The sequence below is a fragment of the Macaca mulatta genome, chromosome 13 (genome assembly GCF_049350105.2).
Source record: "Macaca mulatta isolate MMU2019108-1 chromosome 13, T2T-MMU8v2.0, whole genome shotgun sequence".
NCBI classification, from domain to species: domain Eukaryota; kingdom Metazoa; phylum Chordata; class Mammalia; order Primates; family Cercopithecidae; genus Macaca; species Macaca mulatta.
Genome location: NC_133418.1, coordinates 49,142,296 through 49,286,474, shown reverse-complemented (window position 1 = coordinate 49,286,474; position 144,179 = coordinate 49,142,296). Strand labels below are relative to the sequence as shown.

The 144,179-nt window shown below is 41.7% G+C and overlaps 1 protein-coding gene and 1 non-coding gene across 10 annotated transcripts; one reads left to right on the top strand and one right to left on the bottom strand.

Annotated features, from left to right (window-relative positions):
• Window positions 1–26,510: 26,510 nt before the first annotated feature.
• Window positions 26,511–26,645, top strand: LOC114672056 (small nucleolar RNA U109). The gene has a single exon (XR_003722250.1). It is a non-coding gene; the product is annotated as a small nucleolar RNA U109 (small nucleolar RNA).
• Window positions 26,646–29,258: 2,613 nt separating this feature from the next.
• On the bottom strand, window positions 29,259–131,877 carry EVA1A (eva-1 homolog A, regulator of programmed cell death). 9 transcript variants are annotated; one of them, NM_001194534.1, is given in 5 exon segments: window positions 29,259–30,548; window positions 54,066–54,218; window positions 58,349–58,471; window positions 62,002–62,090; window positions 131,809–131,877. In NM_001194534.1, coding segments are annotated over 2 exon segments (459 nt in total). In that variant the 5' UTR covers window positions 54,151–54,218; window positions 58,349–58,471; window positions 62,002–62,090; window positions 131,809–131,877; the 3' UTR covers window positions 29,259–30,174.
• Window positions 131,878–144,179: the final 12,302 nt, after the last annotated feature.

The following is a 144,179-nucleotide window of genomic DNA, read 5'->3' as shown; positions in this document are numbered from 1 at the left end:
TAGTCTGAGTCACTTTGGTCTTCCCTGAAGCCAAGCTGGACTGTGTGGAACTTACTGCACTTCAGTGTAAAGGACATTTGGGTGTATATAAGAGGACGCCTGATTTTTTTAATTGTACCAATGGTAGGTAGATTTATATACAATGCAAAAGTACTTGGGATGAAGGTGAGCTAGGCAAGGTATCCAAATCTAGAGGTGAAGCTCATGCAGTAGACAGCTCACACCTGCCTTGGAGTACAGCCCTCTGCCCTTTAGAATAAAGCCTCTATGAGATCTTATTCGCTTATTCACATCATCTCTTGTGAATTGGATATATTTGGCTAATATTGGTATCTTCTGGGCTTTGGGAAAGGAATCTTCTTGGTATGGAGAAGTTCGAATCCCCTAGATCAACCTGGTGAATTTCCCAGTGCTCACAAACAGGTTCTTTATGCTACAAAATGTCAAAATTAAACCCTACAAGGCAAATAATTATGAAACAGGCAAAATCATGCATTTGTAGACTCATTTTCGTTTTCCTAAAAATGCCCCTTCCACTTAAAGGATCTGAGTTGTTAGAATGATAGAAAAGGACTGAACTGGGAGGAGATTAGGCAATGGGGTAAACTAACTAAACTTTTATGTAAATTTCCTTTGAGCTGGATATCACATGGCCTGATCCCGTGGTAAGTGCAGAAATTGATAAAGCTTCCTTGTTTCAAATATAGCCATTCTGTGTCCTCCGCTTTGAGGGTTCTGTGTTTGGAAGGCCACACTCCTGAGAGAAAAGGAGTCCTGGAAGTACTGATAGAGACAAACAATATTCCTTGAGTTTGTATTACATGCTAGACTGTTTCTATTTTCCCATGCATTAACTCATTTGATTCTCATAAAAGCAGTACAAAATAAATGTTATCACCCCCACTTTACAGGAGGAAGCTGAAACACAGAGAAGGGGAAAAAATCCCCACAGTGGCACAGCCGAGAAGTTCAGACCCAAGTTCAGACCCAGGGAGCTCCTGATATCTGAGCTCATCAGGCTCTTGCTAGACCCCAGGGCCCTGTGTCAGCCTTAGCAGTAGAGCATGAACTCATCCACTCAGAGTGAAGGGAGGCAGGTTGCCCAATCTGGTAAACACTTGAAATAATGAGAATGAAGGGGATGACTGAAGGGTGAGATGGGGAGGGTGAGAGACCTAGCCAGCAATGGTTAAAAATATTGTTGGCAGCAGCATTGGAGAGTAGGGATTTGTAGAAGCACCAATCTGCACATTTGGGTGATTTTTGTTTTCAATCAGTGACCTGTATATATTGAGACAAAGAAGATAAGCAACTGGGCTTCTCCAGACCAGTACATAGCCAGATGGTGTACATCTCAACAAAAATGGGGCTTTTATACTAGGACGGGGAGTGGTTTTAAAGCAGCAATGAGGGGCTTGTAGAATGCAGATCTCACCAGCTCCTGTGCTTTGTGTAATGTAGGGAATGGGCAGCCTCCAACTCACAGGGTTGCAAGGAGAAGCTCCACCCTAGTCAGATTTCCATTACAACAAGATGTTGAGTAAAATCCCAGGAAAGAAGTGAATAATTGTTTCTTACCTTATAGTGGGGCGTACATAGAGCTTAATAGAAAGCCTTATGTCTTAGTCCATTCGTGCTGCTATGATAACTACCCTAGACTAGGTGTTTTTTTGTTTGTTTTTTTGTTTTTGTTTTTTGTGTTTTTTTTGAGACAGAGTCTTTCTGTGTCACCCAGGTTGGAGTGCAATGGCATGATCTTGGCTCACTGCAACCTCCGCCTCCCGTGTTTAAGCGATTCTCCTGCTTCAGCCTCCTGAGTAGCTGGGATTACAGGCACCCATCACCGTGCCCAGCTAATGTTTTGTATTTTTAGTAGAGACGGGGTTTCACAATATTGGCCAGGCTGGTTTCGAACTCCCGATCTCAGGTGATCCACCCCCACCGCCCTCAGCATCCCAGAGTGCTGGGGTTACAGGTGTGAGTCACCGCACCTGGCCGAGACTAGGTAATTTTTAAAGAGCAGAACTTGTTTTCTCATAGTTTTGGAGACTAAGAAATCCAAGATCAACGCACCGGAAAGTTTGGTTGTCTGGGGAGGGCCAAATCCTCCAGAGGGGAGGAGTGCTCTGTCCTCAACTTGGTGAAAAGAGAAAGGGCCAGGCAGCCAGTAAAATGCTGGGTGAAGCCTCTTTTATAAAAGCCTTAATATCATTAATGAGGAAGGAGTCCTCATAGTCTAATCACCTCTTAAAGGCCCCACCACTTGATACTATCACATTGGCAACACCTGAATTTTAGAGCAGACACATTTAAACCATAGCAGCTTGGAAGTGAGAGAGGAAAGAAAGCAAAAAGTGTATGGGAGGCAAAAAGTATAGGGAAAGCAAAAAGTATATGGGATAGGGAGGCCGGGAGAGGAATGGGCACCAAGAAGGCTTGCATTATCAGTATTCGAGGCATGGAGTGTGGGGTGCTCACTCTACAGATCCCACAGGACTCAAGCACAGGCACTCCCTGGCTAGTTAGGCTGAGGTTTGAGGGTGTTGGTGTGTGATCTTCAGAGGCTGAGGTGGGCGGGTGCTAACTAGGGCCAAATGAGTTTTTCTCCCCTGATTTTCCATGTATGTTCTTTCCACAAGTTGCAAGGTGGGTGAGAGGGAAGCACAGAAGTTGTGTGGGGTAGAAAAAGCCTGGGGAAAATGGTGCCTTTAGGCCATCCATCACGTGCCTCAAGTTCCAAAGAATGAACAGCAGGAAAACAGATTGCCCTCTCCCCACTGTCATACATGTGACAGTAGAAAGCTGAAGATTTGAGCCAGAAACTGGTAAGCACACCCTGGTCTCTCAATAAAGTATGGCACAGGACCTTTTTCTTGGTCCTCCCCTAGCCTGGTCTGATACCCACGAATTTATATCAGCAGGGTGGGTGGTGTGGTTCAAGTTTTGGCCTCAGCGCAGGAGTTCTGGTGACTATTTAAACAGAAAGCAGTCAGCGTCTTTTTGCTTGTGGTAAATGACAGCCTTACCTGCTTTTCTTTTCTTTTCTTTTTTTATCTGTTCTGTAGCTTGATTTTGTATCTGTTCCATAGGTCACCTTTTTATTTTACCTTAATGTAAAACCTGACCCAATTCATCAATATTCTCTCAAGCTTCCTCCACCAGGATCCCAGGCAGGTTTGAGTGCAGCATTTCTCCAAGTGTGGTCTGAGGACCACCCACAGGAGAGAGGCCCTGCCCAGGTGCTGCGTGTTTATCAAGTTCCCCACACACTCTCAGGCACGTTCTACTTTGGGAACCTCTATTGGAATGTCTTGCCCCCTCTCCTTATGTCTTAATTAATTTTTTTTATTACCTCCATGACCTTTAGTTGTTTACTTATCAAAACCCCTGAGAATGTAAGTCCAGGCTGAGTGCTGGGGATGCCACAGCAAACCAGATAGGCACAGGCTGGCCTTCTCAGTTTAGGGCTTCTGGTATTTGGGGAGGGGAAGGGGAATAGTAGAAAGGTTGGCAGACTAAACAAGCAATCATAATAAAGCATAAAGAGCATTACAATAAACTGTGGCAAGAATAATATCAGAATTTGTTAATGTGACTCAGGAGGTCACGAAAGAGGGGGAAAGTGTGTCTCCCCCACCTTGATGGTTCAGCTGCAGATGGCACCCCCTGGGTCCTAGTATATACATGTGGGAGCCCATTCAGCCTCCCAGAGAAAGGCAAAGATGAGAGACAGATTGAGTTCTATTCATGGGATACAAGGAGGGATGAAACAGTGTATAGAGGGGCTCTATACCATCCATGGCATGGGGAGTTAAGGACAAAAGTCTGAAATGGTTTGTGTTTCAATGTCAGCAGGAGATGCAAAACTTCCCAATATCCGTGACCTCACCCAGAGTAGCAAGCAGTAAAAGCCAGAAAGTAAAAATGAGGGTGGGTTTTTATACAGTCGAGCAAAAAAGAGGTTGTAGAGAGGTCTACAAACCATGCTGCAGGCAGCAGCTAGGCTGGTGGAAAGGACAGACAGTGAGTGAAAGTTCTACAGTGAGAAATAAGGGTGCATGGGGAGCTAGCTTCAGGAGGAAAAAAAAGACCCAAGCAGCCCACGTGATGTGGCCCTAGACATGTCCACACTCAATTTTCCCCACTGCCTTCCACATAGTCAGACCTTCCCTTACAAGTTGGTACTCTGTCTCTTCCTATAGGCCGATTCAGTTCTTTTTATTTTGAATTTCTTTTAAAGTTTTATTTCATCTGGCTGCTTTCTTTTCTTGGACCACCAGCTATTAAAATTGTCTTCTTTTTTCCTTCTGCTACTAGGAAAGTCAGAGCTAAAGTCAATGCCTAGTTAAAATAACCAGATATTCCTAAGCATTGAGTCAGTTTGTTTCCTGTTCCCCCCTGTTTTAATTTCTTTTTTCTGTTTTAACAGCTGCACTACAATTTGTTTCTATTCTTGAATGCTGTCTTAACTTTTTTGGACGTTTATTCAGATATAAATTATGGTGAAATGAAACACATGTGTCCATTTTCTCCCACTCACCAATCCTTTACCCCTCCCTGACTGCAGTCACATTGCAGTGGAATCACCTCTTCTTATGGTCTTTCCCCAATCTCCATAATAATCTTTTTTATTATTCACTACAGGCACAAACACACCTGCCAGAACTCCCCGTTCTCTTCATTTGTCTCCTTGATTTCCACCTACTGGCCTTGCTTGTGGTTTCCTGACTCCTAACATTTAGTGTTCATTGTTCTTCCCTAATTCTGATGCATCCCCTGTCTCCTAGAGGTTGGCTAACATAACACCCATTCCCCTAGAGAATTAGTGTTGACTTTCTTTCCACAACAGATTCCCCTAGGGAAATTGAGCATTCAGTTATGGGGGACTAAACTGAATTAGTTCAGAGATTCTTATACCTTGCCCCCAAATCCTAAGCAATGAAATAAACTTAACCAAGGTCTTCCTTTGTGCATTTCTGCCCTGCTGCTTGGTAAATGTGTGCTCACTCATTCATAATGAAGGCTTATCAGCCCAGCATTGCTCATCCTGCTGTTTGACAGTTGTGCCTCCTAAACCCTTTGAATCTTAAATTAGCGTCACAACAATGTTATGATTCATTGCTCTCACTCTTTCTCGAGATTGTGGTTGTTTCTTTTAAACAGCTCTTCCATTAAGGTGAAAGAGCCAACACAGAACACACACATATATCTTCCCCAATCCCCGGCTCTGTGGGTGGTCCCGCTATTTTGTTCCAAATATAGCCTCTGAGAAAAGGAAAGCATGCTTGTTTGTCTGCTCCTAAAACTTAATTTTCAATGGAAGTCAATACTGGTAAAAGATAGATAGTTTAAAATTTTTGAGGGAGGTACAACTGTTTGTGTTCCACACCATCTGAGTTCTACAGTGATATGGTTTGGCTCTGTGTCCCCACCCAAATCTCACCTTGAATTGTAATCCTCATAATCCCCGCATGTCAAGGGAGGGACCTGTGGGAGGTGTTTAGGTTATGGGGGCTGTTTCCTCCATGCTGTTCTTGCGATAGTGAGTGAGTTATCACAAGATCTGATGGTTTTATATGTGTTTAACTCTTCCTCCTTCTCTCTTTCTCTCTCTACTTCTCTCAAAGAGTTAGAAGATGCTTGCTGCCCCTTCATATTTCATTATGATTGTAAGTTTCCTGAGGCTTCCCCAGCCATACAGAACTGTGAGTCAATTAAACCTCTTTCCTTTATAAATTACCCAGTCTTTATAGCAGTGTGAAAACGGACTAACGCCCACAATCTTAAAGATGAACTTTAGCTTAGCCCAGTTTGGCTAATACAGATGATGAATATCATTCATTCATTCAACAAATGTTAGGCGGGCTGTGACATGGTTTGGCTGCATCCCCACCCAAATCTCATCTTGAATTCCCACCCAGTGGGAGCTAATTGAATCATGGGGGTGAGTCTTTCTCATGCTGTTCTGATGATAGTAAATAAGTCTCAAGAGATGTAATGGTTTTAAAAATGGAAGTTTCCCTGCATAAGCTCTCTCTTCGCTTGCTGCCATTCACGTAAGACGTGACTTGCTCCTCCTTGCCTTCCTCCCTGATTGTGAGACCTCCCCAGCTACGTGGAACAGTATGTCCATTAAACCCCTTTTCCTGTATAAATTACCCAGTCTTGGGTATGTCTTTATCAGCAGCATGAAAACAGACTAATATAGTCTCTGTTTTAGGAGCTGGGGATACAGCAGTGAACTTTTGGTGGAGCTTGTATTCCAGTGAAGAGAAGACAGACATCAAAGCATACATAAGTGATGTAATATTGAATTATGTTAAGTGTTACAAATAAAAACAAGATAATTTTGGGTAAAATGACCAGGAAAGACCCCTTTGATGAGGTGTTATTTGGGCAGAGACCTGAATGAAATGAGAGATCCTTTTCAATTCTCTTGACCATAGCAGACATCAGTAATGAACCAGAGCCATCATTTCTTTTTCATGGAGCTGTACAGTCTTCCACTCAGTACTCCAGGCCATCACTGCCATTTGGTTGGTATTGACATGCATGACTGGGCCTATTTTCCATTCTACTCCAAAAATGCATTTCTTTTCTAAAATAAGGAGGAAAATTTAAAATAGAGAATGGATCTAGGGACAAGATTTTACCCATCATTATTTAAGAGCTTAATAATGTAGGATTATCTCCTGTATGAGTCTGTTTTCATGCTGCTGATAAAGACATACCTGAGGCTGGGTAATTTATAAAGAAAAAAGAGTTTCATGGACTCACAGTTCCATGTGGCTGGGGAGGCCTCATAATCATGGTGAAAGGTGAAAGGCACTTCTTACATAGTGGCGGCAAGAGAGAATGAGAGCCAAGTGAAAGGGGAAAGCCCTTATAAAATTATCAGATCTCGTGATACTATTCACTACCATGAGAAGAGTATGGGAGGAAACTGCCCCCATGATTCAATTATCTCCCACCAGATCCCTCCCACAACATGTGGGAATTATGGGAGCTATAATTCCAGATGACATTTGGGTGGTGAGACAGCGAAACCATATCATCTCCTCTTCTCTTGTCAAAAAGATGTTTTTGGCCTTTTGTGATGATTACTTTGTATGTCTGAGTATGTAACTCAACTCTTTAGTGGTTTAAGGCCCTCTCATAGTCATGGGACTGTGCAGCTACCTAACTTTATTAGTCCTAACCATCAGCTTTAAATTGTGGATGCTGTCATGCCATAGGCGTATTCTTAGATTTCAACTTGAAGCGTGTTGTAAGTAGCATGTTTTCCTTAACGAAATCCATTTTCATAAATAAAAACACTCTACACATATATCTCCCAATTTTCTTTTTATCCTTTCATTTAGAGAGTACCTATTAGTTGTCAGACACAGAGTATTAAAGATGAATAAGACATAGTGTCTTACTCAGTCTTGTATAAATGCCAATGGAGAATAAAATAAAATATCATATACAGGGGAAAGTCATATCTTATCCTCTTATAATTGTTTTTAAGATACATGACTCTACAAATCACAACCTCAGTGATCACCAATGACCTACAGTTGCCAATCCAGTGGCAATTTTTATTCTACTTGATTTCTACTTAGTCCTGAGGACCATTTCCTGCTTTACTCCAGTTGCCTTTCTCAGTTCCTGTTGTTATATATTATCTTGTTCTTCATTCTCTTCCATCTTTCTCTGCATTCTTTCTCTTGTGGATCTTCAGTCACTCTCAGATATTTAATATTACTTTCATGCAACTCAGTCTCAAATATGTATTCCTGCTTACAACTTCTCTTCTGAGTTATAGTCCACTGGAATATTATTCTGGGACCTGAAATTCTATATGTTCAAGTCAAACACATGATCACTGTATTTACTAGCGTCCTTCTGATTGCAAATGATGGAAATACAACTTAAACTGGCTTATATTGGAAAAAAGAGGAATACATTTTCCTGTGCAACGAAAAGACTCCTGAGCTACATCCAGGAACTCAAACAGTATTATCAGAAATTGAGTCTGCTCTCCTCACCTCTTCTCTCACTCCTTCCCACCACCCTCTCTCTCTCTCATGTGTGTGTGTATGTGTGTGTGTGTGCGTGTGTGTTCACTGACTTTCTAGGTCAGGGTCTCCATATTATAGCTCCTATAAGCACCAGGCTTTCCTTCACTGGCTTAGTAAACCTATAGAAAGGGAGAACTTGTCTTTCCCAATAGTTTCATCAAAAATCCTACAATTGAATTTCACTGGGCTAACCTAGGACGCTGGCCATCCTGTAACCAATCACATGACTCAAATGTAGAAATATGCTGTATTAAAGTATAAGATTTTTGGAGTTATCGATAAGCTTCAATCACATAAACTCAGAGTAGGGGGACTTAGTTATCTATAGAAAAAAATGAGTAAAAGCAAAAACTATGCTAAGTAGGCAAAAGCAACAGATGTCAGCTATAACCCACTGCCCCCAAAAAACCCCCATCAACTCCATTATTTCTGTTAAATAAGATAATGCATGTAAAAACATTATGTAAATGTAACAGTATTCCTCAAATGTTATTAATTCTACTGGTATAATTTTTTTCACTCTTGTTGCCCAGGCTGGAGTGCAATGGTGCAATCTCGGCTCACTGAAACCTCTGCCTCCCAGGTCCAAGCATTTCTCCTACCTCAGCCTCCTGAGTGGCTGGGGTTACAGGTGCCTGCCACCATGCCCTGCTAATGTTTTGTATTTTTAGTAGAGACAGGGTTTCACCATGTTGGCCAGGCTAGTCTTGAACTCCTGACCTCAGGTGACCCACCCACTTCAGCCTCCCAAAGTTCTGAGATTACAGGCATGAGCCACAGCACCCAATCTCTACTGGTATCATTTTAATAATATTGAAAGTTTACATAATGCAGGCTTGAACTCTTGGAGCCATCTTTGGCTGCACCCTCCTCTCTCATCAACATTTAATCAGTTGTCAGAGCTTCTTAATTCAGCAACCAAACTATTTCAGTATTGGTAAATCCCTTACAACCAGACTCTACCCTCTACCCTTTCCAATCCAGATTAACTTTTCTTGAAGCACAGTGCTGATAATATTTTGGCTCATAAACCTTACATACTCTCCATTGCCTAAGGACAAATAGCCAATCATATCAGCCAATTAGTTCTCAAAGTCCAGGAACTAGATCCAACTTAGCTTGCCAGATGTACTCTCCACCGTTCCCCTTAATATGCCCTCTGACTGTAGCCAACAGGAACTACTCACTGACTGTAAATTACTCAATCTCTGAAACTTTCTCTGGCTGTTTCCTAGAGATGAAATACATCACTCCCCACTTTTCCGTCAGCGTTCTCATCACATTTTGGGCCCAACTTTAGGATCCCTGTGGATATTTCAGAAAGGTATAGTGACATAGTAATTTAAGATGATTTCAAATGGACTGAAATCCTGGATCAGACAGACATTTTCTATTAATCTAGGATGGTAGATTCTAGTCTTGGAAGATTCTTTTATATATGAGAATATGTTATTTACCCACAAAGGGCTTTGGTAAACAAGAAATAATCTAGTGTGCTGGTAACTCAAATGTACTGATAAGGCCGCCCTTCCGAGAAAAGAAGGCAAATACGGTGAGTATCTGCTGTTCACCACCTGCTGTTTGCCAAATGACATAGGAAGTGTAAGTGTTCAGCTTTGAGGAAAGATGGCTAATGGATACATGTTTACTTTTAATGTGTATTTATTTGGCTTTCTTTGTGTGCTGAGTCTTCATTCTCACTAAAACTGAACATTTCAGGGAAATGGAGGCAGCTCCAGGGCTGTGTTCTCCAGCTGCCAGTTTTATCTTTATTCTCGGAAGTCCTAACACTTCGTATCTTTCAGTCTCATTCGTACCACATTATCCTTTGCTAAATAGCCATTATGCTCTTTTTTATCTTCTCTGGCAGACTGAGGCAGGGGACATAATCCTTTTGATGTTCTGAACATAGAAATTATTCAGTAAACACTTGGTGATGTGCCAGTAGAAACTCTAGAATCTATGTCAAGGGATCTTGGTGGGTTAAAAAAAAAAAAAAAAAAGTGTGATTTACAAACATTCTAACCTTTCACAGATTTTTTTTCATATTAAATAATAGAAAGTTTCAGACATAACCAAGAGTTATTGTATTTATTTGTTCATTTTTCACCAAAAGAAGACATTTTATTCTCTTTTGGCAACTTCAAATAGCTTTGCAGAAAAGAACTCAAAATAACACACTTAGTATTACCACTTTGTACAACAATTGCAACAACACCAAAATTTCCTCTGCATTTCAAAAAAAGCTTTTTGATGTGAAAACTTAACATTCTGTTGGTCATGCAGCACATGTTTACTGAGCACATTCTAAGGTATGGCATTGTGCTAGTGAGAGGTGACAATATGCTAGCAGCCCTCGCTCTCGGCACCTCCTCAGCCTTGACACACTTGAGGAGCACTTCAGCCTGCTGCTGCACTGTGGGAGCCCCTCTCTGGGCTGGCTGAGGCCGGAGCCGGCTCCCTGTACTTGCCAGGAGATGTGGAGGGAGAGGCCAGGTGGGAACTGGGGCTGCGCAGGGTGCTCGCAGGCCAGTGAGAGTTCTGGGTGGGCGCGTGCTCAGCAGGCCCCACACTCGGAGCGGCTGGCCAGCACTGCTGGCCCTGGCCAGTGAGGGTCTTAGCACCCAGGCCAGCAGCTGCAGAGGGTGTGCTGGGTCCTCCAGCACTGCTGGCCTGCCTGCACAGCACTCAAATTCTCGCTGTGCCTCCACTGCCTCCCCGTGGGGCAGGGCTCGGGACCCACAGCCGCGCCATGCCTGAGCACCCCCACCAGTGGGCTCCTGTGTGACCTGAGCCTCCCAGACAGTTGCTGCCCCCTACTCCACGGCAACCAGTCCCATTGACTGCCCAAGGGCTGAGGAGTGTGGGCATGTGGCACGGGACTGGTGGGCAGCTCCTCCCGTAGCCCTGGTGCGGGATCCACTAGGAAGCCAGTTGGGGTCCTGAGTTGGGTGGGGACTTGGAGAACTTTTATGTCTAGCTAAAGGAGGGTAAATGCCCCAATCAGCACTCTGTGTCTAGCTAAAGGTTTGTAAATGCACCAATCAGTGCTCTGTGTCTAGCTAATCTGGTGGGGACTTGGAGAACTGTTTTGTCTAGCTAAAGGTGGGGTGGGGACTTGGAGAACTTTTGTTTCTAGCTAAAGGATTGTAAATGCACCAATCAACACTCTGTGTCTGGCTAAAGGATTGTAAACGCACCAACCAGCACTCTGTGTCTAGCTAAAGGATTGTAAATGCACCAACCAGCACTCTGTGTCTAGCTCAAGGTTTGTAAACGCACCAATAAGCATCCTGTCAAAGTGGACCAATCAGCTCTCTGTAAAATGGACCAATCAGCTATCTGTAAAATGGGACAATCAGTGCTCTGTGAAATGGACCAATCAGCAGGATGTGGGTGGGGTCAAATAAGGGAATAAAAGCAGGAGGCCCAAGCCAGCAGCGGAAACCTGCTCAGATGGCTTTCCACACTGTGGAAACTTTGTTCTTTCGCTTTTTACGATAAATCTTGCTGCTGGTCACTCTTTGGGTCCACACCGCCTTTATGAGCTGTAACACTCACCGCGAAGGTCTGCAACTTCACTTCTGAAGCCAACAAGACCACGAGCCCACCGGGAAGAAAGAACAACTCTGACTGGGAGGAACAAACAACTCCAGATGCACTGCCTTTAAGAGCTGTAACACTCACCGCAAAGGTCTGCAGCTTCACTCCTGAAGTCAGTGAGACCACGAACCCACCAGAAGGAAGAAACTGCAGACACATTTGAACACCAGGAGGAACAAACTCCAGACACACCATCTTTAAGAACTGTAACACTCACCATGAGGGTCCGCAGCTTCATTCTTGAAGTCAGTAGACCAAGAACCCACCGATTCCAGACACATTTTGGTGACTCTGTTGGGACTTTCACCTGTTGCCACGCAGTGAGACTTTTGAAATTGCCAAGCAGTGAGTACCATTGGACCCCTTTCGCTTGCTCCTCTGTCCTATTTTTCCTTAGAATTTGGGGGCTAAATACCGGGACCTATCGGCCAGTTAAAAGTGACTAGCATGGCTGCCAGACTAAAGACACGGGTGTCAGTCTTTCTGGGAAAGGGCTCTCTAACAACCCGTGACTCTTCGGAGTTGGGAGTGTTGGTTTGCTTGGAATCAGCTTCCACTTTTCCTGTACTTCTGGGCTGAGCCGAAGGTTGACAGAAAGGAAAGCCATTGAGCTCCAGAGTCCTGACAACAAGTGGTTGACACTGCAGCCATGAGCAGAACTCTCAAAGGCATGTTGCCCAAGCCAGACATGCTTATCTATCCTGACCCTTGCCTCCTGAGTCCTAATGCCTGTCAGACAAACTTCCTCTCATCTCTCTTCTTTGAGGCTAGTCCTGGTTCTAAAAGTCACTCCCTGTCTCTGATGCTTTTCTAGTTTCTCCTATAAGAATGATTTCTAGTATAAACTCCAGGACTCTGATACCTTCTGTAGGCACCCGGGCTCACCAATCAGAAAGACATACTTTATGCCCAAAGCCCCATTGTAGGGGGTACTACCTGGAATTTTAGGATCCCTCCTCAGACAATCAGGCCTAACAAAAGCTATTCCTGAAGCTAGGATATGGGGAGCCTCAGAAATTGTATCCTTCCTATTCATATAAGTGAGGACAAAATGCATCACTCTTCCAACTCTGGAGATCCCTTCCCCCACTTAGGGTACGGCCCTCCACTTCATTTTTGGGGCATAACATCTTTATAGGATACGGGTAAGCTCCCAATACTAACAGGAGAATGCTTGGGACTCTAACAAGTCTTCAAGAATGCATCGGTAAGGGCCACTAAATCCAACCTTCCTCGGTCCTCTTTGTTGTCTAAGAGAAAAACTAGCGTTTCTGCTGCTGCAATGGTTAGCCCAACTATTCCGATCAGCAGGATCCAGGGACCGTTGTGTGTTCTTGGGCAGGGGTAGAAACAAACAAACCAAAACTGTGGGCAGTTTTGTCTTTCAGATGGGAAACACTCAGGCATCAACAGGCTCACTCTTGAAATGTATCCTAAGCCATTGGGACCAATTTGACCCACAGACTCTGAAAAAGAGGCAGCTTATTTTTTTCTGCACTATTGCTTGGCCCCAATATTCTCTCTCTGATGGGGAAAAATGGCCACCTAAGGGAAGTATAAATTACAATACTATCCTGCAGCTTGACCTTTTCTGTAAGAGGGAAGGCAAATGGAGTGAAATACCTTATGTCCAAGCTTTCTTTTCATTGAAGGAGAATACACAATTATGCAAAGCTTGCAATTTACATCCCACAGGAGGACCTCTCAGCTTACCCCCATATCCTAGCCTCCCTATAGCTCCCCTTCTTATTAATGATAAGCCTCCTCTAATCTCTGCTGCCCAGAAGGAAATAAGCAAAGAAATCTCCAAAGGACCACAAAAACCCCTAGGCTATCGGTTATGTCCCCTTCAAGCTGTAGGGGGAAGGGAATTTGGCCCAACCTGGGTACATGTCCCTTTCTCCCTCTCTGATTTAAAGCAGATCAAGGCAGACCTGGGAAGTTTTCAGATGATCCTGATAGGTACATAGATGTCCTACAGGGTCTAGGGCAAATCTTTGACCTCACTTAGAGAGATGTCATGCTACTGTTAGATCAGACCCTGGCCTTTAATGAAAAGAATGAGACTTTAGCTGCAGCCCGAGAGTTTGGAGATACCTGTTATCTTACTCAAGTAAATGATAGAATGACAGTCAAAGAAAGGGATAAATTACCTACCGGTCAGCAAGCCGTCCCCAGTATGGATCTCCACTGGGACCTTGATTCAGATCATGGGGACTGGAGTCATAAACATCTGTTGACTTGTGTTCTAGAAGGACTAAGGGGAATTAGGAGAAAGCCCATGAATTATTCAATGATGTCCACCATAACTCAGGGAAAGGGAGAAAATCCATCTACCTTCCTTGAGCGACTACGGGAGGCCTTAAGAAAATATACTCCCCTGTCACCTGAATCACTCGAGGGTCAATTGATTCTAAAAGATAAGTTTATTACCCAATCAGTGACAGATATCAGGAGAGAGCTCCAAAAGCAATCCCTGGGTTCTGAACAAAATTTGGAGGCATTACTAAACCTGGCAACCTCAGTGTTCTATAATAGGGACCAAGAGGAACAGGCCCAAAAGGAAAAGTGAGATTAGAGAAAGACTGCAGCCTTAGTCATGGCCCTCAGACAAACCTTGGTGGTTCAGAGAGGACAGAAAATGGAGCAGGCCAATCACCCAGCAGGGCTTGTTATCAGTGTGGTTTACAAGGACACTTTAGAAAAGATTGTCTAATGGGAAACAAGCCGCCCTCTTGTCCATGTCCACTATGCTGAGGCAATCACTGGAAGGTGCACTGCTCCAGAGGACAAAGGTTCTCTGGGTCAGGAGCCCCCAACCAGATGATCCAACAACAGGACTGAGGGTGGCCGGGGCAAATGCCAGCTCATGTCATCACCCTCACTGAGCCCCAGGTATGCTTAACCATTGAGATCCAGGAAATTGACTTCCTCCTGGACACTGGCACGGCCTTCTCAGTGTTAATATCCTGTCCTGGACGACTGTCCTTAAGGTCTGTTACCATCCGAGGAATCCTGGGACAACCTGTAACCAGGTATTTCTCCCACCTCCTCAGTTGTAATTGGGAGACTTTGCTCTTTTCACATGCTTTTTTGTTATGCCTGAAAGTCCCACACTCTTATTAGGGAGGGATATATTAGCCAAAGCTGGAACTATTATCTACATGAATATGGGGAACAAGTTACCCATTTGTTGTCCCCTACTTGAGGAGGGAATCAACCCTGAAGTCTGGGCATTGGAAGGACAATTTGGAAGGGCAAAAAATGCCCGCCCAGTCCAAATCAGGCTAAAAGACCCCACCATTTTTCCTTATCAAAGGCAATATCCCTTAAGGCCTGAATCTCATAAAGGATTACAGGATATTGTTAAACATTTAAAAGCTCAAGGCTTAGTAAGGAAATGCAGCCATCCCTGCAACACCCCAATTCTAGGAGTACAAAAACCAAATGGTCAGTGGAGACTAGTGCAAGATCTTAGACTCATCAATGAGGCAGTAATTCCTCCATATCCAGTTGTACCCAACCCCTATACCCTGCTGTCTCAAATACCAGAGGAAGCAGAATGGCTCACAGTTCTGGACCACAAGGATGCCTTCTTCTGTATTCCCCTGCACTCTGACTCCCAGTTTCTCTTTGCCTGCTTTGAGGATCCCACAGACCACATGTCCCAACTTACATGGATGGTCTTGTCCCAAGGGTTTAGGGATAGCCCTCACCTGTTTGGTCAGGCACTGGCCCAAGATCAAGGCTACTTCTTAAGTCCAGGCACTCTGGTCCTTAAACATGTGGATGATTTACTTTTGGCTACCAGTTCAGAAGCCTCATGCCAGCAGGCTACTCTAGATCTCTTGAACTTTCTCGCTAATCAAGGGTATAAGGTGTCTAGGTCGAAGGCCCAGTTTTGCCTACAGCAGGTCAAATATCTAGGCCTAATCTTAGCCAGAGGGACCAGAGCCCTCAGCAAGGAATGAATACTGCCTATACTGGCTTATCCTCGCCCTAAGACATTAAAATAGTTGCGGGAGTTCCTTGGAATCACTGGCTTTTGCCGACTATGGATCCCCAGATACAGCGAGATAGCCAGGCCCCTCTATACTCTTATCAAGGAAACCCAGAGGGCAAATACTCATCTAGTAGAATGGGAACAAGGGGCAGAAACAGCCTTCACAACCTTAAAGCAGGCCCTAGTACAAGCTCCAGCTTTAAGCCTTCTGATAGGAAAAAACCTTATCTTTATACATCACAGAGAGAGCAGGGATAGCTCTTGGAGTCCTTACTCAGACTCGTGGGACAACCCCACAACCAGTGGCATACCTAAGTAAGGAAATTGATGTAGTAGCAAAAGCCTGGCTTCACTGTTTATGGGTAGTTGCGGCGGTGGCTGTCTTAGTGTCAGAGGCTATCAAAATAATACAAGGAAAGGATCTCACTGTCTGGACTACTCATGATGTAAATGGCATACTAGGTGCCAAAGAAGTTTATGGCTATGAGACAACCACCTACTTAGATACCAGGCACCCCTCCTTGAGGGACCAGTGCTTCAAATACACACGTGCATGGCCCTAACCCTGTCACTTTTCTCCCAGAGGATGGGGAACCAATCGAGCATGACTGCCAACAAATTGCAGTCCAGACTTATGCCGCCCAAGATGATCTCTTAGAAGTCCCCTTAGCTAATCCTGACCTTAATCTATATACTGATGGAAGTTTACTTGTGGAAAATGGGATACGAAGGGCAGGTTATGCCATAGTGAGTGATGTAACCATCCTTGAAAGTAAGCCTCTTCCCCCAGGGACCAGCGCCCAGTTAGCAGAACTAGTGGCACTTACTCAATCCTTAGAACTGGGAAAGGGAAAAAGAATAAATGTGTATACAGATAGAAAGTATGCTTATCTAATCCTACATGCCCTTGCTGCAACATGGAAAAAAAGGGAGTTTCTAACCTCGGGGGGGAGCCCCCATTAAATATCACAAGGAAACCATGGAGTTATTGCATGCAGTGCAAATACCCAAAGAGGTGGCAAACTTACACTGCCGAAGCCATCGAAAGGGGAAGGAGAAGGGAAAACAGCAGCATAAGCTGCTGGCAGAGGCAGCAGAAAAGAAAGAGAGAAAGACACAGGAAGTCAGAGAAAGAAAGAGAGAGGAAGAAACAGAGACAAAGAGGAGACAGAGGAAGAAACAGACAGAAAGTCAAAGAAGGAAAGAGAGGAAGAGAAAAAGAGGGAGTCAGAAAGAGAAAGAGAGAGACAAAGAAGAAGTCGAAGAGAAAGAGAGAGGTATAAATAGTAAAGAAAAAACAGTGTACCCTATTCTTTTAAAAGCCAGGGTAAAGTTCTGTCTACCCAGCCAAGGTATATTCTTCTTATGTGGAACGTCAACCTATATCTGCCTTCCCACTAACTGGATAGGCACCTGCACCTTAGTCTTTCTAAGTCCTAACATTAACATTGCCCCAGGACATCAGACCTTATCAGTACCCCTCAAAGCTCAAGTCGGTCAGTGCAGAGCCATTCAACTAATACCCCTACTTATAGGGTTAGGAATGGCTACTGCTACAGGAACCGGAATAACCAGTTTATCTACTTCATTATCCTACTACCACACACTCTCAAAGGATTTTTCAGACAGTTTGCAAGAAATAACGAAATCTATCCTTACTCTACAATCCCAAATACATTCTTTGGCAGCAGTGACTCTCCAAAACTGCCAAGGCCTAGACCTCCTCACTGCTGAGAAAGGAGAACTCTGTACCTTTTGGGGGGAAGAGTGTTGTTTTTACACTAACCAGTCAGGGATATTACAAGATGCCACCTGGCATTTACAGGGAAAGGCTTCTGAAATCAGGCAATGCCTTTCAAATTCTTATACCAACCTCTGGAGTTGGGCAACATGACTTCTCCCCTTTCTAGGTCCCATGGCAGCCATCTTGCTGTTACTCACCTTTGGACCCTATATTTTTAACCTCCTTGTTAAATTTGTTTCCTCTAGAATTGAGGCCATCAAGCAATAGATGGTCTTACAAATGGAACCCCAAATGAGTTCAACTAACAATTTCTACCAAGGACCCCTGGACCGACCTACTGGCACTTTCACTGGCCCAGAGAGCTCCCATCTGGAGGACACTACAACTGCAGGGCCCCTTCTTCACCCCATCCAGCAGGAAGTAGCTAGAATGGTCATTGGCCAAATTCCCAACAGCAGTTGGGGTGTCCTGTTTAGAGGGGAGATTGAGAGGTGACAATGCACTAGCAGCCCTCGCTTGCTCTTGGTGCCTCCTCAGCCTCGGCTCACTCGAAGAGCCCTTCAGCCCACCACTGCACTGTGGGAGCCCCTCTCTGGGCTGGCCGAGGCTGCAGCCGGCTCTCTCTACTTGCGGGGAGGTGTGGAGGGAGAGGCGGGGGTGGGAACCGGGGCTGTGCATGGTGCTCGCAGGCCAGCGTGAGTTCCGGGTGGGTGCAGGCTTGGCAGGCCCCACACTTGGAGTGGCCAGCTGGCACTGCTGGCCCCAGGCAGTGAGGGGCTAAGCACCCAGGCCAGCAGCTGCAGAGGGTGTGCCTGGTCCCCCAGCACTGCTGGCCCACCCATGCCGCACTCAAATTCTCGCCATGCCTCAGCTGCCTCCCCACAGGGCAGGGCTGGGGACCTGCAGCTCACCATGCTTGAGCTCCCCGACTAATAAGCTCCTGCATGGCCTGAACCTCCCTGACAGGCACTGCCCCCTGCTCTGCATCACCGAGTCCCATTGACTGCCCAAGGGCTAAGGAGTGCAGGCATGTGGCATGGGACTGTTGGGCAGCTCTACCCATGGCTCTCATACAGGATCCACTAGGCAAAGTCAGCTGGGCTCCTGAGTTAGGTGGGGACTTGGAGAACTTTTATGTCTAGCTAAAGGATTGTAAATGCACCAATCAGCACTCTGTGATCTAGCTAGAGGTTTATAAATGCCCCAATCAGCACTCTGTGTCTAGCTAAAAGATTGTAAAGGCACCAATCAGTGCTCTGTGTCTGGCTAATCTGGTGAGGCCTTGGAGAACTTTTGCGTCTAGCTAAAGGATTGTAAATGCACCAATCAGCACTCTGTGTCTAGCTCAAGGTTTGTAAACGCACCAATGAGCACCCTGTCAAAATGGACCAATCAGCAGGATGTGGGTGGGGTCAAATAAGGGAATAAAAGCAGGAGGCCAGAGCTAGCCCAAAGCCGGAGGCTGGAGCCAGCAGTGGCAGGCTGCTGAGGTCACCTTTCACGTTGTGGAAGCTTTGTTCTGTTGCTCTTTACAATAAATCTTGCTGCTGCTCACTCTTTGGGTCCACACTGCCTTTATGAGCTGTGACATTCACTGTGAAGGTCTGCATCTTCACTCCTGAAGCCAGCAAGACCATGAACCCACCGGGAGGAACAAACAACTCCAGATGCTCTGCCTTTAAGAGCTGTAACACTCACTGTGAAGGTCTGCAGCTTCACTCCTGAAGTCAGCAAGACCACGAATCCACTGGAAGGAAGAAACTCCAGACACATCTGAACACTGGGAAGAACAAACTCCAGACACACCATCTTTAAGAACTCTAACACAAGGGTCCACGCTTCATTCTTGAAGTCGGCAAGACCAAGAACTCACCAATTCCAGACACATGAGGAATATTAAGACAAAATTTATTGACCTCATAAAACTTAGAATCTACTAGTGTAGATAGACAAATGAGGAATTACGTGACAAAATATCCTCTAAGTACTGGGTGATTCAGGTTGGTTCTCAGGGTTCTGTTTTATTTCCACCCAGGAAACACCAGCATTCTTGAATGCTTTCAGCGTTAGGCAAAGGAGCAGAAGTGGGCATTCTGTATGTCAAGGAGGTCTTTAGCAACACCTGCTGCCCTTGCTAGTCCCTAAAGAAGTCTTGTCTGTGGTCCCCATCACCTAAAGGGAGCTGGTGATGGTGGTTGAAGACATCCTGGGTAAAGGAACATTGTGGATCATTGTATATACATGTAAGTTGGTTCAGAAAGTTCAGAAACTACTCAGGGATTTGGAGAGAACTTCCAAAGCTAGCTTTGGATTTTCACACTTTTATGTTCATATTATTCACAAATAATTTTTAATTGTAAGCCCTGTACCATTGTGGACCCAAATTTCTGAGAAAGCCTCAGGAATTCTCTGTACTGGTGTCTCTTTTAAGGCTAGGAACACAAGCAGAAACTCTCTCCAAATTTGAATTTTAATATGTGCTCTGCACTCAATTTAAATGCTTTAAGGAGGCACTTCCTGAAGTTTGCGCTATAACTCCTTAGTTCCAAGGGTTGGTCACTGGTGAACATAATTTGAGAAATGTTATCTTAAGAGATACGAGTTTGTTTAATGAACAGTTTCTGGAAAAAGGATGTAATTTTGAACTCTAAATGCTGTATCTGCCATAAATAAGTGGTTGCCAAGAATGCCACGGTGTGCAAATTACAGAAATTATCATGAGCAGATGGATTCTTGGTTCTGCTCATCTGAATTTAAGAGGTAGGTGGAGCTAAAGATTCTAATTGGACAGAAAGTCACATGGTTTTATGGCTGACATAAAAACACACCCTTTTAATTTTTAGGGCTCTTTTCTTTCTGCTCTTCTGCCGATGGGGATATCATTTAGTTTCAGCTATACAGCTGGGCAGAGGCCACACAGAACCTGCAGCTAGCTAATACAACCATGTTTCTTCTCCCACATCCTGCAATCATCTTCTCCCCCTTGACTTTTAGCTATATTCCACTTTGCAGTTCTTCTCTTTACAACTGACATTACAACTGAGCTCTTCCTCGGGTATCTTTTCAAAGTGCTGTCTACAACTAGAATTCTATGATTATCTGTCTGTTCTACACTCTGAACTTCCTCTTAAAACTCTACCTCTCCTCTTACCCAGCTGTCCTATGGGAATTCATTATATATCGTGAGATTATGGTGAGCCCTGTGATTCTTCTACAACCCTGGGAGTGTAGGGCTGAAAAAGTTGTTATCTATTATCTGCTGCAACAAATTACCATAAATTTAGTGGCCCAAAACAACATCAATGTGTTATCTTACAGTTCTGGAGGCTGGGGTTTGAAATGAATCTTCTGGGGCTTAAAGAAAGATGTCCTCAGGGCTGTGTTACGTCTGGAAACACTACGGGAGAATCCTATTTCTTACTTTTTCAGAAACTGCTTGTATTCCTTGGCTCGTGGCAGCATTACTCCAAACTCCACTTCTGCCATCACATCTCCTTCTCTGTGACTCTGACTCTCCCGCTTCCCTCTTATAAGAACTGTGATTACATCAGGCTTAACCAGATAACTCAGGATCATCTTCCATCTCAAGATACTTAACTCAATTATATTTGCAAAGTTCCTTTTGCCATATAAGGTAACACATTCACAGGCTCCAGAGGTTAGGATTTGGACAGATGGTGGGGGGATTATTCAGCCAACTCTACCACAGTTGGGGAGGGGGAGATTGTGTTCTGCATTGGTCTTTTTGCCTATTGATATCTCCTGATCATTTCTTTACAATAGGCATCAGCAAACTTTTTCCACAAAGGGTCATATGGTAAATAATTTTAGGCTTTGTGGGCCAAGAGGCAAAATCTAGGATATAATATAGGTGCTTACATAACTATTTAAAATGTAACTATTTAAAAATGGAAAAACCATTATTGGCTTGCAAGTGGTACACAAACATGTGGTGGAGGGATTTGGCCCATGGACTGTAGTTTGCTAAATTCTGCTCTGCAGTCTTTTGTAAAATACTTTCTTAGAAGCTCATGCCATTCAGATAAATCTCTCATGTTTTACCTTTGTCACTTATGTATATCCTAGTCACCCTTCAATACACATTGAGGAATTAGCCACTGGAAGAAGTATCCAACAAGGTAGAAACAGTCTCTTGAGTTCCAGATATGGGAAAATCTAACCCTACAGAGTAACAGTAACATCATGGAGAAAATGTATTTTTGTTTATGTATCAGCTTTCTATAAAAAGTTCCTGATTCAGAAATGCACTTTTCTCATTCGAGAAATTCACCTGGAAATACCCAGATATCGCCCTGAATGTCCACGTTTTTCTATTCCAAAATATCTGCCAGATTTAGTGTTGTAACAGGGTATAAGGCCTCAGAAACTTTCCATAAAAAGACTAGAGACTGGCTAAAAACGCAAATTTTCAGGACTTTAGAGGAAAATTTTTAGTTAATCATCTCGTCTTTTTTGATGATGTGGAGCTAGTTGTGTGATTCTGGTTCTGAATGGAATCCCTAATATGGGCCCTGGCCTCAGGCCCAGATAAACCTTTCTTCTGAGAGCCTCAGCGGTTCATTGTGTTCTTCAAATAACAGCTAGAAGTGAAGTTATTTTTAATTTCACTGTCACCACCAGTAGGCTCATCTCTACCTACCACTGAAAGAAAGAAAATGAAAAGGTAATAAATGGTTAGGAGAAGAGAGTTTCCTTTTTTTTCTTCTATTTTATTTTTAATTGAATTTTTTTTTTTTTCTTTTTGAGACAGAGTCTTGCTCTGTTGCCTACACTGGAGTACAGTGGTGTGATCATAACTTACTGCAGCCTCAAACTCCTGGGCTAAAGTAATCCTCCCACCTCAGCCTCCTGAGTCGCTAGGACTACATGCATGCGTCATAACACCTGGCTAATTTTATACTTTTTTTGTAGAGACCGGGTCTTGCTATGTTTCCCAGACTCATCTCCTGGCCACAAGTGAGTCTCCCTAAGTGCTGAGTTACAAGCATGAGCCACCTTAGCCAAGACATTTTTGTATATTACTTCCCTATCTCAGTAACTAAATGATGGTTTTTCCCATAGACAGGAGATAAAGTGTGTCTGAGGGTCAAGTGTCTAGACGATATGAATGAGACTGAGATGGTCTTGAAAGCAGAAATAATGGAATATATGATGTGACTATTTTGCAGACACAAGAGGCATACTTCCAATGTTTAAGTTTTAGAAGTTTACCTTTATTTGTTCAACCCTTGCGAGACTGAGAACCTGTATTTTATGAAGTTAAGAACGGCCATTGCAGTTCAAGAAGAAACGCCAATGCCTTCAAAACCTGTAAGAATTTGGTAACATTCTGAGTGCTAAATCCAACTTGAAAAAATGCCCTGCAAACTCTATCACACAGCCCCATCTAAGTTAATGTAGGAGAGATGGGAGAGACTCTGAAACTGAAAGAGACGAGGAAATGATTAATGGTAGAGGAAAGAATAAATGAAATCAGATAAAACAGACCTTCACACACTTAAGAAAATTATCTTCATCACAAACAATCAATGCCTTGGGGATCTGTGGTACAGCATGCTGCAACAGGCTGTATTTCAAATTCTCTGAGACTTTATGTATTACTTTATTAACTCAAAAAACATTTGAGGAGACACTACTATGAAACAGGTCCTGCATGTGCACTGAGAAATCAGAGGTAAGATACAGTATAGCTGTCAGTGGCTTAGAGATTAGGGGACAAAGACAGGTACCAAAAAATCACATACAGTGTGTGTGTGCAAGGAGCAGTGGGGATGCAAAGGAAGAATTGACTCTATCTGGAAAAAGAAAGAAGGATATTCTGGTTCCAGGGTGAAAAAGAAATTCATATCTTCAAAATTTACAAAAAAAGCCATGAGGTTTCAAATTTGCTGTTGACATGGGAAGACTATCACTTTGAAGGCTGATATTTTGGTGCTATTTTTAATGTTAAGTTTAATATTTAGGACAAGGAATGTATCCTGATATATACTGATTTGGGCTGTGATATGGTATGGCTGTGTGTCCCCACCCAAATCTCATCTTGAATTGTAATCCCTACCTGTCAAGGGAGGTACCTGTAATCCCCATGTGTCAAGGGAGAGAAGTGATTGGATTATGGGGGCAGTTCCCCACATACTATTCTCAAGATAGTGAGCTGATAGTCACGAGATCTGACGGCTTTATTGTGCTGATACATGCTCTCTCTCATCTGCCGCTGTGTAGGACCTGCCTGCTTCCCCTTCTGCCATGATTGTAAGTTTCCTGGGACCTCCCCAGCCATACAGAACTATGAGTCAATTAAGCCTCTTTCCTTCATAAATTACCCATTCTTGGGTATCTCTTTATAGCAGCGTGAAAATGGACTAATATAGTAAATTGGTAACAGGAGTGGGGCACTGCTATGAAGATACTAGAAAATGTGGAAGTGACTTTGGAACTGAGTAATGGGCAGAGGTTGGAACAGTTTCGAGAGCTCAGAAGAATATAGGAAGATGTGGGAATGTTTGGCCCTTCCTAAAGATTTGCTGAATGGTTTTGGCCAAACTGCTGATAGTCATGTGGATAATGAAATCCAGGCTGAGATGGACTCACATGGAGATGAGGAATTTATTGCAAACTGCAGCAAAGGTCACATTTGCTCTCTCACCTGCTATCATGTAAGATGTGCCTGCTTCCCCTTCTACCATGATTGTAAGTTTTCTGAAGCTTCCCCAGCCATATGGAACTATGAGTCACTTAAACCTCTTTCCTTTATAAATTATCCAGTCTCAGGTATTTCTTTTTAGGATATTTAGGATACTTCTTTTAATACAGGTTGGCAAATAATTAAAAGATTGACACCCCATATCTGATCACAATTTTTCAGAGGAGTTCATTTTATAATTTGTGCAATCTCAACATTGCTTGAGAAGATAAGGAAACACATGGGAAATGAGGCTAATTTTGCTCTGCTCAAAGCTGATTAGAATAGTGAGTTTAGCTGCCTTTATCAGAACTGTCACTCTGATAAACATGATATTGAAGCTTTTGTGACAGCTATGATAATAGGTGGAAGGTATTGCCTGACTCACTTTACTTCAACAAAGTAGAATGTGTATATATGTAAATAAAATATTAGAATAAAAAGGGAGAAGTACCATTAAAAGCATATAAATAAATTAGAAACTATTCAGCACAAGGAGCAAAAAGGCAAGAAACACGTTAACTTTGAATGTTCATTATCGTGAATTATTATAAGGGGGGGGTGAATGAATATCCTTTGTGAACATAAGGTAACTCCAATTGAAGCATAAGAAGTTAAAAGTAGTAAAGGGAAATGGTTACCTAAATAAGAGGGTTACTCTGCTCTATAGAATTCCCTTTGAAGTTTTAGGATCAATTTTACTCATGAAGATTGAGTTAGGAATAAGCCTGTCAAAGATAAAGTTGGAAGCAGAGACTTCAAGAGCCCTTCCAGCCTTCAATTCAGGGTTGTATTTCATTAGCCTCTCTCTCCTAATACAAAATACAATGTGGATGTTCCTGGACAGTGAGTGGCCCACTGCATGGTCATTCAGAAACCCAGGCTTCTTCCATTTTGTGGCTCCACCATCCTCTAGAGCCTCAGAATTCTTTGCTGAATCTTCTGCATCCAGCCAGCAGAGAGGATAGAAGATCATATGAGCCAACCAACGTCGAAATGGCAAATGTCAATTAGGTAGGCCTGCCACATTCCATTGGCAAAACTGTCACACAGCCACATCTACCCAAAATAGTGTCTTGGAAATATAGTCCATCCATGTGTCCAGAAAGTGGAGAGAACAGGGTTTGGTGAATACAATACAGTCTTTACCACAGTTCAACAAATATCTGCTGAAAGCATGTGATGTGTGCATCCTGCTGGGACCCAATAACAAGGCGACTCCCTGCCTTTGAGGTACAAGTGAACAATTTCACAACAGTATGGTAGGAACAAGGGGCATAACAAGCACAGTATATGTGGAAACTTAGAGGACAATACTTAGCCCAGCCTAGAGAAGTCTTGGAAGGCTTCCTGGTAGAGGAAACACTTGTGCTGAGTCTTGAGGATAGGTAGAAAAGTGGGAGAAAGAGGGGAAGGTATTTTAGACAGAAGCAACAATTGGGATAAAAAGTGTGGAAGAGAACTATAAGCCATTCGATATTATCAGAATGTAAAGGAATGAGCAAGGAGGACAGGTGATGAAGCTGCAGGAGCCTTCTATAGAGAGCCCGGTATGTTATGTAGAAGTATTTGCACATTTTAAATAAGCAATGGGGAAAAATGGGAGATTTAAAAGAGAGATTGGTATATGAGCAGCCATGCATTTAATAGAGGTCACCTTGGTAGCTGTATTCAGTATGGCTTTGCCGGTGGCAAGACTTAGGTAACAGTTTGGAGCCTTTTCCAATTGTTTAGGCAGGAGATGATAAGGGCTTAAACTAAGCTGTACAGGAAGAATCAATGTAAGAAATATTAATGACTTAAAATTGGGAAGATTGTTAATTGTTATACGTGAAACTTCAAGGAAAAGAAGGAAACTGAAATGGTCCCAGGCTTCTGATTTGGGTAACCTTGTAACTTTCCTTGTCATTAACTGTATTAGTCCATTCTCACATTGCTATAAGAACTACCTGAGACTGGGTAGTTTATAAAGAAAAGAGGAATAATTGGCTCATCATTCCACAAGCTATATGGGAAGCATGGTTGCGAGGCCTCAGGAAACTTACAATGAGAGCAGAAGGCGAAGGAGAAGCAGGCATATCCTACATGGCAGAACCAGGAGGAAGAGAGAGAAGAGGTGGGTGCTGCAGACTTTTAAACAGCAAGATCTCATGAGAACTCCCTCACTATCACAAAAACAGAAAGAGGCAAACTCGCCCCTGTGATACAATCACCTCTGACCAGGCCCGCCCTCCAACATTAGAGATTACAAATTGACATGAGATTTGGGCAGGGGCACAGATCCAAACCATATCATTAACTGACAGAAAATATAGGTAGAGACATAGGTGTAGGGGGAAGATGAGTGCAGTTTTGGGAAGTTGTCCAGCTATTTATTGTAAACTTAGGGGCATACTGCATATAGAAATGTTTGCTCCTCTATCCTTTGGGAACAGTAATACATTCATAACATGCTACATGTAAAAAGGACTCCTCAGGGTGGCCAACCTTAGGGTAGAGGTTGTATGGTAGTGTATTTCTCCTTCATAAAAGTGGGAAAATAAACTTAGTGGCATAAAAATACCACCAATTTACTGTGTTCATGGATTCTGTGGAGTAGGAAGTTGGACAGGGCTCAGCAGGGGTGATTCATCTCTGTTCTACAATGTCTAAGGCTTTGGTTGGAAAGAGTCATATGGCTGGGGGCTGGAATAACTTGGAGATTTCTTCACTCACTGCTGGGGCATTGGTGGAGAGGACTGAAAGGCTGGCTTTGGCACTATCGAATGTCTAGCAGCATTCCTAGCCTCTAGCCACTGGATACAAATAGCATCCCACCCACCCAGCAGTAACAACCAAAATGTCTCCCTGACACTGCCAAATTTATCCTGTGGGACAACTGTCTCCTGTGGTTGAGGTCAGTGGGGTATATGAGTCTGAAACTTAGCCAGGACTGGAAAGAGATTTTTCAAGTCATCAGTGTGTAGGTGGTCTTTAGAGTCACTGTAATATATGAGATGTCTCAGGATGCAGGGTGAGAAGACCAGCGCTTCAAGGTGAGAAGGATGGACCCATATTGAAGGGGTTGAGGAAAAGAAGATAAAGCATTAAGAAAAATAAAAAAGAAAAACTGTGAGAGAGAGTAGGAAAACCAAGAAAGACAGAAAAGACTGGTGCAGTGGCTATTGCGAGTGCCTGCCTAGCATCCTATCTCCACTTTCCACTTAGAGAAGCTCAGTCTCTTGACCACAATGACTGGTGATTTCATCCATCGACCTACACAAGCCAAGCCATAGAGTCCTTCCTGTGATTTTATATTTTAAGCCACAGAGTAAGGTGTTTTTTTTTTTTTTCCTCTTCTGTCCTTATCTGAAACTATGTAAATCCCAAAGTCCCTATGGTGTGCTCCCTGCCACATGGCAAAGGTTCAGCTGAGTGCGTTTAGAGATGCCATGAGTTGAAAATGACCACCTGTCCCTTGCAGCTCAGGAAGAGGCTCTTAAGGGAAGTTGGTGGGAGCATTAATGCCTGAAGCGGATTTATTGGGCTCCTAAGTCATCTTTACTTCGAAAGTTATCTCAGAATTTTGTCCACTAGTGCTTCTTTGTGAAACTTCCAAAGACCAGGAAACCTGCACCAAAAAAGCATCCCTTCCACATTGTGTCTTGCTTCTGACTTCTGAGCTAAACAAGCCATGAACCTGTGCCAAATATGCACATATGTAGTGGGTGAGCTGTGTGGGGGGTTTGATCAGAAGCAAGCACCTGAACACACTATATTGCACAAGTGTGTTACAGTTTCATCTGCAGTAGAAGACAATGAAACCAGCGGCAGAAGGAAGCAAAATGGAGAGCTGAGAAAGAACAACTTTTTGGTAGCATTTAAGATCCTGGATCCAGTCATCTCTGAAGCCTCAGATCCAGCCATGACCTTCCAGTTGTGTGGATCAATAAATGCTCTTAAGTGGAATATCTTTCTGTTGCAAATGCAAGTGTTCTATTACAGAAACTAAAACCAGGTGTGAAGTGATAACCCTAAAATGTGGAATTGGTTGAATCAAGATAGGGAAGGTTGAAAAGCTGTAATCCTTGTTATATGAAAGTGAAGCAGCTGCTACCTAGTGTATTTTATGCCTCAGACAATGTCCCCACCACCATAATTACAAGAACATTATGGACTTGGTCAAAAGGATATGGGAGTGAGAACTGAGACAGGCATATACCCCGGAGCCCTCCCAAACACCTCAGCTACTGCATTCCCTACCCAATAAGGCTCATAATCCTGCCCCATAATCAGCTTTGATGCTCCCTGGTGATGGAAATCAGCTCCCAATTGTTCCGTTTTTCTAAGAGGTGGAGACAAGGATAGATGACATTAATCTAAAGCCCAGAGGAATTGGATGATTCCTGCAATTGTTGCTAAGGGACTGAAACCACAAGGGCAAGGAGCCAGATTCAGAAATGCTGACTCAGCAAGATTTTTGGCACTTGTAAGTAGCCAGCCAACGTTGCCAGCCACCCAAAATTATATAATTGGGCCAGCGACTGAGTGTTTCAAGTGAACTTTATTGCCCCCTTGGCAAGCAGAGATTATAATTATGATTGTTCAGTTCTTAAGACAGCCCTCCAAGAGTCCTTACAACAAAAAGTGGGTTGCTAAAGCAGTAGAGACCTCACCGGAGGAAGTTTCCTGACCATCCTCTTAAGCATGGTGACAAAGTCAATGAACAGGGGAGACTCTCGCAGCAGGAAGGCCCTGGAGCACCCAGATAGACTGACTAGGAACCCACTCCATGGCAAAAGAAGGGAGTAAACAGAGAGACAGGTCTCACTCTTCCTGTTTACCAGCCTAGGGGATGTTTTGTCCTCTGTAACCTATTTCTAAATGTGGCAGAGCCTGGCTTCTCTTCCTTCTCTACCAACTTCTTTTCATATAAGGGCTACCATCTTATTTCTAGCTTTAGGTAAGTCTTCTATTCCTCTGTCTGCTTAACAACTATAGCAATCATACATATAACCTACAGAAAGTGAAAAGCCCATTATCACACAGGAACCATCTCCCTACTCTAATCCTTGAGGGGGCCTGGCAAAAGCCCATACTCATGTATATAAAAGAGCTGTCATTTAAGGTAAGGGTAACCACAGAGACAGCCATGAAACCAAAAAGATTTTATGTAATGTTTATTTTTTTAATTCCCATCCTAACTTTGGCTTTAATCCTTACCTCTCATTTCCATTCTTTTCTTTGAAATTCAAACTTTTTTTAAAAAAACAAAGTGTTTAAAATCACAATTATCTAGAATCATAATAAAATTTTCTTGTCTCCAAAGAGGGGGAAAACACACCACTTTTATTTTTATGCAGCATTTTCAAATATGCATGTCAATATATATTTTATAAACTATTTAAAATAAAAACCCTTCATCCTTTGAGGTTATTGACATTTTCTAGTTCACTGACACATCTCCCATAATACAATAGTTGTATTCATTTTTCATGAATGAGATGGGAACTATACTAAAAAATAGGATTTTAATCCCTGAGGTGCCAGTTAAAATGGACGGCGTTGCCCTTGCAAAACGAGATTTTAAAAATCAGCCTTAAATAATAAGCATGGATCACGCTATTTGACTCCGAATCACCTCCATAGCATGGAGCCCATTTAGGAAATTGCATTTATTGGGTTAAGTTCACCCTGCTATTCCAAGCCCTCATGCTATAATGATCTTTCCTTTTGCAAAGGAATAACACATAGCAAGGAAGTCTGCAGAAACTTCTGAGATCCTCAGAAATCAAGAGAAACCGAAGTAGCGTTTCTCCGATCTCCATCCACAGTGTTGGAGAGGGTTTTTCAGCACCATTCCAAGACCTGGAAGATTGATGAACTGCTTTGATTTTTCTACTTCTCCATACATTTGGCTAAAAAGGAGCAATCCCCCTGGCTAGAAAAGGGGCATGTCCTGGTTTTTCTCTGAAATCACAATATTAGCAGAGCTGGGTTCAGTTCCTTGTGTCCACTGTCCCTGCAGATCCTCTCCCTTCCAGGCAGCCTCCAGTGGTTTCCGGGGTCCTGCTGCTCCCTAATAGTAGCGGTTCAGGCTCCTGGTCCCGGGCACCTCAGGCTGGCCATTCATCCAGATCTCCCTGATGATGCGCTCGCGCTCCTCCAGCCGCTGGGCGCGCTCCAGCTCCTCCGCGGAGGTGAACACGTTCTTGTTCAAAGTCCTCTCGAAGCGGCGGTGTCTCCGCACGGAGAGATCGGACGCGGTGTCCTCACTACCGTCCTCGCTGTCGCTGCTGTCGCTGCTGCTCTCTCTGTCCTGCAGGAACTTCTTCTTGGGACGCCGCCTGCAGTCTGTGTGGCAAGAGATCCTTATCACCAAAGCAGCCAGAGTCAGCACCAGTCCAATGCACACACCAGAAACAAAGTACAGAGCTGCTCGCTCAGGATTTTCTGGAGGAAGAAGAGGAAAAGCAAGCATTTCAGAGATGACAATTCCACATGCAGAGATCCAATATGACTCCAGCCTACACCTCTCACCAGGCTCCAAAGTTTTGACGGTTACAAAATATTGTCCTCCCATGTGACATATTTTATAATGTATTCAAAATATAATTGACAAACGGTGAATCTGTAAAAGTATATGAGATTCTTTCACTCTTCTTGCAACTTTGACTTAGAGATTCTTCCCAAATAAAAAGGTAAAAGAAAGAGAAACAGTAATTATTTAGCACCTACTGTACACAAGCAGCTTTGCTTAGGTGTCATTTGTTTAAGAGATGTATCTTATCTAAAGCCTCTTTTCACCTAGACCAAAACATCTTTACTTGTGAATTTGCTCATGCACCCCAACTGAATTACCCTTTCATCACAGTCGCAGACAGCTTCTGAGATGAACCCCATCTCCTAGTATTCACACCTTTGTGAAATCCTCTCCTCTTATGGGGTGGACCTAGTGACTTACTTCTAAGAAATACATGCTCTGGTTTCTCTTCATAATGAATAAGTCTTTCGCCTTTTACTTCTAAGAAATACAGTTGACCCTTGAACAACATGGGTTTGAACTGCACAGGACACTTATACACGGAGTTTTTTCAAACAAACATGTGGATCGAAAATACGTTATTTGCGAGATGAGAAATCCACACATAAGGAGTGTCAGCTTTTCAAATATGTGGCTTCTGCAGGGTCAACTGTAGAACTTCAGTATGCATGCACGGATTGGGGTATACACAAGGATGCTGGAACCAATCCCCTGCATATACCAAGGGTCGACTGTAGGATATGGCAAAAGCAATGGGTGATTCTAAGATTAGGTTACATAAGACTGTGATTTTTGTCTTGTTCTCTTGCTCTCTCCCTCTCTGGGGCTCTTCTTACTTGCTGGTTCTGATGAAGCCAGCTGCCATGTGTGAGCTGCCTTATGGAGAAATCCAAGTGGCAAGGAACTAAGGGTGACCTCTGGCCAACACCCTTTGAGGAACTGAATGGTGCCAACAGCCATGTGAATGAGCTTGGAAGTGAATCATCCCTCCATCTAGTCTTGAGGGGACCACAGTCCCGGCCTTGCAGCAGCCTGTGAGAAACCTTGAACCAAGGATCCCAGCTAAGCCACACTCTATTTCTGATCTGCAGAAACTGGGAGATAATAAATGTGTTCTGTTTTCAGCCACTAAGTTTTGGGGTAGTTTTGTAAAAAGCAATAGTTGCAATCAGTCACACACTGAAAGCCAGTATAGGTAATTAGGAGTGGCCTCAGCAGGTTAACTGATAGGGGAGGAGAAATTTGAGCTCTTTCCTTGGTGAGAGAAGATAACAGTCATTCTGTTGACGATCAGTATGCTTAGTGAGCCTAGTTGTGACCCCTGTAAGATGTGCTTAACAGAATGGGAGTCTTTAGGTGAACAACTTTCATTTCTAGGTACCTACCAGGACAAAGGAACAGGCCTGGCCTTGAGGACACTGTACCCAATGGGTAGTCTTTTATCCCTCACCTGCCTCCCACCCATTTCCCCTGAGTCCCCAGAGTCTATTATATTATTCTTATGCCTTTGCGTATATTTGGACAATTTTTGTAGGTTCTGGAAATTCAAAGACTTAAATAAGATTCAGTTCTTGCTCTCAGAATGCACCTAGTCTACTGGGGAGACAGATGAAAGCAATGGACAGAAAATAAAATAATGGGCTGTTAATGATGGAAGCACATTGTGGGGGCAACCGGCCCTAGGAGAGAGGGAGTCATGGGGGCATTTTGTGAGCATGAGGATGAGATGGAGACACTTGGACCAAATGCTAGGACGATTAGGTAAATTCAAGCCTACTGAAGACCAATGTGTTCCCCCTTATATGGCAAGTCAACACTAACCTACATGCTGGTCTAGTGGCTTGTTCCAGGTCACGTTCACAAAGGTAACGGCATTAAGTTGTGTTTTCTATTTCTGTGTGCTACTTATTAGGATTCTTTTCAATTCAGACACAAAAACTTCATTTCGTTTCACCCTGGTTCCAGATTGTTAAGATTTTTTATAATCTTGATGTCGTCATCTAAATTAATCTCTCTGACTACACATTGGGTACAGTGTACACTGCTCTGGTGATGGGTACACTAAAATCTCAGAAATCACCACTGAAGAACTTATCCATGTAACCACAAACCACCTGTACCCCCAAAACTATTGAAATAAAAAGAAAAGAAAAAACTATTGTCCAAATATGTTCCTAAAATTTCATGAAATCCATGACATCATCAGCCTCAATCTTTAAAATAGCCCACTTATTTCTTTCTTCTCCACCTTTCCTCCTTTGTTGATTGTCTTTTATGAAATAAAAGGCAGAAGTAAAAAGAGGTACTGTTACATCCCTAGGCCACATGACAAGGTAGAAAGGCCCAAGCAAACAAACCCAAGTCTGCCCAGTTTCAAAGCCTATTCCCTTCTCATCATTTCCTGGTGCTTCCATGGCATCAGTGTCAATGCTGAGGGGCCATATATTACACAAGGCTGTTGGGAGGATCGGTGTAGATAATGCATGTGAAAGTGCTTGGTAAACGTCCCTTTCTGGGTAAATAAAAGGTGGTCTTGTAAGATCTAGCTAGAGCAATCAAGCAAGAGAAAAAAATAAAAGGCATCCAGATAGCAAGAGAGGAAGTCAAACTATCACTCTTTGCAGACAATACAATTCTATACCCAGAAAACCCTAAAAACTTTGCCAAAAGGTTCCTCAAACAGATAACTGACTTCAGCAAAGTTTCAGGATGCAAAATCAATACAAAATCAGTAGCATTTCTATACACCAACAATGTCCAAGCTGAGAGCCAAATCAAAAGGTAATTTCATTTTAATTGCCATAGAAATAATAAAATACCTAAAAAATAGCTACCCAAGGTGAAGGATCTCTACAACAAGAATTACAAAACACTGTTGAAAGAAATTAGAAATGTCACAAACAAATAGAAAAATACTCCATGCTCATGGATTGAAAGAATCAACATTGTTAAAATGGCCATACTGCCCAAAGCAATTTACAGATTCAGTGCTATTCCTATCAAACTACCAACATCATTTTTCACAGAATTAGAAAAAAAAAATGATTCTAAAATTCATATGGAACCAAAAGAGGGTTCAAATAGCCAAAGCAATCCTAAGTGGGGGGAAAAAAAGAAAAGCCAGAGGCATCACACTACCCAACTTCAAGCTATATTGTAAGGCTGCGGTAAGCAAACAGTATGGTAGTGGTACAAAAACCAACACATGGACCAATGGAACAGGATAAAGAACCCAGAAATAAAGCTGCACACCTATAGCCATCTGATCTCTGACAAAGTCAACAATAACAGCAAAGGCGAAAAGATTCTCTATTTAATAAATGGTTCTAGGATAACTGGCTAGTTATATGCAGAAGATTGAACCTGGACTCGTTCTTTTTACCATATACAAAAATTAACTCAAGAAGGATTAAAGACTTATGTGTAAGACCTAAAACTATAAAATCTCTAGAAGAAAACGTAGGAAATACCATTCTGGACACTGGCCTTGGCAAAGAATTTATGGCCAAATCTCCAAATGCAATTGTGACAAAAAGAAAAACTGACAAGTGGGATCCAACCAAACTAAAGAGCCTCTTCACAGCAAAATAAACTATCAACAGAGTAAACAGACAACCTACAGAATGGGAGAAAATATTCCTAAACTATGCATCTGACAAAGTCCTAATATCTAGAATCTATTTTAAAAACTTAAACAATTGAGTAAGCAAAAAATAAACAACTCCATTAAAAATGAGCACAGGACATGAAAAGACACTTTGCAAAGAAGACACACATTCGGCCAACAAATATACGAAAAAATGCTCAACATCACTAATCATCAGAGAAATCACGATCAATATCAAAACCACAACGAGATACCATCTTGCATCAGTCAAAATGCCTATTACTAAAAGTAAAAAAATACCATGTTGACAAAGTTGTGCATAAAAGGGAACACCAGGCTGGGCATGGTAGCTCACACCTATAATCTCAACACTTTGGGGGCTGAGGCAGGCAGATCATTTGGGTTCAGGGAGCTTGAGACCAGCCTGGGCAACATGGTGGAAAACTCATCATTACAAAAAACACAAAAATTAGCCAGGCATGCTGGTGCACACGTGTAGTCCAAGCTACTTCTGGGGCTGAGGCAGGAGGATCGCTTGAGCCAGGGAAGTAGAGGCTGCAGTGAGCCAAGATTGTTCCACTGTAATCCAGTCTGGGTGACAAAGTGAGATCTTGTCTCAAAAAAAAAAAAAAAAAAAGTAGGAATTATAAATTAGTTCAGCCCCTGTGGAAAGCAGCATGGAGATTTCTCAAAGAACTTAAAACAGTACTATGATTTGTCCCAGCAATCCCACTACTGGGTGTATATCTAAAGGAAAATAAATCTTTCTACAAAAAAGATACCTGCACTTGTATGTGTATTGCAGAACTAGCACTATTCACAATAGCAAAAACATGGAATCAACCTAGGTGCCCATCAACAGAGGATTGGATAAAGGAAATGTGGTACATATTTCCACATTTGTATTCCATGGTACACCATGGAATACTAAGCAGCCATAAAAGGAATAAAATCATGTGTTTTGCAGCAACATGGATGCAGCTGAAGGCTATTATCTTAAGCAAATTAACACAGGAATAGAAAATCAAATACTGCATGTTGTCACTTATAAGTGGGAGCTAAAAGCTGGGTAAACATGGACATAAAGAGGGGAACAATAGACATTAGGGACTATTAGAGGGGGAGGGTGGGGTGGGGTAATGGGTTGGAAAACTACCTATCGGGTACTATGCTCACCACCTAAGTGATGGGATCATTCGTACACCAAACCTCAGTGACATGCAATTTACCCATGTAACAAAACTGGTAACCCCAAACCTAAAATAAAAGTTAAAAAAAAAAAAAACACAAAAAATCCAATAAGGAGGGGATATGAGAACCTTCTGCGCTACCTCTTCAATTTTTATGTTAATTCAAAACAGCTGTATACAATGTGTATTAATTTTTTAAAATCTAGCAACACTGTTTCAGGAAAAGATCTGTTTTAGATATTATTTAACAATTAGCTTAATGTCTCACCATTAGATGGAGATGCTGTTTACTTTTAAAAGTGAACCAAATGTTACGTTGTCAATGTATCTGTACATCTAGTTGTAGCACTACTGACTTAATAAATTTAAGTTTGCACCACACACACTTTTTTTTTTTTTTTTAAAGATGGTCTTCTCAGAACTCATTTGCTTACAAATAGCATATTCCTATGCCAGGCGCTATGGGATCACATCAAAGGCCCCACCTTTATCTTAGGATTGATTTTTTCCCGGAGGAAATAATGACCAGAACAGTCCATGAACTCCACACCAATCTGCATTGATTTGTGATTTGCTCATGTCTGCCTGATTATAATTAACATGCACAATGTGTACAAAAACATGATAACGGATGACAGGCTGGAATGGGCGTGAGTCTTATCTAGATTCTAGAGCAACTTAGAAAATTCTTAAGCCCTCAGATAGAGAGAACATGTCTTGGGGCAAATAAAAGCCCTGGACTTGGCCTCCCTGGATTGGGTTAAATCCAATAATTTGCCTTTCTTTTGTAAAGTGGGAGGAAGGCATTGTCATTTATTAGTTAAGTGACCTTGAGCCAATCACAACCTCACTAGACCTTCAAGCCTGACAGGAGAAACGGACATGCAATAAACATAACTGGAATTGAGCACAACCGAGTGAAATAATGGAAGCGGGCATGAGGTACCTACCACTGGGGCAGTCTCAGAGAGTACAGAATTGGAGAAAAGTCAGTGGGCACAGGAAATGGAAAACAAAAAAGCCATAAAGGGTCAGTCCAGAGTGGTCTTTACAAAACCTAGTTCTAGTGATAATTCAAAAGTCAAAATCACTGGGATAAAGCAAAATGAAGCCCATTTGCTGGAGAAATGGGTTCTGCTGTTTATCAAGATAAAATATCTCCCAAGGGTCAGGTCTTGGACCTGTCTACTTTGTCCAGAGTTCCCTAGGAGCCCTTTTCCTCTGAAAGAGCCTTGACTCTGCCTCAGAAATCTGCTCCCAATTGCTAACAGAATTGATTTTCTGCCACTAGTTGCATCAGGTAGGAATAAGGTCATTCTACTCAGGGTGACAGCTGGTTAGCTAGCCCAAGGTGCTGCCTCTGCCCACAAACTCATGAAGCCATCAGGCCACTGACTATGCCTAAGTCCCTGTCGGTCTAAAAGGGCCTGAGTTTCATCTCACCACTCAGCCTTACTCAAGATAAGCAGTCTTCACAGTGGGAACATGTGCCTAAGAGGTGAACAGGCACAGCTGGTTTTAAGGAAATCTATTTCTAGACCTTACACAGCCATTTTCTTTATTCTTTCCTATATTAGATCTGCCTGAGAAGGTGCCTGTGGTGGAAAGCACAGGCTCACCTGTTCTACACCACCCACCACCCACTGCTTCCCCCATTTCACTAAACTCAAGTCAGACCTTTCCCCCACCCCACATCCCATCTTACTATGGTGCGCTGCCCAGAGTGCAAAAATGGCCACCAAGCAAAATAACAGTTCCAAATATTGAAATATTGATGTCAATGACAGGAGGCAAAAGCCCCTAACAACTGGTAACACATCCTTTTCCAAGTCAGTTTCCAATTCTTGGTTTTCAACAAAACTGAAGGAAGGCCTAATCAGGTTGTCAGCTGATAAATCAAAATAACTTGATGATGGATCACTCTGATTTTTGGCATATGATGAAAACTTAATTCAAAGACTGGAGTGACTTAATTATAACAAAACTTCTTTTGTTTTTGTCTGCATGTTTATATGAACAAACTTTCTCAACACCCATAACTATACAAATAAAAATCAGAAATAGAACTGTCACTGAATCATGCCTCCTTCTGGCAATAAGTGATATTCATTCATGAATACATAAATACATAAACAAATTGAGGGGAAAGGAGGAAACTCATCCATCTCTTTAAGAGATACATTTCCTGTAAATTTTAATTTGTATGTTTTTTGAATTTTTATGTTTAAAAACTCCCATGTACCTTCCAACTTCATACAGAATGTAACTCACATTGATCTCATCCTCTTTTTATCTCAAACATCTAGTTATCTCTCTTACCTCTCTCTCTATTCTTTTCATTCCCTCTCTCCCTTCCTCCCTCCCTCCCCTTTTCAACCTTCCCCTTTCTGCCTGAGGCTCCCTTCAGTCATCTGTGCGCAATGCCTAGAGTCATCTTTTTGACTCACTCTTTGGCTTCTAGCCATAAATTAATTAATCTCAGCCATTCTCATGTCTCTTCCATCTCTTGCCTACTCACTGCCATTTCCCCGCACCTGCAAGTTTTCTAACTCTGGATTCCATTTCCTTCCACCTTCAATTCATTTTGCACATGGATGTCAAAGCAACACTTTAAAATCTGACTCCTATTATTTGCCTTATTACTTTTACAAAAAAAAGAGGACACTCAAGGCTGTCAAAAATCTGGTTCCAATCTCCCTTTCAATCATATCCCCACAAACTCTTCCACAGGAGCCTTTAGTCCAGACAAGCCAAAGACTTCATTGTCCACTCTTGACCCACAAACACACCTTCCTCTTCCTGTTTATCCCTGACTGCTGGAATGCCAGAGTGTGGACCCCTTAGTGAATTTTTTCCAATAGATAATTAACCTTCAATAAAACTGAGTCTTTCTTACATTGATGTAGTGCTCAAGTGACATGCCTTGAACTTCACAAACGTTTAATTCCTTCTTTTGACAGTATGAAACATTCTAAAGGAGTTTTCTTAGAGTTCTATTAAAGGTCACTTTATTATGAGTGTGAAATAAAAATTCTACATAAGGTTATTGTGAAAATTCTCCCCTTAGGAAAAGAAGAATTTAAAGTAATCCTGCATATACTTTGGTTTAGGAGGTATGGCTTTGAGTATATAAATTAGAAATGAGTTTATACTGCTTTGCATGCCCTGGCAACAAAAAAGGTTTTGATTTCTGGCCTTACTTTGGCTTCGCCTCTTTAATCAAGCGAAAGAAATTGAGCCAATTATAGTTACGCCACAGCTTTTCTGAGCTAGAATGAAATGAGCCAAAGAGAGGGACTGGCCCACTTCTGCTATAATGCCCTTGAAGAAGCCGCACAATGGGAAGCTGGCTCTGCTCTCATGGGTAAAGGAAGGGACCTTGCAGGCAGAGTAAGTGGGAATCAGCAGGCAAAGCTCTTGTGGTTGGCACTGTACATCCATTTTCTGTGGATGATCCTTCAGACCAAAGTCTTGTCCTCTGTCTCCTACACCATGAAGCCTTGAAGAGAACCTGCCTAGGTAAGCCATGATTCAGAAGGAGATACCAACACTGCATCTTCCCTCAGTCTCCTCAACCCAAAGAAGACAATTCCTTAACCAAGAGAAAATCTGCCTGGATCCCAGAGTGAGAGAAAGAGGACATGACAGAGAAAGAGTACATCAGTTACACTTGCTTTATTGCCCAACTTATGCAATAACTCAACCTCTCTTCTGTTAAAGTGAGTAGCATTAAAAGAACTTAATTTAACCAATCCATATTGGTAGGTTAGAAATAAATTTGGGATAAGCTGTCTTTTAAAGCCTCTAGATAGCTCATGTATCCACTAAGGCAGCAAACATAACCCTGTCCTCCCTGGAGTATGAATCTGGAGCTCCATAAATCTATCTCCATTTCTTGGAGACTCCTATATTCCCTACAGGGGTTTTCAGACCATGAAGGTTTCTAACATAGTAACAATGGCCACATAATCCAGTGAAATACAAGTCAAGAGAAACCTATAAATGCTGAACAGATATAGCAGAGCTTGAGTTATACTCCTTCTACTTCCCAGTCCCTTTACAAGTGGCACCTCTACATGCACCCTTTTACCTATTCTGGAATCTAAGAATGCTTAAAAATATTAGGGTATATACAGATATACATATTGCATACATGCATGCACAAAGAGACATAGATACGCACTCATGGGGAAGAAAGGGAGGGATGAGAACAGGAAGAAAGGCAAGAGGAAAAGGGAAAGAGGGAGGAAGATATCAGATAGATGACAGATACATACATACATGCATACATACATAGAGTGAGTGAGAGAGCTATCATTCACTGAATGCTTCTCTTTGCCAAGATCTGGAATAATTCCTTTATGCTGATCATCTGCAATACCTTCAGCCATTACCACTGTTCAGCAGGGTAAGTAGGGTTACTCTTGTTTAAAAGCTGAGGCCGAGATGAGGGTGTCAAATGTAATTCTGCCTGATACTCAAAAGTTCATGCTTTGACCAAAACAGAAACGAAACTAAAGGCAGAAAAACAAGTAATTCTAGCTTTCACATACTGCCCTCACCCCACCTATTACATAGGCCTAACATCAAAGATAGTTTCTGAACTCCATCTTGGAAACCACTGTGCTCCCTCTGTAGCTGAATGAGTCCACCTTGTCCTGCCTCCCAGATCAGAACACATCCCCTTTTGTCTCTAGCATCCAGATGTGGATTCCTGGACAAGCCCAGTAAGAGCAACCAGACCGGGTAAGGGAGTTCACTGGATCCCAAGTTGGTGACTCAGGTCTGATTTTCACAGCTGATACAATGAATGTCATGCCTCTTCATCCTTTTCCCACAAAATTCAAAACTGAAGCTCTAAGGTGATTGTTTTTTCTCTCCTCTAATACTTTCTGCTCCAGGTCACTTCCTCTTCGCCAATGATCCACCCTGGTCTTGACTAGATCCAGACAGCTGTTAATTACCCAGGAAGCAGAGTGGGGAGGGCTATTGTCAGTTGTTTTTCCTTGATAAATAAAAATAAATGTATTGCTGTATCTTGTTTCCTGCAGGTCATTGTTTTCATGGGCAGGAAGAGGCCCTATGTAGAGGTCCTGAAGCTAATCTCATTTGCACCTTCAGAGGTCAGATCATGCCCAACAGACTCCTTGCAGGAGAGGGCAGCAGCAGCCAGCCCAGACCAGGCCAGCTGATCTCATGCAAGGGCAACCTTCTCTCTGCCTGGGCTTTCTTCTTGGCTCTGAAGCTTCCGATTCCTTGAGTGAAAAGGAAAGGCTTTTAAAATTGGTTTTGACAAATATTGCATGTTTTCACTTAAATGTGAGAGCTAAAAAATTTGATCATACGCAGATAGAAAGTGGAAAGACAGATAACAGGCTGGGAAAGGTGAGTGGAGGGTAGCAGGGAGGATGAAGAGAAGCAGGTTACACGGTACAAACATACAGTTAGATAGAAGGAATAAATTCAATGTTTGATAACACAGCAGGGTGACTATACTTAATACAAATGTATTGTACTTGGGTTGACAGACACCCTAATGCCCTGACTAGATCACTACACATTATATACATGTAACAAAATTTCACATGCGCCCCATAAATTTGTACTAGTAAAACACAATCTTAACTCCTCAAAATAATAAAATAAAAAAGTGGGTATTAAAGAGAATCATGGGGTTTGTGTGTAGTCAGGGAGTGCTCAGCAAAATCTCCTCTCCAAACTCTAGGCGCTGTAAGAACATCTCTTGCCAGGTGTGGTGGCTCATGCCTGTAATCCCAGCACTTTGGGAGGTCAAGGCAGGCAGATCATGAGGTCAGGAGTTGGAGACCAGCCTGGCCAACATGGTGAAACCCCATCTCTACTAAAAATATAAAAATTAGCAGGGCGTGGTGGTGGGTGCCTGTAATCCCAGCTACTCGGGAGGCTAAGGCAGGAGAATCGTTTGAACCCAGGAGGCAGAGGTTGCAGTGAGCCGAGATCATGCCATTGTACTCCAGTCTGGGCAACAGGGTGAGACTCTGCCAAAAAAAAAAAAAAAAAAGAACATCTCTTTATGGCATTCTGCCCCACCCCATAGGAGAGGGAAGACCTCCACTAACACTACTGCCTCTCTAAAATGCTGTTCTTCCCCAGGAAGGAGTATTGAGAAATCTCTGTTCCTACCTGTCTGGCTCTGACGTATTCTCCTTTGAATTCACTGATTTCAGTTCATGTCCTTCGCAGGGACATAGATGAAGCTGGAAGCCATCATTCTCAGCAAACTAACACAGGAACGGAAAACCAAACACCACATGTTCTCACTCATAACTGGGAATGGAACAATGAGAACACATGGACACAGGGAGGGGAACATCATACAGGGCCTATCAGTGGGTGGGGGGCAAGGGGAGGAAGAGCATTAGGACAAATATCTAATGCATGCGGGGCTTGAAACCTAGATGACAGGTTGCTAGGTGCAGCAAACCACCATGGCACATGTATACCCGTGTAACAAACCTGCACGTTCTGCACATGTATCCCAGAACTTAAAGTTAAATTTAAAAAAAAGAAAAAATTCACTCATTTCATCCCCTCCCACAGGCAATAGACACCCCACAAGGAAGCATCCATTGCCCTGCCCCTCCTCCCAATCCACTGGCTCACTTTTCTTCCCCTGCAAGGGAAAGACCTACAATCCCATAGCTGCCCTAGAACTCAACGGACTAGGTAGAAGGCCCTGACACATTATTCCGTCCAGCATTACCACTGCTGAAATTGACACTGATGAGGTCAACTTCAAAATTTGAATGCCTTTCTGGGTCCTTGAGTTTAGAAGAAGGGTGTGATTAATTAGCCCCTCCAGTCTGGGCAGCACTTTATGTGGTTGCATTATAACTAGTTATATAACCATTATCTTTCCCGCATGACAGTGAGGATTCTGAAGGCAGAATCCATATGATTGATTCACTTTGGATTCTCTGGGCATTCAGCACAGTGTGTTGCTCATGGTGCATATCTCACAATATTCACTGAACTAAATTATGAAGATACCATTTCCAAAAGTTCAGCTAATAAATTTGTTATATGTAGATACATATGTATGCGTATATATGTGGGTATGTGTATAAATATGTGCTAGTATAACATTAAAAGAGTACGGAAATTTTGGGAGACTGAGGCAAGTGGATCATGAGGTCAGGAGTTCAATACCAACCTGGCCAACATAGTGAAACCCTGTCTCTACTAAAAATACGAAAAGAATTAGCCGGGCATGGTGGCATGCGTCTGTAATCCCACCTATTGGGGAGGCTGAGGCAGGAGAATCACTTGAACCTGGAAGGCAGAGGTTGCAGTGAGCCGAGATTGCACCACTGCACTCCAGTCTGAGCGACAGAGCAAGGCTCTGCCTCAAAAAAAAAAAAAAAAAAATACGGAATTTTAAAAATTATAAAATCACCATAATTTCACAACCTGAATATAACTATACAGTGTGTAGTATAGTGAATTTTCCTTTGTTCTTTCTCTATCATATAAACATGCACATATTTATTCATATTTGCCTGCTTATGGCCAGAGTATCTATATAGACATGTATATATAATTCGTATCTTTTCCTTTGCATACACTGTACATGTACACTTCACATGTACACAGCATATAACACTGTTCAGTATTGCTCCATGGTCTCCCTCCATCATGCCTAATAAAGGCTACATAGTATTCTTCCCAGTGAAAGTGCCAGTTTACAAAAACTGCTTCCTGCCTTTGGATATTTAGGTTGTTATGAGGAAATATTTTGAAAAATAATAATAGAAGAAATATTTTTGTGCTTAATGCTACTTCCTTTTTTGCTTGTTGTTTATTGCCTTGCAATGGATTCTCAGGAAAGGAATCTCTGTGTCAGACAGGATACATATTATTATAGCTCTTGATACACATTGCCAAGTGGGTTTTGAAAAGTGGTACACTAAGTTATCTTGCTATCATCTGTGTACGAAAGTACTACTTTCACCAAACCTTCTTTAGCGGAGGTGTTAAAAAATGTTACAAATTGTGAGCTCCTCCTTAGGGGTAGTACTGGAGGCCTGGGGTCCTGGAATTTCTCAGCCCATGCAGGAAGCTCCCTGATGAGTGTCTGAAACCATTTTTAGATTAACTTTTAGTACTCTACTGCATGCTTCTGAAACCAGAGTAGGCACAGCTTCAATCCTATGCAGGGAGGATGCACAAAAGCAGAATGTCCATGATACATCTTTCTGGAGCAGCAATTTTACGGTGAGATTTGGAAGAAACAAATTTAATCATTTCCAAGAGAACGTGTAAGAACTATCAAGTCTTAGGACACATGGCCAGGACCAGAAGGTGCCCAGTGAAGTGCTGGGGTGGGGCCCTGTCCCACAACCCTTGGACCAAATAAGAAGGAAAAGTAGAACCTAGGACTGAGGAAGCCCCAGCAACTCCAGACTCGATAGCCCTTTACCAAGACACAGGAAGAACAAAGGCAAAGGCAAGGCAAGAACTGCAGAGGAAGAACCTAGCACAGAAGTTTCCTAGGAGACTTCAACTGAAGCATCAGCAAAACTGAAAGGCTAATGCCTGTCCACACATCCAAAAGCAGATCTGTCCTGGATCTGTTTTCAACACGTCAGCCAGCTATCAGGAAACCTGAGATGTGATTCTTCTACCTGGCAGAGCCTCTCATCAAGACATAAACTGGGCCCCCTCTTACCTTATGGACAGCTGCCATGTGGAGGTGGATCTATGGATTGGCCTCATGCTACATTCAAGCACTTTGCCTAGGACCCAACAATCATTGCCAAGATGAAAGTCAGCAGCAGGTCTGAAGTTTGCTTTCATTATGTTCTCCAGCCTGTAACCAAGACAGTAATCCTGGCCACTTCTTCAAACCCGACGCAAGGTTGTGCTGATATAAATGCAAACTCAGCTGTATGCCTATCAACCATCTATGTGGCCAGGACTGCCAACTGAGTATTCAGGCACCAGGCAAGAGGTCTTCCCAGGTTTCCAACTAGACTTTCGAGAATTTCCAAAGATAATGACTTTGCCCCTTTCAGTGCCCATCCTCCAAATATAATCAGAGGGGGCCTCTGGAAGCCATTTAGACTCTCCAGCCTCCTCCCTAGTGAAAATGGAGTTGGACAGAAAAAGGCAACCTACTGACCTCAAAGGCACCAGCCCAGATACTGAGTATAGGGGCCCCCTATGACACACCTCATCTGAGCCACATCAAAGCCCAAACTGTTCCTCAACCTCTACCATCCAGACAGCCCAGAACAGCCCTTCAGAATTGTCTTCAGATGGGACAAGAGACAGTAGAGCTGCAGGTTCAGAATGGCTGCCTCATCCCTCCCTCCTGAAAAGTCTATACCTGCTGATCAGAGCCTCACACCTTAGGGAGGTCAGCCCTCCCAGTAAGTGTCCCCCTAAGAGGACCTTCTGGTCTTTTCCTCCTCTGAGGAGAGGAATGATACCCTCTGTGCCACAAAATATATAACCTCTACTCTCACATGACTTGATTGACTGATGAACAGATGCCCTGAGGAAGAAAGAGATGCAGAGGACAGCCTGTGTCGTGTCTTGTGAATTCCTGTTTCCCTAGCTGTGATGCCTGTGCAAATGGAGGAACACCAAATAATACGGGGTGGTGGATGCACAGACACTGCCTAATAAAATTCAGTAAATTTAAATTGAATTTAAGGGGAACTTATCATATGTCATACAAAAATTTAAGTTGCTGAATTTTATAAGAAAACTGAGTTAAAATGCATAAGGGCATTACAATATAATTTTAATAGGAAGCTATGAAGATTATCTGCACTTGCTATGTAAATGACAGAATTTTGGGTAACTATGTAAGATCATTGATGGGCTTGAAAAGATATCCATTACTTAATTTTATCAGACATTTACTTTCAAATATTTGCTGTTAACCAGTTAACCAATTAACCAATACCCTCTCATGTTACTAAATTTTTTTTATTCTGAGGGAGCACTTCTATTAAAACAATAGTAAGATTGTGGCTAATTTTGGTTATTAAAACGATCAGATTGTTCGGTTAGTTTATGTTATTGTTAACCAAATGCTCCTATAGATAGCATATTGTACAGATGTTTTGATTCATCCTTTTACTCTAGGTCAATTTTCTTTAATTTTATTCATCAAATTGTATTTACTGTAGATAAAAGAAACATTGTAGTTACCATGTACTCTGCAGATCTGCACTCTTTAAAAATACAAATTCTCAGTCAAAACTCACACCTATTTTATAAAAATCTGGATTTCAAATAATACTTTGAGGTAATTTCTATGCACATTAATGATTTTTAAGGGGGGTAATTCGATTCTTAAAAGAGGGGAAGTTTACATGGGTACACTGATTTGTCAAAAAGGTACAATTTTAAAATTGTACCTTTCAATGTGTAGGCATTTTATCTAAAAAATAATCGAAAACCTAATGAAGTGGGGGGTGGGAAATGGTTTGAAGTATAGATTAAACAAAAACAACATATGACTAATAGATGTTAAAGCTGGGTGACAGGTCTATTATGTTTTTTGGTATTTTGTATATGTTTTTAATGTTCTGTAATAAAACACATGAAATGACAGAGTTGATCTATACTTATTTCTTAAGATTTTGGTTACCTTTGGAAGGAGAAGGAGAATGTGATTATCAGGGGAATGAGCAAGTCTGATTCTATTTCTTGGTTTCACAAGTTTATTTTGTAATAATTCATCAGCTTTCCATAAATGTTTTGTGCATATGTTTCTGTATGCATGTTATAAAAATTTAAATATTAAAAAATTTACAAATTATATATATTAATACATGGTTACTTATATTCATTCTATAAACATTTACTGCAAGTCTTCAATGCCTTGGGCATAGCTTAAAGGCTAAGGACACAAAGGCCCTCGGCCCTCACAGGATTCACAGTATAAAGGGGAATGAGAAAACCCAGAACTACAATACCTTCTCAAATGCCCAAATTTGTGACTATCAGTTGCGGAGGGTGAGGCTCCCTCACTCCTGAGAGGCTGCCTCCCTCATACCAATGTCATGGGAAATGTGATTCAAATTCTGGTTAAATACTAAACAGTCAGCATAATTGTACTTGCAGTTACACATTCAACGAATATTGGTTAAACAGGGAAAAATAATCACCCAAAACTCCTGCTCTGAAAAATATTACTATAAGCAAAGTCAAAAGACAAGTGACAAATTAGGAAAAATATCTGTAATATGTAACAGACACAAAGGACTAATATAGGAAAAGTGCCTAGAAAGAGTATTAAGAAAACGATCAATAAAAAATGAAAGAGAGATATGGACAGTTCACAAAAAAAGAAATACAAATGGCTCTTTAACATATGATAAATGGGGACTGGCACACTATGGCTCACAAGCCAAGTCTGCCCAGCCATAAGTTTTTGTAAATAAAATTTTATTGAACACAATGATGTCCATTCATTTGTGCATTGTCTATGTCTCCTTTCGTGCGACAATGCAGAGTTGAGTTGTTACAGCAGAGACTGGCTCACAAAGCTGAAAATATTTACTGTCTCACCCTTTAAAGAAAAAGCTTCCTGACCTCTGATCTAGAGAAGCAGAAATTAAATAGCATTTAGATATTCTTCATCTATGAGATTGTCAAAGTTCAAAAGTTAGAAAACACTGTTGCAGGGGCTTCTCATATATCTTTTAAGAGCAAATTGGTAAAATTATTTAAATGATAATTTATTAATATTTTTCTCAGTTGATAATTTACACATACATTTTTCCCACAGTTTTTCTTTGGGGCACTTATTCTACAAGAGCACTTGAACATACATGTCATAGTTATTTATTGCAGCTCTGTTTGTTGCTCAGTTTGGAAAGATTTAAACCATTTTCACTGGACTGGTTAAACTATGGATGTCCATCTATATAATGGAATAATATGTAGTTGTCTAAAAGAATGAGGAAGGTCTCCACATGCTGATCTAAAATATCTCCATAGTATATCGTTCAGTGAAAATCGTGAAGGGCAAAACAGTATGCATGGTGTGCTACCTGTGCATAAAATGGAGGAGCAGAAAACTGTATCCTTGTATTTTCTTAATATCTGCATAAAGAACTCTGGAAGGATGCATAGAGGCCTGATGATGGGTCAAGTTTGGGAACTGGATGGAGGAAGCAGCTCTTGGGTAAGATGCCTCGCTATATGTCTTTTTATAATTATTTGGTTATTGAGCCATATTCATTCACTGATTAACTGAGCATCTGATGGGTGACAGGCACTATTCTACATGCGCAGGACATAGCAGTCAATGAAAGAAACAAAAATCTCTCTTCTCCTAGGAGCTTATGTTCCAGCAGAGGAGATGATACTAAACAAATAAAATATATAGTATGGTGGATGATGGTAAGGTGATAAGGAGGAAAAAATGGGGAAAAAAGCAAGAAGGATACGAAGTGCTGAATGTGTGTTGTGGCGAGAAGTGGATAGTGATGAACAAAATTTACTGAGAAGGTGATTTATTTATTTGCTTATTTTAAAATTTTATGGGTACATAGAAGCTATACATATTTATGGGGTACCCAAAGGTGACTTTTGAGAAACAAAGAAAACTTAAAGGAAATAGAAGAGTGAGCCAGGCAAATATATTAAATATTCAAATCATTAAATTAAAATGAGTAATCATTCCATTTACTTTTTCTAACAAACTTGTTAGGAGTTATTAATGAGGTCAGTATTATTAATGAGATTATCTTCATTATAAACTATCATATTCTGGTCCCAATGAGTTCCTTACATACAATTAAAAAAGAAATGTTAAGTCCTCTAATCCAAGTGCTAATAGAGAGGGAAATAAAACATGTGTGGGAGAGTGTGGGTGGGTGCCTAAGCCCATTGATTCGAGGTGGGGTAGGTTGAGGAGAGATGACCCTAAAAGAGTTCAGGAGACTGGGAGGGAGTCAGCCTGTCCAGGACTAAAAGGGAGAATTCTTGGAAAAAGAAAAGACTGTGCCAAAGAAATGAGGTAAGAAAAAACCTGGCAGGTGGTTTAGAATAACTGGAGCAGAGGTCTTGGTCAGAGAGGGTAGTGACTAAATTAAAGCATGGAGTAGTAAAGGTCGACATTAAAAGCTCTGGTAAGCCACAGAAGGACTTTCAGAGTGGGATGCCTCAAACTATCATCAAGTCCTTTCTTCCTTGCCTGCCTCTGCTCTAGGGCACACTTTCTCAACCCCAGAACTGCTGATGTCTTGCCCCAGTAATTCTTTGTTGCAGGAGATTGTCCTGTGCATTGTAGGATGTTTCGCCACCCATTAGATGCCAGTAGCAGCCTGCACTTCTAAGCTGTGACACCCAAAAATATCTCCAGACATTGCCAGATGTCCCCTTGCAGAGCAAAATCACACCTGATATGAACCACTGATCTAAAGATTGAAAAAGCTAAAATTCTCATTTTTCCAGCCTCCCTTGCAGCTAGAAATGACCATGTGACACAGTCCTGGCCAATGAAATCTGAGAGGAGATCTACTGGAACCTCCTTCCATTTTCTGCCCTTATTGATCTTGAATCAGCCTGAACAACAGCAGCCATTTGGCAACCATGAGATGACAAACATAGAAAAAAGGCTTTGAGAATTACGGAGATACTGGCGCCTAGATTTTTTATTGTATATATTTAAGGTGTAAAACCTGATGTTTTTCTACACATACACATTGTTAAATGATTACTCAAGTGAATAAACACGTTCATCACCTTCTTTTCATTTTTTGTGTGGTAAAAGCACCTAAAATCTATTCTCTTAGCGCATTTTCAGTATACATATATTTTTAACTATCATCCTCATGCTATACATTAGAACTCCAGACTTATTCATCCCACAACACTGCAAGTTTGTATCTTTGGACATACTTCTCATTTCCTCCTCCATGCCCGGATAACTACTATTCTACTCTTTGTTTCTATGTATTCAACTTTTTTTTTAGGTTTTATGTGTAAGTGAGATCATACAGCATTTTTATTTCTGTCTCTGACTGGGTATATATCCAAAGAAAATGAAATCAGCATCTATAGAGATATCTGCACTCCCATACTTATTGTAGCCCTATTCATAATAGTCAAGATATAAAAACAACCAAAGCGTCCATCAATGGATGAATAGATTTTAAAAACTGTGGTGTATTTACAAAATGAAATATTATTCAGCCTTAACAAAGAAGGAGATACTGCCACTTGTGACAACATGGACAAAGCTGGAATATATATACTGAGTAAAATAAGCCAAACAGAGAAAGAAAAAGACAGGCCTCTACGTGGTGTTTGTGCTAATGAGCCAATGCTAGCAACCACCTACCTCCAGACTTCTTCTTATGTGGGTAAGATAACGTCTATGTATTTAGGCCACCAAGTTGAGGTTTTCATTTTTTGCAGTTGAAAACAATCCTGACTCTTAAACCACACAAACTTATTTGGATTTTATCCCAGAGATAATGAGAATCTACTGAGGGATGCTAAAAAATAAAAAGAATTGCATCATCACATCTGCATTTTGGAAACATCATTTTGCTACAAAATACAGACTGTGAAACAAGATTGTAGAGGCAAGACCATGGCAAATACCATTATGATAAGGCAGACAAAACCATGATGGCGCTTGGAGCCAGTCAATCAACGATGGTGGGACTAAAGTGGATGCCATACATTTTAACAGGCAAAATGAATTGACCAAAACAAGTTGGATATGGGCAGTGAAGAAGATGCATCAAAGGTTAAAAATCCTATTTCTAGATTAGGTGATGCCCTAGATAGGTACATAAGAAATAGCATATTTAAAGAGAAGGACAATACTCTATTCTAGGCTGGAGTGAATTTGAAATGCTTATAGCACAACCAAATAGCTATTTTCAGGACACTTAGATAAGAAGCTCAGGAAGTTAGAAAAGACAGAGGCATGATAATTGTCTAATATATGTATGGTATAATTCAAAATTTAATATTTTAATAAAGTAACATTACTTATTATGAATATCAATGAATTGTTAATAAAAATACAGCTAAGCAAAATAAAATTAAAAATACATATACCTGTACCCACACAATTCTGGCACCTGGTTATAATTTGTGGTAAAATGTGGTTACCTATACATATGAATATACATACATAAATGGGATTATAATGTATATGATGTGTGGTAACAGGCTTCATTTACCTAGTAGCATATCATAAACATCTTTCTACTTCAATTAACACTTACAAATTTTCCCTAATATTTTTACTACATGTATTATAAATAATTCTGAGATGAATCATCCTCATAGTAAAATTTCTGTCTATATCCCTAATTATTTCCTTAGGAGACACTTCCAGAAGTGGGATTTCTGGCTAGCGTATGTGTTTTTAAGGGCTTTGATGGATATTGCCAAATTATTTTTTAGAGAGGTTGTAGCAAATTCACAATCCCATCAGCACAATGTGCAAGTACTCATCTCCCCAGACTTTCTCCAAGACTAAAATGATATACTTAATCAGTCAAGTCTTTGAGAAATGTATAAAATAAAAATGCTAATCTCATTGCAATTTCCATTTTGTATTTTTCTGCCAGAATTTGAGCTGTTCATGTTTTATTGACAATTTGTATCTCTTCTTTTGCAAACTGTTGATTCTTGTTTTTTGGCCACTTTCCTTTTGGGACACTTTTATTGATTTGTAAGAGCTCTTCATTTGTTATAAACTTTAACTCTTCTTCATTAATGTTTCATTTTCCCCTAGTTTGACACTTGTCATTTACTTGTAGGGCCCATTGTAGTAAGCAGATATTTACAATTATTGGAATGGCCAAGGTTTGAAATGTTTGTTGGGAAGAATGGGCACAAGATGTGTCCAGAAATAAATAGGGAGATTAAAGTATGATGTGAAAAGCTCAGCTGAGATTGGAGACTATGAATTTCTAGTGGCTTCAAATGGCAAATTGTACTGGTGTTTGATAACTTGTGCGGAGTGAGAAAGGGTCACTTTTCCTAAGTCATCTAATATGAACTCTGCCTAGATTGGAACTTGAAAGTAAAACCAGCCCTTGCCTGAAGAGAAATCCAATCAGAACCTCATCCCTTTCTTTCAATGTAATATCCAGAGACCATCAGGCAAAACAAAAACAAAATATCAAATATTTTCAAACTCACTTAACCAGCAGAGGAGCAGTTTGGTCATTCAAACCACTGAACATTTTCATGTAATTTTAAATGGCTCCTTTTATGTAAACAGTATCTGTTTTCAAGAAATGATCTTGAGGAGAAAGTTAGCCGTCTTCCTAAAGAGTACAACTTTGAACCAAAAAAGGGGTGAATATCAGACTCTCCCAACTCACATGCCTTCTTCTGTCTCCAACTCTCCCACAAGGTTACCAAACACCCTAGACACTCACCTAACAAAGAACACACACACACACACACACACACACACACACACACACACACAGATACACAGAGAAAGTGAGCAGGATTCACTCAGTTGGGGTTTCACCTACTGGTTTACTCAGAAGCTACATAAAGGAATATGGAAGTTATGTGTATTAGCAAATGTGTTGCTGAAATAAGGCACCACGTGGATAGGAGAGGAGGCAACAGATGTACTGGGAGAAAATAGGAGGGGCTGGGGCCCTGTGGGGTTGAAGATCTGGTAGAGCAGAATGAGGACATGAGACAGCTACAAGATTAGGACATTTTCCACAATTTTCTTCCATCATACTTTTCATCATTGCTTCTAATTCAATTATTTGATTTTCTTCACTAAAAACAATGGTTATTTGTATCTTGAATATTCACCTACATATTTTAAATTTTGTTTATTAATTTCACTTATAATCAGGGAATGTTCCCCATTTCAGAATTGATTTTCAGTCATTGAGTCTACACACTGGATCCAAATTTTATTTTAGCCACACTGCTTTTCCGTTTCCTTGCGTTTTCTTTTTATCTCAGCCTATACTTACTTAAAGAAGCATTGTCTTCCTGCATCCCAAGTAGTATTTAATTCAAGAGTATGGGGCAGGAAGGAGGAAGTTTGGAGGGGAGAGAAAAACAGGGCCATGTACTTTTCAGCCTTGACAAGATCACAAGACTCATTGGTAAACACAGGACTATTCAATGAGTTACCACTTTCAATGGTCATAATTCAGGGTCATGTCGACTGAAATGGAAAATTGCCAGGTACCTCCTGTGCTGAGCAGAGGTCCAAAGTGCAATGCTCTGTTTGCTTTCACGCGAGACATATTTTTGCAACAGCTGATTCACAGGTATCCTTTGGGTCTTCGGAAACTACAGACACTCTCCGCGAGCCCCAATTCATTTAGGGGATAGCTTCACTATAGAGCTAAGGAAATTATCCTTAAATTGCTTGTGAAAATGATGCCTGAATTTCAAAGCTCTTTTCCGCCCTTGTGTCCTTTTTCTCCAATGTTGCCTTGAAGCAAGAGCAAAGATGAGATTCCTCTAATGGGTGAGTGCCTAGAGAAGGGGGCCCTGGACTTCCTCAAGGGGAAAGAGGAGCTGACTGGTGACCTAGGCCTTCACTGATCCAAGAAGGCAGAGCCCTGGACCTGAGGCACAAGCAGACTACATGCTGCAGCTCGCCCAGCACAAGGCCCTGAGCAGTCCTTTTTTTTTTGAAATCAGGTTGCGCGTCATCCAAGATCCTCTCACAAAGAGAAGCCATGAACTTCCTTGGCTTATGGAACTCTCCACTTGGCTCAGATTTGCCACTGTAAATCATAATGTCAGGTTTGCATTTCAACTCTTAGACCACCATGTGTCAACCCTGCCTAGAGAATTAGAAAGTAAAACCAGTCCTTGCCCAAAGGAAATCTAATTGAAACCCTAGTCCCTTCCTTTTTATACAATATATCCAGAGACATCGGGCAAAACAAAACAAAACAAAAACAAAAGCAAAGTATCAAGAAATTAAAAACTCATTCAAGCAGCAGAGGAACAGTTTAGTCATTCAAACCAGTGAGCATTTTCATGTATTTTAAAATGACTCCTTTTATATGAACAACATCTGTTTTCAAGAAATGATCTTGAGGAGAAAATCAACCATCTTACTAGAGTACAACTTTGAACCAGCGAAGGGACAAATATCAGACTCTTCCATACTCCAGATGCCTTCTGTCTTCATCTCTTCTACAGCTTCATCAAATACCTCAGAAAGGCCCCAAACACAGAACATAAAAACACATATTCTCTCTCCCACAAACACAGTCTCATACAGAGGCAGCCTGTGTGCGGTTAACTGCATAGAATAATCAGGCTGAGGTACTCCATCAGCCCCCGCCTTGGTCAGAGTTAATGCATAGTGACAGAAGTCAACAGTAGCCCCGGGCCACTTCAATCACTCACTTGAGCAGCTAAACATTTTCTGCAAGACAAAGCTCTGTTAGAACCCTTCATTTTTCAAATTAGAGAATGACAAGCTTAATTCCCAACCAGGAGACCTTTCATCTCAAAACTCAGCATAGCCGAGCAGTAGCTATGATTATGTAGTGTGTCTTTCCTGAGAATAAGGCCAGAGATGGCCAACCAGGAGACAACCTTGGACCCAGTCCCAGACCTCAGTCCTGGCCCAGCGGAGACCAGGAACCTACCTGAGACAAAGGAATAGGCTGCTAGGATGTTGCTGAGCAAAGCCATCTCCACGTGCTCCGGGTTGTGGCTGAGCGGCAGCCTCATGGGACATCCAGAGGGGACCTCCTGGAGGTGCTTGGCTGAATCAACGTGGCCACTCTCCTTCTTCTCTTCTGTTTGGGAACACAAAGTGAGTGATAAGGCACATTCTGCTGTCCTGAGGCCGTGTTCCAGGTAGCCTGGGCTCCTAAAGACATATTTTTGCCACAGCTGATTTGCAGGTGTCCTTTGGGGCTTTGGAAACTACAGACCCTCTCTGGCCAGCCCCACTTTATTTGCGGGATAGCTTCACTATAGATCTATGGAAATTATCCTTCAATTGCTTGTGAAAACCATGCTCGCGAAAACTAGCCAGGATCCTAAAGAAAGACCAGCAAGCTCTCCAAGCCAGGGGTGTCACAAAGATTTGGGGTCTTGTGCTCTTTGCTCAAGTGAGCTTCCTGGCTTTCAAGGAAGTAGAAACTCCTTACATCCCTGATTTTCCTGATCTTTCTCCTTTCTCTTCCCCATATCTTCCTAATTCCCACTAAAATCCCCCCTTACCTCTTCCAGAACTCTTTATTTCATTCTCCCTGGTTCACCTTTGAGGCACAGCCCATCAGGTTCAAATCATCATTACAGTCATCACTGCATTTTAATTACAAGCCACAGCCCTCTCCTCTCCTGCTGTGCTTTCCCGGGAGCCTGCAGTGATGACACTTGTGCACCTTGATCAGTTTGCCTCATCCCTCAGGTCACTAAATGTGTGCCTTTGGCAGTGGTTCAGAGCTGGCTATTCCAGAACTGCCAAAGCGGTTCCCATTCTAAAATACCTACAGGAATTTGGGAGCGGGAGCTGCTCCCTGCCTCTAGCTCCATGACTTCACCTGTGACTGTGATGGGCGAGTAGAACACACACATGGCCCAGACTGCCCATCCATAGAACCATCCCTCCAGAGATCAGAACGGGGACTTGGAATCTCAGTGCTCAGCCTCTGGCTGGAGGAGCACATCCACTCCCCAGCTGCTGCAGCTCAAGCCTGGCATTAGCATTATCCAGTTACTCAGCAAAGGCTTTACAGAGAGATCCTGAGCATGAAGTGGGAGAGAGGTGGAAAATACCCAATGGCTCATTCGACATTGCTATGAACTGAAGGCAGGGAATTGAGTCACAGAGTGTAGAGGGGTGTCAGGCTTGGGGAATGAACCTGGGTTCTCAGTGGGTCACAGATGTAACATGGGCCACAATTAGAAGGCCTGGAGAGTGGCAGTTCTACGAGGTAAATAGAATGGGCTACAACAGAACATTCTCAGGCTGGTAGATTTCAACAGGCCTCAGGAAAAACCAAAACAAGAAAACACCAACCAACTCACAGATACAAAGAAACAACCACAAAGTCCTTGGAGCAGCCAGAGGCTCTGAGAGTGACAGCACAAGGAGTGGGAGCTCCAGGGGCTTTGAAAAGAGACTGGCTGCTGTTAAGGGACCCCTGAGCCTGAGCCTCTGAGCCAGAACAGAGTGCCTCTTTCAACAGTCATTTGTGTTCCTAAAAGGTGACAACTGGATGACACAGGTGAATGGTGAGTTCAGAGGCTGTTCTCCAGATTTAAGGACTTCAAGACCCAGGAAAAGAGTGAAGCTACTGGAACATGTCTGAGTGTGTAGTGAGCCATGTCTATTTCAAATCCATTCCCTCCTTCCTGTCTCCACTAATGCTACCAGGGTGCAAGTCTTATCATTTTATTTCTGGGAGTTTTGCAACAGTCTCCTATCTGGTCTTTCTGCTGGTAACTCCTTCCTGCTCAGTATAGCACACCCATGCTTATTAACAGGGTCATTTTTCCATAGTACAAATAGGATCACATCACTCCACCACCCAACTCTAATGAATTTCCATTGACCTTCTTAACACAATACACATCCACTTTCACAATATCTGACCCCTTCCTTACCTCCTAATGTGTCTCCTATCCAAGCTGACAGTCACACACATATATACACACAGATAATAAGAAAGCTTAGAGCTTCAACAATACTAGATTACTTTTAGTTTCCCCAAGTAGAGCAAGCCCTTTCCTCTCTTCATGCTTTTGGTCACAGTCTTCCTTTTGCCTAAATGCCCCCCTTCTCTTCATCTGTGTGGCAAATGTTTCCTATAAGAAATAATTCAGAAGTTTTATGGCAGTCCCAAAATCTCAATGACGTTTTCTGCAGAAATAAAAAAATCCATACTGAAATTCATACGGAATCTCAGGGGACCCCAAATAGTCAAAACAATCTTGAAAATTAACAAAGTTAGACATCTCACCCTTCCTGATTTCAAAACCTATTATAAATCTACAGTAATCAAAACAGCATAGGCCTAGCATATAAAAACAGACATGTAGCATAATGGAATAGAATAGAACATCGAAAAATAAACCCTTACATATATGTTCAAATTATTTTTGCAAGCATGCCAAGACCATTCAATGGGAAAAGACTGCCTTTTCAGCAAACAGTGTTGGAAAAACTGGATGTCCACATGCAAAAGGATGAAGCTGGACCCTTACCTTATACTATATAAAAAATTAACTCAAAATGTATCAAAGACCTAAATGTAACAGCTAAAAATTTTAGAAAAAATTTTTAGAAGACTGTTAGAAGAAAATATGGGGTAAAGATTCATGACATTGGGGTTGACAATGATTTCTTGGATGTGACAACAAAAGCACAGGCAACAAAAGCAAAAAAAGAAATGAACTCTATTAAAATTAAAAACTTCTGTGCATCACAGGGTACAACAGAGTGAAAAGGCAACCCACACAATGGGAGAAAATATTTGCAAATAATATATCTGATAAAGGGTTAATATCCAGACTGCTACCTATCCTAATTCCTAATATCAGGACTCCTACAACTCAACAACTAAAAACAAAGAGCTCAATTTAAAAATGGGCAACAGACTTGAAGCAATATTTCTCCAAAGATACACAAGTAGTCAATAGGCACATGAAAAGATGCTCCACCTAACCAAGCATTAATGAAATCAAAATCAAAACCACAGTGAAATATCATCTCATACCCATTAGGATGACTACTATCAAAAATCAGAAAATAAGTATTGGAACTTGTACACTGTTGATGGGAAGGTAAAATTGTGCAGCCACTGTGGAAAATAGGACGACTATTCCTTAAAAAGTGTTTAAATAGAATTATCCTATGACCCAGCAATTCCACCTCTGGGTATATACTCAAAGGATTTTAAAGCAGAGACTTGAACAGAATTTGTACACCAATGTTCAGAGCTGCATTATTCACAACAGCCAAAAGGTGGAAGTAACCCAAATGTCCATCCACAGATGGATGAATAAATAAAATGTTGTGCACACATACAATACAATATTACTCACAGCCTTAAAAAGGAAGGCATAAACATGGATGAAACTTGAGGATATTAGGCTACGTGAAATAAGCCAGTCAAAAAGGACAGATATTATATGATTCCACATGTATGAAGCACCAACAGTGGTCATATTCATAGAGACAGAAAGTAGAGTAGCGGTTGTCAGGAGCAGAGACAGGGAAAAGATAATTATTGAACAGGATACAGGGTACAAAGTTTCTGTTTTGCAAGATGAAAAGAGTTCTGGGGAAGGATGACAGTGATGGTTGCACAGTAATGTAAATATACTTAATGCCACTGAACTATAGCCTTAACAGTAATTTAAGATAATGAATTTTGTCATATGTATTTTACCACAATTTAAAAATTGTGTTGGTGAGGTAAAACAGTGAATTTTGAAGGTTACTTTATTTAAAGAATCTTGCAATCAAATTTTGGTTTTAAGTTAATAAGAATGATGGCAGAGTTACCTTTTAGTGGTATTAAATTTGAAGTCAATAAAATTCTAATTCATATCACAATATGAATATGGCTTAATTTTAAGTAAGAGATGTTATTGCACTTATTTTTTAAAATCGGATTGTAAATAAGTGTAATCTATCATATTTATAGATTAACAGGAAAAAGATCATATGAATAGATGGAAAAATGCATTTGCGTAAAATTTAATAAAAATTCATGATTTAAGCAAAGGAAAGACCCCCATGAATCTTCCAAATGCCTTTCTTTGCCTATAAGAGTGTCTAGAGATTCTTCTAATATTGTGCCTATGATATTGCAATTGGAACTGAGTGTCCCCTGGTATGTCACCCCCATACAGGTGACTGTGTCATTACATAGTGTTCAGGGGGTGATAATCTCATTGTCCCTTTAGCTACCTGGGGAGAGGTGTGCTGTCAGGAGCAGAGAAGTTTCTGGTAAGAACAGTTCATCTCTGACGATGTTGGCATCAGCCAGTAGAGGTTCTAAAACTTGCTTGGCCCCAGTTGGCTTCTCAGACTCTGAAAGAAAAAAGCAGCAGCACAAAAACCATCACATACCCAGGAGATCACATCATACCTTAGACCTGGTGTGTGAACCCAGCAGAGAAGCTTTGGTGGCTAGGGTCTGGATCCTTGGAAGGATGAATAGCATCCCCAGAGAGGAGAAAGCCCACTGACAGAGGTTAATCTGGAATTTGAACTAGACAGCCAGATAAACCAATCTCCCAAGGTCATAGCAGAAAGGATGCAAGAGGTAAAAGATCAAAGAAACATGCTTCCTCTCCACTCCTGTCAGCCAAAATTCACAAAACAGCTAGTGTGGGATGTGCTAATCTGGCCTCTCATCAGTGAAGTTTGCAGGCTAGCCTCTCTGGAACAGGAAGGGAGGGAATTCTGTTCCCTTCTAGCAATGCCCAGATGGACCATGAAATGAAGTCTCACACAGCTCTGTAGGCACTAGAATCCTGGAAATGCTGATATGTAGATTCCTACGCCCTGTGCCTTCCATGCTGAAGTGTCAAGGCCTCTACTCAGCCCAGGTAGGAAATCTCCTCTCTGTGTCCAGCTACCCTTAGAAGCTTTCAGGAAGAATGAAATCATTCATGGAGCTCTGAGCACTGAGCTGTCCCCACTTCACGTGTGCACACTCATTCATTCATTATCATCGCACCCTGCCAACTACTGCAGCTTCCGACTTCTGCTTATTGATGACTTTATAGAGACACATCTCAGCTGCTTCTTCCCCAAAAAGGATTGGTGGCACCATCCTATGTTAATTTTACAGGTCAAGAAAATAGGGGCGAGAAAGAAAAGAAAACTGGAAGCATGGGATCGGTAACTGTTTACAGATTCATGTACCAAAGTGCAGAAGTAGGTCTTTGAAGCCCATTGACCTTCCACTCTACACTTGTGAAAACCATCAGGCACTGACCCTAGGACAGTCACATGTTGTCTGAAGAGCAAAAGCTCAAATGGAAAAACAGTCCTCATATCACCAGCTGCGGAGAGGATACACATGGCCCCAGAGAAATAACTGAGCTGAGAGAAACCCCCATTTTCTTTGTAGGGCAGATAAGCACCTGGGGATGATACATCTAACATGCCAGCCTGCCAGCCATTTGGTTTCCATTGCCCCATCAATCTTCCCCTCCCAACCATCACAAGGAATCATTTCCAGAGACATATCCTGGACCTTGTCATCACCTGGAAAGGTTTTACCTCTGAATACTGGGCTGTGAACTCCTTAAGGGCAGGGACCATGCCTTAATTCTTATCTTTGTTCTCAGAGTTTCCTACAATAAGTTCACAGAGCTAGTGCTCAGGGACTGTTTGCTGCTTAAATGACTCACACTGAGAAATCTCACTCTCCAATCAGAACCTCTATCCTACCTCTCTGATGTGGTTTGGCTGTGTCCTCACTGAAATCTCATCTTGAAATATAGTTCCCACAATCCCCAAGTGTTGTAGGAGGGACCCATTGGGGGGGGTAATTGAATCATGGGGCAGTTACCCCCATGCTTTTTTTCTACTAGTAGTGAGTGAGTTCTCACGAGATCTGTTGGTTTTATAAGGGGTGTTTCCCCCTTTTGCTCAGTACTTCTCCATGATTGTAAGTTTCCTAAGGCCTCCCCATCCACACAAAACTGTGAGTCGATTAAACCTCTTTCCTTTATAAATTACCCAGTCACGGGTATATCTTTATTAGCAGTGTGAGAATACTGCTATGCACTCTCCATACCTGAATCAAAGTAAACGTGCTCCCCAAGCTCTCTGAGGCTTCTATCTTGTCATTCCTTCCCTGCTTACTCAGTTTATCACTCTCATCTTAGATTCATCTTTTCTCTGCACAGCCTGGCTACTACAACTACACTACATGCCACTCTCACCAGAACCCTTCTGCTGCCCTCAACCTCAGGCCTAACTTCCAAAGCACTCCAACCCTCACCTGCCTTCTCTCCTCCCTACAGGCTAGTGCTTCTGAAAAAGTATAATCATTCATATTTGCAGCATTGCAAATGCTGAATTTACAAAATCAATTGAGGCCCCCAGTGCTGCGAGGAAAGCCAGAATGTATGTCCCTGACATCTTACTTTCTCACTTTCTCATTCTTCAATCTTCTCATTCAATCATCTCAGCTTTCCAGAGAAATAGAGGGCACCCTACATGAACTCTAACTTTCCTCCCTTCCATCTCATTCTGACCTTCCTTCCTTCTGTCTCTAAGGAGTTTTCACCTGTGCTTTCAAATTATTTCCTCCTTCTTCCTACAGGACATGGTTCCATTAATGAATGATTCTTCTTTGACTTTCCCTTTTCTGGCTGATCTCCATCTCTCTATATAAATGGGTAGGCAGATAGATGGATTGATAGATAGACAGGTAGATAAATAGATAAGATGTATAGAGTGATTACATATATTTGTATAATTCTCTTTCTCAAAATTTTAGTCTTTCACTTTCTCTTCACCTTCTTGCCCCATATATAAATACATATATATAAACACACATACATATATACATTCTATACTTATATACATACATATATAAATATACAATGTGTATATGTATGTATGCATGCATGTATATATGTATGTGTATATGAATATCTATTGTTTTTTCTCAAATACTTGCTCATTCTTTCCCAATCACTCTCTCAATCTATCTTTTGATCTACTGCCCTTATCTCTTTTTATCTACTATAAACTTAAGTAATTTCCCCCACCTTTAAACAATCTTCCCTTTGCTCAGCCTCTGCTGTAGTTTCTTATCACCCATTCTACTTCCCTTCACAGACATACATCTTCATAGGAGGTTATATTTCCTCTTTCCATTTCTTCCATCAGTCCATCCTTGGCCTAAAATATCTGGCTTCATATCCAGCCTATCTACCAAAGCATTGTTGGTAAGGTGGCCACAGTGAAACAATCAAGTCTGTGCTTCTAATGATTGCTCCAGCATGGAGACTATGAGCTCCTGGATGTCGAGGGGGCTCTTGTGTCCCATCCTTCTGCATTTGTGGTAGCTAACACAATTCCCAGCACATAAATGCATTAAAACAAATTTCTGTCTCAGTGATGGGAGTCAAGGTGTGTGGGGCTAAGATTGTCAGACATGGGCCTTAAAGCAGAATGAACAATGTCCTCAATGACACTGATATAACTCCTGAGACCTCAAGAAAAATCTTTGTCTTTATTTGAACCTAAGAGAACTAGGGTTAAGAAATGATATGGTCCTCGACAAGACTCACTTGGTGGTGGCCACAGACCACAGGAATACCAATGCTGTTACAGCAGGGCTCTAACACAGAGCCCGAGGCCTTCACTTAGCACTATGCAGAGGTCAGTACCGAGGGTGGTTCACAAAAAGTTTCTAACTTTAACACACTGTGATGCTGTTAACCTGGAGGCTGCCTACCTTCCTATCCCAAGGCAGAGCTTGCTTGTCTTAAATCAATAAATATTTATTAAGCCCCACTAGAACCATTTATTTAGCAAGCAATCTGCAGCTATTAAGGAACTGAGAATTCTCTGAAGGTCCACATGTTACTCACCTCCATGCCCAGTGATTGACTCACAGGGCTTCCTTTGAATGACTAAGTCCAGAAATGAGCAAATGTGGTCAGCAATCTACCTACCTACACTACAAACAGAATCAAGTATAAATGCAATGTAAATTAAGTGGACAGTTGGGAAAAGAATAATTAATTTCAATAATAAGGTAGCAATGCAGAGGACCCATAAAGACTTCATAGAGAGGTAACATTCAAATTGAATGTTGAGCTACTGCATATTAATTTAACTACTGAGTATTAATTTAATAACGAATTATACTAATAGCTCACATTTATTGAGACCTTTCTCTTCAACCCGACAATTTGCAAAGTGCTATTTAATTTAAGTTTCATAACAGTCCCATGAGGTAGATGCTATTATCCTCATTTTTCAGATGGGAAAACTGAGCTATGGAGAGGTAAAGTTGCCCAAGATCACCTAGCTAGAAAATGATGAAGTTCAAATTTAAACAGTCCAACTCCAGTGCTCTTAACTTTGTTAGAGTAAAGAAAAGCACTGGAGACAGAGGGAAGAGCAGGAGCTAAAGTACATGGCGCATCTTTAGCATGGGAGCAAAGGGATAGGCAGAGAAACTGAACAGAAGTCAAAGCTGCAAAGGCAAAGTTGGAATTGCATTTTGGTAGATCTGCAGTGCCTTGCAGAAGTTGAGCTTTATTTTATGGACAGTAAATAATATTAACAGGAGAATGACATGGTCAGTTCTGCTTTGTAGGAAGAAAACACTGGCAGAAGTGTGGAGGATGTGTTGGAGAAGCCAGAGATGGTCTGAAAGACTTATTGGGGGTCTAACTCAGTAGCCCAGGTAAAGGATGATGCACACCAAAAACCAAGGAGATAAAGTAGCTGAAGAAGCCAGCAACCCAGAAACCCAACACAACTGGTGCACAAAAAACAGACTCCCAAAACATGCCTGTTCTCTCTAGCCAGAGGACCAGGAAAGGAGTGTTCTAGCACGACAGAAAACTCTTGGACAATAACCACTCTACTTCAGCCAAACATCATTTTAAAAAACAAAAAACCCATGGCCTCATCCACACCCACACCCATACCAGCAAAGTCTGAGTAGATAGCCTAGACTTTCACCCTTAAGACACTATAGCAAGAAACTCCAACACCCTTGCCAGAGTGATGTCAGAGAAGACCCAAGGGGAGAGATGAGACTTTCATCTGAGATAGCTGGTGAGCTACCTTCCCTGGCAATATCAGTAAGGACTACATGGGAAGCCTGGACATCTGCCCCCTCCTAGAAATAACTAGATAATCCTCCCCTTCTCCACTGGGGTATCTGAGGCAGCCTAGTCAGGACTCTCATCACTACCAGTGGTTACAAGCCCCACATCAATGGAGACCACATGGGATCCAGAACTCCCATCCCCATCCAGCAGTAATGAGGAGCCAATCAATTGATGCGAACACTAAGATGATAAGGGTAATAGAATTATCTGGTAAAGATTTTTAAACACCATGATTTTAAAAATACTTCAACAAGCAATTATGCACATGCTTAAAACAAATAAAGAAATTAAAAGCCTCAGCAAAGAAATAAAAAGTCTCTGCAAATAAAGAGAAGATATAAAGAAACAGAATTTTACAATTAAAAAAACACAATAATGAGCAGCATTTGGAGACTCACATTGTGAACTTTTGCTCCAAGAACCACCACAGGAACATACCAGGGAAACTGAAAGAATTCACAGACCCTTTGAAAGGAGTGGCTTGCTACTGCAAACTCCAAGAAACAGCCAAAAAAACAGCCAGTGCCCAAAGTGTAAGAGGAGGAAAGTCTGCCTCTGAACATACATCCTCACTGGGGAACCTGGAACTCTAGATCATGGAAGAAGGATTTAACTGTACCTAGAGCTGAAATGAATTTAGATAGCTGAGCAAAATACAAAAGTAGAAGAAGCCATGGGAAGTGCCCTGTAGGCACTCCTGGTCCCCAGGGAAGCCCAGCGAAGCCATTTCTGACTTTACCTCACAGGGTTCCTTGGGGAGGGCAGCCAGTGGAACTGAGGAAGGGCCACAGGAAGAAGGAGACTTCCGGCTGAACTGTATAATAATTTTGATCAAGTATGAATTTTCCTAGGCAGAATCTGAGGGGTGGGGGCGAATAGGAAGTGCAGATATGAGCACAGAAGCTGCTGCAGTCAGGGAGGGGTGAGGCCTGAACACTCTGCTTGCTTTCTCAGCAGGGAGGCTTGCAGCCTGAGGCAAGATCTCAGCCCTGTGCACCAGAGGCCTGTAAACAAATTCAGCTCTGTTGGTTGTTGGCAGGACTAAGACTGGCCTTGCTGGCTGTGTGGGAGCTGGGTAAGGTCTGTCACTGTGAGCTTTCCCCCACTTCCCTGGCAATCTGTACGAAGCACCGGAAAGCAGCCATAATCCTCCTTGGAACACAACTCCATTGGCCTGAGAACCACTGCCCCGTCCCCGCAAGGGGTCTCTGCAGGCACCACCCAAGAAGAGTCTGAGCTCAGGCACACCTAGCCCTACTCCCACGTGATGGTCTTTTTCTACCCACCTTGGTAGCTGAAGACAAAAGACATAAACTTGCAGGAGCTCTATAGCCCCCCCACCCCCGCCAGTGCCTGAGAAACCTGAATAGTTATCCCACTGACCTTAGGGCAAGCTTGCATTCCCCCATATTACCACAGCTGATGCTCTCTTGAAAGCGTCACCTCCTGGCTGGAGGACAACCAACTCAAGCCATTACAGCAACACATTACCGAACCACCCTGCTCCAAGAAAGGAGAAAACAACAGCTAATTTCACTATCCATAATATCCTGGCTAACCAGAGGTCTTGAATCTGTCTATGTGACAACTTTGTTATAAGCATAACCAGTATTTAAGAAAACCAATGCACTAAACAAAACAATAACCAAGGACTCTCGCAGAATCCACTTCATTCTCCTGCTACCTCCACCAGAACAGGTGCTGGTATCCATGGCTGACAGACCTGAAGATAGATCACATCACAGAACTCTTTGCAGACACTTCCCAGTACCAGCCTGGAGCCCGGCAGCTCAGCAAACCCTAACCCTAGTCCTAACCTTAAATATATATGCACCTAACAGTGGAGATCTCAAATTTATAAAACAATTACCACTTGACCTAAGAAATGAGATAGACAGCAACATAATAATAGTGGGGAACTTCAATACCCCACTGACAGCACTAGACAGGTCATCAAGACAGAATATCAACAAAGAAACAATGGGCTTAAACTATACCCTAGAACAAATGAACTTAACAGATATTTACAGAATATTCTGCCCAACAACAGCAGAACATACATTCTATTCATCAGCACACAGAACATTCTCCAAGATAGACTAGACCACAAAACAAGTCTCAATGAATTTAAGAAAATCAAAATTATATTGACTACTCTCTCAGACCACAGTGGAATAAAACTGGAAATCAACTCCAAAAGGAACCCTCAAAACCATGCAAGTATATGGAAATTAAGTAATCAGCTCCTAAATGATCTTTGGGTCAACAATGAAATAAAGATGGAAATTTAAAAATTGTCTGAACTGAATAATAACGAAACAATCTATCACAACCTCTGGGATACAGCAAAAGTGGTGCTAACAGGAAATTTCACAGCATTAAATGCCTACATCAAAAAATCTGAAAGAGCTCAAATAGACCATCTAAGGTCACACCTCAAGGAACTAGAGAAACAAGAACAAACTAAACCCAAAACATAGGAGATGAAAAGAAATAACAAGGATTGCAATAGAACTAAATGAAATTGAAATAAACAAAAAACAATACAAAATATAAATGAAATAAAAAGCTGGTTATTTGAAAAGATAAACAAAATTGTTAGACCATTCATGAGATTAACCAAGAAAAGAGAGACAATCCACATAAACTCAATTGGAAAAGAAACAGAAGATATTACAACTGATACAACAGAAATACAAAGGATCATTCAAGGCTACAATGAACACTTTTATGCGCACAGACTAGAAAATCTAGAGGGGATGGGTAAATTCCTGGAAATATACAGCCCTCCTGGATTAAACCAGGTAGAAATAGAAACTCTGAATAGATCAATAACAAGTAGCAAGATTGAAACAGAAACAAAAAAGTTGCCAAAAAAAAAAAAAAAAAAAATCCAGGACCAGATGGATTCGCAGCTGAATTCTACCAGGCGTTCAAAGAATTGGTACCAATATTGCTAAAACTATTCCAAAAGATAGAGAAAGAGAGAATCCTTCTGAAATCATTCTATGAAGCTACTATCAGCCTAATACCAAAACCAGGAAAAGGCATAACAAAATAGAAAACTACAGACCAATATGCCTGAAGAACACAGATGCAAAAACCCTCAACAAAATACTAGCTAACTGAATCCAACAGCATATCAATAATAATAATAATAATACACCATGATCAAGTGAGTTTTATACCAGGGATGCAGGGATAGTTTAACATACACAGGTCAATAAATGTGAAACATCACATAAACAGAATTAAAAACAGAAATTATATGATCATCTCAATAGGTGCAGAAAAAAACATCTGACAAAATCTAGCATCCCTTTATGATTAAAACCTTCAGGAAAATCAGCATGGTAGGGACATACCTTAAGGTAATAAAAGCCATCTATGACAAACCCACAGCCAATATTATACTGAATGGGGAAAAGTTGAAAGCATTCCCCCGAGAACTGAAACAAGACAAAAATGCCCGCTTTCACCACTTCAATTAAGCATAGTACTGGAAGTCCTAGTCAGAGCAATCAGACAAGAGAAAGAAATAAAGGTCATTCAAATTGGTAAAGAGGAAGTCAAATGGTCACTGTTTGATGATGATATTATCATATACCTGGAAAACCCTCAGGACTCATCCAAAAAGATCCTAGAACTGATAAATGAATTCAGTAAGGTTTCAGGATACAAAATCAATGTATACAAATCAATAACACTGCTATACACCAACAGTGACTAGGCTGAGAATCAAATCAAGAACTCAACCAACTTTACAATAGCTGCAAAAACAAAAATAAAGTACTTAGGAATATACCTAAACAAGGAATATTCACCTTACTCCTGCAAGAATAGCCATAATTTAAAAATCAAAAACTAATAGATGTTGGCATGGATGTGGTGAAAAGAGAACATTTATACACTACTGGTGGGAATGTAAACCAGTACAACCACTATACGACAGTACAGAGATTCCTTAAAGAATGAAAAGCAGATCTGCCATTTGATCCAGCAGTCTCACTACTGAGTATCCACCCAGTGGAAAATAAATCATTATATGGAAAAGACACTTGCACATGAATGTTTGTAGCAGCAAAATTCGTAACTGCAAAAATATGGAACCAGCCCAAATGCTCATCAATCAACGAGTGGATAAAGAATATGTAGTTTTATATATATATATACACACACACACACATATACACACACACATACATACACACACACACACGCTATATATATAAAAATATATAAATACTATTCCATATATGATGGAATACTATTCAACCATAAAGAAATAATGACATTCTTAGCAACCTGGATCGAGTTGGAGACCATTATTCTAAGTGAAGTAACTCAGGAATAGAAAACCACACATTGTATGTTCTCACTTTTAAGTGAGAGCTAAGCTTATGAGGATGCAAAGGCATAAGAATAATACAGTGCAGTTTGGGGACTTCAGGGAAGGCTGGGAGGAGGGTAAGGGGTAAAAGACTATACATTGGGTACAGTGTACACTGCTTGGGTGATACTTTCACCAAAATCTCAGAAATCACCATTAAAAAACTAAAACTTATTCATGTAATGGCCGCACATGGTAGCTCACGCCTGTAATCCCAGCACTTTGGGAGGCCGAGGCGGGCAGATCACGAGGTCACAAGATCGCCACCATCCTGGCTAACACGGTGAAACCCCGTCTCTACTAAAAATACAAAAAAATTAGCCGGGCATGGTGGCGGGCGCCTGTAGTCCCAGCTACTCGGGAGGCTGAGGCGGGAGAATGGCGTGAACCCAGGAGGCAGAGCTTGCAGTGAGCCGAGATCAGGCAGCTGCACTCCTGTCTGGGCGACAGAGCGAGACTCCGCCTCAAAAAAAAAAAAAAAAAAAAAAAAAAAAAAAAAGAAAAAAAAGAGCTTATCCGTGTAATTAAACAGCACCTGTTCCCCAAAAACTATTGAAATAAAAAAAAAATGTTTAAATAAAGAAAGGCTAGGACACCTGGCATATGAAAAGAACTAAAGAAATAAAGGAACTGAATAAGGAGATACTTGTAACACAGCCAGTGTTTATGTGAGTAAAACTCCGTATTGTAGGTCTGGTAATTAAAAGAAAACGTCATGTTTATTTTTATTAACAACAATAATAAAAGCCAACATTTATTAAGTACATTCCACACACTAAAAAAATACAATAACCAAAATAAAAGGCTCAAAATAAATAGATGGGCTTGATGGTAAATGGAGGAGGCAGAGGAAACAATAAGTGATTTGAAAGACAGAATAATAGAAATTACTTAGTTGAACTACAGAGAGAAAACAGACTGGAAAAAAAATGAACAGAGTCTTAGGGATCTGTGAGATTATTACAAAAGACCTAACATTTGTGTCATTGGAGCTCCAGAATGAAAGAAGGATGAAGAGGAACTGAGAAAGTAATCAAAGAAATAATGACTTTTAAAAAACCAAATTTGTCAAGAAACATAAACTTATAGATTCAAGAAGCTGAGCAAATCTCAAATGGAATAAATCCAAAGAAATCCATGTGAAGACACACTGTAATTTAACTTTTGAAAACTAAAGACTAAAGAGGCTGGGTGTGGTGGCTCAAGCCTGTAATCCCAGCACTTTGGGAAGCCAGGGTGGGCAGGTTACTTGAGCTCAGGTGTTTCAGACCAGCCTACGTAATATGGCAAAACCCCGTCTTTACTAAAAATACAAAAATTAGCTGGGTATGGTGGCATGCACCTGTGGGTCCCAGCTACTCAGGAGGCTGAGGTGGGAGGATCACTTGAGCCTCGGAAGTCGAGACTGCAGTAAACCGAGATTGCCCCACTGCACTATAGCCTGAGCGACACAGAGTGAGACCTTGAGAAGAAGAAGGAGAAGGAGAAGGAGAAGGAGAAGGAGAAGGAGAAGGAGAAGGAGAAGGAGAAGGAGAAGGAGAGGAAGAGGAAGAGGAAGAGGAAGAAGAAGAAGAAAAGAAAACCAAAGACCAAAAAAAAAAAAAAAATTGAAAGCTGCCTGAGAAAAATGACGTCTTAGCTACAGGGAAAAAACAATTCAGAACACAGAGGGTTTCTCATTGGAAACCATGGAAGTCAAAAGGCAGTAAGTAGCACAATATATATTTCAGGGGCTGAAAGAAATGAACTGTGAATCCAGAATCAATATCCAGCAAAACTCCCCTTCAAGATGTAGGGGAAACCAGACATTCTCCAATGAAGGAAAACTAAGAGAATTTGTCACCACCAGACCTACCCAAAAAGAATTACTAAAGTCCTCTAAACGGAAAGAATTTTTTAAAGATATCATGAAATATCAAGAAGAAAGCACAAATATAGGTAAATACAGTAGGCTTTCTTTTTCCTCATGAGTTTTCTAAATTGTATTTAACAGTTGAAGCAAAAATGTTGACACTTATGTATGTAAAGGCGGCCAGGCACAGTTAACTCACACCTGTAATCCCAGCGATTCAGGAGGCAGAGGCAGGAGGGTCACTTGATACCAGGAATTTCGACCAGCCTGGGCAACATGATGAGACCCCAATCTCTAAAAAAAAATAATTATTATTTTATTTTATTTTATTTATTTTTGAGATGGGAGTCTCACTCTGTCGCCCAGGCTTGAGTGCAGTGGGGCGATCTCGGCTCACTGCAAGCTCCACCTCCCGGGTTCACGCCATTCTCCTGCCTCAGCCTCCTGAGTAGCTGGGACTATAGGCGCCCGCCACCACGCCCGGCTAATTTTTTTTGTATTTTTAGCAGAGACGGGGTTTCACCGTGTTAGCCACCATGGTCTCCATCTCCTGACCTCATGATCCGCCCGCCTCGGCCTCCCAATAATTTTAAAAAATACTTAGCAGGGCATGGTAGCAAATGCCTACAGTCTCAGCTACTCCGAGGCAGTAAGATTGCTTAAGCCCAGGAATTCGAGCCTGCAGTGAGCTATGATTGTGCCACTGCACTCCAGTTTGGACAGCAGAGAGAGACCTTGTCTCAAAAATAAAATAAAATTGTTAAAATGAAAAATTAATGTATGTAAAGGAAATATTTAAGACACACTTTGGAGTAGGGCAAAGGGAAGCAAAGCAGGGTAAGGTTTTTATGTTTCACTCAAACTGGTGAAATGGCACCAGCAGACGGTAAATAGCCATATATATATATATATACACACACACACACATATATATATAACAACCACTAGAAAAACCGTATGAAGAAATATATTTAAAAATACTACAAACAAATCAAAATGGGATTCTAAAACAATGTTCAAGTAACTAAAAAAAAAAAGAAAACAGAGAAACAAACAAAAAACAGAAGACAAAAGACAAAATGGCAGACGTCAGCCCTAACATCTCAATACTGACATTAAGTGTAAATAATCTGAACACACCAATTAAAGATAGCTATTGGCAAAGTGGATTTTAAAAATGACCCTTTGTCGGATGCATAGTTTGCAAATATTTTCTCTCATTCTGTAGGTTGTTTGTTACTCTGTTAATACTTCTTTTGCTCTGCGGAAGCTTTTTAGTTTAATTGGGTCCCATTTATTTCTTTTGTTTCTGTTGCATCTGCTTTTGGGGTCTTAGTCACAGATTCTTTGCCTCAGTCAATGTCTGAAAGAGTTTTCCTAGGTTTTCTTCTAGCATTCTTATGGTTTCAGATACTATATTTAAGTCTTTAATCCATCTTGACTTAATTTTTGTATATGGTGAGAGATAGGGATCTAGTTTAATTCTTTTACATGTGACTATCCAATTTTCCCAGCACCATCCACTGAATAGGGTATCCTTTCCCTAGTTTATATTTTTGTGTGCCTTGTCAAAGATCAGTCCAGAATCTCCAAGTCAAACAAATCAGCAAGAAAAAAAATCCCATTAAAAAGTGAGCAAATGATATAAATAGAAATTTCTCAAAAGAGGATATACAAATGGCCAACAAATATATGAAAAAATGCTCAACATCACTTATCATCAGAGAAATGCAAATTAAACTCACAATGAGATATCACTTATCCTCACTGGAATGGCCATTATTAAAAAGTCAAGAAGCAATAGATGGCATAGATATGGCAAAAAAAAAAAAAAAAAAAAAAAAAAAAAAGGAAACTTGTTTATACACTGCTGATGGGAGGGTAAATTAGAACAACCTCTATGGAAAACCATATGGAGTTTTCTCAAATAACTAAAAGTAGATCTACCATTTGATGAAGCAATCCCACTACTGGGTATCTACCCGGAGGAAAAGAGATCATTATATAAAAAGACACTTGCACACATATGTTTACTGCAGCACAATTCACAATTGCAAGATATAGAATCAACCTAAGTACCATCAACCAATGAATAAATAAAGTGTGGTGGGTATGTAATTCATTCATCAGTTGAATGCCATAAAAAGAATAAAATAATGTCTTTTGCAGCAACTTGAATAGAACTGGAGGCCATTATTCTAAGTGAAATAACTCAAGAATGGAAAACCAAATACCATGTGTTCTCACTTACAAGTAGGAACTAAGCTATGGGTACACAAAGGCATACAGTGGTATAATAGACAGTGGAGACTCAGAATGGGAAAGGGTAGAGGGAGTGAGAGATGAAAACCTACCATTGGGTACAACACACACTATTCAGGTGATGGATACACTAAAATCCTAGACTTTACCACTGTATGATTCATCCATGTAACCAAAAGATACTTGTACCTCTAAAGCTATTGAAATAAAATGTTTTTTAAAACGATGTCCCAACTATACACTATAAGAAATTATGAAAAACCTTTCTTTGATTATTTTCTCAGTGCTAGGATTACTGGCACCACACCCAGCCACTGCCAGTATTGTTATATATGAAGTTAGTTTCTTACAGAGTATAGTTGGGACATGGTTTTTATAGCCAAGGCGGGCAGATTGCTTGAGCCCAGGAATTAGAGACCAGCCTGGGCAACATGGTGAAACCCTGTCTCTACAAAAAATACAAAAATTAGCCAGGCATGGTAATGCACATCTATAGTCCCAGCTACTCAGGAGGCTGAGCGGGGAGGATGGCTTGAGCCCAGGTGGTAGAGGTTGCAATGAGCTGAGAGCATGCCACTGCACTCTAGCCTTGCAACAGAGCAAGACCCTGTCTTAAAAACAAAACAAAGCAAAAAAAACCGCCCCCCCCCAAAATAAAACAAAACACAAAAACAATATTGTCAGGTTTAAAGAAAAGAGATCAAAATCTTATATTATGCAACCATTAACCAAAAGAAAATGAGTCTAAATTGATATGTATTAAGTTTATGAAATAGACTTTAGAACAAAGAAAATTACCAGAGGGTCTTTGAAAAAAAAAATCTATAAAATCGACAAACCTTTAGCAAGACTGACCAAAAAAAAAAGAAGTTACAAATTACCAATGTCAAAAACAAAACAGTAGATATCACTAACAGACCCTGCAGATAACAAAATAGTAAAGAAATACTAGGAACAACTCCTACACACTTAAGTTTGACAATTCAGACAAAATGAACCAGTTCCTTGAAAAACACAAAGTACCACAACTCATCCAATATGACAGAGATAATTTGAATAGCCCCATAGCTATTAAAGAATTGAACTCGTAATTTTAAAACTTATACCCCCCCCCAAACTTCAGGCCTAGATGGTTTCACTAGAAAATTCTAACAAATGTTTAAAGAAGAATTAACACGAGTTCTACACAATCTCTTCCAGAAAATCAGAGAAGAGGGGGATACTTCCCAATGCATTTCATGAAGCTAGCATTACACAGATACCAACTCCAGATAAAGATAGTGCAAAAAAAGAAAACTCAGAACCATCAGGAACATAGATACAATAAAAAAATCCTTAGCACAATATTAGCAAATAGAATTCAGCAACGTATAAAAAGGATTTTTTTCATAGTGACTTTTTATGACATGACTATATGGGGCTTATTTAAAAAATGCAAGGCTGGCCGGGCGCGGTGGCTCAAGCCTGTAATCCCAACACTTTGGGAGGCCGAGACGGGCAGATCACGAGGTCAGGAGATCGAGACCATCCTGGCTAACACGGTGAAACCCCGTCTCTACTAAAAATACAAAAAACTAGCCGGGCGAGGTGGCGGGCGCCTGTAGTCCCAGCTACTCAGGAGGCTGAGGCAGGAGAATGGCGCAAACCCGGGAGGCGGAGCTTGCAGTGAGCTGAGATCTGGCCACTGCACTCCAGCCCGGGCTACAGAGCAAGACTCCGTCTCAAAAAAAAAAAAAAAAAAAAAATGCAAGGCTTATTCAAAAATCAATTGATGTAATCTGCCATTAGTAATAGGCTAAAGAAGAAAAGTCGTGTTACTTGATGCAGAAAATTTTTTCAAAAATTCAACACCCATTCATGATTTTTAAAAAATTCTCAGAAAACTATGAATAGAGGAGAATTGCCTCAACTTGATAAAGAGCATCTACAAAAGACCTATAGCTAATATTATACTTCATGATGAGATACTCAATGTTTACTCGCCAAGATCAGAAATTAGGTAAAGATGCCCACCCTCCCCACTCTTAAATCAACATAGCACTGTAAGTTCTAACCATTACATTGAGGCAAGAAAAGGAACTAAAAGACACACAGATGAGAAAGAAAGAAAGAAAACTGTCCCCATTTGCAAGTGATATGGCTGTCTGTAGAGATCCCAAGGAATCTACCCAAAAAACCTCCAGGTACATTTTTCCTTCCAAATGTCATGTTAAAATGTGTTCTCCAATGTTACAGGTGGGACCTAGTGGGAGGTATTTGGATCATGGAGATGGATCCCTCATGAATGGCTTGGTGTTGCCCTTGTGGTAATGAGTGAGTTCTCATTCTATTAGTTTATGTAAGAGCTGACTGTTTAAAATAGCCTAGCATCTATCTTGCTCCTTCTTACGATATAACATGACTGCTGTCCCTTAGTCTTCTGCTATGAGTAAAAGCTTCCTGAGGCCTCACCAGAAGCCAAGCAGATGCTGATGCTATGCTTGTACAGTCTGCAGAATGATGGGCCAAATAAACATCTTTTCTTTATATTACCCAGCCTCAGATGTTCCTTCTGCAAAACAGACTAATACACCTCTTAAAACTAGTGAGTTCAGTGGGGCATGGTGGCTCACACCTGTAATCCCAGCACTTCAGGAGACTGAGGCAGGTGGATCACCTAAGGTCAGGAGTTCGAGACCAGCCTGACCAATATGGTGAAACCCTGTCTCTACTAAAAATATGAAAGTTAGTTGGGCATGGTGGCATGCGCCTGTAGTCCCAGCTCCTCTGGAGGCTGAGACAGGAGAACTACTCGAACCTGGGAGGCGGAGGTTGCACCACTGGGAGCCAAGATCGCACCACTGGGAGCCAAGATCGCACCACTGCACTCCAGCCTGGGTGACAGAGCGAGACTCAATTCCCCACAAAAAAATTTAAAATAAAATAAAACTAGTGAGTTCAGCAAGGTTGCAGGCAACACAAACTTATAAAAAATCAACTGTATTTCCATATACTAAGAGTGAACACTAAAGTTAAAAAATATAACACCATTTACTGTTGCTTAAAGAATGAAATACAGTCCTGCATCACATTAATGAAGTTTTGGTCAATGACAGCCATGTTGTATAAATGAGATCACAATATGCAACCTTTTGGGATTGGGTACATGAATATTTATAGTAGCTGTATTCGCAATAGCCCAAAACTGGAAACAATCCATATGTCCCTCAAAGAGTAAATGTTTAAACAAACTGTAGTACCTCTATACCATGTAATAATACTCAGCAACAAAAAAAGAACAAACTGTTGATACACAAGGCAACCTGGATGAATTCCAGAGGATTATTCTGAATTTAAAAACCCAATCCCAAAAGGTTGCATATTGTATGATTTCATTTATACAATATTCTTGAAATGACAAAATTACAGAAATAGGGAATAAATTAGTAGTTTTCATAGGTTAAGGAAGGACTGGGGTGAGAAAGAAAGTTATCGTAGCTAAAAAATAGCAACATGAGAAATCCTTGTGATGATGCAAATGTTCTGTATCTTGACTCTATCAATGTCAACATCCTGGTTGTGATATTGTACTACAGTTTTGCATGATGTCGTCATTGGGGAAACTAGTTACATGGAACATGGGAGCTCTGCATTATTTCTTGTGACTATGTATAAATTTAAAATTATCTCCAAAAAAAGTCTAATTAAAAATACATTTTAATGCATAACCATCCTCCTGAATCATAATCTGCCATTAAATCTTGAGAAATATTGATCTAAAAGTTCAACCAGTATATTAGGGGAAATATCCTCTTTCTCATGAGGAACAGCTGAAGGGACAGAAAATGTTTTATCTTGGGAAATCCTAAAGAAAATTATGAGAGTTTTCTTTTTCCAGAATACGAAGGGATTACACACATGAAATTAAACTTGGTGTGCTGCCAGTAAACAGAACACAGGCTGATGTACAAGAAAATGCACAAGCTTCAGGATTAACCAAGCATGGGTTTAAACCCAAGCTCCACCATGCTCTATTTTTAAGACTAGACAAGTTAGTTAACCTCCCTGACCTCCCATTTCCTCATCTTTAAAACAAGGCTAATGATTCCCACCTCAATCCATCAATCAGCATCTAAGTAAAGAAATAGACACTGCTTCAGTATTTCCAACAGAAAGAATTTAATGCAGGGAATTGGTGGCAGTGGTGAAGATAGAAATATAGGTTATAGGTGATAGAAAAGCTGAGATTTGAAGATTATTGCGATAGATAACAGTCAAGAGTATAAAGATCTTCTTAAGTTCATATAACCTTGCATACTTACTAAGGATCAGGCAAAATGTGAAAAGTAAAAAATGAAACAATTTTAAAAAATGAAAAATAAAAACAGTTAAGTTTGTCTGACTTTAAAAAGATAAAATTAGTTGGAGTAAGGTCTTGGGATGGGGTTATGAAAAAATCAGATATTAGCAATAGTAGGCAGTGCGTAATTGAAGGCATAAAGGTAGGAGGCAATGTTGCCAGAGCCCAGGAGCCAGAGTCACCAGGAAGAATCTGGAACCATGGAGGACACAAATAGTGGGAGCTGGAGCCATAGAGGAGATGCAGACACTGCTGGCAAGGATGATTTCAGATGGGAGAGAGGGAAGAAATTATCTGGTTTCCTCTTTTCACTACCTTGCAAACTTCCAAGGGTGCAGCAACTTTCCTCTAGCAGGAAGCCATAGATATGGAGCCTGGGGAAGGCAGCCTTCCAGGTCAGCCACTGCTATCAAGGGCAGAGCAAGAATCAGAAGATAGACACACCTAGGTGTGGCCCACTCACAGGGTGTTTGTGTGAGGATGCAGGGCTTGTAAGATACCTGGCACAGAGTAATAGGTGCTCAAGAAATGGCAATTATTATTTTTCAGTGCCAATGTTGCATGATGACATTTAGAGCCACATTTTCTCATCATTTCATATCTGAATAGACGGAAGCACAAGCTGGGGCTCATGCCATGTAGACTTTGCCAAGAGTACTTATTTTTTCCAAATGAGCAGCACATCTGAGAAATGTGAAAAGCAGGCCTGTCCTAAAGTTTCATTGTATAAAGCAAATGTTGAGTTTCCACAGCTGCTGGCTTCAGCCTACACAGAGGAATAGTTTTCATGAAATATTAATCTCGGAGAAAGCCACACTGGGGTAAGCTTGCAGAGTAATTCAAGCAATATGTGCAAAATTTATTTAGCGTTTGGCTGGGCATGGTTTTAATTATGTGAAGTCTTCAGAATGAGAAGAAAGTGATTGAAGATGTTTAACTAAGTCAGTCATGGAGGCTGTGGATGCTCTAAGACTCTCTCCAACTTTGGTTTATTTGGGCAGTCCCCAAACTATAAATACAAAGGAAGCTCCCATGGAATCAGATGATGGCACTGTAAGAATCAAGATGCAGCTAGCAGTAAAAACAGAAGACACCAACACCTGCAGTCCAGAGAACTCCAGTGTAACATAAAGGCGGGTGTCTATTCATGGTTCCCTACAAACAAGGTAGGGACAGAAAGGTGAGAATCCACAGGACTGTCCAAAACCTGGGAAGCAGCATGCAAGACGCTTTCATCAAAGGTCCCGTGTGAGTACAAGATGCAGAGTGTGTTGTGTACCTGATGGACATCTCATACTTCCTGGGAGTCACTGGCATGGTGTGATGTTGAACATGAGGTAGCATCTGGAAGTGCAGAGAGGGCCAGGACCCCTCCCTGAGGACAACACAGGCATGGGGATGGACTGGGCCTTGCATACAGTAGAACTGCGCCAACCTGCAGGGTTTTAAAACTGTCAACAACCAGCAGCCACAAAATGTCCCCTTGGCTGGTGGAACAGATAGAAGACTCAGAAGTTATTTTTAAAGACTGGTTTTCAGACTCTAGGTTCTGTTCATAAATATTAGGGCCCTAGCACCAGCCTGGGGGGAGAGGTTTCTATCCCAAGAGGGACTATACGAGTTGGAACCTCAGAAAGGGACCACTAATTTTCAGAGATAATCAAAAGCTAGTCCTGTGAGGTAAGACATAGGAGATGGAGATGGGCAAGGAGGTTCTCATGATCAGTCCATAGAATTGATGCCCTAATCTCTATGCCCTCACGGGGGTCAGGGAGACCTGCTGAGTTATTTACTGCTTCAAGTAAGATAAGTCTGGGCATCAAGGTGGGCTGGTCCTAGCTAGGAGGAGTGGAGGAGGAAGCTAGACTGTGCTGACCTGGAGTCCAGAACACTGAGGTTATTGGGGGAGGAGTCTCCACTTGCGCTTCCCAGAGATCCCTCCAGTTCAACATGTTCTAAGTTCATTCCCCCAGCTTACCTGCCTCCTCTTTTCTGTACAGTGTTCATAGTATCCTGAGGATTCCAGTCACACAGGCTCAAACCTGAGGATCATCCTGGACCCTTCCTGTCCCTTGCCCTGAAAATCCTACCTCCTATCCTTTCTAACCCTCCATCCCCACTGTCACTCCCCTAATTCAGAAATTTCTCTTCTTTCTTCCCCCCTTCACCCCATCTCATATAGTGGTGTGATATGATTCGGCTCTGTGTCCCCACCCAAATCTCACCTTGTATTTCCCATAATCCCCATGTGTTATGGGAGGGACCCGGTGGGAGATGATTGAATCATGGGGGTGGGTCTTTCCCATGCTGTTCTTGCAATAGTGAATGGGTCTCACGAGATCTGATGATTTTAAAAATGGGAGTTTCTCTTCACAAGCCCGCTCTTTGCCTGCTGCCATCCACGTAAGATGTGACTTGCTCCTCCTTGCCTTCTGCCATGACTGTGAGGCCTCCCCAGCCACGTGGAAGTGTAAGTCCAATGAACCTCTTCCTTTTGTAAATTGCCCAGTCTCTAGTATGTCTTTATCAACAGTGTAAAAACGGACTAATACATGGTGCCAGGCTGAGCATTTGGAAACAGTGTTCTAACAATGCCACTCATCTGTTCCAAAATTGCCAAAGGGTCCACATTGCCTAGAGTGAAATTCAAACGTTGAGTCTGTAAATCAAAGCACTTCACGAGTTCTTACCAACCTACCTTTCCATCACAGCCCAACATCAGGCAAACAGAACCACTCTCTTCTCTGTTCATTTCCCACTTGGTTCTACTTCTGGGTTTAGCTCTGCTTGGCATGTGTTTTCCTGCATCACTGCATTTCCGAGTCTTACCCACCCTTCAAAGTTCATGTCACATCACCACCTGCAAGAACATTCTCTGATCCTCTCCTGCATGCATAATCACTCCCTCTTTTGGACTCCTGCAACCCTGTGTGCCACTCTTTCACATTGAGTAAAAGTATGTGCTTTTCATATGTTTCCATTGGGCGATAAGCTCTTTGAAAATAAGGGCCTTACATCAGATTCACCCTTCATGGAGAAGACGTAGGGAGACCCAAGAACTTTGAGTCTGGCTGGTTTATAGGAAATGTAACAAAGTTTGGGGGAATAATTTTGGAAAGGTAGGTTGGAATCATATTGTGACTTCAGGGTAATAGTTAAAAGTGCTTGGGAGTCATCTGCAGAAGTATGAAGCTAGATGAGGCAATCCTGAGAAAAAATATCAAATGTGAAGGGAAAGTGCCCATCCCTGGAACCACAGGAAACACTAGCCTGCAAGTGTCCACTGGAAAATAAAAAAAAATCATAGAGACTGGCAGGAAATGGCTGTAGAGAATGGAAGTCAATCACAACATCCATACCACATTGGGCATAAAAATAATTTCAGCCCTGTTGGTCAATCACAATACATGCACTTGAATAATTCTGACCAAATCCTGTATGGCTTTTTTCTCTAGAATTGCAAATAGGGAAGACCATGCTGACAGACTTGTGGATCCTTAATTCAGGGTATTTTAAAAGGCAATCACTTGCCAACATTCTATTCCTAATCAGTGGGGCCTCCCGAGCCCAGTACACTAGAGGCATCTACAAATGTGGAGAACTCGCAGAAGTAAGGCCTGACCAAGGAACACACAAATGGGAACAAGGAGCATTCCTGGTCATCTGATTTGTTTCTGTGTTGGCTTCCCAGTCCCAAAAGTGACTTCTAAGGTCATTACAATTATTAAAACGAGAGAACAAGCACACGGACCCTGAGAAAGTCAGCAGGAAGTGAGTGGCAAAATAAAACAAAACAAAACAAAAACCTTGACCTGGAAGTCTGGAAGCCCAGAGCAGCACCCCTGCCCTACCCCGCAAGGAGCTGGAGGGGAGAGAAGTTCTGAGTGGGAAGTGTGCCAGCCTCCCTGGGTGGGACCTGTGTGGCTTCTTAGGGAAGTGGGCGGCTTCTACCTGAGACCTTCCTAATCATTCCTCGCCAGGGGAACTAGTCCCACAACCACATAGGACTTACCCTGTGTCAGTTCAATTTAATTCAGCACAGACAAACTGCTGAGCTTCCTGGAGGTGAAAGCCCTGACCTGAGCAGATGTTTACCTGATCAAAACAGGGAGGTCTTCCCAAGCCAGCCCTGATAAAGGTCCCACCTGAGACCACAATTTTCTTACACCTTACTCTAATACAACGGAGGTCAACTTATTCATTTCAAGGGTTCTAGAAATGTTTGATTCAAACTATATTTTAAAAATATTTTTAAAATGGTAAACATAGACAAGTGTGTGATACCAAATGTGAACAATCATGTGAACCCCAGTGGTTCACATGAGCCACAGGCTATAATATACTCATGCCCGCTTCAGAATAAAGGTTCTTCTGCCAAAACCATGAATATGTTGGAACACATGTAGATGTGTCATTAATTGGGAAAGCTGTAGTTCCAAAAAGATCTTTCAACAGTTCAGATCCATGCAAGTATTCTGATGCTGTAAAATTGTATGAGCAAGTATACTACCATCACCCCGGCCCCCTAACGCCATGCTCGATTAAAGGCCAGGAAGGACTCAGGGACTTCCTTGGAATGTATGCTCTTATAAAGACATAACACTAAACTATACAGTAATATGTGACCACATAACATGTTGTACCATGGTAAGTATTGCCAGTAGCATTATTATTAGTATTACCAGTAGCACGCTTATTTTGATCTTAGACTGATCTTAGACTGATTGGCAGACATTAAAAAATCTGAACAAGACCAACAGCAATGCAGGGCCATTCTATTACTGCTTCTCTTGTGGCCGATAGTGTCAATGATGAAACTGACAACTGAAGTTTGAGCTCAAAATGCCAGATTAAACATGTTTTGCTGTGTTAAAGGCTTTAAGTGATTACTGCAGAGAAACAAACACTGGAGTTTCTGAAAAAAAATTAATAACATAATTAACTTCTCATGATGATACGACACAATTTTGGGAAGAATTTTCTGCCAAAGATATAAATTGGTGAATCTAAGTGAAAGAATCTGTTCCTTTGCATTAGACCTCTTATAATTAAACAATTGTTACATAGTGTTAGTGAGTCAACATTAAAACCAATTCCTATATTTTTCATGTTTCTAGATCATTGAAATCAGAATAGCCTGAATCTGTAAGGTATCCTGTTTAAAAGTGCTATAATTTCCAATATCTAGTTGTTGCACGTTGTACAACCAATATAAAATACAGGGGTGTACTTGATAGTGAGAATCTCATGAGGCTGCAATGTTCATCCCAAAACCTCAATTTCAAATTTTCATAACATTCTCATTGTTTTCATTAACTGTATGTTAAAAACTAAATTTATCAAACTAATATAAATAACAAAATGTCGGTTTGCTCTGTTATACTCATTGATATTCCACATAAGATTTCATTGAAGAGTTTTAACGCTGAAAAGTTTCCAAAAATTACTGTAACATTTAATATATAGGAAAAACCCAAAATATGAAGCAGGAAAAGATGTAAGAAACAGATCTTTTTGGTTAGAAGAGCAGAAGTAGAAAAGGGTGAGGGTAATTCAACCACAACTCCAGATACAGGCTTAAGAATTTTAAAAAATGCTTTTTGAATTAATCAATGAAGCAGAAATAGTGTGTCCCTTGCTCCTGGAATTGGGAGAGGGGAAACTTTGGGACTGGAGAAACAGAGAAGGTCGTAGAGGAAGTTTTGCTTTCTCGATGAGAACCATCTTCCTATAGGCAAATAAGAAGGCTTCTCTGTGGGAAGCAGGGCAGACCAAAGAGATGATGGTCAGTGGGGAGCCATGTGTAGCCACTGATCATTAGGGCCAGCATAACTGAGGTGTCAGCACAACGGAAAGGAGGCCTTGAGCAGTGAGGTTTCTGGACTTGTGGTAGAGAAAAAGTGGTGACCAGACATGTGATTACAGGGAAGGAGGTTAAAGGGAAAGTGCAGCCTGGAGGGCAGAAGCAAAGCACAGGACACAGAAATCATTCATTCACTCATTAATTGCTGAAGCTCCTATTAATACAGGCATTTGATTGGACACTGCAGTTACAAAGATGAATAAGCCTCAGTCAGTGTCTCCTAGGAGGAGGAGAGATTGTTACCAAGGAGAAGCCCAAGGAGCTACAAGGATGGCAGAGGAAGGGGTCATAGCTTCCTGGAAGAGGTACCCCCAGAGGTCAGTCTCAAAGCAGAAGCAGGAGGTAATCAAGCAGATAATAGCTGAGAATGGGGGAGGAGGAGCACCTCTCAACTCAAAGAGCATTCCTGGAGAAAGACACAATTTGAGAGAGAGAATTGTATAGCTGGGGAAGAGCAAGTGGACGAAAATGAGTGAGGCACAAAGTGAAAGGAAGGGAAAGTGAGAGAGGAACCTGTTGAGGGGGCTGTGGCCAGGTCATGGGAGGCCTGGTGTGTTATGCAAGGCAGCTCAGACTCTCTCCTAGCAGCAGTAGGGAGCCACTGAGGATGCTAAGCTCGGAAGCTACACTCACGCTTCCCTATTCAATTTCTCCACGCTATTTGCTTGTGTGACCTCCCATAAGCATTCGCCAAGAGCAGGAACTAGTTTTTCATCTTTTCACCTTTATGTCCTTGGAGCTTAGCATAGTCCCCAGAGTGCAACAGGAACTTAGCACTTATTGTTATGTGAACTAATGAATGAACGAGCAAAGTGCTAAGTAGGGAAAGAAGAGGCTGGGGGGGGGAAATGTAGTGAGTGAACATGAGAGAACACTGTCAAATACACAGGCTAAAGAAATCTGAAATGTAGTAATAAAAGTATATGTAAATATAGACAAAATCTTCATGTGCCAAGCAATGTATACAGGAAGTGGATGGAAAAACTGACCACAGATGAAGATACCTTGGAGAAGGAACTGGATTGAGATCCACTCAGGGACCTTGGTCAGAGGAAGCTCCTGAATTCTTCTTGGGAAAGGCTCATGTTAGGGGGTGAATTGTGTCTTTCCCCCTAAAAATATGGGGAACTCCTAACTTCCAAAACCTCAAAATGTGTCCTTATTTGGAAATAGGGTCTTTACAGATTTAATCAAATTAAGACAAAGGCATTAAGGCAGGCCTCAACCCAATAGAACTGGTGTTCTTATAAAAAGGAAATTTGATCACAGACACACAAACAGCAAAGATGATGTGAAAAGACACAGAAGACAGCCATCAATAGGCAAAAAAACACTTAGGGTTACCAGAAACCATGGGAGAAGCCTCAGACAGATCTTTCCCTAGAGCCTTCAGAGAGGGCGTGGCCCTGCTGACATCTTGATTTTGGCCTTCTGGCCTCCAGAACCATGAGATGATACATTTCTATTATTCTAAGCCACCCACTTTGTGATATTTTATTATAGGAACCCTAGGAAATGCATATAGTTTGGCAGTTAAAACAGATTAACACTTGCAGTCGACTTTGGTATTTGTCTTCCCTACGTGCATTCCCTTGTCCTCCTTGCTGGATGGGTCTTAGAAGGAACAGAGGGAAAAGAAGGGAGCTGCACAGGCTCATGGATGGGGCTTCTTGGCACCTACTGGGTGAGGGGAAAAGATTCTGCATCTCAGGAATGGTACAGGCTTTGACACCAGACCTGGTTAAATCTTAGCTCCATTTACCAGCTATATGGCTTTAGGCGAATGACTTGCAATTTTCAAACTTCAGTTTGAAATAGGAAATACAACTTAACATTATAAAGAATTCTTAAGAATTATGCTTAACAAGGAGATAATCTATGTAATGCACCAAGCATGATGTCTAGTGACCAGCAGGTGACCTCCCAGATGTGCGCATGATTCTGAGTCACACACCCAGAATACCCAAGATATTTTTTTCCTTCTCTGGAAGAATCAGTCCACTGAGCATAAAAGAAACAACTAGACATGTTCTCATCAAATTGGTCTGCAGTCCTGTCATTTTTACTTTGGAGCACACCACAAACCATTTCTCCCCATCGTCCCTTCCTTAAGTTCCCTGAATTAAAGCAATAGCTCCTAACTGGCTCCCTACCTCCATTCTCTCCCCATCCTCCAGTGCAGCATTCACAGAGTCACCCACCAGAATTATCACTCTAGAGCAGGGGCTGGTAAACTGCTGCTCATGGGTAAATCCAGCCCACTGCCTGTTTTTGTTTATAAAGTTTTATTATCACATAGCCACACTCATTTGCATATTGTCTGTGGCTGCTTTTGCACTATAGTGGCAGAGCTGAGTAGCTCTGACACACTGTAGGTCCACAAAGCTTAGAATACCGACTATCTGATCCTTTACAGAAAAAGTGTGCCAGGCCCTTGGTAACTTGCCATTCCCTTCAGTGACTTGCTTCTTATACAAAACCTACATTGAGTGGTTGGCCCTTGCCTGTCCTTCCCGGCTCATTTCTCTTTTATTTATTTTTTGAGACAGGGTCTCATTCTGTCGCTCAGGCTACAATGCAGAAGCACCATCTTGGCTCACCGCCAGCTCCACTTCCTGTGCTCAAGCAATTCTCCCACCTCAGCCTCCCAAACAGCTAGAATTACAGGCTCACACCACCATGCCTGGCTAATTTTTTTGTGCTTTTAGTAGAGATGAGGTTTTGCCATGTTGGCCTGGCTGGTGTTGAACTCCTGGGCTCACGCTATCTGCCTGCCTCGACCTCCCACAGTGCTGAGATCATAGGCATGAGTCACCCTGCCTGGCCTCCTGGCTCATTTCTTGCCACTCCACTATGTCCCACTCTTGCTGATTAAGAGTCCCCCCAAACACCACGTGTTGCTTCCACCTGTAACATCTCTACTCCCTTTCCGCATGAAAAAATTTCACGTATTCTTCAAGATTATTTTTAAATGTCCCTTCCCTCTGAAGCCTTCCAGCCCTATTCAAGGGTCAGGCACTCCTTCCTTAGAACTCCCTTAGCACACTGTGACATCCCTTCAATAGACAGCATGTTGTAGAGAGTGAATATGGGTCTACAGATCTTTCTCCTTTGCTGGACACCCCCAACCTAAGCCTCTCATTTCCTCCTGGAGCACACTGTTCTTGTCCAGGATAGCAGTTACCAGTTTGTAATCATCATGTATTTTATCTGTCTATTTATGTCTTAAATGCCCATCCCCTAATAACTGTGAGCCCCGAGAAGGCAGGAACTAAGACTGTCAGAATCACCATCACTTTACCATCGCCTAGCCTGGAGCCAGCCATATAGTTGTTCAAATTATTAAATGAACTGATGATTGGCTAAACGCAAACTATATATATATATGTGTGTGTGTGTGTGTGTGTGTGTGTGTATATATATATATATATTTTTTTTTTTACTAATAAATCAAATGCAGGTGAAAGAGAATCTAAGGTACCATAGCTGTTGCTTTATGGGCACACATGGTACTGCCTTCCAAACCCTTTTGCACCTTGCCACAATCCAGAAGATTGGATGGGCAGAAGCACCACTGACAGCTTAGATGTAGATACCTGACGCATGTATACAGCCCTGTGCACTCATTTGTGGGAATCGGTGTGGAATGTGTACATAGGCCTTTTTCATGACAGAAAATTCAGACCCTGTGGAATAGGAATAAAGCCAAGTACGGGATTATGTAACTTCACTGAACCACACTTGTGTGGCGTCATACAGCATCCCAGCTACACCTTCCTGGGGAAGTACTTCCGCCACTCCTTGTCTACTGAGGAAAAGTGGGGCAGAACACCTGTAGCTTCTTCTCTCCAAGGGAAGAAGAAGGTCCCTAAGGAGAGTGCCCTGTGTGTCCATCACACCCACACCCAGCCAAAGGGACCCTGCACATGCCCACATCCAGGTGAGAGACCTGGCTGGGAGGAGAGTGGGGAGGGGTCTGGCAGGTTTGATCCTTCCTTGCCTCCTACAGTGTCCTCCAGTACCTTCAAGCTGTCCTCCAGGGAACGTTCAAGCTGGAAATGTGACGCTTGAATGATGCACTGTTTACTTTTCCTGACACCTGAAGGCTCAAGATCAAGCAAATAATTCAGCTGAGCTGCTGCTTTGTGTGAGGAAAGAAAAATATCCCAAGGCCATTTCCCGTGTGACCTTTTGGATTCACGATGGTGCCCTTTGGGAGAGCCCTTTCCATAAAGGCCCTCTGTGAAAGTGTGTGCATTTCACTGAGATGTTTCCAAGAAGAGCAAAGATGCCATTTCAACCAAGGCAAATATATGAAGTTGGCAGCCAAACCCTAATTCCAGCTCTGAGCCTCAGGGATGTCAGCACCATGAACATGAACCAAGGCAAAGCTGAATTTCTTGTTTAAGTCAAGCTTTTAACCCTCTATGGTATCTGCCTCTGGTCTGAACAAAAGAACCTTAAGTATGAAAACAGAGATTGTCTTTGCCCCTAGATAAAAACATCTTCTGGGATGGCTTCTGGGAGGCTCTGGGACGCAACCTCTAAGCCTGCTAACAAAGAATTCATAGGAAATGCCCGTATTTTTCCATTATTAAGACCTTAAATGGCAGTGGTCAAATCCTCTAGGGTCATTCCAAGCAGAGGGTTGTCACTCCGGTAAATCTCATAACGGGCCTTTCATTTCCTACAAGATCTAAACAACTCTGTCTCCTCTTATATATTTGTCTTCATCTCCAACTACTTTTCCCGTTGCTCAGAGAAGCAGGTATCTCTTCTCCAGTCCAAAGCTGGTGTCTCCTCCCCACAACCCCACTATGCTCCAGGTCCTCTTCCTTCCTCCTGAAACCTTGGTGCTGCTGCCATCCTTACCTCCAGGTATCTACACAGCAGATGCCAATTCCCCATGCCTGAAGTGGAGCTTCAGCACATCATGCTCTCTTGGAGAATACGTTGAGGCAAATTCAGTGGATGATATACTGAATGCACCTGAATTTGACATGGTCTGGACTTAACAATAAGTGAGTTGTTAATGCTCACCACTGGGCATTGTGAAAGAAATTTTCTCTGCTCCACCTAATAAAAGCTAAAGACCTGAAACACCTATCCAGAATTTCTATAATGATATCCAACTATCAACATGGAAGCCATCCAGAATATGAAGAGAAATATTAGAAATCTGTGCGGAAAAAAGTGAAGATGGAGACACCTCTCCCAGCATGCATAGTCCATTTGTGGCCACTCTATAACATGTGCTGGTTGAATAGGCGCGGTGGCTCACGCCGGTTATCCCAGAACTTTGGGAGGCCGAGGTGGGCAGATCACGAGGTCAGGAGTTCAAGACCAGCCTGACCAGCATGGTGAAACCCTGTCTTTACTAAAAATACAAAAAATTAGCCAGGCATAGTAGCGTGTGTCTGTAATCCCAGCTACTTGGGAAGCTGAGGCAGGAGAATCACTTGAACCCAGGAGGCAGAGGTTGCAATGAGCCAAGATTGCGCCACTGCACTCCAGCCTGGGTGGCAGAGCAAGACTCTGTCTCAAAAAAAAAAAAAAAAAAAAAGTGCTGGTCTTTTCCATCTTTAAAACACTGTCTCTACCTAATAGCTCTAGCTGCTGTCTTTTCTCTCTTGTTACTTTTATAGCCAAACTTCTAAAAATAATTGCTAAAGTTTGGTATGTCCGCTTCCTCACCTCACATTTGTTCATCAGCTCCCCTCATCTGTTAGAATCCCCTCACCAAGTCATCAATAGCTTCGGAATTTCCAAATCCATGGACATTTCAGATCTCTCGTTCTTCCATGTCATTTGAAGCTGTTGATTCCCCTCTCCTGGAAACTCTCCTCTTCCACATCCCAGTCTCCCATTTCCTCCTGCCTTTCTGCACATCCCCTTCCCTGTTGACTTCACTGGATCCTCTCCTTCCTTCCCTGAGGTCAGTGTTGTGCCCTAGTACCGCCATTCTCAGAAGCAATCTGGCACAGGACTGGCATCCTGATAGCTGACTTAAAATCCTAGGTCCATGACTTATAGCTATGTGACCTTGGGCAAATTACTTACCATCTCTGTGCCTAGGTTTACTCAGCTGTAATATAGGTAAAATAATAGTAGTACTTCCTAACAATGGTTGTTGAGAGGATTAATACACATAAAGTGTTTAGAACATACAGTACACACTCAATAAACATAAGCTATTGTAATTCCTCTTGCTATACTCCATAACCCTCCGTAACCAACTGATCCACACCATGACTTCACTACTTTGGTTAAAGTTTGCTTGTGGGCCAGGCACAGCAGCTCACACCTGTAATTCTAGCACTTTGGGGGACTGAGGCAGGAGGATCACTTGAGGCCAGGAGTTCAAAACCAGCCTGGTCAACATAGTGAGACCCTGCTCTACAAAAAGTTTTACAAATTAGCTGGACATGGTGGCATATGACTGTAGTGCCAGCTACTCAGGAGGCTGAATCAGGAGGATTGCCTGAGCCCAGGGGTTCAAGTTCAAGACTGCAGTGAGCTATAATTGTGCTGCTGCATGCCGGCCTGGTCACAAAGTGAGACTCTGTCTCTTAAAAAAAAAAAAGTTAGCTTTCTTGTAAATCTTGAAGACTTTTCTCCTGAATGTCAAACCTAGAAAACATCTGCCCACTAGCCATCTCTCCCAGACCATCATAATACTTCAAACTCAGCATATCTGAAACTGAGTTCATCATCCTTCCTATAAATGCTGCTCCCTCCTCCCCGTCCCTTCTCTCTCCTAATGAATAGCCCCACTATCCTTCCCACTGGCTGCCAGGCCAAAATGTCAGAATCATCCTAGACTCCTCCCCTCCCTTACTCCCCCGTTCAGTCAGTCACCAAGTCATGCCAACTTTATTGCCAAAGGCTTTCTTAAGTCTGTCCAATTCTCTACCCTAATTACCAGTGTCTTATTAGGACCTCAGTATTTCTCACCTAGATGGTACTAAGTCACAATAATATTAAAAATAATACTGGCCACTAGTATGACATGCCAATTACAAATAAACCACTGTAGTAGACATTTCACATACTTCATTGTATGTAACCCTGACTGCTATGCATGTCACCCATAAGGGAGGAAGTAGAGTCTGCTGTTTTCAGATAAGACAGAGGCTCAGAGACATTTGCTAAACAGCCCAAGTTACAGGGAGTGTGGCTAGGAAGGAGGCTGAGATGTATCTGACTCCAAATCCCAGGCTTTTTCATCCCCTAAACTGCAATAACATGCTAACTGGTCTTCTTGCCACTCATATTATTATTCTCCAATATTTACTCTATTGCCAGAACAGTATTAGAACTCCAATATTTACTCTATTGCCAGAACAGTATTAGAAAAAAACTTTGACCCAGTCTCTCCTCCGTGTGAAATCCTGCAGTAGCTCCCCACTATTTTGGAATTTTCAAAGTAAAATTCCAATTCTCTAGTAAATTCAGATGTGGTTACCTTGCCCCTTCACAGATTGACTTCCTTTGTCCCCAGCCATGCCTATCTGCCTTCCCTTCTTCAAACAGCCCTGGCCTGCTCACCTGGACATGCCGGGCTTCTCACCGGCCCATCTGCCTAGGCTCCACTTCTCCTCTCATCAGTCTGGATGCTCCATCTCAGCCTCTTTGATGCATGTTGTCTTGGACTCACCTGCTCTCCAAGCTGAGTTTAGGTGTCCCTCCTGTGGGTGCATGTAGCACCCTGTGATTGCCTCTAGTATGGCACTTTAGGGTAGTACAACATTCATTGACTGAGCATCTACCATATGCCAGAGTTTACAGTAGGCTCTGGTGATTTGGGAATCAACAAGACATATGTCCTGCTTTCAGAGAACTTACTGTAATGAGAGATGGACAGCAAAACATTGCATTACTATCTCTGATTCCCTTGTCTGTCTCCACACTGGATTGCTGAGCTCCTTGGGCACAAAGAGTATCTTGTCCATCTCTGCTTCCAAGGCCTGGAACTGTGCCTGGCACACGAGGGTGTCAGTAAGTGTTGACAGCTTGAGCTGAGCAGACACACCAAGGTCACCAAGCTGTCTCTGCGAACACATGAGCACACCCAAAGGGACACTTTTACTTTCATGTGTGTCTTTTTCAGACTAAATGTCTGAGTCATTGTCTTCTGAAGTTCCACGAGATCCTGCAGTACACCCTGCGTTTGACATGCAGCAGGGTCTAACACTGGCGAATGCCCAGGCTAACCATTCCTGCCCTGTGTGACTGACCCATTAGGAGATTAAGGGACCGAGGCCTCACAGCAAGTAAATGGCATTGCTGACTCTCTTCTAGTGCGCATTCTGCCTGCTCTCAGATTCACAGCCACATCTCAGTGCAGCAAAGAAGGATGCCACTGTCAGAGGTTGCTCGGCCAAGTGGCACTCAGGATGGGGGAACTCAGGAAAGAAATGCACCCTTCTTCCAGTAAGAGGACCTATCCGCCTCCTCCCATGGGCCGCCATGGCCTGTCTTGTCTTGACAAGATGAGCATGTTTGTGGAGGTGCCCAGAGAAAGACAGCTTTAGGCAGCCCTTTTGATCGAAGTCCCCTTGCAGAAACAAGATCCCCTGAAGTCTGTTCCCTGCAGCTACCGCCGGCCCCATCTGAACGACAAGGGCAGGAGGGGGCAGGGCAAAAGGGGAGAGGCTTAAATTACAGCAGGTGTTTTGTAAAAAGTCTTCTTTTCCTTGCAAGTTTATGGTTGCTTCTCTACTAAGCAGCATTTCCCCCTCCTCTCACCATGGAGGGCAAAGTGCAGGCTGCCTTAGTGATCAAAGACAGGGCAAGAGGTGGAAGAGAGTTAGTGAACCCCAGAACAAAGAGCGTCTCACTTCCCCCAGGCACAGCCTCAGATGCCAGGCTGGGGAGAAGGAAAGGGGGAAAGTGGGGAGGAAATGGCCATTCCTATCCCAACCACAGTGGCCCATACTCTTTCACCCCCTTTTTCGAAAACAGATTTTCTAAAAGTATCTTTGATGATAACATCTCTCTGGAGACTATCTGGAGCGGGATAAAGGGCTCAGAGTTTGGTGCCCTGGACCTGATCCTGGCTCTGCCTTTTAGTTGTGGGTGTGACCCTGATTCCTCCTCTAATACAGACCTCAGAGGGTGTTTGTCAGGATCCATGCAATAAAGGCAGCTAAAGCCCCCAGCACAGTGCCTGGCACCCACCCCAGGTTATAATTGATCTCTAGGAACCACTCCTGGGACCACTTCCCTGGAGGAAGGATGGTCCCCAGAAGACAGCATTCTTCTCCCTGTCTCTAATCCCTGATCACTGGCTGGACTGAGTCTTCTTCTGTACTTACATCTTCTCTGTCATGGCACTAATCCACCATACTGTGTTGTCTGTTTTCTTGTCTATCTCTTCCTTCAGACCATGAGCATCTTGAGGTCCAGGAATGGGAATTCCATGCTAGAGCATTCATTCACTCATCTATCACTTACTAAGTGCCTCCTATGTGCCAGGGGGTCACTAAGTGGTGAATAAATGAGTAAAGCCTGGGGATAACCTATAAAAGGACCTATATCAATTGTCTAATCAATAAGCACATGCACCCGTCCTCTGTGGGGAGCACAATGCAATCAGCACATGCAAAAGGCTTTGGGCTCAAAGAAAGACTGCAAATTGGAATGCAATTCCCAGGAAATGTGTCAATCTTAATAGCTGTTGATCTGCTGGATCCCAGGTTGGATTTTATATGAAACAAACTTTAGCATCAAAACTCAATCTCTCTCTCTCTGTCTCTCTCTCTCTCTCCCTCTCTGTCCCCACTGCCTCCCCCCTTCCTTCCCTCTGTTTCCCCATCCCTTTCTAAGTCTGGAGAAATTTAGCAATTGCTTAGCAATTCATGCAGACTTTTGAATGCTCTAAAGGTAAAACCCAGACTCTGGAGGGGCCACTCACATAGCTCATCAGCTAGGGCTTTGAAAAGAAAACAAAACAACTATCCACAACCTCCCAGCTCAGTTTTGTTTTTGATGTGATTTCTTTGCTTACTAGAGACAGTGTCCCTCCCTGACCCGTGGGCTCTGGTCCCACTGCCCCAGGACGAAACAAGGCCAGCAGAGATAAGAGGCAGAGCCACTATTCAAAGAGCTCAGCACACCTGAGCTTTAAATGCCCACTCCATTGTCTCAAAACAGTACAGAGACAGACTCCTGGACTGGTCAAATGTCAAAGCCACTTCCCCAGGCCCATCTCTGCCCCCCAGCCCCCACCATATGCCTACATGTCTTCCAGGCCCTTTCTTGACTCTTACACATGCTGTTTCCTATTTGTAATGCTCTTTAATCACCAGTCCCTTCAAACCCACCAAGCTCCCGCTTACATGTTAAGGCCGAGCTCACACATCTTCTTCCTGATGCCTTTCCTGACTCTTCTAGCAGAGATGGCGCTGGTTCCTTTGAGCTCCCAATTCTCTGCTCAGATATCTTATTCTATATAACACACTCTGATGATCTATTCACATGGCCAACATATGTCATGGACTGCAATCTTGATGGTACAAACCAGGTCTTTTTCATCTTTGTGTCTCCAGCACCTGCACAGAGCTACTTATTGCACGTGTATTCAAAGTCCACACTAATACCTCAAGATTCTGCCACCACTCTAGTCTGACACCAAATGCCCTTTACAGCACTAAACAGGGTTTCACGCAGAGTCAAACAACACAGTGCATTTCACAGAGAATACAGCGCAAGATGTAAACAGGGCAAAGTGTATCTCCCTAGAACTAGACACACAAAGCAGGGGCCAGCTTCATCAGAAAGTCTGCCACAGGTCAGTTAAGAGGTGCTACCCAAAGTGGCAGCCAACAAGATGTGACATCAGAGGCCTCAAGACCTGGCACCAAGCCTGACATTTCTACCCTGGGCTAGTTTATCTTCTGTGCCAAGCTATAAAAGCCTCAGTATAAATACAAGGGATGCGCAAACATCTTGGGTCGCACTTTTACTCAAGTCATTCATATCCTAAAGGAATTTGTTTCTCAGGTCAGTCAGCTAGTGACCTAGGAGAGGGGATGATGCCAGGAGACAGTATGAGTCTGGTGTGGGAAGGGGAAGGCAGTGCTATAGGGCAGTGGTTCCCAACCTTTTTGGTTCCAGGGACCAGTTTCCTAGAAGACAATTTTTCCACGGATAGGGGGAGATGGTTTCAGGATGAAACTGTTCCACCTCAGATCATCAAACATTAGATTCTCATAAGGAGTGCACAATCTAGATCCTTCACACATGCAGTTTGCAATAGGGTTCACGCTCCTAGAGAATCTAATGCAGCTGCTGATCTGACAGGAGGCGGAGCTCAGGCGATGGCCTGTTCCTAACAGGCCAGGGACCAGCCAAGGGGTTTGAGGACCCCGCCGTGGGGATCTGAAGAGTCTTGGATGTCAATGGACAGGAAAGTTCTCACCCTACTCAACCCTCAAAAGCAGCACTTACTAGAGTGTTTCCCTGGCTCCTAAAAAACCCACAAGGCTTTACACGCGCCAGGTGACCTCATCCCGCTGAAGTTTTGGAGACGACCTGCCAAAACAAGCAAACTCAGGGGGATTACAGCCGTGCAGGACAGCTGTGGAAGAAGCCAGAGTACACAAATGTGCAGGTCTTTGTGTAAGGCAGTCTAGCCCACAGAGCAAGTGGCCCAGGGACTAGCAAGGAGTGGGCTCGGCTTTAAAAGCCAAGGCTGCATTAGAAGCAATAAAAGATTCCAAGTTAGTTTAGTGACCAGTTGTAACCAAGTATCCAGCGTAAAACACAACTTACCCAGAGGGTCAGTGAATGTTTTCTGCTTCTCCAAATCTGCTTCTCCAACAGAGAATTTAATATTTAATAATATGGGTTATTAAATTCCCTTAGCCAGTTTTACCTTCAATAGATAAATGAGCCTTACAATACGTGGAGAGAAGGTGTACTTTGCATCTGATCAAGTATAATGTGGGAGATTGAGCTGGTGGCATTTATTCATCCATCCCTCATTCATCAATTGGTTTCATCAATATTTACATGCTAGGTGCACACTGCAAAGGGCACATGCTTGGTAAGGACAAAGCTGGGGTCACGGAGTTTTTGACCCCAAGTGTGCACCTCTGTCCTCCAGGCAGGTGTGTGTTGACTCCATCCCCCCATCACAAAAAAAGTTAATGCTCTTCTAGCCCTGACTATGTACACTTAGGCTCAATTTAGCATAAAGATCAGTGGTGCTGGGAAGTAACCCCAATGTCCTGCCCCTCTGTGGCTTGGGGCAAAGCAAGGAGGCAAGGAAAGGAACAAGAGTTGTAAGAAGAATGGCATAGTCTTAAATCACAAGCATGATGCAGGTGGAAAACCCAGTGGACTTAGGCTCTCATTAATGCACTTAACAAACCTTATCTCACATTAACTGAGCACTTAGTATATGCCAAGCACTGGGCTAAGCCCTTTACCTGCATAGTGTGAAGAGTATGTGTTTTGAAATCCAGATGTCTGTGTGAATCTTGGCCCTACCACTCATTAGCTCCATCACTCTGGGCAAACTGCTTAGCCTCTCTGTGCCTCTGTTTCTTTGTCTGGAAAACAGGGCAATACCAGTAGTAACTGTAAAGGACATTACAGGGTTTAAATGAGTAAAAACATATAAAATGCTAAACTTGAACCATGTCCTGCAATTAGGTAGGCACTCAGTATTAAGATGAATTATTATTATTCCATTAGTTAGTCATACTAGTCTGCAGAGAAGGTATGCTATTTCTTCTTACCAAGAAGGCTTTGCGAGACTGAGTCAACTTGACCAAGGTCAAGTAATTAACTTTTAACAGAGTTAATAAGTGGCAGAACTGAGATTTGAACTCAAGAAGCCTGACTCCAAAGCCTGAAAGCTTAGCCATCATCATGAGCATGAACGGTACTGAGTTAGATTCTAAGTATGTAAGACTAGGGGAGAGATAAACAAAATACTACAAGAGAGATATATTTAAAAAAAAAAAAAAAAAAAAGGCAGGACAGGGGAGGGGAGAGGGGAGGCTGAGGCTGAGGCTTCCCCGCAACCTGGGGTAGGGCAGAGAGCAACAAAATTGTCTGTAGGAACTGAAGAATGATGCTTCACCCAAAAGGAAACTTGACTTCTAGTCTCAAAGACTGATTGCCAGCCAAGGAGGAAGAAGGGCATTCCAAAAAGTCAGGACCTAGAATACCAAAAGAATAGTGGGTTGAGGGAATGTCAGAAACATAGAGGAAGTGGCATAAGGTGAGGCCAATTGTGAAGAGCCATATGTACAAGGTCGGGGTTTACATTTTATTCTGTAAAGACAGTGATTGTCAAACTTTAAGATGCAGAGGAATTACCTTCAGTGCTTGTAAAACACCTGCAGATTCCCAATTCCCATCCCTTCTGTTAGCAATGGGGAACCAACAAGGGTATTAAGGCAAGATAGCAGCATGACCTGCTGTGGATTTGGCAACAGAATTCTGGCACTGGAAGGGAGGGAAAGACAGGGACAAAGACTGGTATAATCAGCCAAACTAGAGCAGATAAAAGGATGAAAGCTGGAAATAATGGCACTCTTCATCAAGTGACACATTAAACCTGGGCTTCTCAACCTCAGCACTGTTAACATTTTAGGCTAGATGATTCTTAAACCCTGGAAGCAGAGTGGGGGAGAGGGAAGATGTCTTGTGCAATACAGGATATTTGGCAGCATCCCTGGCCTCTACCCACCAGATGAATGAGATCCTCTTCTACTTACATGATGACAGCCAAATATGTCTCCAGACATTGCTAGATGTCACTTGGGAAGTAAAATCAAAATTCCAGTTGAAAACCATTACTTTAATAAGCCCTAGCATCCTGCTTTACAGATGAGGAAATCCAGCTACAGAAAGGTACAGAAAGGCCCCAGCTAGGATTCAAGCTGGTGGTCTCACTCCAGGGCCTGGGCTCTGAGCTACTGCGCTTGACTGCCTTTATGGAAAGGAGATTCAAGCCAGCCTTCTGAACAGTATTACACATTTTGTGACAGACTGGATGCCAAGAAGGGGATGAATTAATAAGGTTCAAAGGTGAAACCTCAGTGCTTGCCGCTGAACTCAGAGGACAGTAGATACTAAATAAGTAGTTTGGGTTTGAATAGAATCAAGGTGTATTAGGTCAAAACGGAAAAAAAATCTGGTCCCTTGTACTATGAGCAAGGAGGTGGGGGGTTGGGGGGACCGTTCTTGCTCAGACTGAAGAAAGGAATCTTCTGTAGGGCTGGACTTGAAGTGTGTGTGTGGTATAGACCAGCTAGGACCCAAATCCTGGCTGGGCCCTTTCCTGGCTAGCTGTGTGGCCCCATCTTATTTTGCCTGTTTGTAAAATAGGGGTAAGAGTCCCTATGCATAGGCTTGTTATGAGAACTCAGGCAGTTAATAAAAGCAACATGGCAAGCCAGCACGATGTGGTTGGCACTCCTCTCCTTCCAGGACATCCTTATTTCCTCCGTGCCCCAACGCGCTCTGTATTGCGTGCCAACACCTCCCCTTACTCCTCAATAGTAGGAGTGGGGACCCTCACGCAGACCCCCCAGATAGAGCGGCGTGGACTGTCTGCGCGCCCCCCTCCACCAGCAGAGCGTCCCACTGGGACTTTAGGGGGCGCCAACAGCCTTTCACTCCTTAATTCACTCGGCTTTCGGGGTCCTGGGGGTCGCCAAATGCGCGCGGCGAGTTGGCTGCCCCCGAAACAGACCAGGTAAATAGTCCACGGTGCAGCACTTTCTGCAGGTCCGCCCCCTGCAGGTTTGGGATCGAAGCCAGTCAGGCTCAGCCCAGCTCCCACAGGCGCAGGAGAGAAGCGCCAGATTTGGGAACGACCTGCTCTCCGAAGCTGGGCTGCAGAGGCAGGGAGCTGAGAGTTGTTCTATCCAGAAAGAAGCAGTGGGGCGAGAGAAGAAACAGGAAAGTGGGAGGAAGACGAGGCAAAAAGGAAAGCGCTGGGAAGCAGAGTTCCTTGTGGAACCCAGCCTGCAACACCTGGGCAGGGGCTTGGGAACAAAGCAGCGGCTTCAGGTCAGAAGTGCTCTGGGTGTTTCCGAAAAGAGGGCGCTCCGGAGAAGCCGGAGCTCGCTGGGGATGCCGGCGCCCCAGAGCCCAGGGTGCGCTCTCGGGCGCCGCTTACCTTCGCTGGGGCCCCGGCGCGCACTTCCGGGGACTGCGCTCGGGGCGCGCGGGGCCGAGCAGGGGGACCCGGAGCTGATCACCGAGGGGCGGACGCGACAAAGCGCTGCCCGGCGCTTGGGCCGGCACTAGCACCTCGGAAAGGAATCCTGCCGGAGGGGCCGCCGGGGTCAGGGCTGGCCTGGGGACGTGGGGTCCCGGCCTGGGTGCTCACGGGCGGCGGCGCCAAGCCCCGCAGAAGCTGGAGGAGCCCGAGTCAGTGGGAGGAAAAGGTTGTCTCATTTCCTTCGATCTCCCCCCTCCTCCACCCGCTTGGCTCCGGACCTGCCCTCCCTCTCCCCCGCCCCCTTCTGCAAGCCAGCGGCCCATGTGGGCGCCCGCAAGACGCGAAACCTGAAAGGCTGCAGCGTGCGGCACCTCCCTCCGCGCCAAGTTAGTTCACGCTCCCAACTCCCGCCTGCCTCCCCGCGCTGCGGACTGTCTGTAGGGCTGGGGAGGTTCCCCATCGGCAGTCCCCACCCTATCCCGGTCCTCCAGCCTTTCCTCCTGCTGGGACGAGCCCAGATTTGAAAGCAGACCTCCAAGCCCCTGCCAGCATCCATCCTCTCTCATTCCTGTCCCGTCGCCTGCTTTGAGCCTGTATTCAGGCACTGAACTCAGACAGGAAATAACCACTTACTTTGTTAAATTTGATCAACTTTTTTTTTTTTTTTTTTCCTGAGTGGGAAGTTAAAGCCTGATGCATAATCTCGAAGGAATGTTCATTTTTATCGGAAGAAATGCAGCTGAGGCCTGTGTTTGGCCTTTCTCTTTCAGGGTTAGGGTCTTGTTTGTTAAAATCAACAAGTATTTATTGAGAGTGATAGGCGCTGAACTGCGCGATGGAAACGCAGAAACAACCAGAGGGACACCCTGTTCCTAGACAATCGTCATAGGGGGTGACTGCAGGGAGAGAGCAGGTCCCAGGATGCCGTGGTCTCTTAAGAGATGGGTCACGGAGTGAAAGTCTTCTACAGAATCAGAATAAAAGCATGGACAGAGGGAAGACGGAATAAGAAAGCCCTCAGGAGGCGGTCTACCAAAGAACACGGCCAGGGCAGTGAGTGATGGTGGGGAACGGGAGGCGGGGGTGAATGTTGTGCCAGTCCCTTAGGAAAGGAGAGGAGCTGCTAGAAGCAGTGGGATGGAACTGATAAGATCTGAAGCCCAAGGGCTTGAAAGGGAGAAGATGAGGAGAGGATGAAGGAGAGAGAGAACTCCCAGGCCTCTGGCTAGAGTAGCCAGTGACCAAGTGGATAACTGGAACCTCAGAGTACTTTCTGGAGCTGCTACTCCAAGTGTGGTCCACAGACTGGCAGTACTAACACCACATGGAAGCCTGATGGAAATGAAGACCCTTGGGCTGCACTTGAACCACTGGATTAGCATCTGCAGACTAACAAGATCCCTAGATGATTCAAATGTGCATTAGAATTTGGAAGCACTGCCCACTAGACCACTGACTGTATATTATACTGTATATTAGACTGACTGTATATTAGACTATGGAGCCCTGGGTGTATATTAGAAACACCTGGGGAGCTTTAAAAACCAATAGGAGGCCCCAGCTCCACCCTCACAAATATTTCTTTAATTGTCTGGGGTGGAGCTCCCACATCAGTTTTTTTCAAATTCTCTCAAGATGATCTCATACAGCCAGAGATGAGAGCCACTGTTTTAGACTTACTCAAGAGCTACTTCATTTTACCTTGAAATGCTGCTGTTCAGAAAGGAAAACAACGCCTATCTGTAGATGACAATGTAAAGACAGGTTATCCCACTCTAGTGCAGAGGCAACTGGTCTGATAGAAAGGGCCCTTGTTTCCTAAACTAATCAGGGAACAAGGTTCTAGCCTCAGACAGCACTAAATTACTCTCTGAACTTGACAAAGTACTCCCCTCTCCGACCTCTGTTTCCTTATCTGTAAAAACAATACACACTTGCCTGACTCCGAATTCCACACTCTGGCATGCAAGGTGCCATCGTCAGAGCTCCCCCTAACTCTCCAGCTTTCCAGCAGGCATATGGAGAGGCTGTGTTGAGAAGTGGGGTTTCCTGATATAATACTTTGTGTGTTAGCCAAGGGCACAGCCCTGTATGAATACCAGAGATCAGAGGTTTGTGTGCCGAGCACAGGAGCACACATACAATCAGTGCTCAGTAAATGTGTGTTGAATGAACTAATTAGTAAAGAAATAAATAGGGCACAGATGCCCCTGCTGGGACGAGCCCAGATTTGAAAGCAGACCTCCAAGACCTCCAAGTGTTGGTACTTAGTACGTGCCATTAGGATTGAAAGCCACTTCTGTAGGAAATGCAGAGACAAATGCGTAGACTTTCTTTAGATGGGCCCTAATCTTGAGCCTATTCATTTGCCCCCCAGGCTGGAGAAAGGACAACTGGAAGCACTCTGACCCAATCTAGCTTTGGATTTAAAAATACTACCACTACTAAGAACTGCTAATATGTGTTGGTACTTAGTACGTGCCAGTCACTGGGCTGTGTCTCAGTTATAAACATTGCCTCATTTTATTAAAATGAAGCAGATACTGTTGAACCCCCTACACTTCAACAGATTTCAGGAATCACAGGTATGGAAAGAGTAGAGCTGCCATCTAGATTATCTCCTGCCTCTGGTTGTGCAGCAGGACAGAAGTGCATCCGTTGCTAGCCTGAGAGCCCCTCTTGGGGTTCCTGCGGGTCATTCTCCAGAACATGCATCCCTGCATGAAGGCCAACATTGAGATAAATGACTACTTAAGGATCCTACAGAGGCAGATTCTACCAGGAGCTATGTCAGGGAGCCTATGGGTTATGGCTGCACCTTGGAAAGAAACCCCTCAAAGCTACTAACTTCATGCTTACATGCACACATGTGTTCATGTATGTGTGTATGCTTTTAATGAGAGCCTCTTAGATACCAAACGCTATGCCAGTCCTTTCCACATACATTTCTTTTAATCAGCACAGCATCTTGATTGGCTAAGAATTCTTGTTCTCTTATTTTATAAATAAGAAAACTGGAACAACATGAAGATCTGTTCATCTCTGTAGCCCAAGTTTCTTAGGGGTACATTCTATTGCATCGTTGTTCATGTCCACCACCTCTGCCTACCCCCATTCTATGAAGGTGAGAATTTCATTTCAAGTCCCATTCACTTGTTATGGTTACAAGTCTTTGAAACTCTCTGTGCCTCATTTTCCTACCCACAAAATAAATTGTCTTTGGTTGCTGTTTTCTGAAGGTACTGTGTGTGGCTTCACACTCTAGGCTGAGAGGCGATGAGGGGAGATAGCCCATAGACTGTTAACAGAAACTGAAAACACTGGGTTGATTTATTCCAAGATGAGAGGGCCCATTGCTTCATTAATGGCAAAATTATTATAAAATAGAGAAATAGCTATTTTCCATTTCTAGGGAGACATATTTATGGAACAGTGCCAAATATCAATTAAGACTTTAGGTCAGATGTGAGAAAGGGGCATTAAACCTCTGCTAGACTAAGGCAGATTCTCAATGGCTACCTTTTGAAGCTGCCTATCCTGGTCTCATAGGGTCTGCTGGATAGGCCTTCAGGGTGGAGGTGGTCAGGGAACACAGGAGAGGTTGGAATGCACAGGCTGATACAGGAAGGGCAGAGGAGTAGGGAGTCCATGTGCACAGGCACAGCGTACAGCTCCAGTTCTAACCAGAGATGAAGAATTAGAGGAAGAAAAGGGGTCATCCCAGGAAACCAGGATCTCAAGTAACCACTTCATGCCTGGTTGCAGGCCCAAGGCTGAGAGCTGGGGCTTGCAGTGTGAGCAGCTTTTGCAGATGTGGGCAGGTAATGCCAGCAGAGTGCACAGGGCTCCCACGGCGCTGGTGGTCAGAGCAGGGAACCACAATCCCCCCACCCTGGTGTTGTGGCCAACAGCACATCCAGTTCATGGAAAAAGTCTAGAAGCCAGGGCCCCTTCAGCTAATACAAAGAAGATGTGATAGTTTTAACGCTCAGTGAGTGGAGGCTGTGGCATTCCCTCAGTGGCACAAATGTCGTGACGACAAGATTTGATAGGAGGATCATGTTCCACCCCTGTCACCACTGAGCCCTATCCATCAGCTACTGTTAGACAAGACTCTAGCCACATTCCTCTTGCTTCTGCTTCCAAAACTCCATCTGCATTTGCATAGCAGTAATTTGATGATTTTACACAAAGCTCATTGTGGCAAATATTTACTAGTTTTTGCTTCAAACAGAAATACAACCTCAGACTTTGATTACCCCCATTTTACTGATGAACAAAGGCACAACACCCAAAGGCAGCCAAAAACAAAAACAAACTGAGTTACCAGTTGAGCGAAGGTGAAACCCTTAGACTCCTATGGTTTACCCAAAAATGATGAGCTGCTAAAGGCACCACAAGATGCTTGCAGTGAGAGTATGTCCAGATATGTCTTCACCCAAAATCATCTGGCACTGTGTAACCCATGTGTCTATCAATGCAGTTCAGCTTACCTGTCATTTCCTGGAGACTGCCTGCCCTGCACAGAGAACTGTCCTAGATACCATAGGCAACCTTGCTGCACGATATACTCAGCTCTCACCTGGGGCATGTTCTGAAATCACAAGCTGGACTCCAGACCAGACCAATTGAATCAGAATCTCTAGGAGTAGGGCTTTTTTAAAAAACCTTTCCAGATGATTACAATGTGCCATTAGGATTGAAAGCCACTTCTGTAGGAAATGCAGAGACAAATTTCAAACAGTAAGGAGCTCAGTCTAGTAATGGATGATCTTCAAACGTCACCAGGAGAAGGAGAACATCAAAACTGCTCTCCTGTGTGCAGAGTATTAAGACAATGCCAAATGGACAAAAATCCTTGGACTTTTCTCTGCCATAAGTGAGTGAAATCATCCCCATGTGGTAGGATATGGGGATTTTCCTATCCCACAAGGTAGGAAATCTGGTTTTGTCCCAAGAAAGTACAAATGATTGAAACCAGAATCCTTGCCTGCTTCCACTATGGCACTGCTATTTACAAGAAGCCTTCAAACTTCCAGCTCTTATTAATTCCAGAAGTAGTAAATGATCTCCAGGAGTGATGGAGCAAGGCAGGCATGTAAAGCGAATAATGAAAGACAAAGGAAATTGCCTCATGGCCTGATGAGAGGCTAATGGATGTGCAGACAGAGACACCAATGTGTCACCATTAATGATGTCACTTTAGGAAAATCAGGAGGCCGAAATTTTTTTTTTTTCATGCTTTGCCCTATGGTCATTTCCTATCCATTCATCTTAACAAAAGTGAACTTGAAAAGAAACTGTACACTTGTTTAAAATGTTAGTTTGGGGAAATGAGGACAACCTTTCTCTTTCTCTCTTTCTCTTTCTCTCTCTCTATCTCTCTCTTTCTCCTGTTGTCTCACTTTTGCTATTACGTTTCCTAGCAAAGTAATGGGACTTCTGTTAAGGTTCATGGATAGTCATTAACCAAGTGGCATTTACATTCATTCGTTCATTCCACGACAGCCTGCTAAAATGAAACAAGTCGTTTGATAGTATTAGCTACTAACATCGCCTAGACACCAAAGGTCAAAGAATGCATTATGCCTTATTTATAGTACAACCTTTCGCCAACTTTTTATAAGGTCTAATGGATGCATTTAATTGCCAAATAAATCAATGTTGACAGTTATACCCCCTCTGCAATCCTAGATTCCAGATATAGGCAACCAAATTATAAAAACCCATGTTCTCCAGGCCTTGTCTTTTTTTTTCAGAAAGCAAAGTTTTACCTGTACAAAGGAATATGAGAGGATGCCAGGAGCACAAGTCAGTTGTTCAAAAGAACTTTTCATGGAACTAAAACCTCCAGGGAATATAAGCCACACAGCTAAGTTTCCACATGCTCTAATCACTTCTGTCACCTTTTCAAATGTGTAATGTGCCCGAAAAGGATGAAATATTGAGTAAAAATCATCAATTAAGTATCCTCTTTATCTGTTCTATTGTGGAGTGGGGGTTTATCTCGTTGAATTATTTCCTCACAGGCCCTAGTCAGAAGAATAGAGATTTAAATACTCTTGGATCAAACACTTTATCTCGCTTGGTGTAATAGAGTAGAAATCAAAATATTTCTCTAACCAGTTGCTGCTGCCCAATACAGCATTTCTTCTGATTAATGATAGATTTTTAATCAAAACATATTCACCATTTCAACCATAAACATAGCTTAGTATACAGTTTGCGTCTTTATTTTTTTTTTCCATTTTCTATAGGGAAATTCTTATGCCCAGGTTGACACCTCCTCTACATTTTTCATCTTGGCGAACAAGGTTAAATAAGCATAAACAGAGCTTAAACAAATCATCCATACACAACACTCTCTTTCTAACCAACAGGAAGCTACTGTAAAAATGAGAGATTTCAATTATAAAAAATGAGACAATGGAACTATGAAACATGCCTAGAGAAAATGCTAATAGTTGTTCTTTAAGAAAATTCAAGTTAGATCCCAAGTCACAATATACATGGGCCCCAAAAAGTTGTCAATAAGATAAATATTTTTAAAATAAGATAAATCTGTCTATTTTTATATTGTAAATACCATTGACTTTCATTATAAAATTGAGATATCCTACTACATTTTAATCTCATGACCTGTTTGAAAAATTATCCTGCATGTCTAGAAAACTATACATTTTTTAGAGAAAAAGGATACATAAGAGTTTGGAATAAAGTATAAGTTTTGAGTTAAAATAGCTCAACCTCATAGCATGCCTGAACTGGACACTGAGTCCTATGTCAGGGTTCCGTTATAAGGCTGCCTGCAACTCTTCCAAATTCCTCGAAGACTTATTTTCTGTAACTCTGTGAAAGGTGTCAACTTGAGAAATTAAGAGTAATTTGGTTTGAAAGATAAATGGGCAAAACACAGGACAGACAACAAATCATACCAAGCTCTTAATCTCCCTGAAGAGTGTACATTAACCAGAATAGATTATTGAGAGGATCCCAAACTTCTGAAACCCCCATAGTGCATGCTTTTAATCCATTCTTCGATTCAGAGATTTCATGGTTGCAAATTCTAGAACACTGTATCCTTATGCACAGGTATGCTAGATCTAATCAAACCAACTGGATGGCAATGTGTTCATGTCCCCAGTGCCCAAATTGGAGTGATTTCCATTGCTTAAACCAGTGTCTGCGACCAGCAACCAGTTAGTCTCCTGTGTCTGAACGCATCTGATGGAGTTTGAGATCTACTGTAGATGTAAATGAGGAATCTAAGATTTTGATCCTAACAGAAGAAGAGCTAATAAATGAAAGGTTGATTCACTTGCTTCATTTTTAGGCCACACTGGGAATCTGTTAAATTAGCAGGTTTGATTAATGTATTAACAATACAATACTCTTGATTTATTTTAAATGGCTTACTATACTTCCCAGAAGCATAAGGTTTACTTATAATGAGATATCCAGGGCAACAGAGCTTCCTATGACTTCAAACTCCCTGGGCACATGGGAAGTTTGGTCTAGGGGGCTTTTCTCTGTGCCAAAGCCCCTGCTTGCCAGACCTTTCCTCCTCATCCTTATTTCCCCTCTCCTTCTATTTAATCTTCCCACTGCCTCCTTCCTCTGCCTTGAACATACCTGAAGCTCACCCATGTTTACATTAATAATGTATTATTATTAATCAATAATAAATCATTATTACTAAATAGTCAATACTTATTAAATAAGTAAAATTTAATAATTAAATGATATTTAATATTAATATTAAATTATAATTATTAGATAATAATAAATAATTATTAAATAAACCTTCAAGATTCTGGACCCATTTCTAGATATTGTTCTTTTTTAATTTTAATTTTATTTTATTATTTTGAGGTTATAGGTGATTTTTGATTACATAGATAAATTCTTCAGTGGTGATTTCTGAGATGTTAGTGCACCTGTCACCCGGGCAGTAGACACTGTACTCAATGTGTAGTCTTTTATCCCTCACCTCCCTTCGGACCTTCCCCTTCAAGTCCCCAAAGTTTATTATATCATTCTATGCCTTTGCAGCCTCATAGTTTGGCTCTCATTCATAAGTGAGAGCATACAATATTTGGTTTTCCATTCCTGAGTTACTTCACTTAGAATAATGGCCTCCAGCTCCATTCGAGTTGCTGAAAAAGACATTATTCTGTTCCTTTTTAATGGCTGAGTAGTATTCCATGGTGTATATACACCACATTTTCTTTATCCGCTGGTCGGTTGATGAGCACTTAAATATGCAAAGATATGGGACCATAGTTTGCAATTGCAAATTTCGCTGCTATAAACCTGCATTGCATGTGTCTTTTTCACATAATGACTTCTTTTCCTTTGGGTACTGGGACTGTACTGGGACTGCTGGATCGAATGGTAGTTCTACTTTTAGAACTGTAAGGAATCTCCATACTGTTTTCCATAGTGGTTGTATGAATTTACATTCCCAACAGCAGTGTAAAAGTGTTCCCTTTTCATCACATCCATGACAACATATATTGTTTTTTGACTTTTTAATTATTTAATTATAATTTAATATTTTAATAATTTTAAATTATTTCTAGATATTTTTCTTTACTTAATTTTTTCATAACCAAACTTCTCAAACAAATGGTATTCACTCGCCTCACTTTCTTAATCCCCTTCAATCCTCAGCTCACGGTAGTCTGGCTTTTGTCCCCAACACGCCACTGAAACTGCCCTCTAACGTTAAAGCCCCCCGTGGCTGCCTCCTGCTAATGTTCCTCATCTCCCTGCAGTACTTGCCACTGTAGCCACACCCCCTCCTCCTTTCACTTCTGTGCTTCTCCATTTCCTAGATCCCCTCCTACCTTTGTGATCATTCCTCCTCTGTGCCCTTCTTTAACTGGCTTTGCTCGGTAACAGACACATCTGTTTGCTTCACTAAAATGCTTCAGGGGTTGCCCACCTCTTACAAGATAAAATCAGGTCTCCTTAGCATGGAATGCAACATCCTTCAGGGTCAGCCCCTACATCTCTCTCCCAACCATTCAGTACCAACCCATCTTCTGCTTCAGCCATGTCAACCCTTTTGCAGTTTCACAAACAGGTTATGCTATTTCATACTTCTGTACCTTTGTACAGAATGTTCTTGACTCCACCCCCGTCCTCCACTAAGGAATTCCAGCTCATCTTTTAAGACTGAGGACAAAGGTGAGCATTTCTGGGAAGCTTTGTCTGTCTCCAAACAGAGGCAGCAACCCCACCTGGGTCCTGGGCATCTGTGACACATTTTCACTGTAGAGCTCTGCACCCTGTTACGTCTCCCAGATCCAAGTCCTGTGAGGGCAATAGGTTCTTGTTCATCTCTCTGTCTCAAGTTTGTACACTGCACCTACCACATGATTAGAGGGCAAGAAATGCATGCTTCTTTTACTTCTCTAATTTAATATAATTTGCCCTGAGCTTCCTGTTCATTTCATAGAAAGTCTTAATTTCAGTTTTTACTGGGGCATGTCCCCTCCCCAGAGTCAGATGGAAGTCCAGAATCAGGTAGAGGTGCATGACGTGGAGCATGCAAAGAGACTCTACCTAGTCACCACATCCAGGCTTGTTTTCCAAAACACCATGGAGCCCCGAGGCAAGTTCTTCTAAGGCTTGGGCCTTGGGGATTCTTTTCACAGAAGTTCTCAAGGTCACAGACCTTAATGTTTAGTTACTTCTACCCCAGTGCCACCTTCAGCCCCTCAGCTGCCCTCGTTGTTGGTGCTGTTGGAAAGCAAGGTCCAGATGATCATACTTCAAGGGCACCCCAGTGACTCTATTCTTTCTCTCATTTTCAGAGACTCCCTTAGTCTCCAGTCAGGGTGCACACCTTCAGAAATACAAAGCTCCCACTCCTGCCCATCACAGAGCAGCACGATTCTCCTCAAGGTGCATAGGGAGCTGAAACAAAAACAGAAATAGGGATGTCTCCTACTGGAAAATCTGTTTTCAGCCCTGCAATGAAACAGCTCTCAAAGGCAAGGGTATGACGGGGTCTTGCTGCCTTTTTGAGGCAAAGAGTACCCTCAGTGAAGAAACTAAGACACAGGTAAATATCTCAATAAATTACTCTGCCATATAACCACCCATGAATTTCTTTAATTACTTAATTAAAAGCATAAATGGCCATGAAAAACACAAATGGAATTGCTCTCCCAAAGAAAGACACCTCTACCTGGCAGCCCTCACCACTCAGCCTAATCCTCCTTCTCATTCCTTCCCTGAGGAGGAAGCCCTAAAATGCCTGGGATTCCCTGTCTGTGGCCCGGGAACACTACTCACATGGCCAAGTTTATTTGAGCTGCTGACTTGGGCTGCTGACGCAGGGTATTTGCAGCTGCTGCACTAACCCACTTTTTCTCATGGATGATTTTAATCTCTTTAATTTTTGCCCAGCCTGTGAGAAAACTGAAAGCGTGGTTGGGAGGGGGCGGGAGATAGAAGTTACAGGTCATGAGCTGAGTGGCAGCTAAATCCTGTGGGAGGAAGCGAACGCGAGTGTAATCCTTTCAGGAAAACAAGTATTACTGGAGAGGAGAAAGCTGCCAATGTAACTTTGTTCCAAGAATAAATAGCACATTTTCCCTCAGTGTTTGCTTTTCTCTCTTTGATCCTCTTGAAGCCCTCTGGAAATGCCTGGCCAGCAATTTTTCTCCCCTCTGAGGCTGGGGAGAAGGAACCACAAGCACTCACTTGAGATTCCTTAAATGAAGGCGTTTGGAGGGGCTCCCAGGCAATGCTGGAGCCCTGAGGCCTGTGGAAGCCCCAGATCCAGACATCGGCATGAAGTTTAATTACCACAGATATGCCATAGTGTTTCCAAACATGCATAGAAGCAGTTTAAAAGGGAATAATAATAGATAGGGTATACCTGACTAAAGCCACTGGTAGCCATGGGAGTTTGAAAATGGGAAAGGAAAGGCAAAGCTCAAGTGGGTTAATGTTTAGCTTTGGTCCCAAGCAAAATAAATGCCTGCACACAGTGAGGCTGACTAGAGCATGCCCTCACCACGGGGAGTTTATGGCTCAAGTGTTCTAGAAACCACAGTCCTTAGTTACTCACATAGTTTCCCCTTCTTTTCCCCGATAGTTTTATTCCCAGGGAGTTGCAGGCAGGGCAATGCCAATGAAAGATGAAAGCCATGCCATCAGATAGACTTGCATTCAGTTTTGGTTCTCCCACTTACTAGTTGTACTAAGTATGACAAGTTAAGTACTTAGTGTCCTCATCTGTCACATGGGAATAATAATACTTCTCTTACAGGATGGTCATGAAGAATATATGAGATGATGGATGTAAACATTTAGGATCATGCTTGACTCTGAGTGTTCAAATGTCAATTCTCTTCCACCACTGCCTCCCCATAGCATCATTCAAATCAGAAAACACTTACTAAGCACTGATTCATGGAAAGACTTATAGCAGGCTTATGCAGGAAGCCAAGTATAAAACCCACTCAATAAGAAATGACATTCGAAATGAAGATTCAAGCCTGAAAAGTGTCAAATAACAGGCAAATGTGATGTCATAAAACTGCACATGAGACACTGATCAATGGACAGTCCTGACAGTCTCTCTTAGGAATCCCTCAGAGAATTGAGATAGCTAAGTAAAGCTTTGTGGCGAGGGCTGGGCTTGCTCTGGACAGAGCAGCAAGGAACAGCTAAGAAAAGGCAATAGACTTATTTGACTTAAGTAGGTACACCTTAAGGGATTTTGGGGAGATATCTGGAAAGGAAATTGGGAAGTCTGGTGAGTTAAAGATGATGAAAAATTCTCCATCACTCTTCCCATTGACAGATAGAGTCTATGTCTCTTCTTGAATCTGGGCAGATTCAGTGGCTGCTTAACAAATAGGACGTGGCAGGAATGATGCTGTGCCAGTTTCAGACCTAGCCTTGGAGAGAATCAGTAGCTTTTGCTTCCTGCTTCTGGCTACTTCTGCTCTGTAGACACTGCCTCTTATAATCTAGCCATCATGATGTGAAAAACCCAAGCCAAATGGAAAAGCCACGTGTGACTCTTCAATCAAAAGCCCAGCTGAGCTCCCAGCCAACAGACAATAATAAGAACAATCATGTGAGTGACCCATCTTGTATATTCCAACCCAATCAAACCCCCAGATGACTGAAGTCCCATTTGGAGCAGAACCACCCAACTCATTCCAGTAAACCCACGGAATTTGAGAGATAATAAAATGTCACCTGCTCTTAGATACAAATTTGGCGGTGGTATATTGTACACTAAATAACTGACACAGGAAAGGACTCATGGGAGGCATTGAACATCAAACACCATAGTCTAAATTCATCACCATAATCATAGAAACTATTAGCAAATGATCACTAAATGCCAGACACTATGAGGTAAGTTTTTATAACTTTTAAAACCTAACCTGCTTATACACCGGATAAGTAGGTACTATTATTCATATTTAATAGACAAGTAAACTAAAATTTAGAAAGGTTTAGAAATTTGCTCAAGATTTTACAGATTTTACAGCTAGAAAATAGTAGAGATGAGATTCAAAGCAGTTATATTCTGAACACTCTCAAATCTGCCATCTTGTTTCTACAAGGTGAATAAGCAATGGGCGTACTGATAATCTTGACAGATACAAACAACTCTCCAGCTGCAAATTGTCAACCGGTTTGAAAAACCGCAAGCTGCCTGGGCTTGTCAAATAATTCCATGCAAAACAATGGCAATAGTTTTAACTCTCGTTGTTCAGTGACTGTATAGGTATGTAAGACAATTTGAATAAAAATGATGAGTTTATTTAGGAAAATAGAAGCCACTTGTATCAGTTACCTATTTCTGTATAATCACCCCCACAAAAACAAAAACAGTAGCTTGTAACAATGATCACTTATTATCTCTCATGGTTTTGATGGATCAGAATTTAGGAGTGGCTCAACTAGGAAGCTCTTAGCTTGGGGTCTCTCAGGGAGTTGTAGTCCATTGTTGGCTGGGGTTTAAGTCATCTGATGACTTGCCTGGAATTGAGGGTCCACTCCAAGGCAGCTCACATCTTCAGCTGGCAGGTTGGTGCCTGTTGTTTGTGGGAGGTCCCAGTTCTTCATCAGGTGGGCCTCTCCAGAGGGTTATTTGAGTGTCTTCATGGCTTGACAACTGGCTTCCCCCCAAGCAAGTTTTCCAAAAGGCAGAAGCCACAGTGCCTTTTAGAATGTAACCTCAGAAGTTACACATCAACCCTACCACCTTATTCTATGGATTATCTAGGGTCATCTCTGATTCAGTGTGGGAGGGGACTCCACAAAATCGTGAATACAAGGAGAAAGCAATCATTAGGGGCCATCTTAGAGACTGGCAATCATACTTCTCTATCCCAAGTACTTTGGCTTTAAAGCAGGACAGTTGAGGCTTTTATATGTGTCTGTAGGGCTAAGGAACAAAGGTTAAAGATGTCACTTGGGATGACCCCAGATTGCATTACCAACATAAGAAATTCTAAAGCAATCATTTGAAAGCTGTTTCAAATATCAGAACATTTTAGGACACTCCTACCATCTATCTCAGCCAGCAGCTCAGAAGTGAGAGATTCTCTAGAGGGCACCACTGGGCTATCTCAGGCTCCCACAGCACCAAAGAGGGTCATTCACAAGAGAGTATCCTGAATGAGCTGCTAAGAACCTTATATATGCTTTCTACATATAGAAGTGTGGCCTTTCTCACTCCTCTGCCTTCCCCTCTCAGGCAAATACCTCCCATTGACTGACATCAACTTAGGATCACAAGAAGCAAAAGATTCCAGGAAATGTCACTTCTGGCCTCTTACTGGTGATGCAAGGAGTTCGTGGAAGTAGGTGGTGGTGATGCTAAGCTGAACACAGGTAATCCAGCACAGACTTGGGGGAGTTTCCAGCCAATGAAGCATGTATGTGCAATGCATTTTGGCTTGAAATTCTCCCTCTGCTCCAAAATAGTAATAAACTGTAAATATATAAATGTATATATGAAAATGGAAAAAAGCATTTCCATGAACAAGACAGTAATGAACAGGAGATGAAGCTATGAAGCTATAGATCCAAAACTTGGGAGATATGCTTAGAATTCTACCCCTTTAAGTGGTTCAAGTCTTGAAGGGTGATGGGATTTAAAAGCACCCTGTGCCTGAGAAATGATCAGAGTGGAGCTCAGTCCTGGAAGAAGGTTACTAAAAGATGAGGCCACCGGCTAGGGCTATGGCTTATTCAAATGGCATACTTATGGCCTTATTCCAAGTGATTGTCACCCATCCCTAGTCTGAAAAAGAGAAAGGCCTTATGTGTATCATTTCCTCACTGAAATCCACCTCTTCCTTATATTAGCATCATCTTTTTAACCCTCTCCCCAAATTTTTTTATTAGACTTATCAACATATTTTACTGATATTTTTGCTCCTTGTTGTACATCCCATTTCTTCCCTGTGAATTTACATCTCCTCTTGCTAAAGTACATCTTTTAGTAACTCCTTCAAGGGTTTGAAAAGGTAAATGCTAATAATTTTTATGTTTCTGAAAATATCTTTATTTTTTCCCCTCTTGTAAAATAATTTGGATATAAGATTCTAGGTTGACAGTGATATTCCTTCTTAACTTTGAAGATATTGTTCTGTATCTCCTGCCATCTGTTGTTACTAATGAAATGTCTTTTGTTAGTTTAATTGTTCTTTCCTTTATCTCTATTAACTTTTAAGAATTTCTCTTTATCCTTCTTGTTCTATTAACTAATTGATATTTCTGATTGTGGGTGTATTTCATTCTGCCCAGCACCCTATGTGTTCTTATACTCATAAAGCTCATGTTTTACTTTAGTTCTAACATATTGTTATGATTTCTTATAGTATCAATTTTCTGCCATGTGTCATTTCTTTTATTTTGTACTTTTTAATTCCCTATTTAATTTGTGTTGAAAACCTTTACTTGCCTTCCATGCCACCTTATTCACTTTTTAAACAACTTTTTAGCTCTCTAGAGAGTTCTGCGTGATTCCTAACATACTATATCCCAGCTGACCAATTATCTGTAAAGAGTTTCCAGTCTAGACTTTATCCCATGTATTGATTTATATTTTAAATTTCAGATGATATATTGACATTTCCAAGATTGATGATTCTGTTTTTTTTCTTTTTCTATGCCAGGATTTTTCATGTCCAGGATTCATATCTAAATTGTTTTTGTTTCACAATACCTTGTACTTTTTAAAAGATATTATTCTGTCCTTTAACTTTTGGGATATTGTGTTCATTAATTTAATAGCCTATTTTGTAGCGTTTACTATGTGCTAGGCATATTAATTCCTGGTATCAATTCTATAGTAGTACTTTTATTATCCACACATTATAGATCAGGAAACTGTACAGAAAAATTATTGAGTAAAATTTAGTCTTCTAGAAAAGAGATTAAGATAGAGAAGTGTGAATCTGAAGGAGGACATGGAAGCTATTTGACACAATAACATTATCAAATTAATTTATATATTCTATGCAATTCGGACCAAAACGTCAATAGGCATTTTCATTGAAATGAGCAAATTGATTCTAAATTGTTTATAGAAGATCAAACGGCCAAGATCTAGCCAAGATATTTCTGAAAAAGAAAAACAGAAACAAAGAACTTTACCTACAAGTGATACAGGCTTACTATGAAGTACAGTAATAAGACAGTAAGCAAGTAAGACAGGAACAGACCAGCAACAGACACGTGACTCAATGGAACAAAATTAAAAACCCAGAAACAACTCCAAGTATAAAAAAGTCTTTGGCATAAAGTAGATGAGGCAGTGTAAATCACTGGGGGAAAGACAGAGTGTTTAATAAATGGATTGGGAGAACTTTATTTCCATATGGAAATTTCCATAGCTGGAAAATACCATTAGATCTTCACTTTACACTATTACAAGAATAATTGTACCTATGTGACCTTGGAAAGAAGAACTTACAAACAAGATACAAAAAAGCAGAAATGGTAAAGGTTTAATTAATCTGACTATATCAACACTAAAAGTTCAGTACAAGAAGACCACTATTTTAAAAGTTTGTGTTTTTAAAAAGAGAAATTGACACAATAGAAGACAATTTCAACATATTTAATTACTAAAGTGGAATAATAAAGTTAAGTAAACTCTGCTTTTTATTCTGTAAGACTTGCTTCTACAAAATAAGAAAAAGGAAAGCAATGCAATAAAAAAAGAGGGGCAAGCGTCTCTTAGGTTCACAAAAGAACATAAATGGATGATTAGCATATAAAAACATAAGTAACAGGAAAATGAAATGTAAAACAACACTGAGCTTCCATTTAACATTTCTCAATAGGACAAAAGCTGAAAGTCTGACATATTCCTGTTGGCCAGGATAAAAAACAAAACAAACAAGAATTGTCAAACACTGCAAATAGAAGTATGATTTGGTTCAGTCACCTTGGGTACCTGTTCCATAATAACTGGAACCCAGGATTTGGCAATCCAGTAATTTCAGTTATAGGTTAACACATCAGATAAAGTCCTGTACCTGTACTCTAGAAGACAGAGTAGTATTTATTTCAGCTCTTTTTAGAGTCACAAAATATTTGAAACATCCCAAATGTCCATCAGAAGGAAACCAGATAAGTAAGCAGATAAGTATTGGTGTATTACCGATGACAGACTATCATAAGACAATTCAGATGACTGAACTATAATTCGCATAGAGCAATGAAAATAAATTCCAACAAAGTATGTTGTGTAGAAAAAGCTGCCTAACACTGTGTACTATATCATACCATTTAAGTATATTTTACAAAACAATAATTTTATATTCTTTGTGGCTACCATATGTTTTTATACTTTTATATAACAAATGCATGATACTGCTGCTACTGGGGAAGGTAGAAGGTGAATGAAGTTGGAGAGGTGAGCAAAAGAGAATTCAACTTTATTGCAATGTTTTATTTAAAAATAAGCAAATATGATTAAATGCTAGCATTTATTTATTTTTGGAGTTGACGTTATAGTCTGAATGTTTGTGTTTTCACAGAATTCATATGTTGAAACCTAATCCCTAATGTTAGAGTATTGGGAGATACGGACCTTAGAAGGTGGATTAGGTCATGAGGGCAGAACTTTCATGAGTGGGATTAGTATCCTTATAAGAGAAACCCTAGGATAGCCAAAGGTTAGTTAATGGAAACAAAAGCACAGCTAGATACAAAGAATAAGTTTTAGTGTTGTATAGCACTATAGGGTGATTATAATTCACAATTGTAACTCCTATTCAGAGAGTTAGAAGAGAGGATTTTGAATTTATCCAATACAAAGAAATAAACATTTGAAGTGATGGATTTGTTAATTACCCTGATTTATCAATACATATGTGTATTAAAATATCATACCATATCTCATAAATATGTACAATTATTATGTTAATTAAAATAATAATAAAAGAAAAAAGAGACCACAGAGAGCTCCCTTGGCCCTTCTGTCACGTGAGGACACAGTGAAAACTAGAAAATGGGCGTTCACCAGGCCTGAATCTACTGGCATCATAATCTTGGCCTTCCCAGCCTCCAGAACTGTGAGAAATAGATTTCTGTTCTTTATAAGCCACCCAGTATATGGTATTTTGTTATAGCAACCCAAACTAGGATAGTTGAATATATTGATTTTTATTATTTGTAATCATTTTACATTTTTCTCCTATTAAAAAATCACAGGGAGGGAGGCAGAAGAAGATGACCAAATAGAACCCTCCAGTGATCACACCCTCCACAGGAACACCAAATGAAATAGCTATCCACACAAGAGAGTACCTTGGTAAAAATCAAAAATCAGGCTAGCAATCACGGTACCCAGTTTTAAAATCATAGTAAGCTGAGAGGCACTGAAGAGGGCAGGAAAGACAATCTTGAATTGCCAACCCCATTCCCCAGCAGCGGCTGCATGGTGCAGAGAGAGTATCTATGTGCTTGGGGGAGAGAAAGTGCAGTGATTGTGGGACTTTGCATTGGAACTCGGTGCTGACTTGTCACAGCAGGAAACAACACAGGCCACAATTCAGCTAGAATCCATGGAGGCAGCACTTAGACCAAGACTAGCCAGAGGGAAGTTGTCCATTCCAGCAGTTGGAGCCTGAGTCCTGCACCACAGGTTAAAGCACTCTGGGGTTCTAAATAAACCTGAAAGGGAGTCTAGGCCACAGGGACTATAATTGCTGGGCTGTGCTGGGCCCAGAGCCAGTGGATGTGAGATGCATGCAACCTAGTCAGACACTAGCCTGAGTAGCCAAGGGAGTGCTTGTGTCACCTCTCCCCCAACCCCTAGAAGCACATCTCACAGCTCCAGGAGAGACTCCTCCTTTCCACTAGAGGAGAGGAGAGGGGATAGTAAAGAGGACTTTGTCTTGCAACTTGGATTCCAGCTCAGCCACAGTAGACTAGGATATCAGGCAGAGTCCTGAGGTTCCTCATTCAAGTCCAAGCTTCTGGACATTTCTGGACACACCCTTGGCCACAAAGGAAACTGTTGCCTTGAAGGGAAGGACCCAGTCCTGACAGGGTTCATCAACTCCTGACTAAAGAGCCCTTGGGCCTTTAATAAACATCAGTGGCATGTAGGTAGTACTCACTGCAGGCCATAGGTAAAATTCAGAGATGTGCTGGCTTCAGGAGTGTCCCAGAACATTCTCGGCTGTGGTGGCTAAGGGGAGAGGCTCCTTCTGCTAAGGGAAGAGTAAAGGGAACTTTCTCTTGAAGCTTGGGCACCAGTGCAGCCACAAAGGTGTAGAGCACCATGCATGCTCCTGGAGTCCCCAGTTTCAGACCTTGGCTCCTGGATACCATTTCTGTACCCACCCTGAGCCACAGAGGAGCCTCCTGCCCTGAGGGGAGAACCCAGGCTGGCAGCATTTACCATAAGCTGACTGAAGAGCCTTTGGGACTTGAGTGAACATTGGCGGTAGTGTGGCAGTACTTATGGTGGGCCTGGAACACTGGTGACCTTAGAGAAAGATGTCTCCTACATGGGAAAATGATATGGAAGAGTAGGAAGGACTTTGTCTTGTGGCTTGAGTATCAGCTCAGCCACAGCAGAATAGAGAACCAAGTAGGTTACTACGGTTCCCAACTCTAGGCCTGGTTTTTGGATTTCTGGACCTGCCCTGGGACAGGGGGGATCTCACTGCCTTGAAGAGGAGGACACAAGCCTGGCTGGATTTACCACCTTATGACTGAAGAGCCCTTGGGCCTCAAGAGAACATCAGTGATAGCTAGGCAGTTGTCACCACAGGCCTTGGGCAAGACCCAGTGTTGTAATGGCTTCAGATAGGACCTAGCACAGTCCCAGTGGTGGTGGCTATAGGAGTGCTTGTGTCACCCCTCCCCAAGCTCCTGGCAGCTCATCATAGAGGCAAAGACTATTTGGGAGAGAAAAGAGCTTCTGTCTGGTAATCCAGGGAGTTCTCACAGATCTTACCCAAGACCACCAAAATGGTACCCCTATGAATCTGCAAGAGTCATAGCATTACTGGACTTGGGGTGCTCCCCGATGCAGATATAGCTGCAGTGACCAAAGATTTAGATCACAACACTCAATTCCCTTTGAATACTTGGAAAGCCTTCACAAAGAGGAAGGGTACAAACAAGCCCAGACTGAAAACTACAATAAATACCTAACTCTTGAATGCCCAGACATTGGTGACATCCACAAACATCAAGATCATCCAGAAAAACATGACCTCACCAAGCAAACTCAGTGAGGCAACAGTAACCAATCCCAGAGTGACGGAGATAAGTGACTATGTGACTTTTCAGACAGATGATTCAAAATTGTTGTTTCGAGGAAGCTCGATAAAATTCAAGATAACAGATAGAAGAAATGCATAATCCTATCAGATAAATTTAACAAATAAACAAATATTTTTTTTTAAAAAAGTTAAGCAGAGATTCTAGAGCTGAAAAATTCAATGGATATACTAAAGAGTGCATCACGGCCGGGTGCGGTGGCTCACACCTGTAATCCCAGCACTTTGGGAGGCTGAGGCGGGTGGATCACGAGGTCAGGACATCGAGACCATCCTGGCTAACATGTTGAAACCCTGTCTCTACTAAAAATACAAAAAGTTAGCCAGGCATGGTGGCACGCATCTGTAGTCCCAGCAACTTGGGAGGCTGAGGAAGGAGAATTGCTTCAACCCAGGAGGCAGAGGTTGCAGTGAGCCGAGATTGCACCACTGCATTCCAGTCTGGCAACAGAGTGAGACCCTGCCAAAAAAAAAAAAGAATGCATCAAAGTCTTTCAACAACAAAATTGATCAAATTGAGGAAAGAATTAGAGAGCTTGGAGACACACTAATTGAAAATACACCGTCAGAGAAAACAAAAAAAAAAAAGAAAAAAAAAAACACTAAAGCATGCCTACAAAGTCTAGAAAATAGCCTCCAAGGGGCAAATCTAAGACTTATTGGTCTTAAAGAGGAGGTAAAGAGAGAGATTGGGGTAGAAAGTTTATTCAAAGGGATGATAACAACTTTCCAAACCTAGAGAAAAATATCAGCATTCAAATACAAGAAGGTTATAGAACACCTAACAGACTTAATCTAAATAAGACTGCCTCAAGACACTTAATAATCAAACTCCCAACTGTCAAGGATAAATAAAGGATTCTGAAATCAGCAAGAGAAAAGAAAGAAACAGCATACAGTGGAGCTCCCATAAGTCTGGCAGTAGACTTTTCAGTGGAAACTTTACAGGCCAGGAGACAGAGTTATGACATATTTAAAGTGCTGAAGGGGAAAAAAAAAACTTTTATCCTAAAATAGTATATCCAGAGAAAATATTTTTCAAACATGAAGGTGAAATAAAGACTTCCTCAGACAAATGAAAGCTAAGGGATTTCATCAGCACCAGATCTGTCCTGCAAGAAGTGCTAAAGGGAGTTCTTTAATCAAAAAGAAAATGACATCAGTGAGCAATAAGAAATCATCTGAAGGTATAACACTCACTGGTAATAGTAAGTACACAGACAAACACCAAATATTATAACATTGTAATTGTGGTGTGTAAACTACTCATATCTTGAGTAGAAAGACTAAAAGATTAACATGAAAAATAATAGCTACAACAACTTTTCAAGTCATAGACAATATAATAAGATACAAATAGAAACAAAAATTTAAAAGTGGGGGGATGAAGTTAATGTGTAAAGTTCTTAAATTAGTTTTCTCTTTGCTTTTTAATTTGTTTTTCAATCTTTGTTAAATTGTCATCAGTTTAAAATAATGGGCTATAAAATGTGATTTTCAAGCCCCGTGATAACCTGAAATCAAAAAACCTACAATAGATACACAAAAAAATTAAAAGGCAGAAATTAGAACATACCACCAGAGAAAATCACCTTCACAAAAAGGAAGACAGGAAGGAAGAAATATGGATGGAAAGAAAAGACAACAAAAAAACAAAAAAGCAAATAATAAACTGGCATGAGTAAGTCCCTACTTATCAGTAATCATATTGAATGTAAATGGACTAAACTCTTCAATCAAAAATCATAGAGTGACTGAAAGGATATAAAAATAATACCCAACAATGTGTTGTCTACAACAAACACACTTCACTGATAAAGACATACGTAGACTGAAAATAAAGGAACAGAAAAAGGCATTCTATGCAAATAGAAACAAAACAAGCAGGAATAGGTATACCTACATCATACAAAATAAGTTTCAAGAAAAAAAGTGATAAAAAGAGACAAATAGGTCATTATATAATAATAAAGGAGTCAATTTAGCAAAAAAAGTAACAATTGTAAATATATATGCATTCAACATTGGACCACACAGATGTATAAAACAAATATTATTAGAGCTAAAGAGAGACACACACCCCAATACACTAATAGTTGGACACTTCAACACCCTAGTTTCAGCACTGGACGGATCATCCAGACAGAAAGTCAACAAAGAAACATCAGATTTTATCTGCACTATAGACCAAATGAACTTAACAGATATTTACAGAACATGTCATCCAGTGGCTACAGAAAACACATTCTTCTCCTGAGCACATGAATCATTCTCAAGGACAGTCCATATGTTAGGCCACAAAACAAGTCTTAAAACATTCAAAAAATTGAAGTCATATATGACCATAATGAAATAAAATTAGAAATCAATAACAAGAAGAATTTTGGAAACTATACAAACACATGGAAATTATACAATGTGCTACTGAATAACCCGCGGGTCAATGAAGAAATTAAGAAGGAAATTTAAAAATTTATTGAAACAAATGAAAACAGAAGCACAACATACCAAAACCTATGTGATACAATGAAAGCAGTACTAAGAAGAAAGTTTATAGCAATAATCACCTACATCAAAAAAAGTAGAAAAACTTCAAACAAACAACATAATGGATGCATCCTAAAGAAGTAGAAATGCAAGAGCAAACCAAACTCCAAATTAGTAGATAAAAAGAAATAATAAAGATCAAAGCATAAATAAATGAAATTGAAATAAAAGAATACAAAAGAGCAACAAAACAAAAAGTTGGTTTCTTCAAAACATAAACAAAATCAACAAACCTTTAACCAGACTAAGAGGACCCAAATAAATAAAATAAGAGATGAAAAAGGAGACATTACAACTGATACCACAGAAATTAAAAGGATCATTAAAGACTATTAGGCACAACTATATGCCAATAAATTGGAAAGCCTAGAAGAAATGGATAAATTCCTGGATACATACAACCTACCAAGCTTGAACCGTGAAGAAGTCAAACACCTGAATAGACTGATAGCAAGTAATGAAATCCAAGCCATAATAAAAAGTTTTCCAGCAAAGAAAAGCCTAGGATTCAATTATTTCACTGCTGGATTTTACTAAACATTTAAAGAATTAATCAATTTGACTCAAACTATTCTGAGGAAGAGGGAATACTTCCAAACTCATTCTGTAAGACCAGTATTACCCTGATATCAAAACAGACAAAGACATATCAAAAAAGAAAAAAGAAAATACAGGCCAATATCCCTAATAAACATGAATGTAGAAATCCTTAACAAAATACAAACTGAATTCAATAACACATTAAAAAGATCATTCATCATGACCAAGTTGGATTTATCACTGGTATGCAAGGAAGGTTCAACATATGTGAATCAATCAGTGTCATCATATCAACAGAATGAAGGACAAAAATCATATGATCATTTCAATTGATGCTGAAAAGGTATTTGATAAAATTCAACATTCCTTTATGATAAAAACCCAACCCTCGAAAAATAGGTAGAGAAAGAACATACCTCAATACAAGACAGGATGTATATGACAGACCCATGGGAAAAAACTGAAAGCCTTTCCTCTAAGACCTGGAACAAGACAAGATGTCCACTTTCACCACTGTTATTCAACATAATACTGGAAGTCCTAGCTAGAGCAATCAGACAAGAGAAAGAAATAAAGGGCACCCAAATTGAAAAGAAAGAAACCAAATTATCCTTATTTACAGATGATACAATCTTATACTTGAAAAAACCTAAAGACTCCACCAAACAACTATTAGAACTGATAAACAAAATTCAGTAAAGTTGCAGGATACAAAATCAACATAGAAAAATCAGTCGCATTTCTATATGCCAACAGCAAACAATCTGAATATAAGTCAAGAAAATAATCCCATTTAAAATAGCTGCAAATAAAATAAGATACCTAGAAATAAACTTAGCCAAAGAAATAAAATAGTTCTACAATGAAAACTATGAAATGGTGATACAAGAAGTTGAAGAGGACACAAAAAATGGAAATATATTAATATGCATTGATTGGAAGAATCAATATTGTTTAAATATCCATACTACTCACAGCAATCTACAGATTCAATGCAATCCCTATCAAAATGCCAAAGACATTATTCACAGAAATAGAAAAAGTAATCCTAAAATTTTTATGTGGAACCACGAAAGACCCAGAATAGCCAAAGCCATCCTGAGCAAAAAGAACAAACTGAAGGAATCACATTACCAGACTTCAAATAACGCTATAGAGCTATGTAACAGAAACAGTATAGTGCTGGCATAAAAACAGACACATCAGGACAGAAAACCCAGAAATAAATCCACACATCTGCAGTGAAGTCATTTTTGACAAAGGTTTGAAGAACATACATTGGGGAAAAGATAATCTCTTCAATAAATGGTGCTAGAAAACTGGATATCCCATGCAGAAGAATAAAACCAGACTCCTATTTTGTCATATGCAAAAATTAAATCAAAATGAATTAAAGACTTAAATATAAGAGCTCAAACAATAAAACTGCTAAAAGAAAACACTGAGGCAATACTCCAGGACATTGGTCTGGGCAACGGTTTCTTGAGTAACCCATAAGCACAGGCAAGCAAATCAATAATGAACGAGTGGGATCACATACGTCTAAACACTTCGACACAGCAAAGAAAACAACAAATTGAAGAAATAACGCACAGCATGGGAGAAAATATTTGCAAACTGTCTGACAAGTGTTTAATAACCAAAATATATAAGGAGTTAAACAACTCTATAGAAAAATGTCTAATAATCCAATTAAAAATGGGCAAAAGATCTGAATAGACATTTCTCAAAAGAAGACATACACATGGCAAACAGATATATGAAAATGTGCTCAACATCATTGATCATCAGAGGAGTGCAAATCAAAACTACAATGAAATATCATTTCATCCCAGTCAAAATGGTTTTTATCCAAAAAGCCAATGGCAAAGACTGGCAATAACAAATGCTGTTGAGAATGTGGATGAAGGAACACTCATACACTGCTGGTGGGAATGTAATTGGTACAGCCACTATGGAGAACATTATGGAGATTCCTCAAAAATGGAACTACCATATGGTTCAGCAATTCTGCTGCTAGGTATATACTCAAAAGAAAGAAAATTATTATATCAAAGAGATATCTGCACTACCATGGTTATTGCAATACTATTCACAATAGCCAAGATTTGGAATCAAGCTAAACCTCCATCAACAGATGAACGGATAAAGGAAATGTGGTACACATACACAATGGTGTGCTAATTAGCCATAATAAATATCAGATCTTGTCATTTGCAACCGCATGGATGGAATGGGAGGACATTAAGTGAAATAAGCTGGGAACAGAAAGACAAATTTCACATGTTCTCACTCCTTTGTGGGAGCTAAAAACGAAAACAATTTAACTCCTTGAGATAGAGAGTATAATGATGGTTATCAGAGGCTGGGAAAGGTAGTGGGGGTTGGGGAGGAAGTATGGATAGTTAATCTGTGCAAAAATATAGTTAGATAGAATTAACAAGATCTAGTATTTGATAGCTCAACAGGGTGATTATAGTCAACAATAATATATTGTACATTTAAAAATAACTAAAAGAGTATAATTGGAATGTTTGTAACACAAAGAAAGAGATGCTTGAGGTAATGGATACCTCATTTATCCTGATGTGATTATTATGCATTGTATACCTGTATTAAAATATCTCATTTACCCCTAAATATATACAGCTTGTATGTACCAATAGAAATTAAAAAGAAAAAGAAAGAAAAGAAAGAAATCAAAGGGATATTTCCCTTTCTATCAAAACATGTGAAAACATAAAGATGTTTTAATGTTTTCTTATGTCTGAGATGTGCTAAGCGTCAAAGAGAATAGCACCAAACACTGAGGCTAAGCCCATCTAGAAGTCCCAGGGTTTCAGAAAACAGCCATGATGGAATTAGTGGCCTTGAGTTGATTAGAACACCCCCACTCTGGAAGAGCAATGTCAAATGCTGCCAACCTGCCTTCATCAGCTGCCTTGAAGGAGTCTTCTTTCCTTTAGAGTCTTCCTAACTCACGTGCTAACCATGTCTAGGTCAACCCATGGGCAAAATTTAGGAAAATCCGACCAGGGATGCATACAGGAAATAGCCCAGTGGTGCATAAAATTTGCAGCCATACTAATTCCTAAACTACAGCATGCATCCACCTGGCTGAATTCCCTCGGAGTCAGGATTAGTAAGGAGGGGTTTATTTCTCCAGTAAATGCTCAGTCTCCCAAGGGACTTAATTACCTAATCTGGATGGTTCCCAAATTATTTCTATACCAAGTTCTAACTATAATTGTGCTGGCAGTGGTAAGCTGATATCAATTAAGTGAAGTTAATTTTCCAGGCTCAAATGTATACCATGCCAGTTTGCTGAAGGAACTTGCAGAATGTGATTAAGGAAGTAGTCAGTAATTCCCGAGAAAAAGTAAAGATTGATAAAATAACCAAATTTTCAAATAGGAAAAAGTGAATCCCAGTAATTACATGCCAATTAGATGGAGCCTAGAACATATTAGTGAATGTGGAAATAGAAATGTAAATGAAAGATACTATTCAAGTGGTTAAGTGTGTGAGTTTTCAAATTAGGCAGGCCTTAGCAGATCTCTCATTATATCACATTTTTATACTCAGAATGATATTGTTGTTTATGAGGAGAAATCTTTCAGTCTGTGAATAATCATACAAAGCCACTACCACTATGTCAGTCTTAAGGGTGGCCGAGTTGTTTATAACCAAGGTGCTCCTTTGTTTAATATGTTTATTTTTTATTGATGGTTTAGATCAATTCATAATAAAGATACATAAACATTTAAACCGCCATAGAATTATGTTGTCAGACTGAGATAATCTGTATTCTGTGGAAGAGAGTAACTGTATAACTTTCATTATCACCTCCCCTAAAGAGAACATTTTAATTTAATTTACTCTTTACCTGACAGAAATTAAGTACCAAGGAATAAGATTTTGTTGAGTAAGACTGAGCTTTGGAGATCCACAAACCATTGTAAAGTCTAAGGTTTCTTCACTCATCAGTGTGAGTCAATAGAGAAATACAGCTGCTAAGGAGGTACTATAGTCATGAGTTGTGTCAAAAATCCAAGTGTTGACGATGGAAGTCAAGTATTGAATAGGCAGCGGGAATTCTCATGTACTCTGTATTAGTGAGACTTCCAGAGTGTTGAATCCAGGTGTCAGCAACAAACCACCAGGGAGGTTCCACCAGGCACAACCAGATTTGTGAAGGTTTCAAATACCACAGGAGGATCCAGATTATATAAGGAACTGAATCATAAAGAAAATATCCAAGGGACTCAGAATGATTAGACTGAATAAAAATAAAGGTTTAAGGAACATGATTGTGATGTTAAAATATTTAAAAACGTAACACAGAGGGAAAATTGTGACTCAAGAATCCACCCACAAAATGGGTGCCATTTATAAGGTATGAGAAAGACATTGTTAGCTATGCAAAAACACAGAAAATGCACAACTCAGCAGCCTTTCTGAATAAACTATTTGTCACCAGGCTCTAAAAGTTGAATCTTAAATGCAATATGGTATAATGGATTGCATCCTAGAAGAGAAGAAAATGATATGAGGGAAAAACTGGGAAATCTGAAAAAAGTTTCTACTTTAGTCAGTGTATGGTACCAATGTCAATTTCTTAGTTTTGATAAATGTGCCATGATTATGTAATACATTTATTCAGATTTTTCTGTTTTTATCTTTTAAATATTTGAACTTTATGTTGATGATACTTCTGAAGTTTCTAGTCAAGTTCTAGTCAACAAATCACCAACTTAGGAAACTAATTTTTGAAACATTTTAAAAAGCCATACATACAAAGATGTTACATCATTACGTACACTAGTAAAAATTTGGAAGCAAAATATTCAACAATATATGAGTAGTTATACCATGGTATATCTCTATGATTAAATGTCTTAAAGCCATTACAGATGTTTATAAAGTTGATATGAACATGAGGAAATGATTATGATATAATATGAAATTTAAAAGCAGAATACAAATCTGAATGTAGCCCAAATTGCTGTACTACTTAAATGAATAGAAAAAAAAAAGATCAAGTGGATCACGAGGTCAAGAGATGGAGACCATCCTGGCCAACATGGTGAAACCCCGTCTCTAATAAAAATACAAAAATTAGTGGCACGAGCCTGGAGTCCCAGCTCTCGGGAGGCTGAGGCACGAGAATCTCTTGAACCCGGGAGGCGGAGGTTGCAGTGAGCTGAGATCGCACCACTGCACTCCAACCTGGTCACAGAGTAAGACTCCGCCTCAAAAAAAAAAAAAAAAAAAAAAAAAAAAAAAAAAAAAAAAGAAAGAAAGAAAGAAAAAGAAAACAAGATACTCAGAAATAATGTGTATTATCTCTGGATTTTGTTTCTTTCTCTTTTTTCTTTTTCTGTATTTTCTAGTTTTCTCTAACAAGCATATATTACTTTGATAATCAAAAAAAAAAAATCCTTAAAAGTATTTGAGCTAGTTTCATCATGTAAATAGTTAGGAGTCAAAACCTATCCTCTCTCCCCCAGACTTTGACTAACTATACAACGTTAAAAGGCTGAGAATGAAAGCCATAAGATTGCACAACATAAAATAACTCAGAAGGATTTTTTTTAAGAACATAGGATATAGCTAAATCTATTAGTCCTGGAAAGAAACTCTCGGTGCTTCTAAGCAGTCACAATGACTTAAGAGGCAAGATAGAGGAGGATGCCAAAGATATCTCAACTAGAGATAAGTATACTACACAAAAAGATGGAAAACAAACCAGAGGGAGAAGGATTAGAATCTGTTCCAGACTTTGGACAATAAACCAAAATTATATCTTAGGCAGGCAAATATTCTAAAAGAAGCGTGGCAATAATCCAACCTGAAAAGTATATAGTGGCAGATGGCATTTATCCAGCATAAAGATTTATGTCTCATCACCAAAAATGCTTCATGTAATGGTCAAATACAGAGCAGAGAAAATTCAAGTCAGAGAGCTGTAATGTCAAAGGCAAAACAGAACACAAAGTATGCAAGGATTGCAACTGTATCCAGAAGAGGCTTTACCTGAATGAACCAGTCATTCCCTCCCCATGAGGGTTCCTTAGAGAATGCCGATGAAAACAGAACCTCATGCACAGATGAAAGAGCATTATCTTATTTAGATAGGGAAAGGGTGGTATGGCCAAATGGTACCAGGACCTGTGCCCATCTTCCAAATGGTCCTGGGTATTTAGAAATCCTAATATGGCTGCAGAGATCAGCCATGAGTCAGAAACCTTTCAAAGATACCCTATCCAGTTGGGCATTTCGTTTTTCCAGTGATGGGCCATATGTGCGTGTGTACTGTTCATAAGTTTTACTGAGGTCTGTGTGCTAGCTAGAAACATAAATTTGTTAGCTCCAATACCAAAGCAGATCAAAGCACATTTTAATAAATGTTGCTTCTACAAAACATTCATAGGCCTGGTACCAGTCTCAATTCAGCTTTGGTGTTGTTAATTATAGAACTGATATCAACAAGCTAAGTCATTATTAAAACTATGGAATATATGCACACTTTAGTCTAGAATCTATATCCTTGTCCCAAAACTTCAGGCATGTGAGCTCTCGGTGCATACAAAGTACGTGTGTGTGTGTGTGTGTGTGTGTGTGTGTATGCTCTTGGTGTAGACAAAGTATATATACATATATATATATATATACTTCCAGTTCTGGGATACATGTGCAGAACGTGCAGGTTTGTGACATAGGTATACACATGTCATGGTGGTTTGCTGCACCCATCAACCCGTCGTCTACATTAGGTATTTCTTCTAATGCTATCCCTCCCCTAGCTCGCTACACCCCAACAGGCCCCAGTGTGTGATGTTCCCCTCCCTGTGTCCACGTGTTCTCATTGTTCAGCTCCCATTTATGAGTGAGAACATGGAGTGTTTGGATTTCTGTTCCTGTGTTAGTTTGCTGAGAACGAAGGTTTCTAACTTCATCCATGTACCTGCAAAGGACACGAACTCATCTTTTTTATGGCTGCATAGTATTCTGCGGTATATATGTGCCACATTTTCTTTATCCAGTCTATCACTGATGGGCATTTGGGTTGGTTCCAAGCCTTTGTTATTGTGAAGAGTGCTGCAATAAACGTATGTGTGCATGTGTCTTTATAGTAGAGTGCATACAAAGTACTTCTAATGCAAACATCCACACTGCTCAAGTTAATGTTCAGCAGTTCTGAATATCCGGAGGTTTCCATTCCAAAAGCAGCTACACAAAATTAAAGAATGATTCATATACATTTTTTTAAAAAATTCTGGGATGCTCTTTTACAGTGACTTCATTTCCAGGAAATATCTACAATTTCCACAAATCTGTATTTCCAATGAACTCAGGGCAGTTTGATAAAGAAAAATATGCCCAGTTTGAATCTAAATACCTTAACTTCCTTCAATAAATTAGAGGTCTTTCTATTCTGTCTTTGTGCTGAAAATAAAATTAGAGATCTTTTTTACTTTTCCCTCATAATTTCAAGGTTAATGTGTTCAGATGTTTTTTCACACCATTAAAGATATACAATTCTTTCAGTCATTGGTAGGCTGATGGATGAGGTTTCTCGGGCATATTCATTTTCCGAAATCATTGATCTGAGAACAAAGTAAACCTCTTCTGACTACATTAAATAAAATAAACTTCTATTTTCTGGTTCAAGTTATTGAAGTATTCCTTAAGTTAGCACCGATGAAAGTATAGTCCTGAAAAAAATTCAGTCTTGCTTACCTTATCTAACCATGTGAGAAAATAGATATAAACATCCACAGGAGAAAATTCCTGAATAGAAGATCAATGGACGTTGGGGTCGCTCATATTCTTTGTTGATATAAATGTACGTGTCGGTTCTTTTATTTGGTGTGGCTCACCTGTGGCATGTAAACTAAGTTTTTCCAAGGTATTGTATATATTATCAGGGAGAAGGGGAGCCCACTAGAAATTACCCCAGGATCAAATAACACATTGACCAAGATATAGAGTAAATATTTTTTATCTTTTCCCATTCTCATAGGCAGGATCAGAAAATAGAGACCTTGGACCCCCTCACAGTAAGTAAAAGACAAAGGAGAAATTAAGGACTGCTCGCCAAGGCCCACAGCCATGAACAGGATTTACCCTACCCCCATGCAGCAAGGTCTGGTCAAGGAGACGTTGCAAGGGCACATATTTGTCAGGGGCATGAGCAACTTACAAAAATACTGCCCCTGAGCCATAAGCCACAAGCCAAACCTGCTCTGTGTGATTTATGACTTGTTTGTTTCCACTTAACAGCCAGGTTTGTTAAAGGACAGTTTTGTTCCCAGAGGAATCATTAGTGAATGAAGGCTATGGAAGTGTTGCAACTTGAAAATTGACTCAGACATGAATATGCAAATTATATTCAGACACAATAGATAAATGCAGCTTATAAGCAAGCCAGGATGGGGGCCTTAGGGAAATTCCAGTAGACAATACTGTCAGAGATAAATTTGAAGATGGATTTTTTTTTTACTTTGTCTGGTTTTCCTCCTTTTATTTACCCCCTTTAGTGTAAGTAAATAATCAGTCCAGCCTAGATGGACTGATGACAAGTGGCCTGGATGAGGATATTTACATTAATGAGGCAAACCCTCCAATCTCCTTCTGCTCTTTCTTGTCCAAGCGAAGTGTTTAATATTTCAGAAGTATCTGACTGAACAGTGCAATATAAATCAGGTAGGATGACTTCTGAGCTTCTGGTTCAAGATGGCTGACAGATCACATGTGGCAACCTCTTTCTTCACCCCAACTTCTTACAAAGGATAACTTACTCTGGGAAATAAGATGTACTCTCAGTGGACCAAAAATCAGGAAAAATATCACTAAAACATAGAACACATATAGAATTAGAATGAAGAAGAAAACCACAAGCAACATTCACACAGGAGAAGGCAAATACAACAGGTGAGATAACTCTACTGGGCATACCCTACCAGGAAGGAGCAGTTACTCACAGGACAAGGGTATACTGGAATCACTAACAGGCTGATTATTTAAGGCCCCACAGAAAGAGCCACCAGGTATATGGAATCCTCCTCTCCTTCCACCTTCCCACCTTCCCACCTTCCCACCCTTCCTTCTCATACTTACAGGGTTGTCAGTTGCCCAAGGCAATTAGGCAACAGAGCTGTTTGCCTTAGAGATGAGCACTGAGTATGTGCATTTGGATAGAGAAGCAGTCTAACTATCAAAGCAACATCGCTGGCAGTCATTGGCCCTTCCCTAGGCTCACTACACACATGAAGTATCAGTGCAGCATCACGGAATGCCTCTCTCTCCTGCCTCTCACCCTATCCTATGTACACTTGTGAGTACATAATGAATGAATAGCAATTAACAGGAAAAAACAAATACAAAAAATCACTTGCAATCACAAATCATTAAACATTTGAGAAAAGCTAGCACCATTAAAAAGAGGCACTCTCAAACTCAATGAATAGATGAATCTGACTAATGGAAAACAGAGGTAGTAAGTCAAGTAGAAAAAACAACCACAAGACAAAGTTAAAGGAGACATATTCAGAGAAAATATTTGCAATGAATATGAAAGGAATAGTATGCAGGATATAAAAATAATTCCAATAAGTCAAAAAGAAAAAGCCGTCTCCACCATGTTAGAATACAGAGAGAGGACAGCCATCTGTAAGTCAGGAAGAGAGCCCTCATCAGAAGCCAACCATGCTGGCACTCTAATCTCAAACATTCCAGCCTCCAGAACAGTGAGAAATAAAAGTTTGTTATTTAAGTCAAGAAGAAGGAGACAGAGGAGGAGAATGAGGAGGAGACAAACAATGCAATAGGAAAATAGACAAATATTCTAAATAAATAATTAATAGAAATAAAAATATAAAAATAGTTTAACCTCTCTACTAACTGAAGAAGTGAAAATTGAAATGAAATATTTTTACCTTTGAGTTAAATGTTTCTTAATATAAAATGATGGCAAAAATAAGGGGAAATAGTTGTTACATAACGATTCAGACAATTTGGAGGGAGATTGGAAAATATCTGCTAAAATTAAAGTTTTAGATTCTTTGACAAAGCCATTTCATTGCTCTGTATCAATTCTAGAGAAACATTCACATATGTACACAGAGTCATGTGTATAAAAATATTCGTGACCACATTATTGTAATAATAAAATCTTAGAAACAACCTTAGTGTCTGTTAGTAGGGTAATTATTAAATAGTATGGCACATCCATATTATAGAAAATAAACAGAAAAAATGAGTTTTCTTCATTTATACTGATATGGAAAACTCTCTAAGATATGTTATTAAGTGAATAAAGCCATTTTAGAATAGTACATACAATCAATTCCATTTGTGTGAAAAATTAAAACATAAAAATGTTAAAATTTCACGAGTACACATGTGCATGTAAATATGTATGTAAAAATTTGAAAGGATACACATATGCAATTCACCCTGGAGAGGAAAATGAGAAGTGGCAAACGGGATTTCAGCATTATTTGCCGTATTTGAATTATTTATAAACAGAATGTATACACATATTACTTGTACAAAAGGTAAAAACTTCTAAATGTAGAAATAAAATTAAATGATTGATCTAATACAGAAATAATTACCTATAAACTGAATAAAGAAAACTCACCACCCAGGATACCAACACAAGAAGCACTGGTGGCTATTTTTGCATAAAAGATGAAAGAAAGCAGCCATAAAGAAAGTTTATGTTCTTCCCCCAAGGAAAAGAATGGCAATCAATGACAAGTCGCCGCTGCATAGATGCAGCCCCATCTATGTGCTGACTCGGGAGGTAACGCAGTGCTTCCTCTCTTTGATTACCAGGGGTCTTGATTTCTGTACTAAAATAAGAGAGAAAAATAATCTCTAAAAAACAGTTTTAATAGATACCACCTTTACTGAGTGTAGGAAAATGACACTAATTTCCCTGAGAGATTATCTCACACCACTGGCTTTTCAGAAAAATTGTGAAGCATGTCTATAAGACAGCCCTGTAAAAAGACAATACTCCATGAAGTATTTTAAACATTGTTAACTAGAATTTTCTTTGTTAGTTTATGTCCCAGCATTCATAAATATGAGTTGCATATGATAAGCAAACAAAAGCCACCACCATTCAACTGATAGCATCATTTTCTCAACAGTTACTGGCTGTTCTGAGAATACTGACAGGCTCCTGACAAGTTTAGTGGGGGTAAAAGTGCTAATTCCTGCATTAATAAGGAGAGAATTTTGTCATTAATAAGTCTTTGAAGTAGAAAAAAAAAATTCAAATTGGGTAAGAGGCATGATCCTAATCCCAAAGCCACAAAAGAGTGAGAAAACTTCAGAGGCATAAGCCTGCAATCTCTGCCTAGATCAATCAGGCTAGACTAGACTACACTACCACAACAAACATCCCCCAAATCTCAGGGGCTTCAAACAATAAAAATCTCTTTATTGCATGTCCATCGTAAGTCAGTAAGGAGGTCCTGTACATCACAGTCACTCATGAACACATACTAACAGAGCAACTGCCATTCAGAAAGTTGCCACTCCCACCATCCAGATAGAAAGAAGGAGAATTCTGGAGGATCTTGCACTGGTAATGAAATGTTCTGGCCCAGAAGTGACACACATCACTTCTGATCATTGGCCAGAGCTAGGTATATGGTCCTACTTAATCACAGGATGCAAGAAAGTGCAATTCTACCATGTGCCCAGAAGAAGGAAAAGCTATAAATAGTTGGCAAACAACATTAATAACTCACATTAGCCTGGCCCAGGGGCATCAGAGACATCTACGTTGAGGATCCCAAGCCAACACCAAGTTGAAGCACAGGTCTGGAGAGAACCTGGAGGCCTCAGGTTGGCTTAACCAAGAAGTAGAAAAAACTCATCCTGCCCAAGAAACTTAACATAAGTGGAAAAATCCAGTAATGTCTAGTTTAGAATAATCTGTGCATGTAGGTGATGCTGGGATGTTTCTCCAAATTCCTCACAAATGATTCATGATCAGTAGTTTTAAAAGCTAGCTGGTCATCAGAATTACTGGGGATGCTTTAGAAACTAGAAATGTCCAAGATCAACAAACCAGCAGGGGGAAAAAAAAAGAAAGAAAAAAAGAGATGTCTGAGTCTTACTCCTAAGAATTTTAATTCAATATACAGTTGGAATAGGTCCCAAGAATCTACATACTTAATCCTCCGTAGTAAAATAAAAAGGCTTATTCGGTCCTTGTCCCCCATTTCTGGCACTGAGCTTCTAATACACTTGGAATTTTCTAACTGATAGAAGCGTTAGGGATGTCTCATTATTTATGACACACTCTTTTCAAACATATCTGAGTCTATATTAATGAGGTGACTCATGGTGGGCCTGAGATAACTTCTCTTGGGTTCCAGGGGGATCAGTCATGTGAGTGGAGGGTTGAAACTTTCAGTTCCACTCTTGAACCTCCCGGGAGGGGAGAGGAGCTGGAAATTGAGTCAAATTACAAATGGCCAATAATTTAATCAATTATGCCCTTGTAACAGAACCTCCATTTAAAAAAAAAAAAATCCTAAAAGATGAGGCTCAGAGAGCTTCCAAATTGGCAAACACATCCCCAAAGGCTCTCGCACTTAGGACCATCCCAAACCTTGTGCTATGTACCTCTTCATCTAGCTGTTCATTTGTATCCTTTATAATCAACTTCAATAGTAAGTATAACATTTTTCTGAGTTCTGTGAGTTGTCCTAACAAATTATCAAAACTTGGATGGGGAGAGGTTATGAAAACCCCCAAGTTCATGGCCAATTTGATAACTTTGGGGGCTTGATACTTGTAACTGGCACCTTAAGTGAGAGCAGTCTTGTGGGACTGAGACCTTAACCCTGTGTTGCCTGATGCTCACTCCAGGTGGTTAGCGTCAAAATTGAATTACATTGTAGATGAGTTAGAGAGTTGGTTGAGTAGAGGACACCTCTTACTTCCCACCCCAGGGATTCTCATGATCATTAGGTTTGGTGACTTCTGCTGAAGACATTGAGTCATCCACCCATCCTCATGCAGGGTGATTTACCAGCATGTCCAACCTCACAGAGCGATGAGTGACCAGGAGACTCACAGGGAACCACTGAGCTCCAGCAAAATAGAGTGAAAGAAACGCTGGCTGAGAGTCAGAATGCCCACAACTCGGTCCCTGTTCTGGTTACCTAGTGTTGTGTAGAAAACCATCCCAAAACTCAGTGGCTTCACATAGCAACAAACATCTAGTTTGCTCATTAATTTGCATATTGGGGAGAACTCAGAGCAGACAGCTGTTCTTGTTCCATGTGTTTCCAATAAGGAAGTCTTGAATGGAGCTGGAGGATCCTCTTCCTATTTGGCTCCAAAATGCTGACTGTCCGCAGAGGCTGCTGACCAGGGACCGTAACTCCTTCCCACGTGTGTCTCTGAGGCTGCTGAAGCTTCCTTGCAGTATGGCATTTGGGTTCCGAGAGTCCAGGTTCCCAGAGCAGGAAGTGGAAGCCGCTGGTCCCGTAAGGCCTGAGGCTGGAAACTGGCACAGTGTCACTTAGGCAGGGCAAGCAATTACAGAGCCTGTCCAGAATCGGAGTGGGGTGGGGTGGGGTGGGGCGAAGTGGTGCGGGAGGGATGTAGTTCCCACCACTAAATGAGAGAAATGTCAAGGCATTTTCGGTCACCTTTTTTGTTTTCCAGTCACCTTTCCCCGTCTTCCCGCCCCTCCCCCAGTTATTCTCTTTGACTTTTCCCCTTCCCAACCCTGCCCTTTGCATCCAGCAGGGGGCGGCGGCGGCGAGGAAGACAGGAGTTCCAGGGAGTCCCAGGAGCGCGCAGTGGGTGGAGCTGGACAGCGAGTTCCACTTCCATGCAGCCTGCGCGGGCCTCGCGACTGGAGATGGCCAACCTGCTGTACCACAGCCAGCACCACATCAAAATCTGGTTCCAGAACCGGCACATGAAGTACAAGTAGGACCATGGGCCAAGGAGATGGCTCGTCGTGGGGGGTCCCTCTTCCTAGCAGTGCAAGCCGTCCAGGCCGGCTTCAGGAACGCCCTGCGCTCCATGACCCCCGCCCTCCTTTCGCTAAGCCCACCAGAATGCCTGCTCGCTGCCCTCCAATTACCAGCCAACTCTCCAAGGCTGCAGCGCCATGCAGAAGCAGCCAGCCCCAATCCTGGCGCCCAATTATAAGCCCCAGGTCTTCCAAGCCAACCGAGACGCTACAGGACGCCCACCATGCAGGGCAGCCTTGTGTGCCTGGGCCAATTGGCTGTCATCTTTAATCCACCGTAATCCCTGCTCTGACCTGTGGGCCTCAGGCTTGTCATCTGTGAAATCAGAGTCAAACTGGATTATCTTTGAGGTCCCCACCAATCTTCAAAGGCTGTGAATCACTAGTTCTGATGTATAATTTGCTGACTGACAAGCCCAGTCTGTGAGTCCACATCCTTTGTAGGCTTGTACATGGTGACAGCTGATCTCAGCCAGCCAGACACACAGAGCTCCCGGGCAGCAACAACGCTAGGTACCCAGGATCCTCCGCATTTCCCTCCAAACTCACTGCTGTTTTTCCTCACGAAGCCAAAGTCGTCTTCTAATTCCTGGAACCTGACAACACCTGCCCTGAGGTTTCCTAACCTTCCACATCATTCTTGCCCTTTCTCATGGGCAATAACTCATAAGCAAAACTTGTAACCAGTGGAGGTGATTTCAAAAAGAGATCAACACAGCTCACAAGCGCAATGAAAGGGTTCAATGAGTGGGCTCTAGATCCAGACAATCTGGGTTCAAACACCTGCACCATCACATTCTAGCTGTGAAACCTGGTATAGAGTGACTTCCCTTTTTAAATTTCATTTTTTCCATTTTTAAAATGGTAATAGAAGGTCGGGCACAGGGACTCATGCCTGTAATCCCAGGACTTTGGGAGGCCCAGGTGGGCAGATCACTTGAGGTCAGGAGTTCGAGATCCTGGCCAGTATGGTGAAACCCCATCTCTACTAAAAATACAAAAATTAGCTGGGCATGGTGGCAGGCACCTGTAATCCCAGCTACTCAGGAGGCTGAGGCAGGAGAATTGCTTGAACCTGGGAGGCAGAGGTTACAAAGAGCCAAGATGGTGCCACTGTACTCCAGCCTGGGCGACAGAGCAAGACTCCATCTCAAGAATAAAAATAGCTGACTGCGGTGGCTCACACCTGTAATCCCAGCACTTTGGGAGGCTGAGGAGGGCAGATCACCTGAGGTCACGAGTTCAAGACCAATCTGGCTAACATGGGGAAACCCTATCTCTACTAAAAATACAAAAATTAGCAAAGTGCAGTGGCACATGCTTATAGTCCCAGCTACTTGGGAGGTTGAGGTAGGAGAATTGCTGGAACCTGAGAGACAGATGCTGTAGTGAGCTGAGATTGTGCCACTGCACTACAGCCTGGGCAACAGAGCAAGACTCTGTCTCAAAAAAATAAAATTAAACAAATAAATAAAATTAAATTAAATTAAAAATGGTGATAGAAATAGAATTTACCTCATAGAGTTGTACCAAGGGTTACCTGAGATATGCATATAAGATGCATAGAGCCTACTCCCTAACAGGCACTTGATAAATATTAGCCATTGTTTTTACTAAGCTGTAATGCAACATTCACCCTGACCATGGTTTGCTCTTCACTTCCCAGAGGCAGAGAGAGTGGACCTTGTGGGAGCAAGCAGTAGGAGGCTCAGAACTGCCATACTGCAGTAGGCCTGGCCACTGACCACTGCCCCCTCCACACCCCCAGATAAAAGAAAAGATGACAGAGTTAGCATTTCACTCCTGCTCTCCAAGCATCAGAGTGGGAATCCCACATTAGCCAGGCATCACTGGTCAGTCATTTTCTGAGCCCAGTGTGGACAAACATCTCATATCCTATGCCACCCAGAGCCTGGACAGATTTGTTGAGTGTCTACCATGAGTCCACCAGATGCTGAATGTGCTGAGGCTACAGTAGCGAGCTAGCCAGCCAAGCATCCTGCCCTCAGGGAGAACATGTTCCATTGCTCTACCCTACTTGAAAGGCACCCCTTTCAGAGGCATGGGTATAGAGGCTTTTGGCTGACTCATTCTGGTCTGCTTTGACCTCCCATTTCACCTTCTAGATAGAATCTGCGGCTTTCTCTGATACTTGAAAGCGGGCTTAACAGACTATCTTGGGGACAGGGGTATGGGATAGGACGGGGAAGATGTGTACTCTGTGGACAACACTTGTATGGACATGCAGGAATAGTTTGGTAATGCACTAAAGTGTAATTCCTCAGTGTTATTACAAAACTGCCAGCTCATTTCTGAAGAAATACAAAGTACAAACAAGCTTGCCTTGTTTGCTTTATCAATGCTGTACTGTAGTGCTGAGTTTAAGGAGGCGGCTGGCCCCAACATCTTGTAATAGCCCTGCTGACTCTGAGAGGTGGCTGCAGGTCTCCACTGCTTGCTGAACAAGGAACAGAAGCAGTGTCAAATATTAAGGGAGGAATTTGCATGTGGAAGAACCAGAAAACACAGCGTCTGGGGCTCTAAGGGGCAAAGGTCAGCTCTCAGGAAAGGAGGGATGCAGGCTGGCTCAGTGACAGCCATGCACACAGGGTTCTTGGCAGACACACATACTCTGACCCTTCCTTCACAGTCACTCCCTGTGTGGGATTCTTACCCACGACCTTCCTCAAGACTTCTCTTCTCAGGTCACTCGCCTACTTGCTGTGAGTACCCCATGCTGTATCTCCTTGCTTTTAGATCCTAAAGCTATGCAGCCCAGACCTGTCCCTTGAGCCCTCTACCCCATCTATCCAAGGCCTCCTGAACATCTTCCCCCAAAGGTCCCATGTCCCTTCAAACTCAAACTCTAAACTGTTATTAGGTGTCGAATTGCCCCAAAAGATGTGTTGAAGCCTAACCTGTAAACGTGACCTCATTTGGAAATAGGGTCTTTGCAGATATAATCAAGAAGTCATTAGGGTGGGTCCTAAACCAATACATGTCTGGCATCCTTATAAGAAGAGGAAAATGTCATATGACATTTCGCAAAGATGCACAGAGACTAGGCACAGAGATGCACAGGGAGGCTGTGTGATGACAGAGGCAGAAGCTGGAGTGATGCAGCTGCAAGCCAACACCACCAAGGGCTGTCGGCCACTGCCAGAAGCCAGGGAGGAGGCCAGGAAGGAAGGCTTCTCCCTGTCAGGTTTCAGAGGAAGCATGGCCCTGCTGGCACCTTTATTTTGAACTTCCAGCCTCCAGAACTGTGAGAGAGGATTTCTTTTTTTAAGCCACACAGTTTGTGTAACCTTGTTATGGCAGCCCTATGAAATGAGTGGCCTAAGCTGAGTTCGTTGTTTTTTATTTTTCTCAAAATACCTTCTCTTCTAGCATTTCTTGTAATAAATGAAACGAGTTGCCAAATCAGAAATGTAAAGGTCATTTTTATTCCCAGTCCCCACCACAGCCCGTCAAGCACCCAGTCATGCCAACTTGATCTCCTTTGTGTTTCACCAATCTTTCCTCGATCGAGCTCACTTCTGTCTCTGCCCTGGTTCAGACTGATAACTTCATCAGGAGATTGTAGAAAACTCCTTTCTTTTGTGCCCCTGGCCAATTTCCCTTTATCTAACATCATCTCCTATCCCCACCCTAACTCATCTTTATTTTGTCAGTGTGATCCTAAGCCCTTCATGTCACACCCCTGCTTAAGTCTTTTTCAATAGTTCCCTGTGTCTACCTTCAATATAAACTCTAAATCCATAGGCATTACCTGCAGGACCCTACATGAATGATTTGGTTTCAGTATGATTGCTTCCATTTATTATCCTTCATATACTCATTTCCTCAACCTTGAACTTTATGCTCAAGCAAGACTAAATCTCTTGAGATTTTCAGAATATGTTCTCTTTGCTTTTGCAGGAGCTGGTCCTTATGACAGAAACATCACTCCATCCTCTTATTTTCCTGGTAAATATCTATTCATCCTTCAAGTCTTTGATTAAGTGCTTTCTCAGTGGTGAGTGCTTCCAGACTTTCCCCAGGCTATTTTGGGTAGGTTATATTCCCTCTATTCCATGATAATAATTATATTCTTATATTCTAACTAGGCTGTTTACATGCTTGTTGCTCCACTACACAATTGTAAGGCAATAGACTGTGGGGTTTCTTTTTTCGTATCTCTAATGTTTGGCATTCATTTATTTCTTCTTTCATTTATTCATTCAACAAATATTTGTTGCATTTAGCACCTACAATTACCTAAACATGTCTTTGAGGACACTGTGAGGAACAGTACGCCTGCCCTCCTAGAAAATACAGTCTAATATGGAATAAGACTAAAGTAAACAGGTGATCACAAGGAAGCCAACAATATCGCCAAGGAGACAGGTACAAGGTGTTGTAGGAATAGGTAGGCAGTACCTTGCTGAGCCTCAGAGATTCCCAAGGCGGATGAGGTGAAGGTGTATGAGAGGGCTGCCTTGTGTCAAGAATGCTCCTGGTCCTGTACAGCTGGAGAACAGAGGGAAACGACAGAAAAGGGGAACGGCTGGTGCTGTATGCACGGACCAGATCCCAAGGGCCTTGTAAGTCAGCTAAAGAGACTGGACTTCATCCTGAGGGCCCAGTGAGTCATAGGAGTGTTTTAAGCACTTTGGCCTTTTTTTCCCTTTTAAATTTCCTGTATCCAATAGTTTTTAACTAAAAAAAAAAAAAAAAAAAAAAAAAAAAAAAAAAAATCCTTGTAATAGGCAAAACAGCCAAAGATAGAGAAACAGGAAGTTTAAAATCACTTCTTATTTCTGTCTTGAGGCAACGTATGCCATTAAACTATGCTTATCCAAATTGGTATAAATACATGCAAACACAGAACAGACATGTGTGTTGAGTTTTGTTTTGTTTGTTCAACATTTTTATGATTGAGTCATAGTATACACATTTTCTCATAACGTGCTTTTTTCATTTAATATAAGACTAGCATGTCTCTCCATGCATAAACATATATATGTAACATATAACATATAGAGTCACATGGTGAGAATGTGTGTGTGTGTGTGTGTGTGTTTTAATAGGATCTTGCTATTTTTCCCAGACTGATCTTGAATTTTTGGACTCAAGCAATCCTCCCACTTCAGCTACCCAAGTGAGTGGGATCACAAGCACCCACCACTGCAGCTGGCTCGTGTGAATATACTGATAGATAGAACTCATTCATTTTTCTTTGTGATAACTACATGATAGCCCACAGCATGGAAGTACCATGCTTATTTGGCCATTTTATTATTGGTGAATAATTGTGCATTGCCCAATATTTTGCCACAGTGAACAATGCTACTGTAAACATCCTTGTCAACATATTCTTGGGTACCGATGACTTTATATCTACTGGAATGACCACCCACAGTAGGGTTCCTGATTTAATGGGTGTGCATTTTGAGCTTTAATAGGAATTGCTAGATTATTTTTCCCTGGAGGCTTGAGTAGTTCACATTCCCAATGGCAAGATATAAAAGTGCTTATTCACAGGATGTTTCTGATCTTTTTAATTTTTGCCTATATGCAGAATAAAGAACTAAATTTTATTTTCTCTGACTTATCTATCCCATCTAAATCTTTATTTCTTCTTTTGTGAATTGCTTGTTCATATTTTTTCCTGTTGCTTTTGGCCATTTCATTACCAATTTTTATGAGCTTTGGGTAAGTTAAGGATCATACCCTTTCAAATGTGCTGCAAATGTTTATCTGAGACTATAGCTTGTCTTTTGACTTTGCTTATAATGTTTTCTTCTTGTAATTTGAAAAAATAAGTGATAAAATGTGTCATTTGTTTTCTCATTGTTGGATTTTGGAATTCTTGCTACCAGTAAATTTATCCCCTCTATGCCAAAGTTATAGAAACTTTCCACTAGATTTTCTTCAAATACTTTATGTTTACTTATTCACATTTATATCTTTAACCAAAACCCATCTCACTTTTTTTCCCTAGATGAAGAGCCAATTAGGTCAGCACTGTTTCTTGAGTCAATCATAGCTTTCCTGCTGAATTGAAATGTTGTCTTTATCAAATACTACTTTTGCAAACATATGGTACCCGTTCCTGGATTCTAGCCTGCTCCAGTGGACCACTTGTTCATGTGCCAAAACATATTATTTTGATGAAAATCACTTTATCTTAAATGTCAATATTTGGTAAGGCAAACGTGCCCTATTTTCTTTTTCAGAATTATCTGTCAAAGTCTACAAGGCTATATGACAATATCCCACCACAATTATGCTTTTTAATTAAATTAATCTTGTGTTTCAAAGAGGAAGTGGCTAAGAGTCTTAGCTAATCCTGGATGGCTATGAATGAACACCCAGTCATTCATGTAGGCAGACTCACCCCAGGTGCCCTCACTCAGTCTCACATTCTCATTCCTGCACACTAAACGACTCAAGAGTCCTCCAGAGCTCAGGACTCTGATAGCTATTTTCCCCTTTCTTTCAAGTCCCAGGGTCTTCTCACCCAGATCCCAGGGGCCTTTCTGCCCCCTGCCAACCTCTGACAACTCTGTCCCAGGCTAAAAATAGCTGCCTGCTTGGGGCTTTCTTCTCCTTTAGGCTCCTGCTAGCTCCAAGCACAATGGGGCAGAGGACCAAATCTGTGCATCCTGATAACTGCTCTTCTACGTTTCTGCAGCTTCTTATCATATATCCATGTGCCAGGCTCCTCTCTAGCCCAAACTCTCCTTCTAGTAGTTGTTTCCCTGCTTGTAGACTACCTTTTGGTTCTCCCTAGGACACCACTCCTGATCCTCCTTGAGATGGACTCAGTCCTGACCTCCTCCTCATAGGTAGTGCTGATGGCTGGAGGAGAAGGATAACGTCAGAATCATGGTGCTATGGGTTGAATTGTATACCCCTAAAATTCACACATTGAAATCTAATTGCCAGTGCTGCAAAATATGATCTTATTTGGAAATAGAGTCATTTCAGATCGAATTAGTTAAAACGAAGTCGTGGTGTGGGGTGGTTAACCGATATGACTGGTATTCTTATATAAAGGTGAAACTTGAGCATGGAGACATCCACACAGGGGGAACACCATATGAAGATGAAGGCAGAGATTGGGGTGACACTCCTAAAAGCCAAAGAATGCCAAAGATTGCTGACAAACCACCAGAAGCTAAGGGAGAGGCAAGGAACAGCTTCTCTTGCATAGCCCTGAAAAAGAACCAGCTCTACTGCTATCTTGATCTTGGACTTCTAGCCTCCAGAACTGTGAGAAAATAAATTTCTGTTGTTTAAGCCACACAGTCTGTAGTACTTTGTTGCAGCAGCTCTAGGGAGCCAATACACACAGCAACCCAATGCAGATGAAGGTGGGCTGCCTTCCCCCACTTGAGCCTTTCTTTCTGTTTTTTGTTTGGGTCAGGTAGGGAGTCAGATCACAACAAGCTTCAAAATGTGTTTTTGGTGAATAACACTGGCCCCGGACTCTTGCCTGGTATGAAGGTTTAGCAGAGAAACTCAGGCTCCCATTGCCACCCACAGCCTGGTCCTCCAGGCAGAAGCAAGTCGCAGGCTCTGCCTTCCCAGTTGGGAGCATCATATCCAAGCTTTGGTGCTTCAGCAGGAAACAAGCAGTTAGCAACTGCTCTGCAAGCTATCCAAGTGTGACATGCTGAGGTTTCTATGACTTATCCTCTAGTGCCTCCCCCACTGTCTGTCATTCCCACCACACAGGAATCTTCACTCTTCTGACCTATGGGCATTCATTAGGACTGTGGCCAGTTGTTCCTCCTGATGCCCTAGTGCCTAGCTCAGTATCTGACCCACAGTAAATGCTCAGTCTTTATTTACTGGATGGGTGGATGGACGGACAAAGGTACAGGGGACTCTTTGGACTAAGCTTTCTCCAGTATATGATTCAACCTAGAAGCAGAGAAGGCATTACCGAGAGTAGCTTCTAGGAACTGAGTCAGTCACTGAGTTGCTGCAGGCATGTATTCGCGCCACATGGACCCTGGATTCTTTCTCATTCTCTCTGGGCTGAAGGTTGGCTTCCAAGTTCCTTTCCACTAGTGCGCCCTCCTGGCAGCTCTTTACAGCCAACTGCACACAAAGGAGGTTTAAACAGCGTCTGGCAAGTCTCCCTGGAATTCACAATCAGCTTGCCCCACCCCAAAAATCTACCAAATACTTCAGACAGAACTCAGAGTGGAGGCCCTGCATTTAAAAATGGATCTCTTTCCCTGATGCATCCATACCTCCTTCTGTTTTGAAAGCACAAGCTCATATTGAAACAACCATCCCAGAAAAATGTGTGGAGGGAAAAAAACAAAACAAAGCAAAACAAACAACGAAACAACCACAAAAATATTCAGAGGTTTCCCTGTCCTTATGTTCCAGAAAGTTCCATATATGGGGATTGCAGTGGGAAGGGCAGTTGCCAGCGTTGTGGAGAGACTTCCAGAGACACTGGGGACTTGAGAGTGGGAAATGGCAAGAAAAGTGCCCTGAGCTCCGGCCCAACTTGGCTTTTAAAGAGAACCCTGCCACTCATTAACTGGCCCTAAAACCTGCTAAGTGAAAAAGTAAAATAAATGAGCTCATTAAATCCGGAAGGAGGGAAGACCTGGAGGCTTAACCAAGGAAATTCCCAACACCCACTTAGAAAAACAAGGGGGTTTTAGGCTCAGTTAGATTCATGGCCAGGAGTGGGGGCTGGCCCTCAAACAAGGAGGTTGAGTCATGCTGTACCACCATGCAGGGCTCAGCCATTTCCAGCTCTGCAAACAGGAGCCTGGATAGGGAGCTGCTGCTGCTTGTAGTGTGGCCGGGATGGTTGGTGTGGTTTACCAACTCAAGTGGTCCACATCCTTAGTCAAACTCACGGGGAAATCAGTTGAGAAATATAGTGGGAAGTTCCAGGAGGATGACAAGTTCTTGAGAGAATTATGACTTCAACCCAGACTGTGGTAACTGCCTGTAACAAATACAGCCTGAGATTCGGCTTAATAAAGGCTATTCATATGTACCATCCATTCCTCCCCGATTTATCACTCACTTCCTGAGGACCATCTATGTGCTGGCACCATGCTAGATGCTGCCCCTTCAGGCCTAACTTGTTAGTATTGCTCCCATCAACCTGTCCAGGTTCCTATTCATGGTCCCTGCTTCACCCATGACCATAGCCCTCTTTGGTTGTGGGGTTCTGCAGGTTTCCTTCAGATCTCCTTGTTCTTGAATGAGTGGAGCTCAGATGATTCCTGGCATCTGCTCTCGTCTTGGGTAAAATATTCCCTTCCAGGTGTGGCAGCCCCAGGCCTACACAAACAATGACTGTACTTAGAATAATACCTGCTGTACTGATGCATGGGCAAGAACAATGCGAATGCTGAGGAGAGAGTGCCTAACCACATGTGTGTGTTTGCTGGGAGGCATCAGGGAAAGAAAACCTTGTCCAGAAAAGGTCACTTGTCAGACTTTCTGCAGGGGGATGAGGGTGGGAGGATGAAGGCACAGAAATGTGATGAGGACAGTCAGATGAAGAAGAAACCCACCCACTACCAAGGAAAACATGTGGGCAAGTTTATTCTGTGCCCTTTGCTCCTAACCACTGATTCTCTTTCCCCAGGGACTGCATGTCAGATCCATTTTCATGACTGACTTATATTCAAAGTTCTCATTTGTCACAACTTGAAATCTCACAAGGAAATCTACTATCTGGTGAGATCCATTCCCAACTACCTTCTCTTTACCTTCCTCTTCCAACATGGACACCATTCTCAGAGGCAACATTTAATTATGAGAAGAGAATGAGTTTTAGAGTCTCAAGATCTTGAATCCCAGCTCAGCTAATAACGAGCTGTGTGACATTGGACTAGTTCCTTAACCTCTCCAAGCCACGTTTTCCTCGTGTGTAAAATGGGTATAATAATACTTTCCAAATGGTGTGGTCATGAGGATTAGAAATAACAGAGACAAAGTGCTCCTCAAAATGCTTTGCATATAACTTATGTCCAAGGATGGCAGCTCATGTTATCTGATTGTGAGCTGGACTGTCTCACCCTAAGAGCCCTCTGCTCCCTTCAGTGACTGGCTCCTACTCAGCAAAGGGGGGATATGGCTTAGTGCCTG

Bases quoted from the DNA above. Each gene is read 5' to 3' on its own strand.
- EVA1A (XM_077958568.1), bottom strand. From the start codon at position 97,717: ATGAGAGAGGATGGATGCTGGCAGGGGCTTGGAG. The intron at 58,472-97,683 runs GTCTGCTTTCAA...TTTTTCTTTCAG, and splicing joins ATGCTGGCAGGGGCTTGGAG to AGTCTGAGAAGCCAACTGGG. The intron at 30,549-54,065 runs GTAGGTTCCTGG...TTCTTCCTCCAG, and splicing joins AGCCTATTCCTTTGTCTCAG to AAAATCCTGAGCGAGCAGCT.